Source organism: Bombus terrestris, chromosome 11 (genome assembly GCF_910591885.1).
Source record: "Bombus terrestris chromosome 11, iyBomTerr1.2, whole genome shotgun sequence".
Lineage (NCBI taxonomy): Eukaryota > Metazoa > Arthropoda > Insecta > Hymenoptera > Apidae > Bombus > Bombus terrestris.
The window spans coordinates 19,416,477-19,560,655 of NC_063279.1; positions in this window are offsets into that span (position 1 = coordinate 19,416,477).

Here is a 144,179-nt window from a genome sequence, read left to right on the forward strand (position 1 = left end):
TATAACGTATAACGATATATACTATTACGTATTAACGTATAACGTTATATACTATTACTATATAACGTATAACGTTGTATAGTATTACCATATAACGTATAACGTTATATACTATTACGTACTAACGTATAACGTTATATACTAGAACTATATAACGTATATCGCTATATACTATTACTATATAACGTATAACGATATATACTATTACGTATTAACGTATAACGTTATATACTATTACGTAATAGCGTATAACGTTATATAGTATTCCCACATCACGTATAACGTCATATACTATTACGTACTATCGTATAACGTTATATACTATTACTATATAACGTATAACGTTATATACTATTACTATATAACGTATAACGTTATATACTATTACTATATAACGTATAACGTTATATACTATTACTATATAACGTATAACGTTATATGCTATTACTATATACCGCATAACGTTATACAATATTACTATATACCGCATAACGTTATATAATATTACTATATAACGTATAACGTTATATACTATTACTATATAACGTATAACGTTATATACTATTACTATATAACGTATAACGATATATACTATTACGTATTAACGTATAACGTTATATACTATTACGTAATAGCGTATAACGTTATATAGTATTACCATATCACGTATAACGTTGTATATTATTACGTACTAACGTATAACGTTATATACTATTACTATATAACGTATAACGATATATACTATTACGTACTATCGTATAACGTTATATACTATTACTATATAACGTATAACGATATATATTATTACGTACTAACGTATAACGTTATATACTATTACTATATAACGTATAAAGTTATATACTATTACTATATAACGTATAACGTTATATACTATTACTATATAACGTATAACGTTATATACTATTACTATATAACGTATAACGTTATATACTATTACTATATAACGTATAACGGTATATACTATTCCGTACTGTCGTATAACGTTATATACTATTACTATATAACGCATAACGTTATATACTATTACTATATAACGCATAACGTTATATACTATTACTATATAACGTATAACGTTATATACTATTACTATATAACGCATAACGTTATATAATATTACTATATAACGTATAACGTTATATACTATTACGTAATAACGTATAACGTTATATACTATTACTATATAACGTATAACGTTATATACTATTACGTAATAACGTATAACGTTATATAATATTACTATATAACGTATAACGATATATACTATTCCGTACTATCGTATAACGTTATATACTATTACTATATAACGTATAACGTTATATACTATTACGTAATAACGTATAACGTTATATACTATTACTATATAACGTATAACGTTATATACTATTACTATATAACGTATAACGTTATATACTATTACTATATAACGTATAACGGTATATACTATTCCGTACTGTCGTATAACGTTATATACTATTACTATATAACGCATAACGTTATATACTATTACTATATAACGCATAACGTTATATACTATTACTATATAACGTATAACGTTATATACTATTACTATATAACGCATAACGTTATATAATATTACTATATAACGTATAACGTTATATACTATTACGTAATAACGTATAACGTTATATACTATTACTATATAACGTATAACGTTATATACTATTACTATATAACGTATAACGTTATATAATATTACTATATAACGTATAACGATATATACTATTCCGTACTATCGTATAACGTTATATACTATTACTATATAACGTATAACGTTATATACTATTACGTAATAACGTATAACGTTATATAGTATTGCCATATCACGTATAACGTTGTATATTATTACGTACTAACGTATAACGTTATATACTATTACTATATAACGCATAACGTTATATAATATTACTATATAACGTATAACGTTATATACTATTACTATATAACGTATAACGTTGTATAGTATTACCATATAACGTATAACGTTATATACTATTACGTACTAACGTATAACGTTATATACTCTAACTATATAACGTATATCGCTATATACTATTACTATATAACGTATAACGATATACACTATTACGTATTAACGTATAACGTTATATACTATTACGTAATAGCGTATAACGTTATATAGTATTACCATATCACGTATAACGTCATATACTCTTACGTACTATCGTACAACGTTATATACTATTACTATATAACGCAAAACGTTATATAATATTACTATATAACGTATAACGTTATATACTATTACTATATAACGTATAACGTTCTGTACTATTACTATATAACGCATAACGTTATATAATATTACTATATAACGTATAACGTTATATACTATTACTATATAACGTATAACGTTATATACTATTACTATATAACGTATAACGTTATATACTATTACTATATAACGCATAACGTTATATAATATTACTATATAACGTATAACGTTATATACTTATACTATATAACGTATAACGTTATATACTATTACTATATAACGTATAACGTTATATACTGTTACTATATAACGTATAACGATATATACTATTACGTATTAACGTATAACGTTATATACTATTACGTACTAACGTATAACGTTATATACTATTACTATATAACGTATATCGCTATATACTATTACTATATAACGTATAACGATATATACTATTACGTATTAACGTATAACGTTATATACTATTACTATATAACGTATAACGTTGTATAGTATTACCATATAACGTATAACGTTATATACTATTACGTACTAACGTATAACGTTATATACTAGAACTATATAACGTATATCGCTATATACTAATACTATATAACGTATAACGATATATACTATTACGTATTAACGTATAACGTTATATACTATTACGTAATAGCGTATAACGTTATATAGTATTCCCACATCACGTATAACGTCATATACTATTACGTACTATCGTATAACGTTATATACTATTACTATATAACGTATAACGTTATATACTATTACTATATAACGTATAACGTTATATACTATTACTATATAACGTATAACGTTATATGCTATTACTATATACCGCATAACGTTATACAATATTACTATATACCGCATAACGTTATATAATATTACTATATAACGTATAACGTTATATACTATTACTATATAACGTATAACGTTATATACTATTACTATATAACGTATAACGATATATACTATTATGTATTAACGTATAACGTTATATACTATTACGTAATAGCGTATAACGTTATATAGTATTACCATATCACGTATATCGTTGTATATTATTACGTACTAACGTATAACGTTATATACTATTACTATATAACGTATAACGATATATACTATTACGTACTATCGTATAACGTTATATACTATTACTATATAACGTATAACGATATATATTATTACGTACTAACGTATAACGTTATATACTATTACTATATAACGCATAACGTTATATAATATTACTATATAACGTATAACGATATATACTATTACGTATTAACGTATAACGTTATATACTATTACTATATAACGTATAACGTTGTATAGTATTACCATATAACGTATAACGTTATATACTATTACGTACTAACGTATAACGTTATATACTAGAACTATATAACGTATATCGCTATATACTATTACTATATAACGTATAACGATATATACTATTACGTATTAACGTATAACGTTATATACTATTACGTAATAGCGTATAACGTTATATAATATTACCATATCACGTATAACGTCATATACTATTACGTACTATCGTATAACGTTATATACTATTACTATATAACGTATAACGTTATATACTATTACTATATAACGCATAACGTTATATAATATTACTATATAACGTATAACGTTATATACTATTACGTAATAACGTATAAAGTTATATACTATTACTATATAACGTATAACGTTATATACTATTACTATATAACGTATAACGTTATATAATATTACTATATAACGTATAACGATATATTCTATTCCGTACTATCGTATAACGTTATATACTATTACTATATAACGTATAACGTTATATACTATTACTATATAACGTATAACGTTATATACTATTACTATATAACGTATAACGTTATATACTATTACGTAATAACGTATAACGTTATATAGTATTGCCATATCACGTATAACGTTGTATATTATTACGTACTAACGTATAACGTTATATACTATTACTATATAACGCATAACGTTATATAATATTACTATATAACGTATAACGATATATACTATTACGTATTAACGTATAACGTTATATACTATTACTATATAACGTATAACGATATATACTATTACGTATTAACGTATAACGTTATATACTATTACGTAATAGCGTATAACGTTATATAGTATTCCCACATCACGTATAACGTCATATACTATTACGTACTATCGTATAACGTTATATACTATTACTATATAACGTATAACGTTATATACTATTACTATATAACGTATAACGTTATATACTATTACTATATAACGTATAACGTTATATACTATTACTATATAACGTATAACGTTATATACTATTACTATATAACGTATAACGTTATATGCTATTACTATATACCGCATAACGTTATACAATATTACTATATACCGCATAACGTTATATAATATTACTATATAACGTATAACGTTATATACTATTACTATATAACGTATAACGTTATATACTATTACTATATAACGTATAACGATATATACTATTACATATTAACGTATAACGTTATATACTATTACGTAATAGCGTATAACGTTATATAGTATTACCATATCACGTATAACGTTGTATATTATTACGTACTAACGTATAACGTTATATACTATTACTATATAACGTATAACGATATATACTATTACGTACTATCGTATAACGTTATATACTATTACTATATAACGTATAACGATATATATTATTACGTACTAACGTATAACGTTATATACTATTACTATATAACGTATAAAGTTATATACTATTACTATATAACGTATAACGTTATATACTATTACTATATAACGTATAACGTTATATACTATTACTATATAACGTATAACGTTATATACTATTACTATATAACGTATAACGGTATATACTATTCCGTACTGTCGTATAACGTTATATACTATTACTATATAACGCATAACGTTATATACTATTACTATATAACGCATAACGTTATATACTATTACTATATAACGTATAACGTTATATACTATTACTATATAACGCATAACGTTATATAATATTACTATATAACGTATAACGTTATATACTATTACTATATAACGTATAACGTTATATACTATTACTATATAACGCATAACGTTATATAATATTACTATATAACGTATAACGTTATATACTATTACGTAATAACGTATAACGTTATATACTATTACTATATAACGTATAACGTTATATACTATTACTATATAACGTATAACGTTATATAATATTACTATATAACGTATAACGATATATTCTATTCCGTACTATCGTATAACGTTATATACTATTACTATATAACGTATAACGTTATATAGTATTGCCATATCACGTATAACGTTGTATATTATTACGTACTAACGTATAACGTTATATACTATTACTATATAACGCATAACGTTATATAATATTACTATATAACGTATAACGATATATACTATTACGTATTAACGTATAACGTTATATACTATTACTATATAACGTATAACGTTGTATAGTATTACCATATAACGTATAACGTTATATACTATTACGTACTAACGTATAACGTTATATACTAGAACTATATAACGTATAACGTTATATACTATTACTATATAACGTATAACGTTATATAATATTACTATATAACGTATAACGATATATACTATTCCGTACTATCGTATAACGTTATATACTGTTACTATATAACGTATAACGTTATATACTATTACGTAATAACGTATAACGTTATATAGTATTGCCATATCACGTATAACGTTGTATATTATTACGTACTAACGTATAACGTTATATACTATTACTATATAACGCATAACGTTATATAATATTACTATATAACGTATAACGTTATATACTATTACTATATAACGTATAACGTTGTATAGTATTACCATATAACGTATAACGTTATATACTATTACGTACTAACGTATAACGTTATATACTCTAACTATATAACGTATATCGCTATATACTATTACTATATAACGTATAACGATATATACTATTACGTATTAACGTATAACGTTATATACTATTACGTAATAGCGTATAACGTTATATAGTATTACCATATCACGTATAACGTCATATACTCTTACGTACTATCGTACAACGTTATATACTATTACTATATAACGCAAAACGTTATATAATATTACTATATAACGTATAACGTTATATACTATTACTATATAACGTATAACGTTCTGTACTATTACTATATAACGCATAACGTTATATAATATTACTATATAACGTATAACGTTATATACTATTACTATATAACGTATAACGTTATATACTATTACTATATAACGTATAACGTTATATACTATTACTATATAACGCATAACGTTATATAATATTACTATATAACGTATAACGTTATATACTTATACTATATAACGTATAACGTTATATACTATTACTATATAACGTATAACGTTATATACTGTTACTATATAACGTATAACGATATATACTATTACGTATTAACGTATAACGTTATATACTATTACGTACTAACGTATAACGTTATATACTATTACTATATAACGTATATCGCTATATACTATTACTATATAACGTATAACGATATATACTATTACGTATTAACGTATAACGTTATATACTATTACTATATAACGTATAACGTTGTATAGTATTACCATATAACGTATAACGTTATATAGTATTACGTACTAACGTATAACGTTATATACTATTACTATATAACGTATATCGCTATATACTATTACTATATAACGTATAACGATATATACTATTACGTATTAACGTATAACGTTATATACTATTACTATATAACGTATAACGTTGTATAGTATTACCATATAACGTATAACGTTATATACTATTACGTACTAACGTATAACGTTATATACTAGAACTATATAACGTATATCGCTATATACTAATACTATATAACGTATAACGATATATACTATTACGTATTAACGTATAACGTTATATACTATTACGTAATAGCGTATAACGTTATATAGTATTCCCACATCACGTATAACGTCATATACTATTACGTACTATCGTATAACGTTATATACTATTACTATATAACGTATAACGTTATATACTATTACTATATAACGTATAACGTTATATACTATTACTATATAACGTATAACGTTATATGCTATTACTATATACCGCATAACGTTATACAATATTACTATATACCGCATAACGTTATATAATATTACTATATAACGTATAACGTTATATACTATTACTATATAACGTATAACGTTATATACTATTACTATATAACGTATAACGATATATACTATTACGTATTAACGTATAACGTTATATACTATTACGTAATAGCGTATAACGTTATATAGTATTACCAAATCACGTATATCGTTGTATATTATTACGTACTAACGTATAACGTTATATACTATTACTATATAACGTATAACGATATATACTATTACGTACTATCGTATAACGTTATATACTATTACTATATAACGTATAACGATATATATTATTACGTACTAACGTATAACGTTATATACTATTACTATATAACGTATAAAGTTATATACTATTACTATATAACGTATAACGTTATATACTATTACTATATAACGTATAACGTTATATACTATTACTATATAACGTATAACGTTATATACTATTACTATATAACGTATAACGGTATATACTATTCCGTACTGTCGTATAACGTTATATACTATTACTATATAACGCATAACGTTATATACTATTACGTAATAACGTATAACGTTATATACTATTACTATATAACGTATAACGTTATATACTATTACTATATAACGTATAACGTTATATAATATTACTATATAACGTATAACGATATATTCTATTCCGTACTATCGTATAACGTTATATACTATTACTATATAACGTATAACGTTATATACTATTACTATATAACGTATAACGTTATATACTATTACTATATAACGTATAACGTTATATACTATTACGTAATAACGTATAACGTTATATAGTATTGCCATATCACGTATAACGTTGTATATTATTACGTACTAACGTATAACGTTATATACTATTACTATATAACGCATAACGTTATATAATATTACTATATAACGTATAACGATATATACTATTACGTATTAACGTATAACGTTATATACTATTACTATATAACGTATAACGTTGTATAGTATTACCATATAACGTATAACGTTATATACTATTACGTACTAACGTATAACGTTATATACTAGAACTATATAACGTATATCGCTATATACTATTACTATATAACGTATAACGATATATACTATTACGTATTAACGTATAACGTTATATACTATTACGTAATAGCGTATAACGTTATATAATATTACCATATCACGTATAACGTCATATACTATTACGTACTATCGTATAACGTTATATACTATTACTATATAACGTATAACGTTATATACTATTACTATATAACGCATAACGTTATATAATATTACTATATAACGTATAACGTTATATACTATTACGTAATAACGTATAAAGTTATATACTATTACTATATAACGTATAACGTTATATACTATTACTATATAACGTATAACGTTATATAATATTACTATATAACGTATAACGATATATTCTATTCCGTACTATCGTATAACGTTATATACTATTACTATATAACGTATAACGTTATATACTATTACTATATAACGTATAACGTTATATACTATTACGTAATAACGTATAACGTTATATAGTATTGCCATATCACGTATAACGTTGTATATTATTACGTACTAACGTATAACGTTATATACTATTACTATATAACGCATAACGTTATATAATATTACTATATAACGTATAACGATATATACTATTACGTATTAACGTATAACGTTATATACTATTACTATATAACGTATAACGATATATACTATTACGTATTAACGTATAACGTTATATACTATTACGTAATAGCGTATAACGTTATATAGTATTCCCACATCACGTATAACGTCATATACTATTACGTACTATCGTATAACGTTATATACTATTACTATATAACGTATAACGTTATATACTATTACTATATAACGTATAACGTTATATACTATTACTATATAACGTATAACGTTATATACTATTACTATATAACGTATAACGTTATATGCTATTACTATATACCGCATAACGTTATACAATATTACTATATACCGCATAACGTTATATAATATTACTATATAACGTATAACGTTATATACTATTACTATATAACGTATAACGTTATATACTATTACTATATAACGTATAACGATATATACTATTACATATTAACGTATAACGTTATATACTATTACGTAATAGCGTATAACGTTATATAGTATTACCATATCACGTATAACGTTGTATATTATTACGTACTAACGTATAACGTTATATACTATTACTATATAACGTATAACGATATATACTATTACGTACTATCGTATAACGTTATATACTATTACTATATAACGTATAACGATATATATTATTACGTACTAACGTATAACGTTATATACTATTACTATATAACGTATAAAGTTATATACTATTACTATATACCGTATAACGTTATATACTATTACTATATAACGTATAACGTTATATACTATTACTATATAACGTATAACGTTATATACTATTACTATATAACGTATAACGGTATATACTATTCCGTACTGTCGTATAACGTTATATACTATTACTATATAACGCATAACGTTATATACTATTACTATATAACGCATAACGTTATATACTATTACTATATAACGTATAACGTTATATACTATTACTATATAACGCATAACGTTATATAATATTACTATATAACGTATAACGTTATATACTATTACTATATAACGTATAACGTTATATACTATTACTATATAACGCATAACGTTATATAATATTACTATATAACGTATAACGTTATATACTATTACGTAATAACGTATAACGTTATATACTATTACTATATAACGTATAACGTTATATACTATTACTATATAACGTATAACGTTATATAATATTACTATATAACGTATAACGATATATTCTATTCCGTACTATCGTATAACGTTATATACTATTACTATATAACGTATAACGTTATATAGTATTGCCATATCACGTATAACGTTGTATATTATTACGTACTAACGTATAACGTTATATACTATTACTATATAACGCATAACGTTATATAATATTACTATATAACGTATAACGATATATACTATTACGTATTAACGTATAACGTTATATACTATTACTATATAACGTATAACGTTGTATAGTATTACCATATAACGTATAACGTTATATACTAGAACTATATAACGTATAACGTTATATACTATTACTATATAACGTATAACGTTATATAATATTACTATATAACGTATAACGATATATACTATTCCGTACTATCGTATAACGTTATATACTGTTACTATATAACGTATAACGTTATATACTATTACGTACTAACGTATAACGTTATATACTCTAACTATATAACGTATATCGCTATATACTATTACTATATAACGTATAACGATATATACTATTACGTATTAACGTATAACGTTATATACTATTACTATATAACGTATAACGGTATATACTATTCCGTACTGTCGTATAACGTTATATACTATTACTATATAACGCATAACGTTATATACTATTACTATATAACGCATAACGTTATATACTATTACTATATAACGCAAAACGTTATATAATATTACTATATAACGTATAACGTTATATACTATTACTATATAACGTATAACGTTCTGTACTATTACTATATAACGCATAACGTTATATAATATTACTATATAACGTATAACGTTATATACTATTACTATATAACGTATAACGTTATATACTATTACTATATAACGTATAACGTTATATACTATTACTATATAACGCATAACGTTATATAATATTACTATATAACGTATAACGTTATATACTTATACTATATAACGTATAACGTTATATACTATTACTATATAACGTATAACGTTATATACTGTTACTATATAACGTATAACGATATATACTATTACGTATTAACGTATAACGTTATATACTATTACGTACTAACGTATAACGTTATATACTATTACTATATAACGTATATCGCTATATACTATTACTATATAACGTATAACGATATATACTATTACGTATTAACGTATAACGTTATATACTATTACTATATAACGTATAACGTTGTATAGTATTACCATATAACGTATAACGTTATATAGTATTACGTACTAACGTATAACGTTATATACTAGAACTATATAACGTATATCGCTATATACTATTACTATATAACGTATAACGATATATACTATTACGTATTAACGTATAACGATATATACTATTACGTATTAACGTATAACGTTATATACTATTACGTAATAGCGTATAACGTTATATATTATTACCATATCACGTATAACGTTGTATATTATTACGTACTAACGTATAACGTTATATACTATTACTATATAACGTATAACGATATATACTATTACGTACTATCGTATAACGTTATATACTATTACTATATAACGTATAACGATATATATTATTACGTACTAACGTATAACGTTATATACTATTACTATATAACGTATAAAGTTATATACTATTACTATATAACGTATAACGTTATATACTATTACTATATAACGTATAACGTTATATACTATTACTATATAACGTATAACGTTATATACTATTACTATATAACGTATAACGGTATATACTATTCCGTACTGTCGTATAACGTTATATACTATTACTATATAACGCATAACGTTATATACTATTACTATATAACGCATAACGTTATATACTATTACTATATAACGTATAACGTTATATACTATTACTATATAACGCATAACGTTATATAATATTACTATATAACGTATAACGTTATATACTATTACGTAATAACGTATAACGTTATATACTATTACTATATAACGTATAACGTTATATACTATTACTATATAACGTATAACGTTATATACTATTACGTAATAACGTATAACGTTATATAGTATTGCCATATCACGTATAACGTTGTATATTATTACGTACTAACGTATAACGTTATATACTATTACTATATAACGCATAACGTTATATAATATTACTATATAACGTATAACGTTATATACTATTACTATATAACGTATAACGTTATATACTATTACTATATAACGTATAACGGTATATACTATTCCGTACTGTCGTATAACGTTATATACTATTACTATATAACGCATAACGTTATATACTATTACTATATAACGCATAACGTTATATACTATTACTATATAACGTATAACGTTATATACTATTACTATATAACGCATAACGTTATATAATATTACTATATAACGTATAACGTTATATACTATTACGTAATAACGTATAACGTTATATACTATTACTATATAACGTATAACGTTATATACTATTACTATATAACGTATAACGTTATATAATATTACTATATAACGTATAACGATATATTCTATTCCGTACTATCGTATAACGTTATATAGTATTACTATATAACGTATAACGTTATATACTATTACGTAATAACGTATAACGTTATATAGTATTGCCATATCACGTATAACGTTGTATATTATTACGTACTAACGTATAACGTTATATACTATTACTATATAACGCATAACGTTATATAATATTACTATATAACGTATAACGTTATATACTATTACTATATAACGTATAACGTTGTATAGTATTACCATATAACGTATAACGTTATATACTATTACGTACTAACGTATAACGTTATATACTCTAACTATATAACGTATATCGCTATATACTATTACTATATAACGTATAACGATATATACTATTACGTATTAACGTATAACGTTATATACTATTACGTAATAGCGTATAACGTTATATAGTATTACCATATCACGTGTAACGTCATATACTATTACGTACTATCGTACAACGTTATATACTATTACTATATAACGCAAAACGTTATATAATATTACTATATAACGTATAACGTTATATACTATTACTATATAACGTATAACGTTCTATACTATTACTATATAACGCATAACGTTATATAATATTACTATATAACGTATAACGTTATATACTATTACTATATAACGTATAACGTTATATACTATTACTATATAACGTATAACGTTATATACTATTACTATATAACGCATAACGTTATATAATATTACTATATAACGTATAACGTTATATACTTATACTATATAACGTATAACGTTATATACTATTACTATATAACGTATAACGTTATATACTGTTACTATATAACGTATAACGATATATACTATTACGTATTAACGTATAACGTTATATACTATTACGTACTAACGTATAACGTTATATACTATTACTATATAACGTATATCGCTATATACTATTACTATATAACGTATAACGATATATACTATTACGTATTAACGTATAACGTTATATACTATTACTATATAACGTATAACGTTGTATAGTATTACCATATAACGTATAACGTTATATACTATTACGTACTAACGTATAACGTTATATACTAGAACTATATAACGTATATCGCTATATACTATTACTATATAACGTATAACGATATATACTATTACGTATTAACGTATAACGTTATATACTATTACGTAATAGCGTATAACGTTATATAGTATTCCCACATCACGTATAACGTCATATACTATTACGTACTATCGTATAACGTTATATACTATTACTATATAACGTATAACGTTATATACTATTACTATATAACGTATAACGTTATATACTATTACTATATAACGTATAACGTTATATGCTATTACTATATACCGCATAACGTTATACAATATTACTATATACCGCATAACGTTATATAATATTACTATATAACGTATAACGTTATATACTATTACTATATAACGTATAACGTTATATACTATTACTATATAACGTATAACGATATATACTATTACGTATTAACGTATAACGTTATATACTATTACGTAATAGCGTATAACGTTATATAGTATTACCATATCACGTATATCGTTGTATATTATTACGTACTAACGTATAACGTTATATACTATTACTATATAACGTATAACGATATATACTATTACGTACTATCGTATAACGTTATATACTATTACTATATAACGTATAACGATATATATTATTACGTACTAACGTATAACGTTATATACTATTACTATATAACGTATAAAGTTATATACTATTACTATATAACGTATAACGTTATATACTATTACTATATAACGTATAACGTTATATACTATTACTATATAACGTATAACGTTATATACTATTACTATATAACGTATAACGGTATATACTATTCCGTACTGTCGTATAACGTTATATACTATTACTATATAACGCATAACGTTATATACTATTACTATATAACGCATAACGTTATATACTATTACTGTATAACGTATAACGTTATATACTATTACTATATAACGCATAACGTTATATAATATTACTATATAACGTATAACGTTATATACTATTACTATATAACGTATAACGTTATATACTATTACTATATAACGCATAACGTTATATAATATTACTATATAACGTATAACGTTATATACTATTACGTAATAACGTATAACGTTATATACTATTACTATATAACGTATAACGTTATATACTATTACTATATAACGTATAACGTTATATAATATTACTATATAACGTATAACGATATATTCTATTCCGTACTATCGTATAACGTTATATACTATTACTATATAACGTATAACGTTATATACTATTACTATATAACGTATAACGTTATATACTATTACGTAATAACGTATAACGTTATATAGTATTGCCATATCACGTATAACGTTGTATATTATTACGTACTAACGTATAACGTTATATACTATTACTATATAACGCATAACGTTATATAATATTACTATATAACGTATAACGATATATACTATTACGTATTAACGTATAACGTTATATACTATTACTATATAACGTATAACGTTGTATAGTATTACCATATAACGTATAACGTTATATACTATTACGTACTAACGTATAACGTTATATACTAGAACTATATAACGTATATCGCTATATACTATTACTATATAACGTATAACGATATATACTATTACGTATTAACGTATAACGTTATATACTATTACGTAATAGCGTATAACGTTATATAGTATTCCCACATCACGTATAACGTCATATACTATTACGTACTATCGTATAACGTTATATACTATTACTATATAACGTATAACGTTATATACTATTACTATATAACGTATAACGTTATATACTATTACTATATAACGTATAACGTTATATACTATTACTATATAACGTATAACGTTATATGCTATTACTATATACCGCATAACGTTATACAATATTACTATATACCGCATAACGTTATATAATATTACTATATAACGTATAACGTTATATACTATTACTATATAACGTATAACGTTATATACTATTACTATATAACGTATAACGATATATACTATTACATATTAACGTATAACGTTATATACTATTACGTAATAGCGTATAACGTTATATAGTATTACCATATCACGTATAACGTTGTATATTATTACGTACTAACGTATAACGTTATATACTATTACTATATAACGTATAACGATATATACTATTACGTACTATCGTATAACGTTATATACTATTACTATATAACGTATAACGATATATATTATTACGTACTAACGTATAACGTTATATACTATTACTATATAACGTATAAAGTTATATACTATTACTATATAACGTATAACGTTATATACTATTACTATATAACGTATAACGTTATATACTATTACTATATAACGTATAACGTTATATACTATTACTATATAACGTATAACGGTATATACTATTCCGTACTGTCGTATAACGTTATATACTATTACTATATAACGCATAACGTTATATACTATTACTATATAACGCATAACGTTATATACTATTACTATATAACGTATAACGTTATATACTATTACTATATAACGCATAACGTTATATAATATTACTATATAACGTATAACGTTATATACTATTACTATATAACGTATAACGTTATATACTATTACTATATAACGCATAACGTTATATAATATTACTATATAACGTATAACGCTATATACTATTACGTAATAACGTATAACGTTATATACTATTACTATATAACGTATAACGTTATATACTATTACTATATAACGTATAACGTTATTTAATATTACTATATAACGTATAACGATATATTCTATTCCGTACTATCGTATAACGTTATATACTATTACTATATAACGTATAACGTTATATAGTATTGCCATATCACGTATAACGTTGTATATTATTACGTACTAACGTATAACGTTATATACTATTACTATATAACGCATAACGTTATATAATATTACTATATAACGTATAACGATATATACTATTACGTATTAACGTATAACGTTATATACTATTACTATATAACGTATAACGTTGTATAGTATTACCATATAACGTATAACGTTATATACTATTACGTACTAACGTATAACGTTATATACTAGAACTATATAACGTATAACGTTATATACTATTACGTACTAACGTATAACGTTATATACTATTACTATATAACGTATAACGTTATATACTATTACTATATAACGTATAACGTTATATACTATTACTATATAACGTATAACGTTATATGCTATTACTATATACCGCATAACGTTATACAATATTACTATATACCGCATAACGTTATATAATATTACTATATAACGTATAACGTTATATACTATTACTATATAACGTATAACGTTATATACTATTACTATATAACGTATAACGATATATACTATTACATATTAACGTATAACGTTATATACTATTACGTAATAGCGTATAACGTTATATAGTATTACCATATCACGTATAACGTTGTATATTATTACGTACTAACGTATAACGTTATATACTATTACTATATAACGTATAACGATATATACTATTACGTACTATCGTATAACGTTATATACTATTACTATATAACGTATAACGATATATATTATTACGTACTAACGTATAACGTTATATACTATTACTATATAACGTATAAAGTTATATACTATTACTATATAACGTATAACGTTATATACTATTACTATATAACGTATAACGTTATATACTATTACTATATAACGTATAACGTTATATACTATTACTATATAACGTATAACGGTATATACTATTCCGTACTGTCGTATAACGTTATATACTATTACTATATAACGCATAACGTTATATACTATTACTATATAACGCATAACGTTATATACTATTACTATATAACGTATAACGTTATATACTATTACTATATAACGCATAACGTTATATAATATTACTATATAACGTATAACGTTATATACTATTACTATATAACGTATAACGTTATATACTATTACTATATAACGCATAACGTTATATAATATTACTATATAACGTATAACGTTATATACTATTACGTAATAACGTATAACGTTATATACTATTACTATATAACGTATAACGTTATATACTATTACTATATAACGTATAACGTTATATAATATTACTATATAACGTATAACGATATATTCTATTCCGTACTATCGTATAACGTTATATACTATTACTATATAACGTATAACGTTATATAGTATTGCCATATCACGTATAACGTTGTATATTATTACGTACTAACGTATAACGTTATATACTATTACTATATAACGCATAACGTTATATAATATTACTATATAACGTATAACGATATATACTATTACGTATTAACGTATAACGTTATATACTATTACTATATAACGTATAACGTTGTATAGTATTACCATATAACGTATAACGTTATATACTATTACGTACTAACGTATAACGTTATATACTAGAACTATATAACGTATAACGTTATATACTATTACTATATAACGTATAACGTTATATAATATTACTATATAACGTATAACGATATATACTATTCCGTACTATCGTATAACGTTATATACTGTTACTATATAACGTATAACGTTATATACTATTACGTAATAACGTATAACGTTATATAGTATTGCCATATCACGTATAACGTTGTATATTATTACGTACTAACGTATAACGTTATATACTATTACTATATAACGCATAACGTTATATAATATTACTATATAACGTATAACGTTATATACTATTACTATATAACGTATAACGTTGTATAGTATTACCATATAACGTATAACGTTATATACTATTACGTACTAACGTATAACGTTATATACTCTAACTATATAACGTATATCGCTATATACTATTACTATATAACGTATAACGATATATACTATTACGTATTAACGTATAACGTTATATACTATTACGTAATAGCGTATAACGTTATATAGTATTACCATATCACGTATAACGTCATATACTCTTACGTACTATCGTACAACGTTATATACTATTACTATATAACGCAAAACGTTATATAATATTACTATATAACGTATAACGTTATATACTATTACTATATAACGTATAACGTTCTGTACTATTACTATATAACGCATAACGTTATATAATATTACTATATAACGTATAACGTTATATACTATTACTATATAACGTATAACGTTATATACTATTACTATATAACGTATAACGTTATATACTATTACTATATAACGCATAACGTTATATAATATTACTATATAACGTATAACGTTATATACTTATACTATATAACGTATAACGTTATATACTATTACTATATAACGTATAACGTTATATACTGTTACTATATAACGTATAACGATATATACTATTACGTATTAACGTATAACGTTATATACTATTACGTACTAACGTATAACGTTATATACTATTACTATATAACGTATATCGCTATATACTATTACTATATAACGTATAACGATATATACTATTACGTATTAACGTATAACGTTATATACTATTACTATATAACGTATAACGTTGTATAGTATTACCATATAACGTATAACGTTATATAGTATTACGTACTAACGTATAACGTTATATACTAGAACTATATAACGTATATCGCTATATACTATTACTATATAACGTATAACGATATATACTATTACGTATTAACGTATAACGATATATACTATTACGTATTAACGTATAACGTTATATACTATTACGTAATAGCGTATAACGTTATATATTATTACCATATCACGTATAACGTTGTATATTATTACGTACTAACGTATAACGTTATATACTATTACTATATAACGTATAACGATATATACTATTACGTACTATCGTATAACGTTATATACTATTACTATATAACGTATAACGATATATATTATTACGTACTAACGTATAACGTTATATACTATTACTATATAACGTATAAAGTTATATACTATTACTATATAACGTATAACGTTATATACTATTACTATATAACGTATAACGTTATATACTATTACTATATAACGTATAACGTTATATACTATTACTATATAACGTATAACGGTATATACTATTCCGTACTGTCGTATAACGTTATATACTATTACTATATAACGCATAACGTTATATACTATTACTATATAACGCATAACGTTATATACTATTACTATATAACGTATAACGTTATATACTATTACTATATAACGCATAACGTTATATAATATTACTATATAACGTATAACGTTATATACTATTACGTAATAACGTATAACGTTATATACTATTACTATATAACGTATAACGTTATATACTATTACTATATAACGTATAACGTTATATAATATTACTATATAACGTATAACGATATATACTATTCCGTACTATCGTATAACGTTATATACTATTACTATATAACGTATAACGTTATATACTATTACGTAATAACGTATAACGTTATATACTATTACTATATAACGTATAACGTTATATACTATTACTATATAACGTATAACGTTATATACTATTACTATATAACGTATAACGGTATATACTATTCCGTACTGTCGTATAACGTTATATACTATTACTATATAACGCATAACGTTATATACTATTACTATATAACGCATAACGTTATATACTATTACTATATAACGTATAACGTTATATACTATTACTATATAACGCATAACGTTATATAATATTACTATATAACGTATAACGTTATATACTATTACGTAATAACGTATAACGTTATATACTATTACTATATAACGTATAACGTTATATACTATTACTATATAACGTATAACGTTATATAATATTACTATATAACGTATAACGATATATTCTATTCCGTACTATCGTATAACGTTATATAGTATTACTATATAACGTATAACGTTATATACTATTACTATATAACGTATAACGTTATATAATATTACTATATAACGTATAACGATATATTCTATTCCGTACTATCGTATAACGTTATATAGTATTACTATATAACGTATAACGTTATATACTATTACGTAATAGCGTATAACGTTATATAGTATTACCATATCACGTGTAACGTCATATACTATTACGTACTATCGTACAACGTTCTATACTATTACTATATAACGCATAACGTTATATAATATTACTATATAACGTATAACGTTATATACTATTACTATATAACGTATAACGTTATATACTATTACTATATAACGTATAACGTTATATACTATTACTATATAACGCATAACGTTATATAATATTACTATATAACATATAACGTTATATACTTATACTATATAACGTATAAAGTTATATACTATTACTATATAACGTATAACGTTATATACTATTACTATATAACGTATATCGCTATATACTATTACTATATAACGTATAACGATATATACTATTACGTATTAACGTATAACGTTATATACTATTACTATATAACGTATAACGATATATACTATTACGTATTAACGTATAACGTTATATACTATTACGTAATAGCGTATAACGTTATATAGTATTACCATATCACGTATAACGTTGTATATTATTACGTACTAACGTATAACGTTATATACTATTACTATATAACGTATAACGATATATACTATTACGTACTATCGTATAACGTTATATACTATTACTATATAACGTATAACGATATATATTATTACGTACTAACGTATAACGTTATATACTATTACTATATAACGTATAAAGTTATATACTATTACTATATAACGTATAACGTTATATACTATTACGTAATAACGTATAACGTTATATACTATTACTATATAACGTATAACGTTATATACTATTACTATATAACGTATAACGCTATATAATATTACTATATAACGTATAACGATATATTCTATTCCGTACTATCGTATAACGTTATATAGTATTACTATATAACGTATAACGTTATATACTATTACGTAATAACGTATAACGTTATATAGTATTGCCATATCACGTATAACGTTGTATATTATTACGTACTAACGTATAACGTTATATACTATTACTATATAACGCATAACGTTATATAATATTACTATATAACGTATAACGTTATATACTATTACTATATAACGTATAACGTTGTATAGTATTACCATATAACGTATAACGTTATATACTATTACGTACTAACGTATAACGTTATATACTCTAACTATATAACGTATATCGCTATATACTATTACTATATAACGTATAACGATATATACTATTACGTATTAACGTATAACGTTATATACTATTACGTAATAGCGTATAACGTTATATAGTATTACCATATCACGTGTAACGTCATATACTATTACGTACTATCGTACAACGTTATATACTATTACTATATAACGCAAAACGTTATATAATATTACTATATAACGTATAACGTTATATACTATTACTATATAACGTATAACGTTCTATACTATTACTATATAACGCATAACGTTATATAATATTACTATATAACGTATAACGTTATATACTATTACTATATAACGTATAACGTTATATACTATTACTATATAACGTATAACGTTATATACTATTACTATATAACGCATAACGTTATATAATATTACTATATAACGTATAACGTTATATACTTATACTATATAACGTATAACGTTATATACTATTACTATATAACGTATAACGTTATATACTGTTACTATATAACGTATAACGATATATACTATTACGTATTAACGTATAACGTTATATACTATTACGTACTAACGTATAACGTTATATACTATTACTATATAACGTATATCGCTATATACTATTACTATATAACGTATAACGATATATACTATTACGTATTAACGTATAACGTTATATACTATTACTATATAACGTATAACGTTGTATAGTATTACCATATAACGTATAACGTTATATACTATTACGTACTAACGTATAACGTTATATACTAGAACTATATAACGTATATCGCTATATACTATTACTATATAACGTATAACGATATATACTATTACTATATAACGTATAACGTTATATACTATTACTATATAACGTATAACGTTATATACTATTACTATATAACGTATAACGTTATATACTATTACTATATACCGCATAACGTTATATAATATTACTATATAACGTATAACGTTATATACTATTACTATATAACGTATAACGTTATATACTATTACTATATAACGTATAACGTTATATACTATTACTATATACCGCATAACGTTATATAATATTACTATATAACGTATAACGTTATATACTATTACTATATAACGTATAACGTTATATACTATTACTATATAACGTATAACGATATATACTATTACGTATTAACGTATAACGTTATATACTATTACGTAATAGCGTATAACGTTATATAGTATTACCATATCACGTATAACGTTGTATATTATTACGTACTAACGTATAACGTTATATACTATTACTATATAACGTATAACGATATATACTATTACGTACTATCGTATAACGTTATATACTATTACTATATAACGTATAACGATATATATTATTACGTACTAACGTATAACGTTATATACTATTACTATATAACGTATAAAGTTATATACTATTACTATATAACGTATAACGTTATATACTATTACTGTATAACGTATAACGTTATATACTATTACTATATAACGTATAACGTTATATACTATTACTATATAACGTATAACGGTATATACTATTCCGTACTGTCGTATAACGTTATATACTATTACTATATAACGCATAACGTTATATATATTACTATATAACGCATAACGTTATATACTATTACTATATAACGTATAACGTTATATACTATTACTATATAACGCATAACGTTAAATAATATTACTATATAACGTATAACGTTATATACTATTACGTAATAACGTATAACGTTATATACTATTACTATATAACGTATAACGTTATATACTATTACGTAATAACGTATAACGTTATATACTATTACTATATAACGTATAACGTTATATACTATTACTATATAACGTATAACGTTATATAATATTACTATATAACGTATAACGATATATACTATTCCGTACTATCGTATAACGTTATATACTATTACGATATAACGTATAACGTTATATACTATTACGTAATAACGTATAACGTTATATAGTATTGCCATATCACGTATAACGTTGTATATTATTACGTACTAACGTATAACGTTATATACTATTACTATATAACATATAACGTTATATACTATTACTATATAACGCATAACGTCATATACTATTACTATATAACGTATAACGAATATATGTCGAATATATGTCGAATTATTATATATGTCGAATTGTCGTTTGGATTTCGAGCGCGAGACGATTCTTCGTTAGCATTTGCCATCATGATGTTCAATAAAGGTTGTATTTACATAAAATTATATTTCTTTACAAAGTTTGATAAATAATTAGTTTATCGGTTAACTAAGATAACAAACAATAAGTAAACAAATGCTTTAAATAATATTCTTGGGTTCTGTAACGAATCCACGGTCAACGGGAAACTTTCTGTACGTTTTAATATATTTTTGATAGCACACTGACACGTTCACTCTGGCACAGGGTTTCTCTAAGACTGACTCCAAGACGATGACAGTAAACTCTCCAAGGAGATTGCAAAATAAAAGACAGATACAGTTACATATATCAAATACATATCGATCGGGAATATCAACAAATTCCCAAGCGCCGTAACTAGGCATTTCCACATAAACCAGCATTGCTCCTGATCAAGACTTGATTGTCTATACAGCGTATCCCTTAACACTGGAACCTCCTTTGTAAAACATTTCGTTCATCCCGTGACCGTGGCTACGTTCGGCGACCAGTTATGTCACCCCGAGCCCAAGTATTGAGAAATCTTCCAAAAGAAAGGCTCGATGTCTCTGCATCTCCGACATACTATTACTATATAACGCATAACGTTATATACTATTACTATATAACGTATAACGTTATATACTATTACTATATAACGTATAACGTTATATACTATTACTATATAACGTATAACGGTATATACTATTCCGTACTGTCGTATAACGTTATATACTATTACTATATAACGCATAACGTTATATACTATTACTATATAACGCATAACGTTATATACTATTACTATATAACGTATAACGTTATATACTATTACTATATAACGCATAACGTTATATAATATTACTATATAACGTATAACGTTATATACTATTACGTAATAACGTATAACGTTATATACTATTACTATATAACGTATAACGTTATATACTATTACTATATAACGTATAACGTTATATACTATTACTATATAACGCATAACGTTATATAATATTACTATATAACGTATAACGATATATACTATTACGTATTAACGTATAACGTTATATACTATTACGTAATAGCGTATAACGTTATATAGTATTACCATATCACGTATAACGTTGTATATTATTACGTACTAACGTATAACGTTATATACTATTACTATATAACGTATAACGATATATACTATTACGTACTATCGTATAACGTTATATACTATTACTATATAACGTATAACGATATATATTATTACGTACTAACGTATAACGTTATATACTATTACTATATAACGTATAAAGTTATATACTATTACTATATAACGTATAACGTTATATACTATTACTGTATAACGTATAACGTTATATACTATTACTATATAACGTATAACGTTATATACTATTACTATATAACGTATAACGGTATATACTATTCCGTACTGTCGTATAACGTTATATACTATTACTATATAACGCATAACGTTATATATATTACTATATAACGCATAACGTTATATACTATTACTATATAACGTATAACGTTATATACTATTACTATATAACGCATAACGTTAAATAATATTACTATATAACGTATAACGTTATATACTATTACGTAATAACGTATAACGTTATATACTATTACTATATAACGTATAACGTTATATACTATTACGTAATAACGTATAACGTTATATACTATTACTATATAACGTATAACGTTATATACTATTACTATATAACGTATAACGTTATATAATATTACTATATAACGTATAACGATATATACTATTCCGTACTATCGTATAACGTTATATACTATTACGATATAACGTATAACGTTATATACTATTACGTAATAACGTATAACGTTATATAGTATTGCCATATCACGTATAACGTTGTATATTATTACGTACTAACGTATAACGTTATATACTATTACTATATAACATATAACGTTATATACTATTACTATATAACGCATAACGTCATATACTATTACTATATAACGTATAACGAATATATGTCGAATATATGTCGAATTATTATATATGTCGAATTGTCGTTTGGATTTCGAGCGCGAGACGATTCTTCGTTAGCATTTGCCATCATGATGTTCAATAAAGGTTGTATTTACATAAAATTATATTTCTTTACAAAGTTTGATAAATAATTAGTTTATCGGTTAACTAAGATAACAAACAATAAGTAAACAAATGCTTTAAATAATATTCTTGGGTTCTGTAACGAATCCACGGTCAACGGGAAACTTTCTGTACGTTTTAATATATTTTTGATAGCACACTGACACGTTCACTCTGGCACAGGGTTTCTCTAAGACTGACTCCAAGACGATGACAGTAAACTCTCCAAGGAGATTGCAAAATAAAAGACAGATACAGTTACATATATCAAATACATATCGATCGGGAATATCAACAAATTCCCAAGCGCCGTAACTAGGCATTTCCACATAAACCAGCATTGCTCCTGATCAAGACTTGATTGTCTATACAGCGTATCCCTTAACACTGGAACCTCCTTTGTAAAACATTTCGTTCATCCCGTGACCGTGGCTACGTTCGGCGACCAGTTATGTCACCCCGAGCCCAAGTATTGAGAAATCTTCCAAAAGAAAGGCTCGATGTCTCTGCATCTCCGACATACTATTACTATATAACGCATAACGTTATATACTATTACTATATAACGTATAACGTTATATACTATTACTATATAACGGATAACGTTGTATAGTATTACCATATAACGTATAACGTTATATAGTATTACGTACTAACGTATAACGTTATATACTATTACTATATAACGCAAAACGTTATATAATATTACTATATAACGTATAACGTTATATACTATTACTATATAACGTATAACGTTATATACTTATACTATATAGCGTATAACGTTATATACTATTACTATATAACGTATAACGTTATATACTTATACTATATAGCGTATAACGTTATATACTATTACTATATAACGTATAACGTTATATACTATTACTATATAACGCATAACGATATATACTATTCCGTATTAACGTATAACGTTATATACTATTACGCAATAGCGTATAACGTTATATAGTGTTACCATATCACGTATAACGTTGTATATTATTACGTACTAACGTATAACGTTATATACTATTACTATATAACGTATAACGTTATATACTATTACTATATAACGTATAACGTTATATACTATTACTATATAACGTATAACGTTATACACTATTACTATATAACGTATAACGTTATATACTATTACTATATAACATATAACGTTATATACTATTACTATATAACGTATAACGTTATATACTATTACTATATAACGTATAACGTTATATACTATTACTATATAACGTATAACGGTATATACTATTCCGTACTATCGTATAACGTTATATACTATTACTATATAACGCATAACGTTATATACTATTACTATATAACGCATAACGTTATATACTATTACTATATAACGTATAACGTTATATACTATTACTATATAACGCATAACGTTATATAATATTACTATATAACGTATAACGTTATATACTATTACCTAATAACGTATAACGTTATATACTATTACTATATAACGTATAACGTTATATACTATTACTATATAACGTATAACGTTATATACTATTACTATATAACGTATAACGATATATACTATTACGTATTAACGTATAACGTTATATAGTATTACCATATCACGTATAACGTTGTATATTATTACGTACTAACGTATAACGTTATATACTATTACTATATAACGTATAACGTTATATACTATTACTATATAACGTATAACGTTATATAGTAATAGTATATAACGTATAACGTTATATACTATTACTATATAACGTATAAAGGTATATACTATTCCGTACTATCGTATAACGTTATATACTATTACTATATAACGCATAACGTTATATACTATTACTATATAACGCATAACGTTATATACTATTACTATATAACGTATAACGTTATATACTATTACGTAATAGCGTATAACGTTATATAGTATTACCATATCACGTATAACGTTATATACTATTACGTACTATCGTATAACGTTATATACTATTACTATATAACGCATAACGTTATATAATATTACTATATACCGCATAACGTTATATAATATTACTATATAACGTATAACGTTATATACTATTACTATATAACGTATAACGTTATATACTATTACTATATAACGTATAACGATATATACTCTTCCGTATTAACGTATAACGTTATATACTATTACGTAATAGCGTATAACGTTATATAGTATTACCATATCACGTATAACGTTGTATATTATTACGTACTAACGTATAACGTTATATACTATTACTATATAACGTATAACGTTATATACTATTACTATATAACGTATAACGTTATATACTATTACTATATAACGTATAACGTTATATACTATTACTATATAACGTATAAAGATATATACTATTCCGTACTATCGTATAACGTTATATACTATTACTATATAACGCATAACGTTATATACTATTACTATATAACGTATAACGTTATATACTATTACTGTATAACGTATAACGTTATATACTATTACTATATAACGTATAACGTTATATACTATTACTATATAACGTATAACGGTATATACTATTCCGTACTGTCGTATAACGTTATATACTATTACTATATAACGCATAACGTTATATATATTACTATATAACGCATAACGTTATATACTATTACTATATAACGTATAACGTTATATACTATTACTATATAACGCATAACGTTAAATAATATTACTATATAACGTATAACGTTATATACTATTACGTAATAACGTATAACGTTATATACTATTACTATATAACGTATAACGTTATATACTATTACGTAATAACGTATAACGTTATATACTCTAACTATATAACGTATATCGCTATATACTATTACTATATAACGTATAACGATATATACTATTACGTATTAACGTATAACGTTATATACTATTACGTAATAGCGTATAACGTTATATAGTATTACCATATCACGTATAACGTCATATACTATTACGTACTATCGTACAACGTTATATACTATTACTATATAACGCAAAACGTTATATAATATTACTGTATAACGTATAACGTTATATACTATTACTATATAACGTATAACGTTATATACTTATACTATATAGCGTATAACGTTATATACTATTACTATATAACGTATAACGTTATATACTTATACTATATAGCGTATAACGTTATATACTATTACTATATAACGTATAACGTTATATACTATTACTATATAACGCATAACGATATATACTATTCCGTATTAACGTATAACGTTATATACTATTACGCAATAGCGTATAACGTTATATAGTGTTACCATATCACGTATAACGTTGTATATTATTACGTACTAACGTATAACGTTATATACTATTACTATATAACGTATAACGTTATATACTATTACTATATAACGTATAACGTTATATACTATTACTATATAACGTATAACGTTATACACTATTACTATATAACGTATAACGTTATATACTATTACTATATAACATATAACGTTATATACTATTACTATATAACGTATAACGTTATATACTATTACTATATAACGTATAACGTTATATACTATTACTATATAACGTATAACGGTATATACTATTCCGTACTGTCGTATAACGTTATATACTATTACTATATAACGCATAACGTTATATACTATTACTATATAACGCATAACGTTATATACTATTACTATATAACGTATAACGTTATATACTATTACTATATAACGCATAACGTTATATAATATTACTATATAACGTATAACGTTATATACTATTACGTAATAACGTATAACGTTATATACTATTACTATATAACGTATAACGTTATATACTATTACTATATAACGTATAACGTTATATACTATTACTATATAACGTATAACGATATATACTATTACGTATTAACGTATAACGTTATATAGTATTACCATATCACGTATAACGTTGTATATTATTACGTACTAACGTATAACGTTATATACTATTACTATATAACGTATAACGTTATATACTATTACTATATAACGTATAACGTTATATACTATTACTATATAACGTATAACGTTATATACTATTACTATATAACGTATAAAGGTATATACTATTCCGTACTATCGTATAACGTTATATACTATTACTATATAACGCATAACGTTATATACTATTACTATATAACGTATAACGTTATATACTATTACTATATAACGTATAACGTTATATACTATTACTATATACCGCATAACGTTATATAATATTACTATATAACGTATAACGTTATATACTATTACTATATAACGTATAACGTTATATACTATTACTATATAACGTATAACGTTATATACTATTACTATATACCGCATAACGTTATATAATATTACTATATAACGTATAACGTTATATACTATTACTATATAACGTATAACGTTATATACTATTACTATATAACGTATAACGATATATACTATTACGTATTAACGTATAACGTTATATACTATTACGTAATAGCGTATAACGTTATATAGTATTACCATATCACGTATAACGTTGTATATTATTACGTACTAACGTATAACGTTATATACTATTACTATATAACGTATAACGATATATACTATTACGTACTATCGTATAACGTCATATACTATTACTATATAACGTATAACGATATATATTATTACGTACTAACGTATAACGTTATATACTATTACTATATAATGTATAAAGTTATATACTATTACTATATAACGTATAACGTTATATACTATTACTGTATAACGTATAACGTTATATACTATTACTATATAACGTATAACGTTATATACTATTACTATATAACGTATAACGGTATATACTATTCCGTACTGTCGTATAACGTTATATACTATTACTATATAACGCATAACGTTATATATATTACTATATAACGCATAACGTTATATACTATTACTATATAACGTATAACGTTATATACTATTACTATATAACGCATAACGTTAAATAATATTACTATATAACGTATAACGTTATATACTATTACGTAATAACGTATAACGTTATATACTATTACTATATAACGTATAACGTTATATACTATTACGTAATAACGTATAACGTTATATACTCTAACTATATAACGTATATCGCTATATACTATTACTATATAACGTATAACGATATATACTATTACGTATTAACGTATAACGTTATATACTATTACGTAATAGCGTATAACGTTATATAGTATTACCATATCACGTATAACGTCATATACTATTACGTACTATCGTACAACGTTATATACTATTACTATATAACGCAAAACGTTATATAATATTACTATATAACGTATAACGTTATATACTATTACTATATAACGTATAACGTTATATACTTATACTATATAGCGTATAACGTTATATACTATTACTATATAACGTATAACGTTATATACTTATACTATATAGCGTATAACGTTATATACTATTACTATATAACGTATAACGTTATATACTATTACTATATAACGCATAACGATATATACTATTCCGTATTAACGTATAACGTTATATACTATTACGCAATAGCGTATAACGTTATATAGTGTTACCATATCACGTATAACGTTGTATATTATTACGTACTAACGTATAACGTTATATACTATTACTATATAACGTATAACGTTATATACTATTACTATATAACGTATAACGTTATATACTATTACTATATAACGTATAACGTTATACACTATTACTATATAACGTATAACGTTATATACTATTACTATATAACATATAACGTTATATACTATTACTATATAACGTATAACGTTATATACTATTACTATATAACGTATAACGTTATATACTATTACTATATAACGTATAACGGTATATACTATTCCGTACTGTCGTATAACGTTATATACTATTACTATATAACGCATAACGTTATATACTATTACTATATAACGCATAACGTTATATACTATTACTATATAACGTATAACGTTATATACTATTACTATATAACGCATAACGTTATATAATATTACTATATAACGTATAACGTTATATACTATTACGTAATAACGTATAACGTTATATACTATTACTATATAACGTATAACGTTATATACTATTACTATATAACGTATAACGTTATATACTATTACTATATAACGTATAACGATATATACTATTACGTATTAACGTATAACGTTATATAGTATTACCATATCACGTATAACGTTGTATATTATTACGTACTAACGTATAACGTTATATAATATTACTATATAACGTATAACGTTATATACTATTACTATATAACGTATAACGTTATATACTATTACTATATAACGTATAACGTTATATACTATTACTATATAACGTATAAAGGTATATACTATTCCGTACTATCGTATAACGTTATATACTATTACTATATAACGCATAACGTTATATACTATTACTATATAACGCATAACGTTATATACTATTACTATATAACGTATAACGTTATATACTATTACGTAATAGCGTATAACGTTATATAGTATTACCATATCACGTATAACGTTATATACTATTACGTACTATCGTATAACGTTATATACTATTACTATATAACGCATAACGTTATATAATATTACTATATACCGCATAACGTTATATAATATTACTATATAACGTATAACGTTATATACTATTACTATATAACGTATAACGTTATATACTATTACTATATAACGTATAACGATATATACTCTTCCGTATTAACGTATAACGTTATATACTATTACGTAATAGCGTATAACGTTATATAGTATTACCATATCACGTATAACGTTGTATATTATTACGTACTAACGTATAACGTTATATACTATTACTATATAACGTATAACGTTATATACTATTACTATATAACGTATAACGTTATATACTATTACTATATAACGTATAACGTTATATACTATTACTATATAACGTATAAAGATATATACTATTCCGTACTATCGTATAACGTTATATACTATTACTATATAACGCATAACGTTATATACTATTACTATATAACGTATAACGTTATATACTATTACTGTATAACGTATAACGTTATATACTATTACTATATAACGTATAACGTTATATACTATTACTATATAACGTATAACGGTATATACTATTCCGTACTGTCGTATAACGTTATATACTATTACTATATAACGCATAACGTTATATATATTACTATATAACGCATAACGTTATATACTATTACTATATAACGTATAACGTTATATACTATTACTATATAACGCATAACGTTAAATAATATTACTATATAACGTATAACGTTATATACTATTACGTAATAACGTATAACGTTATATACTATTACTATATAACGTATAACGTTATATACTATTACGTAATAACGTATAACGTTATATACTCTAACTATATAACGTATATCGCTATATACTATTACTATATAACGTATAACGATATATACTATTACGTATTAACGTATAACGTTATATACTATTACGTAATAGCGTATAACGTTATATAGTATTACCATATCACGTATAACGTCATATACTATTACGTACTATCGTACAACGTTATATACTATTACTATATAACGCAAAACGTTATATAATATTACTGTATAACGTATAACGTTATATACTATTACTATATAACGTATAACGTTATATACTTATACTATATAGCGTATAACGTTATATACTATTACTATATAACGTATAACGTTATATACTTATACTATATAGCGTATAACGTTATATACTATTACTATATAACGTATAACGTTATATACTATTACTATATAACGCATAACGATATATACTATTCCGTATTAACGTATAACGTTATATACTATTACGCAATAGCGTATAACGTTATATAGTGTTACCATATCACGTATAACGTTGTATATTATTACGTACTAACGTATAACGTTATATACTATTACTATATAACGTATAACGTTATATACTATTACTATATAACGTATAACGTTATATACTATTACTATATAACGTATAACGTTATACACTATTACTATATAACGTATAACGTTATATACTATTACTATATAACATATAACGTTATATACTATTACTATATAACGTATAACGTTATATACTATTACTATATAACGTATAACGTTATATACTATTACTATATAACGTATAACGGTATATACTATTCCGTACTGTCGTATAACGTTATATACTATTACTATATAACGCATAACGTTATATACTATTACTATATAACGCATAACGTTATATACTATTACTATATAACGTATAACGTTATATACTATTACTATATAACGCATAACGTTATATAATATTACTATATAACGTATAACGTTATATACTATTACGTAATAACGTATAACGTTATATACTATTACTATATAACGTATAACGTTATATACTATTACTATATAACGTATAACGTTATATACTATTACTATATAACGTATAACGATATATACTATTACGTATTAACGTATAACGTTATATAGTATTACCATATCACGTATAACGTTGTATATTATTACGTACTAACGTATAACGTTATATACTATTACTATATAACGTATAACGTTATATACTATTACTATATAACGTATAACGTTATATACTATTACTATATAACGTATAACGTTATATACTATTACTATATAACGTATAAAGGTATATACTATTCCGTACTATCGTATAACGTTATATACTATTACTATATAACGCATAACGTTATATACTATTACTATATAACGTATAACGTTATATACTATTACTATATAACGTATAACGTTATATACTATTACTATATACCGCATAACGTTATATAATATTACTATATAACGTATAACGTTATATACTATTACTATATAACGTATAACGTTATATACTATTACTATATAACGTATAACGTTATATACTATTACTATATACCGCATAACGTTATATAATATTACTATATAACGTATAACGTTATATACTATTACTATATAACGTATAACGTTATATACTATTACTATATAACGTATAACGATATATACTATTACGTATTAACGTATAACGTTATATACTATTACGTAATAGCGTATAACGTTATATAGTATTACCATATCACGTATAACGTTGTATATTATTACGTACTAACGTATAACGTTATATACTATTACTATATAACGTATAACGATATATACTATTACGTACTATCGTATAACGTCATATACTATTACTATATAACGTATAACGATATATATTATTACGTACTAACGTATAACGTTATATACTATTACTATATAATGTATAAAGTTATATACTATTACTATATAACGTATAACGTTATATACTATTACTGTATAACGTATAACGTTATATACTATTACTATATAACGTATAACGTTATATACTATTACTATATAACGTATAACGGTATATACTATTCCGTACTGTCGTATAACGTTATATACTATTACTATATAACGCATAACGTTATATATATTACTATATAACGCATAACGTTATATACTATTACTATATAACGTATAACGTTATATACTATTACTATATAACGCATAACGTTATATAATATTACTATATAACGTATAACGTTATATACTATTACTATATAACGTATAACGTTATATACTATTACTATATAACGTATAACGTTATATACTATTACGTAATAACGTATAACGTTATATACTCTAACTATATAACGTATATCGCTATATACTATTACTATATAACGTATAACGATATATACTATTACGTATTAACGTATAACGTTATATACTATTACGTAATAGCGTATAACGTTATATAGTATTACCATATCACGTATAACGTCATATACTATTACGTACTATCGTACAACGTTATATACTATTACTATATAACGCAAAACGTTATATAATATTACTATATAACGTATAACGTTATATACTATTACTATATAACGTATAACGTTATATACTTATACTATATAGCGTATAACGTTATATACTATTACTATATAACGTATAACGTTATATACTTATACTATATAGCGTATAACGTTATATACTATTACTATATAACGTATAACGTTATATACTATTACTATATAACGCATAACGATATATACTATTCCGTATTAACGTATAACGTTATATACTATTACGCAATAGCGTATAACGTTATATAGTGTTACCATATCACGTATAACGTTGTATATTATTACGTACTAACGTATAACGTTATATACTATTACTATATAACGTATAACGTTATATACTATTACTATATAACGTATAACGTTATATACTATTACTATATAACGTATAACGTTATACACTATTACTATATAACGTATAACGTTATATACTATTACTATATAACATATAACGTTATATACTATTACTATATAACGTATAACGTTATATACTATTACTATATAACGTATAACGTTATATACTATTACTATATAACGTATAACGGTATATACTATTCCGTACTGTCGTATAACGTTATATACTATTACTATATAACGCATAACGTTATATACTATTACTATATAACGCATAACGTTATATACTATTACTATATAACGTATAACGTTATATACTATTACTATATAACGCATAACGTTATATAATATTACTATATAACGTATAACGTTATATACTATTACGTAATAACGTATAACGTTATATACTATTACTATATAACGTATAACGTTATATACTATTACTATATAACGTATAACGTTATATACTATTACTATATAACGTATAACGATATATACTATTACGTATTAACGTATAACGTTATATAGTATTACCATATCACGTATAACGTTGTATATTATTACGTACTAACGTATAACGTTATATACTATTACTATATAACGTATAACGTTATATACTATTACTATATAACGTATAACGTTATATACTATTACTATATAACGTATAACGTTATATACTATTACTATATAACGTATAAAGGTATATACTATTCCGTACTATCGTATAACGTTATATACTATTACTATATAACGCATAACGTTATATACTATTACTATATAACGCATAACGTTATATACTATTACTATATAACGTATAACGTTATATACTATTACGTAATAGCGTATAACGTTATATAGTATTACCATATCACGTATAACGTTATATACTATTACGTACTATCGCATAACGTTATATACTATTACTATATAACGCATAACGTTATATAATATTACTATATACCGCATAACGTTATATAATATTACTATATAACGTATAACGTTATATACTATTACTATATAACGTATAACGTTATATACTATTACTATATAACGTATAACGATATATACTCTTCCGTATTAACGTATAACGTTATATACTATTACGTAATAGCGTATAACGTTATATAGTATTACCATATCACGTATAACGTTGTATATTATTACGTACTAACGTATAACGTTATATACTATTACTATATAACGTATAACGTTATATACTATTACTATATAACGTATAACGTTATATACTATTACTATATAACGTATAACGTTATATACTATTACTATATAACGTATAAAGATATATACTATTCCGTACTATCGTATAACGTTATATACTATTACTATATAACGCATAACGTTATATACTATTACTATATAACGTATAACGTTATATACTATTACTATATAACGTATAACGTTATATACTATTACTATATAACGTATAACGTTATATACTATTACTATATAACGTATAACGTTATATACTATTACTATATAACGTATAACGTTATATACTATTACTATATAACGTATAACGTTATATACTATTACTATATAACGTATAACGTTATATACTATTACTATATAACGCATAACGATATATACTATTCCGTATTAACGTATAACGTTATATACTATTACGCAATAGCGTATAACGTTATATAGTGTTACCATATCACGTATAACGTTGTATATTATTACGCACTAACGTATAACGTTATATACTATTACTATATAACGTATAACGTTATATACTATTACTATATAACGTATAACGTTATATACTATTACTATATAACGTATAACGTTATATACTATTACTATATAACGTATAACGTTATATACTATTACTATATAACGTATAACGTTATATACTATTACTATATACCGCCTAACGATATATACTATTCCGTATTAACGTATAACGTTATATACTATTACGCAATAGCGTATAACGTTATATAGTGTTACCATATCACGTATAACGTTGTATATTATTACGTACTAACGTATAACGTTATATACTATTACTATATAACGTATAACGTTATATACTATTACTATATAACGTATAACGTTATATACTATTACTATATAACGTATAACGTTATATACTATTACTATATAACGTATAACGTTATATACTATTACTATATAACGTATAACGTTATATACTATTACTATATAACGTATAACGTTATATACTATTACTATATACCGCCTAACGTTATATAATATTACTATATAACGTATAACGTTATATACTATTACTATATAACGTATAACGTTATATACTATTACTATATAACGTATAACGTTATATACTATTACTATATACCGCATAACGTTATATAATATTACTATATAACGTATAACGTTATATACTATTACTATATAACGTATAACGTTATATACTATTACTATATAACGTATAACGATATATACTATTACGTATTAACGTATAACGTTATATACTATTACGTAATAGCGTATAACGTTATATAGTATTACCATATCACGTATAACGTTGTATATTATTACGTACTAACGTATAACGTTATATACTATTACTATATAACGTATAACGATATATACTATTACGTACTATCGTATAACGTTATATACTATTACTATATAACGTATAACGATATATATTATTACGTACTAACGTATAACGTTATATACTATTACTATATAACGTATAAAGTTATATACTATTACTATATAACGTATAACGTTATATACTATTACTGTATAACGTATAACGTTATATACTATTACTATATAACGTATAACGTTATATACTATTACTATATAACGTATAACGGTATATACTATTCCGTACTGTCGTATAACGTTATATACTATTACTATATAACGCATAACGTTATATATATTACTATATAACGCATAACGTTATATACTATTACTATATAACGTATAACGTTATATACTATTACTATATAACGCATAACGTTAAATAATATTACTATATAACGTATAACGTTATATACTATTACGTAATAACGTATAACGTTATATACTATTACTATATAACGTATAACGTTATATACTATTACGTAATAACGTATAACGTTATATACTATTACTATATAACGTATAACGTTATATACTATTACTATATAACGTATAACGTTATATAATATTACTATATAACGTATAACGATATATACTATTCCGTACTATCGTATAACGTTATATACTATTACGATATAACGTATAACGTTATATACTATTACGTAATAACGTATAACGTTATATAGTATTGCCATATCACGTATAACGTTGTATATTATTACGTACTAACGTATAACGTTATATACTATTACTATATAACATATAACGTTATATACTATTACTATATAACGCATAACGTCATATACTATTACTATATAACGTATAACGAATATATGTCGAATATATGTCGAATTATTATATATGTCGAATTGTCGTTTGGATTTCGAGCGCGAGACGATTCTTCGTTAGCATTTGCCATCATGATGTTCAATAAAGGTTGTATTTACATAAAATTATATTTCTTTACAAAGTTTGATAAATAATTAGTTTATCGGTTAACTAAGATAACAAACAATAAGTAAACAAATGCTTTAAATAATATTCTTGGGTTCTGTAACGAATCCACGGTCAACGGGAAACTTTCTGTACGTTTTAATATATTTTTGATAGCACACTGACACGTTCACTCTGGCACAGGGTTTCTCTAAGACTGACTCCAAGACGATGACAGTAAACTCTCCAAGGAGATTGCAAAATAAAAGACAGATACAGTTACATATATCAAATACATATCGATCGGGAATATCAACAAATTCCCAAGCGCCGTAACTAGGCATTTCCACATAAACCAGCATTGCTCCTGATCAAGACTTGATTGTCTATACAGCGTATCCCTTAACACTGGAACCTCCTTTGTAAAACATTTCGTTCATCCCGTGACCGTGGCTACGTTCGGCGACCAGTTATGTCACCCCGAGCCCAAGTATTGAGAAATCTTCCAAAAGAAAGGCTCGATGTCTCTGCATCTCCGACATACTATTACTATATAACGCATAACGTTATATACTATTACTATATAACGTATAACGTTATATACTATTACTATATAACGCATAACGTTATATACTATTACTATATAACGTATAACGTTATATACTATTACTATATAACGTATAACGTTGTATAGTATTACCATATAACGTATAACGTTATATACTATTACGTACTAACGTATAACGTTATATACTATAACTATACAACGTATATCGCTATATACTATTACTATATAACGTATAACGTTATATACTATTACTATATAACGTATAACGATATATACTATTCCGTATTAACGTATAACGTTATATAGTATTACCATATCACGTATAACGTTATATACTATTACTATATAACGTATAATGTTATATACTTATACTATATAGCGTATAACGTTATATACTATTACTATATAACGTATAACGTTATATACTATTACTATATAACGCATAACGATATATACTATTCCGTATTAACGTATAACGTTATATACTATTACGTAATAGCGTATAACGTTATATAGTATTACCATATCACGTATAACGTTGTATATTATTACGTACTAACGTATAACGTTATATACTATTACTATATAACGTATAACGATATATACTATTACGTACTATCGTATAACGTTATATACTATTACTATATAACGTATAACGATATATATTATTACGTACTAACGTATAACGTTATATACTATTACTATATAAGGTATAACGTTATATACTATTACTATATAACGTATAACGTTGTATAGTATTACCATATAACGTATAACGTTATATACTATTACGTACTAACGTATAACGTTATATACTCTAACTATATAACGTATATCGCTATATACTATTACTATATAACGTATAACGATATATACTATTACGTATTAACGTATAACGTTATATACTATTACGTAATAGCGTATAACGTTATATAGTATTACCATATCACGTATAACGTCATATACTATTACGTACTATCGTACAACGTTATATACTATTACTATATAACGCAAAACGTTATATAATATTACTATATAACGTACAACGTTATATACTATTACTATATAACGTATAACGTTATATACTTATACTATATAGCGTATAACGTTATATACTATTACTATATAACGTATAACGTTGTATAGTATTACCATATAACGTATAACGTTATATACTATTACGTAATAGCGTATAACGTTATATAGTATTACCATATCACGTATAACGTTGTATATTATTACGTACTAACGTATAACGTTATATACTATTACTATATAACGTATAACGATATATACTATTACGTACTATCGTATAACGTTATATACTATTACTATATAACGTATAACGATATATATTATTACGTACTAACGTATAACGTTATATACTATTACTATATAAGGTATAACGTTATATACTATTACTATATAACGTATAACGTTATATACTATTACTATATAACGTATAACGTTATATACTATTACGTAATAAAGTATAACGTTATATAGTATTGCCATATCACGTATAACGTTGTGTATTATTACGTACTAACGTATAACGTTATATACTATTACTATATAACGTATAACGTTATATACTATTACTATATAACGCATAACGTTATATAATATTACTATATAACGTATAACGTTATATACTTATACTATATAACGTATAACGTTATATACTATTACTATATAACGTATAACGTTATATACTGTTACTATATAACGTATAACGATATATACTATTACGTATTAACGTATAACGTTATATACTATTACGTACTAACGTATAACGTTATATACTATTACTATATAACGTATATCGCTATATACTATTACTGTATAACGTATAACGATATATACTATTACGTATTAACGTATAACGTTATATACTATTACTATATAACGCATAACGTTATATAATATTACTATATAACGTATAACGTTATATACTATTACGTAATAACGTATAACGTTATATACTACTACTATATAACGTATAACGTTATATACTATTACTATATAACGTATAACGTTATATAATATTACTATATAACGTATAACGATATATACTATTCCGTACTATCGTATAACGTTATATACTATTACTATATAACGTATAACGTTATATACTATTACGTAATAACGTATAACGTTATATACTATTACTATATAACGTATAACGTTATATACTATTACTATATAACGTATAACGTTATATACTATTACTATATAACGTATAACGGTATATACTATTCCGTACTGTCGTATAACGTTATATACTATTACTATATAACGCATAACGTTATATACTATTACTATATAACGCATAACGTTATATACTATTACTATATAACGTATAACGTTATATACTATTACTATATAACGCATAACGTTATATAATATTACTATATAACGTATAACGTTATATACTATTACGTAATAACGTATAACGTTATATACTATTACTATATAACGTATAACGTTATATACTATTACTATATAACGTATAACGTTATATAATATTACTATATAACGTATAACGATATATTCTATTCCGTACTATCGTATAACGTTATATACTATTACTATATAACGTATAACGTTATATACTATTACGTAATAACGTATAACGTTATATAGTATTGCCATATCACGTATAACGTTGTATATTATTACGTACTAACGTATAACGTTATATACTATTACTATATAACGCATAACGTTATATAATATTACTATATAACGTATAACGTTATATACTATTACTATATAACGTATAACGTTGTATAGTATTACCATATAACGTATAACGTTATATACTATTACGTACTAACGTATAACGTTATATACTCTAACTATATAACGTATATCGCTATATACTATTACTATATAACGTATAACGATATATACTATTACGTATTAACGTATAACGTTATATACTATTACGTAATAGCGTATAACGTTATATAGTATTACCATATCACGTGTAACGTCATATACTATTACGTACTATCGTACAACGTTATATACTATTACTATATAACGCAAAACGTTATATAATATTACTATATAACGTATAACGTTATATACTATTACTATATAACGTATAACGTTCTATACTATTACTATATAACGCATAACGTTATATAATATTACTATATAACGTATAACGTTATATACTATTACTATATAACGTATAACGTTATATACTATTACTATATAACGTATAACGTTATATACTATTACTATATAACGCATAACGTTATATAATATTACTATATAACGTATAACGTTATATACTTATACTATATAACGTATAACGTTATATACTATTACTATATAACGTATAACGTTATATACTATTACTATATACCGCATAACGTTATATAATATTACTATATAACGTATAACGTTATATACTATTACTATATAACGTATAACGTTATATACTATTACTATATAACGTATAACGATATATACTATTACGTATTAACGTATAACGTTATATACTATTACTATATAACGTATAACGTTGTATAGTATTACCATATAACGTATAACGTTATATACTGTTACGTACTAACGTATAACGTTATATACTAGAACTATATAACGTATATCGCTATATACTATTACTATATAACGTATAACGATATATACTATTACTATATAACGTATAACGTTGTATAGTATTACCATATAACGTATAACGTTATATACTATTACGTAATAGCGTATAACGTTATATAGTATTACCATATCACGTATAACGTTGTATATTATTACGTACTAACGTATAACGTTATATACTCTAACTATATAACGTATATCGCTATATACTATTACTATATAACGTATAACGATATATACTATTACGTATTAACGTATAACGTTATATACTATTACGTAATAGCGTATAACGTTATATAGTATTACCATATCACGTATAACGTCATATACTATTACTATATAACGCAAAACGTTATATAATATTACTATATAACGTACAACGTTATATACTATTACTATATAACGTATAACGTTATATACTTATACTATATAGCGTATAACGTTATATACTATTACTATATAACGTATAACGTTGTATAGTATTACCATATAACGTATAACGTTATATACTATTACGTAATAGCGTATAACGTTATATAGTATTACCATATCACGTATAACGTTGTATATTATTACGTACTAACGTATAACGTTATATACTATTACTATATACCGCATAACGTTATATAATATTACTATATAACGTATAACGTTATATACTATTACTATATAACGTATAACGTTATATACTATTACTATATAACGTATAACGTTATATACTATTACTATATAACGTATAACGATATATACTATTACGTATTAACATATAACGTTATATACTATTACTATATAACGTATAACGTTGTATAGTATTACCATATAACGTATAACGTTGTATATTATTACGTACTAACGTATAACGTTATATACTATTACTATATAACGTATAACGATATATACTATTACGTACTATCGTATAACGTCATATACTATTACTATATAACGTATAACGATATATATTATTACGTACTAACGTATAACGTTATATACTAGAACTATATAACGTATATCGCTATATACTATTACTATATAACGTATAACGATATATACTATTACTATATAACGTATAACGTTATATACTATTACTATATAACGTATAACGTTATATACTATTACTATATAACGTATAACGTTATATACTATTACTATATACCGCATAACGTTATATAATATTACTATATAACGTATAACGTTATATACTATTACTATATAACGTATAACGTTATATACTATTACTATATAACGTATAACGTTATATACTATTACTATATACCGCATAACGTTATATAATATTACTATATAACGTATAACGTTATATACTATTACTATATAACGTATAACGTTATATACTATTACTATATAACGTATAACGATATATACTATTACGTATTAACGTATAACGTTATATACTATTACGTAATAGCGTATAACGTTATATAGTATTACCATATCACGTATAACGTTGTATATTATTACGTACTAACGTATAACGTTATATACTATTACTATATAACGTATAACGATATATACTATTACGTACTATCGTATAACGTCATATACTATTACTATATAACGTATAACGATATATATTATTACGTACTAACGTATAACGTTATATACTATTACTATATAATGTATAAAGTTATATACTATTACTATATAACGTATAACGTTATATACTATTACTGTATAACGTATAACGTTATATACTATTACTATATAACGTATAACGTTATATACTATTACTATATAACGTATAACGGTATATACTATTCCGTACTGTCGTATAACGTTATATACTATTACTATATAACGCATAACGTTATATATATTACTATATAACGCATAACGTTATATACTATTACTATATAACGTATAACGTTATATACTATTACTATATAACGCATAACGTTAAATAATATTACTATATAACGTATAACGTTATATACTATTACGTAATAACGTATAACGTTATATACTATTACTATATAACGTATAACGTTATATACTATTACGTAATAACGTATAACGTTATATACTCTAACTATATAACGTATATCGCTATATACTATTACTATATAACGTATAACGATATATACTATTACGTATTAACGTATAACGTTATATACTATTACGTAATAGCGTATAACGTTATATAGTATTACCATATCACGTATAACGTCATATACTATTACGTACTATCGTACAACGTTATATACTATTACTATATAACGCAAAACGTTATATAATATTACTATATAACGTATAACGTTATATACTATTACTATATAACGTATAACGTTATATACTTATACTATATAGCGTATAACGTTATATACTATTACTATATAACGTATAACGTTATATACTTATACTATATAGCGTATAACGTTATATACTATTACTATATAACGTATAACGTTATATACTATTACTATATAACGCATAACGATATATACTATTCCGTATTAACGTATAACGTTATATACTATTACGCAATAGCGTATAACGTTATATAGTGTTACCATATCACGTATAACGTTGTATATTATTACGTACTAACGTATAACGTTATATACTATTACTATATAACGTATAACGTTATATACTATTACTATATAACGTATAACGTTATATACTATTACTATATAACGTATAACGTTATACACTATTACTATATAACGTATAACGTTATATACTATTACTATATAACATATAACGTTATATACTATTACTATATAACGTATAACGTTATATACTATTACTATATAACGTATAACGTTATATACTATTACTATATAACGTATAACGGTATATACTATTCCGTACTGTCGTATAACGTTATATACTATTACTATATAACGCATAACGTTATATACTATTACTATATAACGCATAACGTTATATACTATTACTATATAACGTATAACGTTATATACTATTACTATATAACGCATAACGTTATATAATATTACTATATAACGTATAACGTTATATACTATTACGTAATAACGTATAACGTTATATACTATTACTATATAACGTATAACGTTATATACTATTACTATATAACGTATAACGTTATATACTATTACTATATAACGTATAACGATATATACTATTACGTATTAACGTATAACGTTATATAGTATTACCATATCACGTATAACGTTGTATATTATTACGTACTAACGTATAACGTTATATACTATTACTATATAACGTATAACGTTATATACTATTACTATATAACGTATAACGTTATATACTATTACTATATAACGTATAACGTTATATACTATTACTATATAACGTATAAAGGTATATACTATTCCGTACTATCGTATAACGTTATATACTATTACTATATAACGCATAACGTTATATACTATTACTATATAACGCATAACGTTATATACTATTACTATATAACGTATAACGTTATATACTATTACGTAATAGCGTATAACGTTATATAGTATTACCATATCACGTATAACGTTATATACTATTACGTACTATCGTATAACGTTATATACTATTACTATATAACGCATAACGTTATATAATATTACTATATACCGCATAACGTTATATAATATTACTATATAACGTATAACGTTATATACTATTACTATATAACGTATAACGTTATATACTATTACGTAATAGCGTATAACGTTATATAGTATTACCATATCACGTATAACGTTGTATATTATTACGTACTAACGTATAACGTTATATACTATTACTATATAACGTATAACGTTATATACTATTACTATATAACGTATAACGTTATATACTATTACTATATAACGTATAACGTTATATACTATTACTATATAACGTATAAAGATATATACTATTCCGTACTATCGTATAACGTTATATACTATTACTATATAACGCATAACGTTATATACTATTACTATATAACGTATAACGTTATATACTATTACTATATAACGTATAACGTTATATACTATTACTATATAACGTATAACGTTATATACTATTACTATATAACGTATAACGTTATATACTATTACTATATAACGTATAACGTTATATACTATTACTATATAACGTATAACGTTATATACTATTACTATATAACGTATAATGATATATACTATTACGTAATAGCGTATAACGTTATATAGTATTACCATATCACGTATAACGTCATATACTATTACGTACTATCGTACAACGTTATATACTATTACTATATAACGCAAAACGTTATATAATATTACTATATAACGTATAACGTTATATACTATTACTATATAACGTATAACGTTATATACTTATACTATATAGCGTATAACGTTATATACTATTACTATATAACGTATAACGTTATATACTTATACTATATAGCGTATAACGTTATATACTATTACTATATAACGTATAACGTTATATACTATTACTATATAACGCATAACGATATATACTATTCCGTATTAACGTATAACGTTATATACTATTACGCAATAGCGTATAACGTTATATAGTGTTACCATATCACGTATAACGTTGTATATTATTACGTACTAACGTATAACGTTATATACTATTACTATATAACGTATAACGTTATATACTATTACTATATAACTTATAACGTTATATACTATTACTATATAACGTATAACGTTATACACTATTACTATATAACGTATAACGTTATATACTATTACTATATAACATATAACGTTATATACTATTACTATATAACGTATAACGTTATATACTATTACGTAATAACGTATAACGTTATATAGTATTGCCATATCACGTAAAACGTTGTATATTATTACGTACTAACGTATAACGTTATATACTATTACTATATAACGTATAACGTTATATACTATTACTATATAACGTATAACGTTATATACTATTACTATATAACGTATAACGTTATATACTATTACTATATAACGTATAACGTTATATACTATTACTATATAACGTATAACGGTATATACTATTCCGTACTGTCGTATAACGTTATATACTATTACTATATAACGCATAACGTTATATACTATTACTATATAACGCATAACGTTATATACTATTACTATATAACGTATAACGTTATATACTATTACTATATAACGCATAACGTTATATAATATTACTATATAACGTATAACGTTATATACTATTACGTAATAACGTATAACGTTATATACTATTACTATATAACGTATAACGTTATATACTATTACTATATAACGTATAACGTTATATACTATTACTATATAACGTATAACGTTATATACTATTACTATATAACGTATAACGATATATACTATTACGTATTAACGTATAACGTTATATAGTATTACCATATCACGTATAACGTTGTATATTATTACGTACTAACGTATAACGTTATATACTATTACTATATAACGTATAACGTTATATACTATTACTATATAACGTATAACGTTATATACTATTACTATATAACGTATAACGTTATATACTATTACTATATAACGTATAAAGGTATATACTATTCCGTACTATCGTATAACGTTATATACTATTACTATATAACGCATAACGTTATATACTATTACTATATAACGTATAACGTTATATACTATTACTATATAACGTATAACGTTATATACTATTACGTAATAGCGTATAACGTTATATAGTATTACCATATCACGTATAACGTTATATACTATTACGTACTATCGTATAACGTTATATACTATTACTATATAACGCATAACGTTATATAATATTACTATATACCGCATAACGTTATATAATATTACTATATAACGTATAACGTTATATACTATTACTATATAACGTATAACGTTATATACTATTACTATATAACGTATAACGATATATACTCTTCCGTATTAACGTATAACGTTATATACTATTACGTAATAGCGTATAACGTTATATAGTATTACCATATCACGTATAACGTTGTATATTATTACGTACTAACGTATAACGTTATATACTATTACTATATAACGTATAACGTTATATACTATTACTATATAACGTATAACGTTATATACTATTACTATATAACGTATAACGTTATATACTATTACTATATAACGTATAAAGATATATACTATTCCGTACTATCGTATAACGTTATATACTATTACTATATAACGCATAACGTTATATACTATTACTATATAACGTATAACGTTATATACTATTACTATATAACGTATAACGTTATATACTATTACTATATAACGTATAACGTTATATACTATTACTATATAACGTATAACGTTATATACTATTACTATATAACGTATAACGTTATATACTATTACTATATAACGTATAACGTTATATACTATTACTATATAACGTATAACGTTATATACTATTACTATATAACGCATAACGTTATATAATATTACTATATAACGTATAACGTTAGATACTATTACTATATAACGTATAACGTTATATACTATTACTATATACCGCATAACGTTATATAATATTACTATATAACGTATAACGTTATATACTATTACTATATAACGTATAACGTTATATACTATTACTATATAACGTATAACGTTATATACTATTACTATATAACCTATAACGATATATACTATTACGTATTAACGTATAACGTTATATACTATTACGTAATAGCGTATAACGTTATATAGTATTACCATATCACGTATAACGTTATATACTATTACGTACTATCGTATAACGTTATATACTATTACTATATAACGCATAACGTTATATAATATTACTATATACCGCATAACGTTATATAATATTACTATATAACGTATAACGTTATATACTATTACTATATAACGTATAACGATATATACTATTCCGTATTAACGTATAACGTTATATACTATTACGTAATAGCGTATAACGTTATATAGTATTACCATATCACGTATAACGTTGTATATTATTACGTACTAACGTATAACGTTATATACTATTACTATATAACGTATAACGTTATATACTATTACTATATAACGTATAACGTTATATACTATTACTATATAACGTATAAAGATATATACTATTCCGTACTATCGTATAACGTTATATACTATTACTATATAACGCATAACGTTATATACTATTACTATATAACGTATAACGTTATATACTATTACTATATAACGCATAACGTTATATAATATTACTATATAACGTATAACGTTATATACTATTACTATATAACGTATAACGTTATATACTATTATTATATAACGTATAACGTTATATACTATTACGTAATAACGTATAACGTTATATAGTATTGCCATATCACGTATAACGTTGTATATTATTACGTACTAACGTATAACGTTATATACTATTACTATATAACGTATAACGTTATATACTATTACTATATAACGTATAACGTTATATACTATTACTATATAACGTATAACGTTATATACTATTACGTAATAACTTATAACGTTATATAGTATTACTATATAACGTATAACGTTATATACTATTACTATATACCGCATAACGTTATATAATATTACTATATAACGTATAACGTTATATACTATTACTATATAACGTATAACGTTATATACTATTACTATATAACGTATAACGGTATATACTATTCCGTATTAACGTATAACGTTATATACTATTACTATATAACGTATAACGATATATACTATTACGTACTATCGTATAACGTTATATACTATTACTATATAACGTATAACGTTATATACTATTACTATATAACGTATAACGTTATATACTATTACTATATAACGTATAACGTTATATACTATTACTATATAACGTATAACGTTATATACTATTACGTAATAACTTATAACGTTATATACTATTACGTAATAACGTATAACGTTATATACTATTACTATATAACGTATAACGTTATATACTATTACTATATAACGTATAACGTTATATACTATTACTATATAACGTATAACGATATATACTATTACGTATTAACGTATAACGTTATATAGTATTACCATATCACGTATAACGTTGTATATTATTACGTACTAACGTATAACGTTATATACTATTACTATATAACGTATAACGTTATATACTATTACTATATAACGTATAACGTTATATACTATTACTATATAACGTATAACGTTATATACTATTACTATATAACGTACAACGTTATATACTATTACTATATAACGTATAAAGGTGTATACTATTCCGTACTATCGTATAACGTTATATACTATTACTATATAACGCATAACGTTATATACTATTACTATATAACGTATAACGTTATATACTATTACTATATAACGTATAACGTTATATACTATTACGTAATAGCGTATAACGTTATATAGTATTACCATATCACGTATAACGTTATATACTATTACGTACTATCGTATAACGTTATATACTATTACTATATAACGCATAACGTTATATAATATTACTATATACCGCATAACGTTATATAATATTACTATATAACGTATAACGTTATATACTATTACTATATAACGTATAACGTTATATACTATTACTATATAACGTATAACGTTATATACTATTACTATATAACGTATAACGTTATATACTATTACTATATAACGTATAACGTTATATACTATTACTATATAACGTATAACGTTATATACTATTATTATATAACGTATAACGTTATATACTATTACGTAATAACGTATAACGTTATATAGTATTGCCATATCACGTATAACGTTGTATATTATTACGTACTAACGTATAACGTTATATACTATTACTATATAACGTATAACGTTATATACTATTACTATATAACGTATAACGTTATATACTATTACTATATAACGTATAACGTTATATACTATTACGTAATAACTTATAACGTTATATAGTATTACTATATAACGTATAACGTTATATACTATTACTATATACCGCATAACGTTATATAATATTACTATATAACGTATAACGTTATATACTATTACTATATAACGTATAACGTTATATACTATTACTATATAACGTATAACGGTATATACTATTCCGTATTAACGTATAACGTTATATACTATTACTATATAACGTATAACGATATATACTATTACGTACTATCGTATAACGTTATATACTATTACTATATAACGTATAACGTTATATACTATTACTATATAACGTATAACGTTATATACTATTACTATATAACGTATAACGTTATATACTATTACGTAATAACTTATAACGTTATATACTATTACGTAATAACGTATAACGTTATATACTATTACTATATAACGTATAACGTTATATACTATTACTATATAACGTATAACGTTATATACTATTACTATATAACGTATAACGATATATACTATTACGTATTAACGTATAACGTTATATAGTATTACCATATCACGTATAACGTTGTATATTATTACGTACTAACGTATAACGTTATATACTATTACTATATAACGTATAACGTTATATACTATTACTATATAACGTATAACGTTATATACTATTACTATATAACGTATAACGTTATATACTATTACTATATAACGTACAACGTTATATACTATTACTATATAACGTATAAAGGTATATACTATTCCGTACTATCGTATAACGTTATATACTATTACTATATAACGCATAACGTTATATACTATTACTATATAACGTATAACGTTATATACTATTACTATATAACGTATAACGTTATATACTATTACGTAATAGCGTATAACGTTATATAGTATTACCATATCACGTATAACGTTATATACTATTACGTACTATCGTATAACGTTATATACTATTACTATATAACGCATAACGTTATATAATATTACTATATACCGCATAACGTTATATAATATTACTATATAACGTATAACGTTATATACTATTACTATATAACGTATAACGTTATATACTATTACTATATAACGTATAACGTTATATACTATTACTATATAACGTATAACGTTATATACTATTACTATATAACGTATAACGTTATATACTATTACTATATAACGTATAACGTTATATACTATTACTATATAACGTATAAAGATATATACTATTCCGTACTATCGTATAACGTTATATACTATTACTATATAACGCATAACGTTATATAATATTACTATATAACGTATAACGTTATATACTATTACTATATAACGTATAACGTTATATACTATTACTATATACCGCATAACGTTATATAATATTACTATATAACGTATAACGTTATATACTATTACTATATAACGTATAACGTTATATACTATTACTATATAACGTATAACGTTATATACTATTACTATATAACGTATAACGTTATATACTATTACTATATAACGTATAAAGATATATACTATTCCGTACTATCGTATAACGTTATATACTATTACTATATAACGCATAACGTTATATAATATTACTATATAACGTATAACGTTATATACTATTACTACATAACGTATAACGTTATATACTATTACTATATACCGCATAACGTTATATAATATTACTATATAACGTATAACGTTATATACTATTACTATATAACGTATAACGTTATATACTATTACTATATAACGTATAACGTTATATACTATTACTATATAACCTATAACGATATATACTATTACGTATTAACGTATAACGTTATATACTATTACGTAATAGCGTATAACGTTATATAGTATTACCATATCACGTATAACGTTATATACTATTACGTACTATCGTATAACGTTATATACTATTACTATATAACGCATAACGTTATATAATATTACTATATACCGCATAACGTTATATAATATTACTATATAACGTATAACGTTATATACTATTACTATATAACGTATAACGATATATACTATTCCGTATTAACGTATAACGTTATATACTATTACGTAATAGCGTATAACGTTATATAGTATTACCATATCACGTATAACGTTGTATATTATTACGTACTAACGTATAACGTTATATACTATTACTATATAACGTATAACGTTATATACTATTACTATATAACGTATAACGTTATATACTATTACTATATAACGTATAAAGATATATACTATTCCGTACTATCGTATAACGTTATATACTATTACTATATAACGCATAACGTTATATACTATTACTATATAACGTATAACGTTATATACTATTACTATATAACGCATAACGTTATATAATATTACTATATAACGTATAACGTTATATACTATTACTATATAACGTATAACGTTATATACTATTATTATATAACGTATAACGTTATATACTATTACGTAATAACGTATAACGTTATATAGTATTGCCATATCACGTATAACGTTGTATATTATTACGTACTAACGTATAACGTTATATACTATTACTATATAACGTATAACGTTATATACTATTACTATATAACGTATAACGTTATATACTATTACTATATAACGTATAACGTTATATACTATTACGTAATAACGTATAACGTTATATAGTATTACTATATAACGTATAACGTTATATACTATTACTATATACCGCATAACGTTATATAATATTACTATATAACGTATAACGTTATATACTATTACTATATAACGTATAACGTTATATACTATTACTATATAACGTATAACGGTATATACTATTCCGTATTAACGTATAACGTTATATACTATTACTATATAACGTATAACGATATATACTATTACGTACTATCGTATAACGTTATATACTATTACTATATAACGTATAACGATATATATTATTACTATATAACGCATAACGTTATATAATATTACTATATAACGTATAACGTTATATACTATTACTATATAACGTATAACGTTATATACTATTACTATATAACGTATAACGTTATATACTATTACTATATAACGTATAACGATATATACTATTCCGTACTATCGTATAACGTTATATAGTATTGCCATATCACGTATAACGTTGTATATTATTACGTACTAACGTATAACGTTATATACTATTACGTATTAACGTATAACGTTATATACTATTACTATATAACGTATAACATTATATACTATTACTATATAACGTATAACGTTATATACTATTACGTAATAACGTATAACGTTATATAGTATTGCCATATCACGTATAACGTTGTATATTATTACGTACTAACGTATAACGTTATATACTATTACTATATAACGTATAACGTTATATACTATTACTATATAACGTATAACGTTATATACTATTACTATATAACGTATAACGTTATATACTATTACTATATAACGTATAACGTTATATACTATTACGTAATAACGTATAACGTTATATACTATTACTATATAACGTATAACGTTATATACTATTACTATATACCGCATAACGTTATATAATATTACTATATAACGTATAACGTTATATACTATTACTATATAACGTATAACGTTATATACTATTACTATATAACGTATAACGTTATACACTATTACTATATAACCTATAACGATATATACTATTACGTATTAACGTATAACGTTATATACTATTACGTAATAGCGTATAACGTTAAATAGTATTACCATATCACGTATAACGTTATATACTATTACGTACTATCGTATAACGTTATATACTATTACTATATAACGCATAACGTTATATAATATTACTATATACCGCATAACGTTATATAATATTACTATATAACGTATAACGTTATATACTATTACTATATAACGTATAACGATATATACTATTCCGTATTAACGTATAACGTTATATACTATTACGTAATAGCGTATAACGTTATATAGTATTACCATATCACGTATAACGTCGTATATTATTACGTACTAACGTATAACGTTATATACTATTACTATATAACGTATAACGTTATATACTATTACTATATAACGTATAACGTTATATACTATTACTATATAACGTATAACGTTATATACTATTACTATATAACGTATAAAGATATATACCATTCCGTACCATCGTATAACGTTATATACTATTACTATATAACGCATAACGTTATATACTATTACTATATAACGTATAACGTTATATACTATTACTATATAACGCATAACGTTATATAATATTACTATATAACGTATAACGTTATATACTATTACTATATAACGTATAACGTTATATACTATTATTATATAACGTATAACGTTATATACTATTACGTAATAACGTATAACGTTATATAGTATTGCCATATCACGTATAACGTTGTATATTATTACGTACTAACGTATAACGTTATATACTATTACTATATAACGTATAACGTTATATACTATTACTATATAACGTATAACGTTATATACTATTACTATATAACGTATAACGTTATATACTATTACTATATAACGTATAACGTTATATACTATTACTATATAACGTATAACGTTATATACTGTTACGTAATAACGTATAACGTTATATACTATTACTATATAACGTATAACGATATATACTATTCCGTATTAACGTATAACGTTATATACTATTACGTAATAGCGTATAACGTTATATAGTATTACCATATCACGTATAACGTCGTATATTATTACGTACTAACGTATAACGTTATATACTATTACTATATAACGTATAACGTTATATACTATTACTATATAACGTATAACGTTATATACTATTACTATATAACGTATAACGTTATATACTATTACTATATAACGTATAAAGATATATACCATTTCGTACCATCGTATAACGTTATATACTATTACTATATAACGCATAACGTTATATACTATTACTATATAACGTATAACGTTATATACTATTACTATATAACGCATAACGTTATATAATATTACTATATAACGTATAGCGTTATATACTATTACTATATAACGTATAACGTTATATACTATTACTATATAACGTATAACGGTATATACTATTCCGTATTAACGTATAACGTTATATACTATTACTATATAACGTATAACGATATATACTATTACGTACTATCGTATAACGTTATATACTATTACTATATAACGTATAACGATATATATTATTACTATATAACGCATAACGTTATATAATATTACTATATAACGTATAACGTTATATACTATTACTATATAACGTATAACGTTATATACTATTACTATATAACGTATATCGCTATATACTATTACTATATAACGTATAACGATATATACTATTCCGTATTAACGTATAACGTTATATACTATTACGTAATAGCGTATAACGTTATATAGTATTACCATATCACGTATAACGTTGTATATTATTACGTACTAACGTATAACGTTATATACTATTACTATATAACGTATAACGATATATACTATTACGTACTATCGTATAACGTTATATACTATTACTATATAACGTATAACGATATATATTATTACGTACTAACGTATAACGTTATATACCATTACTATATAACGTATAAAGTTATATACTATTACTATATAACGTATAACGTTATATACTATTACTATATAACGTATAACGTTATATACTATTACTATATAACGTATAACGTTATATACTATTACTATATAACGTATAACGATATATACTATTCCGTACTATCGTATAACGTTATATAGTATTGCCATATCACGTATAACGTTGTATATTATTACGTACTAACGTATAACGTTATATACTATTACGTATTAACGTATAACGTTATATACTATTACTATATAACGTATAACATTATATACTATTACTATATAACGTATAACGTTATATACTATTACGTAATAACGTATAACGTTATATAGTATTGCCATATCACGTATAACGTTGTATATTATTACGTACTAACGTATAACGTTATATACTATTACTATATAACGTATAACGTTATATACTATTACGTATTAACGTATAACGTTATATACTATTACTATATAACGTATAACATTATATACCATTACTATATAACGTATAACGTTATATACTATTACTATATAACGTATAACGTTATATACTATTACTATATAACGCATAACGTTATATACTACTACTATATAACGTATAACGAATATATGTCGAATATATGTCGAATTATTATATATGTCGAATTGTCGTTTGGATTTCGAGCGCGAGACGATTCTTCGTTAGCATTTGCCATCATGATGTTCAATAAAGGTTGTATTTACATAAAATTATATTTCTTTACAAAGTTTGATAAATAATTAGTTTATCGGTTAACTAAGATAACAAACAATAAGTAAACAAATGCTTTAAATAATATTCTTGGGTTCTGTAACGAATCCACGGTCAACGGGAAACTTTCTGTACGTTTTAATATATTTTTGATAGCACACTGACACGTTCACTCTGGCACAGGGTTTCTCTAAGACTGACTCCAAGACGATGACAGTAAACTCTCCAAGGAGATTGCAAAATAAAAGACAGATACAGTTACATATATCAAATACATATCGATCGGGAATATCAACAAATTCCCAAGCGCCGTAACTAGGCATTTCCACATAAACCAGCATTGCTCCTGATCAAGACTTGATTGTCTATACAGCGTATCCCTTAACACTGGAACCTCCTTTGTAAAACATTTCGTTCATCCCGTGACCGTGGCTACGTTCGGCGACCAGTTATGTCACCCCGAGCCCAAGTATTGAGAAATCTTCCAAAAGAAAGGCTCGATGTCTCTGCATCTCCGACATACTATTACTATATAACGCATAACGTTATATACTATTACTATATAACGTATAACGTTATATACTATTACTATATAACGCATAACGATATATACTATTACTATATAACGTATAACGTTATATACTATTACTATATAACGTATAACGTTATATAGTATTACCATATCACGTATAACGTCATATACTATTACGTACTATCGTATAACGTTATATACTATTACTATATAACGTATAACGATATATATTATTACTATATAACGCATAACGTTATATAATATTACTATATAACGTATAACGTTATATACTATTACTATATAACGTATACCGTTATATACTATTACTATATAACGTATATCGCTATATACTATTACTATATAACGTATAACGATATATACTATTACGTATTAACGTATAACGTTATATACTATTACGTAATAGCGTATAACGTTATATAGTATTACCATATCACGTATAACGTTGTATATTATTACGTACTAACGTATAACGTTATATACTATTACTATATAACGTATAACGTTATCTACTATTACTATGTAACGTATAACGTTATATACTATTACTATATAACGTATAACGTTATATACTATTACTATATAACGCATAACGTTATATAATATTACTATATAACGTATAACGTTATATACTATTACTATATAACGTATAACGTTATATACTATTACTATATAACGTATATCGCTATATACTATTACTATATAACGTATAACGATATAAACTATTACGTATTAACGTATAACGTTATATACTATTACGTAATAGCGTATAACGTTATATAGTATTACCATATCACGTATAACGTTGTATATTATTACGTACTAATGTATAACGTTATATACTATTACTTTATAACGTATAACGTTATATACTATTACTATATAACGTATAACATTATATACTATTACTATATAACGTATAACGATATATACTATTACGTATTAACGTATAACGTTATATAGTTTTACCATATCACGTATAACGTTGTATACTATTACGTAATAACGTATAACGTTATATACTATTACGTAATAACGTATAACGTTATATAGTATTGCCATATCACGTATAACGTTGTATGCTATTACTATATAACGTATAACGTTTTATACTTATACTATATAACGTATAACGTTATATACTATTACTATATAACGTATAACGTTATATACTATTACTATATAACGTATAACGTTATATACTATTACTATATAACGTATAACGGTATATACTATTCCGTATTAACGTATAACGTTATATACTATTACTATATAACGTATAACGATATATACTATTACGTACTATCGTATAACGTTATATACTATTACTATATAACGTATAACGATATATATTATTACTATATAACGCATAACGTTATATAATATTACTATATAACGTATAACGTTATATACTATTACTATATAACGTATAACGTTATATACTATTACTATATAACGTATATCGCTATATACTATTACTATATAACGTATAACGATATATACTATTACGTATTAACGTATAACGTTATATACTATTACGTAATAGCGTATAACGTTATATAGTATTACCATATCACGTATAACGTTGTATATTATTACGTACTAACGTATAACGTTATATACTATTACTATATAACGTATAACGTTATATACTATTACTATATAACGTATATCGCTATATACTATTACTATATAACGTATAACGATATAAACTATTACGTATTAACGTATAACGTTATATACTATTACGTAATAGCGTATAACGTTATATAGTATTACCATATCACGTATAACGTTGTATATTATTACGTACTAACGTATAACGTTATATACTATTACTTTATAACGTATAACGTTATATACTATTACTATATAACGTATAACATTATATACTATTACTATATAACGTATAACGATATATACTATTACGTATTAACGTATAACGTTATATAGTTTTACCATATCACGTATAACGTTGTATACTATTACGTAATAACGTATAACGTTATATACTATTACGTAATAACGTATAACGTTATATAGTATTGCCATATCACGTATAACGTTGTATGCTATTACTATATAACGTATAACGTTTTATACTTATACTATATAACGTATAACGTTATATACTATTACTATATAACGTATAACGTTATATACTATTACTATATAACGTATAACGTTATATACTATTACTATATAACGTATAACGGTATATACTATTCCGTATTAACGTATAACGTTATATACTATTACTATATAACGTATAACGATATATACTATTACGTACTATCGTATAACGTTATATACTATTACTATATAACGTATAACGATATATATTATTACTATATAACGCATAACGTTATATAATATTACTATATAACGTATAACGTTATATACTATTACTATATAACGTATAACGTTATATACTATTACTATATAACGTATATCGCTATATACTATTACTATATAACGTATAACGATATATACTATTACGTATTAACGTATAACGTTATATACTATTACGTAATAGCGTATAACGTTATATAGTATTACCATATCACGTATAACGTTGTATATTATTACGTACTAACGTATAACGTTATATACTATTACTATATAACGTATAACGTTATATACTATTACTATATAACGTATAACGTTATATACTATTACTATATAACGTATAACGTTATATACTATTACGTAATAACGTATAACGTTATATACTATTACTATATAACGTATAACGTTATATACTATTACTATATACCGCATAACGTTATATAATATTACTATATAACGTATAACGTTATATACTATTACTATATAACGTATAACGTTATATACTATTACTATATAACGTATAACGTTATACACTATTACTATATAACCTATAACGATATATACTATTACGTATTAACGTATAACGTTATATACTATTACGTAATAGCGTATAACGTTATATAGTATTACCATATCACGTATAACGTTATATACTATTACGTACTATCGTATAACGTTATATACTATTACTATATAACGCATAACGTTATATAATATTACTATATACCGCATAACGTTATATAATATTACTATATAACGTATAACGTTATATACTATTACTATATAACGTATAACGATATATACTATTCCGTATTAACGTATAACGTTATATACTATTACGTAATAGCGTATAACGTTATATAGTATTACCATATCACGTATAACGTCGTATATTATTACGTACTAACGTATAACGTTATATACTATTACTATATAACGTATAACGTTATATACTATTACTATATAACGTATAACGTTATATACTATTACTATATAACGTATAAAGATATATACCATTCCGTACTATCGTATAACGTTATATACTATTACTATATAACGCATAACGTTATATACTATTACTATATAACGTATAACGTTATATACTATTACTATATAACGCATAACGTTATATAATATTACTATATAACGTATAACGTTATATACTATTACTATATAACGTATAACGTTATATACTATTATTATATAACGTATAACGTTATATACTATTACGTAATAACGTATAACGTTATATAGTATTGCCATATCACGTATAACGTTGTATATTATTACGTACTAACGTATAACGTTATATACTATTACTATATAACGTATAACGATATATACTATTACGTATTAACGTATAACGTTATATAGTTTTACCATATCACGTATAACGTTGTATACTATTACGTAATAACGTATAACGTTATATACTATTACGTAATAACGTATAACGTTATATAGTATTGCCATATCACGTATAACGTTGTATATTATTACGTACTAACGTATAACGTTATATACTATTACTTTATAACGTATAACGTTATATACTATTACTATATAACGTATAACGTTATATACTATTACTATATAACGTATAACGATATATACTATTACGTATTAACGTATAACGTTACATAGTTTTACCATATCACGTATAACGTTGTATACTATTACGTAATAACGTATAACGCTATATACTATTACGTAATAACGTATAACGTTATATAGTATTGCCATATCACGTATAACGTTGTATATTATTACGTACTAACGTATAACGTTATATACTATTACGTAATAACGTATAACGTTATATAGTATTGCCATATCACGTATAACGTTGTATATTATTACGTACTAACGTATAACGTTATATACTATTACTATATAACGTATAACGTTATATACTATTACTATATAACGTATAACGTTCTATACTATTACTATATAACGCATAACGTTATATAATATTACTATATAACGTATAACGTTATATAGTATTGCCATATCACGTATAAGGTTTTATATTATTACGTACTAACGTATAACGTTATATACTATTACTATATAACGTATAACGTTATATACTATTACTATATAACGTATAACGTTATATACTATTACTATATAACGTATAACGTTATATACTATTACTATATAACGTATAACGTTATATAGCTTTACCATATCACGTATAACGTTGTATACTATTACGTATTAACGTATAACGTTATATAGTTTTACCATATCACGTATAACGTTGTATACTATTACGTAATAACGTATAACGTTATATACTATTACGTAATAACGTATAACGTTATATAGTATTGCCATATCACGTATAACGTTGTATATTATTACGTACTAACGTATAACGTTATATACTATTACTTTATAACGTATAACGTTATATACTATTACTATATAACGTATAACGTTATATACTATTACTATATAACGTATAACGATATATACTATTACGTATTAACGTATAACGTTATATAGTTTTACCATATCACGTATAACGTTGTATACTATTACGTAATAACGTATAACGTTATATACTATTACGTAATCACGTATAACGTTATATAGTATTGCCATATCACGTACAACGTTGTATATTATTACGTACTAACGTATAACGTTATATACTATTACGTAATAACGTATAACGTTATATAGTATTGCCATATCACGTATAACGTTGTATATTATTACGTACTAACGTATAACGTTATATACTATTACTATATAACGTATAACGTTATATACTATTACTATATAACGTATAACGATATATACTATTACGTATTAACGTATAACGTTATATAGTTTTACCATATCACGTATAACGTTGTATACTATTACGTAATAACGTATAACGTTATATACTATTACGTAATCACGTATAACGTTATATAGTATTGCCATATCACGTATAACGTTGTATATTATTACGTACTAACGTATAACGTTATATACCATTACGTAATAGCGTATAACGTTATATAGTATTACCATATCACGTATAACGTTGTATATTATTACGTACTAACGTATAACGTTATATACTATTACTATATAACGTATAACGTTATATACTATTACTATATAACGTATAACGTTATATACTATTACTATATAACGTATAACGTTATATAGCTTTACCATATCACGTATAACGTTGTATACTATTACGTATTAACGTATAACGTTATATAGTTTTACCATATCACGTATAACGTTGTATACTATTACGTAATAACGTATAACGTTATATACTATTACGTAATAACGTATAACGTTATATAGTATTGCCATATCACGTATAACGTTGTATATTATTACGTACTAACGTATAACGTTATATACTATTACTTTATAACGTATAACGTTATATACTATTACTATATAACGTATAACGTTATATACTATTACTATATAACGTATAACGATATATACTATTACGTATTAACGTATAACGTTATATAGTTTTACCATATCACGTATAACGTTGTATACTATTACGTAATAACGTATAACGTTATATACTATTACGTAATCACGTATAACGTTATATAGTATTGCCATATCACGTATAACGTTGTATATTATTACGTACTAACGTATAACGTTATATACTATTACGTAATAACGTATAACGTTATATAGTATTGCCATATCACGTATAACGTTGTATATTATTACGTACTAACGTATAACGTTATATACTATTACTATATAACGTATAACGTTATATACTATTACTATATAACGTATAACGATATATACTATTACGTATTAACGTATAACGTTATATACCATTACGTAATAGCGTATAACGTTATATAGTATTACCATATCACGTATAACGTTGTATATTATTACGTACTAACGTATAACGTTATATACTATTACTATATAACGTATAACGTTATATACTATTACTATATAACGTATAACGTTATATACTATTACTATATAACGCATAACGTTATATAATATTACTATATAACGTATAACGTTATATACTATTACTATATAACGTATAACGTTATATAATATTACTATATAACGTATAACGTTATATACTATTACTATATAACGTATAACGTTATATACTATTACTATATAACGTATATCGCTATATACTATTACTATATAACGTATAACGATATATACTATTACGTATTAACGCATAACGTTATATACTATTACTATATAACGCATAACGTTATTTAATATTACTATATAACGTATAACGTTATATACTATTACTATATAACGCATAACGTTATTTAATATTACTATATAACGTATAACGTTATATACTATTACTATATAACGTATATCGCTATATACTATTACTATATAACGTATAACGATATATACTATTACGTATTAACGCATAACGTTATATACTATTACTATATAACGTATATCGCTATATACTATTACTATATAACGCATAACGTTATATACTATTACTATATAACGCATAACGTTATATACTATTACTATATAACGCATAACGTTATATAATATTACTATATAACGTATAACGTTATATACTATTACTATATAACGTATAACGTTATATACTATTACTATATAACGTATATCGCTATATACTATTACTATATAACGTATAACGATATATACTATTACGTATTAACGCATAACGTTATATACTATTACTATATAACGCATAACGTTATATAATATTACTATATAACGTATAACGTTATATACTATTACTATATAACGTATAACGATATATACTATTACGTATTAACGTATAACGTTATATAGTTTTACCATATCACGTATAACGTTGTATACTATTACGTAATAACGTATAACGTTATATACTATTACGTAATAACGTATAACGTTATATAGTATTGCCATATCACGTATAACGTTCTATACTATTACTATATAACGCATAACGTTATATAATATTACTATATAACGTATAACGTTATATAGTATTGCCATATCACGTATAACGTTGTATATTATTACGTACTAACGTATAACGTTATATACTATTACTATATAACGTATAACGTTATATACTATTACTATATAACGTATAACGTTATATACTATTACTATATAACGTATAACGTTATATACTATTACTATATAACGTATAACGTTATATAGCTTTACCATATCACGTATAACGTTGTATACTATAACGTATTAACGTATAACGCTATATAGTTTTACCATATCACGTATAACGTTGTATATTATTACGTAATAACGTATAACGTTATATACTATTACGTAATAACGTATAACGTTATATAGCATTGCCATATCACGTATAACGTTGTATATTATTACGTACTAACGTATAACGTTATATACTATTACTTTATAACGTATAACGTTATATACTATTACTATATAACGTATAACGTTATATATTATTACTATATAACGTATAACGATATATACTATTACGTATTAACGTATAACGTTATATAGTTTTACCATATCACGTATAACGTTGTATACTATTACGTAATAACGTATAACGTTATATACTATTACGTAATAACGTATAACGTTATATAGTATTGCCATATCACGTATAACGTTCTATACTATTACTATATAACGCATAACGTTATATAATATTACTATATAACGTATAACGTTATATACTATTACTATATAACGTATAACGATATATACTATTACGTATTAACGTATAACGTTATATAGTTTTACCATATCACGTATAACGTTGTATACTATTACGTAATAACGTATAACGTTATATACTATTACGTAATAACGTATAACGTTATATAGTATTGCCATATCACGTATAACGTTCTATACTATTACTATATAACGCATAACGTTATATAATATTACTATATAACGTATAACGTTATATAGTATTGCCATATCACGTATAACGTTGTATATTATTACGTACTAACGTATAACGTTATATACTATTACTATATAACGTATAACGTTATATACTATTACTATATAACGTATAACGTTATATACTATTACTATATAACGTATAACGTTATATACTATTACTATATAACGTATAACGTTATATAGCTTTACCATATCACGTATAACGTTGTATACTATAACGTATTAACGTATAACGCTATATAGTTTTACCATATCACGTATAACGTTGTATATTATTACGTAATAACGTATAACGTTATATACTATTACGTAATAACGTATAACGTTATATAGCATTGCCATATCACGTATAACGTTGTATATTATTACGTACTAACGTATAACGTTATATACTATTACTTTATAACGTATAACGTTATATACTATTACTATATAACGTATAACGTTATATATTATTACTATATAACGTATAACGATATATACTATTACGTATTAACGTATAACGTTATATAGTTTTACCATATCACGTATAACGTTGTATACTATTACGTAATAACGTATAACGTTATATACTATTACGTAATAACGTATAACGTTATATAGTATTGCCATATCACGTATAACGTTCTATACTATTACTATATAACGCATAACGTTATATAATATTACTATATAACGTATAACGTTATATAGTATTGCCATATCACGTATAACGTTGTATATTATTACGTACTAACGTATAACGTTATATACTATTACTATATAACGTATAACGTTATATACTATTACTATATAACGTATAACGTTATATACTATTACTATATAACGTATAACGTTATATACTATTACTATATAACGTATAACGTTATATAGCTTTACCATATCACGTATAACGTTGTAGACTATAACGTATTAACGTATAACGCTATATAGTTTTACCATATCACGTATAACGTTGTATATTATTACGTAATAACGTATAACGTTATATACTATTACGTAATAACGTATAACGTTATATAGCATTGCCATATCACGTATAACGTTGTATATTATTACGTACTAACGTATAACGTTATATACTATTACTTTATAACGTATAACGTTATATACTATTACTATATAACGTATAACGTTATATATTATTACTATATAACGTATAACGATATATACTATTACGTATTAACGTATAACGTTATATAGTTTTACCATATCACGTATAACGTTGTATACTATTACGTAATAACGTATAACGTTATATACTATTACGTAATAACGTATAACGTTATATAGTATTGCCATATCACGTATAACGTTGTATATTATTACGTACTAACGTATAACGTTATATACTATTACGTAATAACGTATAACGTTATATAGTATTGCCATATCACGTATAACGTTGTATATTATTACGTACTAACGTATAACGTTATATACCATTACGTAATAGCGTATAACGTTATATAGTATTACCATATCACGTATAACGTTGTATATTATTACGTACTAACGTATAACGTTATATACTATTACTATATAACGTATAACGTTATATACTATTACTATATAACGCATAACGTTATATACTATTACTATATAACGCATAACGTTATATACTATTACTATATAACGCATAACGTTATATAATATTACTATATAACGTATAACGTTATATACTATTACTATATAACGTATAACGTTATATACTATTACTATATAGCGTATATCGCTATATACTATTACTATATAACGCATAACGTTATATACTATTACTATATAACGCATAACGTTATATACTATTACTATATAACGCATAACGTTATATAATATTACTATATAACGTATAACGTTATATACTATTACTATATAACGTATAACGTTATATACTATTACTATATAACGTATAACGTTATATACTATTACTATATAACGTATAACGTTATATACTATTACTATATAACGCATAACGTTATATAATATTACTATAAAACGTATAACGTTATATACTATTACTATATAACGTATAACGTTATATACTATTACTATATAACGTATAACGTTATATACTATTACTATATAACGTATAACGTTATATACTATTACTATATAACGTATAACGTTATATACTATTACTATATAACGTATAACGATATATACTATGACGTATTAACGTATAACGTTATATACTACTACGTAATAGCGTATAACGTTATATAGCATTACCATATCACGTATAACGTTATATACTATTACGTACTATCGTATAACGTTATATACTATTACTATATAACGTATAACGTTATATACTATTACTATGTAACGTATAACGATATATACTATTACGTATTAACGTATAACGTTATATAGTATTACCATATCACGTATAACGTTGTATATTATTACGTACTAACGTATAACGTTATATACTATTACTATATAACGTATAACGTTATATACTATTACTATATAACGTATAACGATATATACTATTACGTATTAACGTATAACGTTATATACCATTACGTAATAGCGTATAACGTTATATAGTATTACCATATCACGTATAACGTTGTATATTATTACGTACTAACGTATAACGTTATATACTATTACTATATAACGTATAACGTTATATACTATTACTATATAACGTATATCGCTATATACTATTACTATATAACGTATAACGATATATACTATTACGTATTAACGCATAACGTTATATACTATTACTATATAACGCATAACGTTATATAATATTACTATATAACGTATAACGTTATATACTATTACTATATAACGTATAACGTTATATACTATTACTATATAACGTATATCGCTATATACTATTACTATATAACGTATAACGATATATACTATTACGTATTAACGTATAACGTTATATACCATTACGTAATAGCGTATAACGTTATATAGTATTACCATATCACGTATAACGTTGTATATTATTACGTACTAACGTATAACGTTATATACTATTACTATATAACGTATAACGTTATATACTATTACTATATAACGTATAACGTTATATACTATTACTATATAACGCATAACGTTATATAATATTACTATATAACGTATAACGTTATATACTATTACTATATAACGTATAACGTTATATAATATTACTATATAACGTATAACGTTATATACTATTACTATATAACGTATAACGTTATATACTATTACTATATAACGTATAACGTTATATACTATTACTATATAACGTATAACGTTATATAGTATTACCATATCACGTATAACGTTGTATATTATTACGTACTAACGTATAACGTTATATACTATTACTATATAACGTATAACGTTATATACTATTACTATATAACGTATAACGTTATATACTATTACTATATAACGTATAACGTTATATACTATTACTGTATAACGTATAACGATATATACTATTACGTATTAACGTATAACGTTATATAGTTTTACCATATCACGTATAACGTTGTATACTATTACGTAATAACGTATAACGTTATATACTATTACGTAAATACGTATAACGTTATATAGTATTGCCATATCACGTATAACGTTGTATATTATTACGTACTAACGTATAACGTTATATACTATTACTATATAACGTATAACGATATATACTATTACGTATTAACGTATAACGTTATATAGTTTTACCATATCACGTATAACGTTGTATACTATTACGTAATAACGTATAACGTTATATACTATTACGTAATAACGTATAACGTTATATACTATTACGTAATAACGTATAACGTTATATAGTATTGCCATATCACGTATAACGTTGTATATTATTACGTACTAACGTATAACGTTATATATTATTACTTTATAACGTATAACGTTATATACTATTACTATATAACGTATAACGATATATACTATTACGTATTAACGTATAACGTTACATAGTATCACCATATCACGTATAACGTTGTATACTATTACGTAATAACGTATAACGCTATATACTATTACGTAATAACGTATAACGTTATATAGTATTGCCATATCACGTATAACGTTGTATATTATTACGTACTAACGTATAACGTTATATACTATTACGTAATAACGTATAACGTTATATAGTATTGCCATATCACGTATAACGTTGTATATTATTACGTACTAACGTATAACGTTATATACTATTACTATATAACGTATAACGTTATATACTATTACTATATAACGTATAACGTTCTATACTATTACTATATAACGCATAACGTTATATAATATTACTATATAACGTATAACGTTATATAGTATTGCCATATCACGTATAAGGTTGTATATTATTACGTACTAACGTATAACGTTATATACTATTACTATATAACGTATAACGTTATATACTATTACTATATAACGTATAACGTTATATACTATTACTATATAACGTATAACGTTATATACTATTACTATATAACGTTATACGTTATATAGCTTTACCATATCACGTATAACGTTGTATACTATTACGTATTAACGTATAACGTTATATAGTTTTACCATATCACGTATAACGTTGTATACTATTACGTAATAACGTATAACGTTATATACTATTACGTAATAACGTATAACGTTATATAGTATTGCCATATCACGTATAACGTTGTATATTATTACGTACTAACGTATAACGTTATATACTATTACTTTATAACGTATAACGTTATATACTATTACTATATAACGTATAACGTTATATACTATTACTATATAACGTATAACGATATATACTATTACGTATTAACGTATAACGTTATATAGTTTTACCATATCACGTATAACGTTGTATACTATTACGTAATAACGTATAACGTTATATACTATTACGTAATCACGTATAACGTTATATAGTATTGCCATATCACGTATAACGTTGTATATTATTACGTACTAACGTATAACGTTATATACTATTACGTAATAACGTATAACGTTATATAGTATTGCCATATCACGTATAACGTTGTATATTATTACGTACTAACGTATAACGTTATATACTATTACTATATAACGTATAACGTTATATACTATTACTATATAACGTATAACGATATATACTATTACGTATTAACGTATAACGTTATATACCATTACGTAATAGCGTATAACGTTATATAGTATTACCATATCACGTATAACGTTGTATATTATTACGTACTAACGTATAACGTTATATACTATTACTATATAACGTATAACGTTATATACTATTACTATATAACGTATAACGTTATATACTATTACTATATAACGCATAACGTTATATAATATTACTATATAACGTATAACGTTATATACTATTACTATATAACGCATAACGTTATATAATATTACTATATAACGTATAACGTTATATACTATTACTATATAACGCATAACGTTATATAATATTACTATATAACGTATAACGTTATATACTATTACTATATAACGTATATCGCTATATACTATTACTATATAACGTATAACGATATATACTATTACGTATTAACGTATAACGTTATATACCATTACGTAATAGCGTATAACGTTATATAGTATTACCATATCACGTATAACGTTGTATATTATTACGTACTAACGTATAACGTTATATACTATTACTATATAACGTATAACGTTATATACTATTACTATATAACGCATAACGTTATATAATATTACTATATAACGTATAACGTTATATACTATTACTATATAACGCATAACGTTATATAATATTACTATATAACGTATAACGTTATATACTATTACTATATAACGCATAACGTTATATAATATTACTATATAACGTATAACGTTATATACTATTACTATATAACGTATAACGTTATATACTATTACTATATAACGTATATCGCTATATACTATTACTATATAACGTATAACGATATATACTATTACGTATTAACGCATAACGTTATATACTATTACTATATAACGCATAACGTTATTTGATATTACTATATAACGTATAACGTTATATACTATTACTATATAACGCATAACGTTATTTAATATTACTATATAACGTATAACGTTATATACTATTACTATATAACGTATATCGCTATATACTATTACTATATAACGTATAACGATATATACTATTACGTATTAACGCATAACGTTATATACTATTACTATATAACGTATATCGCTATATACTATTACTATATAACGCATAACGTTATATACTATTACTATATAACGCATAACGTTATATACTATTACTATATAACGCATAACGTTATATAATATTACTATATAACGTATAACGTTATATACTATTACTATATAACGTATAACGTTATATACTATTACTATATAACGTATATCGCTATATACTATTACTATATAACGTATAACGATATATACTATTACGTATTAACGCATAACGTTATATACTATTACTATATAACGCATAACGTTATATAATATTACTATATAACGTATAACGTTATATACTATTACTATATAACGTATAACGTTATATACTATTACTATATAACGTATATCGCTATATACTATTACTATATAACGTATAACGATATATACTATTACGTATTAACGTATAACGTTATATACCATTACGTAATAGCGTATAACGTTATATAGTATTACCATATCACGTATAACGTTGTATGTTATTACGTACTAACGTATAACGTTATATACTATTACTATATAACGTATAACGTTATATACTATCACTATATAACGTATAACGTTATATACTATTACTATATAACGTATAACGTTATATACTATTACTATATAACGTATAACGTTATATACTATTACTATATAACGCATAACGTTATTTAATATTACTATATAACGTATAACGTTATATACTATTACTATATAACGTATATCGCTATATACTATTACTATATAACGTATAACGATATATACTATTACGTATTAACGTATAACGTTATATAGTATTACCATATCACGTATAACGTTGTATATTATTACGTACTAACGTATAACGTTATATACTATTACTATATAACGTATAACGTTATATACTATTACTATATAACGTATAACGTTATATACTATTACTATATAACGTATAACGTTATATACTATTACTATATAACGTATAACGATATATACTATTACGTATTAACGTATAACGTTATATAGTTTTACCATATCACGTATAACGTTGTATACTATTACGTAATAACGTATAACGTTATATACTATTACGTAATAACGTATAACGTTATATAGTATTGCCATATCACGTATAACGTTCTATACTATTACTATATACCGCATAACGTTATATAATATTACTATATATCGTATAACGTTATATAGTATTGCCATATCACGTATAACGTTGTATATTATTACGTACTAACGTATAACGTTATATACTATTACTATATAACGTATAACGTTCTATACTATTACTATATAACGTATAACGTTATATACTATTACTATATAACGTATAACGTTATATACTATTACTATATAACGTATAACGTTATATAGCTTTACCATATCACGTATAACGTTGTATACTATTACGTATTAACGTATAACGCTATATAGTTTTACCATATCACGTATAACGTTGTATACTATTACGTAATAACGTATAACGTTATATACTATTACGTAATAACGTATAACGTTATATAGTATTGCCATATCACGTATAACGTTGTATATTATTACGTACTAACGTATAACGTTATATACTATTACTTTATAACGTATAACGTTATATACTATTACTATATAACGTATAACGTTATATACTATTACTATATAACGTATAACGATATATACTATTACGTATTAACGTATAACGTTATATAGTTTTACCATATCACGTATAACGTTGTATACTATTACGTAATAACGTATAACGTTATATACTATTACGTAATAACGTATAACGTTATATAGTATTGCCATATCACGTATAACGTTGTATATTATTACGTACTAACGTATAACGTTATATACTATTACGTAATAACGTATAACGTTATATAGTATTGCCATATCACGTATAACGTTGTATATTATTACGTACTAACGTATAACGTTATATACCATTACGTAATAGCGTATAACGTTATATAGTATTACCATATCACGTATAACGTTGTATATTATTACGTACTAACGTATAACGTTATATACTATTACTATATAACGTATAACGTTATATACTATTTCTATATAACGTATAACGTTATATACTATTACTATATAACGCATAACGTTATATAATATTACTATAAAACGTATAACGTTATATACTATTACTATATAACGTATAACGATATATACTATTACTATATAACGTATAACGTTATATACTATTACTATATAACGTATAACGTTATATACTATTACTATATAACGTATAACGTTATATACTATTACTATATAACGTATAACGATATATACTATGACGTATTAACGTATAACGTTATATACTACTACGTAATAGCGTATAACGTTATATAGCATTACCATATCACGTATAACGTTATATACTATTACGTACTATCGTATAACGTTATATACTATTACTATATAACGTATAACGTTATATACTATTACTATGTAACGTATAACGATATATACTATTACGTATTAACGTATAACGTTATATAGTATTACCATATCACGTATAACGTTGTATATTATTACGTACTAACGTATAACGTTATATACTATTACTATATAACGTATAACGTTATATACTATTACTATATAACGTATAACGATATATACTATTACGTATTAACGTATAACGTTATATACCATTAAGTAATAGCGTATAACGTTATATAGTATTACCATATCACGTATAACGTTGTATATTATTACGTACTAACGTAGAACGTTATATACTATTACTATATAACGTATAACGTTATATACTATTACTATATAACGTATAACGTTATATACTATTACTATATAACGCATAACGTTATATAATATTACTATATAACGTATAACGTTATATACTATTACTATATAACGCATAACGTTATATAATATTACTATATAACGTATAACGTTATATACTATTACTATATAACGTATAACGTTATATACTATTACTATATAACGTATATCGCTATATACTATTACTATATAACGTATAACGATATATACTATTACGTATTAACGCATAACGTTATATACTATTACTATATAACGCATGACGTTATATAATATTACTATATAACGTATAACGTTATATACTATTACTATATAACGTATAACGTTATATACTATTACTATATAACGTATAACGATATATACTATTCCGTACTATTGTATAACGTTATATACTATTACTATATAACGCATAACGTTATATACTATTACTATATAACGCATAACGTTATATACTATTACTATATAACGCATAACGTTATATACTATTACTATATAACGCATAACGTTATATAATATTACTATATAACGTATAACGTTATATACTATTACTATATAACGTATAACGTTATATACTATTACTATATAACGTATATCGCTATATACTATTACTATATAACGTATAACGATATATACTATTACGTATTAACGCATAACGTTATATACTATTACTATATAACGCATAACGTTATATAATATTACTATATAACGTATAACGTTATATACTATTACTATATAACGTATAACGTTATATACTATTACTATATAACGTATATCGCTATATACTATTACTATATAACGTATAACGATATATACTATTACGTATTAACGTATAACGTTATATACCATTACGTAATAGCGTATAACGTTATATAGTATTACCATATAACGTATAACGTTATATACTATTACTATATAACGTATAACGTTATATAGTATTACCATATCACGTATAACGTTGTATATTATTACGTACTAACGTATAACGTTATATACTATTACTATATAACGTATAACGTTATATACTATTACTATATAACGTATAACGTTATATACTATTACTATATAACGTATAACGTTATATACTATTACTATATAACGTATAACGATATATACTATTACGTATTAACGTATAACGTTATATAGTTTTACCATATCACGTATAACGTTGTATACTATTACGTATTAACGTATAACGTTATATAGTTTTACCATATCACGTATAACGTTGTATACTATTACGTAATAACGTATAACGTTATATACTATTACGTAATAACGTATAACGTTATATAGTATTGCCATATCACGTATAACGTTGTATATTATTACGTACTAACGTATAACGTTATATACTATTACGTAATAACGTATAACGTTATATAGTATTGCCATATCACGTATAACGTTGTATATTATTACGTACTAACGTATAACGTTATATACCATTACGTAATAGCGTATAACGTTATATAGTATTACCATATCACGTATAACGTTGTATATTATTACGTACTAACGTATAACGTTATATACTATTACTATATAACGTATAACGTTATATACTATTTCTATATAACGTATAACGTTATATACTATTACTATATAACGCATAACGTTATATAATATTACTATAAAACGTATAACGTTATATACTATTACTATATAACGTATAACGATATATACTATTACTATATAACGTATAACGTTATATACTATTACTATATAACGTATAACGTTATATACTATTACTATATAACGTATAACGTTATATACTATTACTATATAACGTATAACGATATATACTATGACGTATTAACGTATAACGTTATATACTACTACGTAATAGCGTATAACGTTATATAGCATTACCATATCACGTATAACGTTATATACTATTACGTACTATCGTATAACGTTATATACTATTACTATATAACGTATAACGTTATATACTATTACTATGTAACGTATAACGATATATACTATTACGTATTAACGTATAACGTTATATAGTATTACCATATCACGTATAACGTTGTATATTATTACGTACTAACGTATAACGTTATATACTATTACTATATAACGTATAACGTTATATACTATTACTATATAACGTATAACGATATATACTATTACGTATTAACGTATAACGTTATATACCATTAAGTAATAGCGTATAACGTTATATAGTATTACCATATCACGTATAACGTTGTATATTATTACGTACTAACGTAGAACGTTATATACTATTACTATATAACGTATAACGTTATATACTATTACTATATAACGTATAACGTTATATACTATTACTATATAACGCATAACGTTATATAATATTACTATATAACGTATAACGTTATATAGTATTACTATATAACGCATAACGTTATATAATATTACTATATAACGTATAACGTTATATACTATTACTATATAACGTATAACGTTATATACTATTACTATATAACGTATATCGCTATATACTATTACTATATAACGTATAACGATATATACTATTACGTATTAACGCATAACGTTATATACTATTACTATATAACGCATGACGTTATATAATATTACTATATAACGTATAACGTTATATACTATTACTATATAACGTATAACGTTATATACTATTACTATATAACGTATAACGATATATACTATTCCGTACTATTGTATAACGTTATATACTATTACTATATAACGCATAACGTTATATACTATTACTATATAACGCATAACGTTATATACTATTACTATATAACGCATAACGTTATATACTATTACTATATAACGCATAACGTTATATAATATTACTATATAACGTATAACGTTATATACTATTACTATATAACGTATAACGTTATATACTATTACTATATAACGTATATCGCTATATACTATTACTATATAACGTATAACGATATATACTATTACGTATTAACGCATAACGTTATATACTATTACTATATAACGCATAACGTTATATAATATTACTATATAACGTATAACGTTATATACTATTACTATATAACGTATAACGTTATATACTATTACTATATAACGTATATCGCTATATACTATTACTATATAACGTATAACGATATATACTATTACGTATTAACGTATAACGTTATATACCATTACGTAATAGCGTATAACGTTATATAGTATTACCATATAACGTATAACGTTATATACTATTACTATATAACGTATAACGTTATATAGTATTACCATATCACGTATAACGTTGTATATTATTACGTACTAACGTATAACGTTATATACTATTACTATATAACGTATAACGTTATATACTATTACTATATAACGTATAACGTTATATACTATTACTATATAACGTATAACGTTATATACTATTACTATATAACGTATAACGATATATACTATTACGTATTAACGTATAACGTTATATAGTTTTACCATATCACGTATAACGTTGTATACTATTACGTAATAACGTATAACGTTATATACTATTACGTAAATACGTATAACGTTATATAGTATTGCCATATCACGTATAACGTTGTATATTATTACGTACTAACGTATAACGTTATATACTATTACTATATAACGTATAACGATATATACTATTACGTATTAACGTATAACGTTATATAGTTTTACCATATCACGTATAACGTTGTATACTATTACGTAATAACGTATAACGTTATATACTATTACGTAATAACGTATAACGTTATATAGTATTGCCATATCACGTATAACGTTGTATATTATTACGTACTAACGTATAACGTTATATACTATTACGTAATAACGTATAACGTTATATAGTATTGCCATATCACGTATAACGTTGTATATTATTACGTACTAACGTATAACGTTATATACTATTACTATATAACGTATAACGTTATATACTATGACTATATAACGTATAACGTTCTATACTATTACTATATTACGCATAACGTTATATAATATTACTATATAACGTATAACGTTATATAGTATTGCCATATCACGTATAAGGTTGTATATTATTACGTACTAACGTATAACGTTATATACTATTACTATATAACGTATAACGTTATATACTATTACTATATAACGTATAACGTTATATACTATTACTATATAACGTATAACGTTATATACTATTACTATATAACGTATAACGTGATATAGCTTTACCATATCACGTATAACGTTGTATACTATTACGTATTAACGTATAACGTTATATAGTTTTACCATATCACGTATAACGTTGTATACTATTACGTAATAACGTATAACGTTATATACTATTACGTAATAACGTATAACGTTATATAGTATTGCCATATCACGTATAACGTTGTATATTATTACGTACTAACGTATAACGTTATATACTATTACTTTATAACGTATAACGTTATATACTATTACTATATAACGTATAACGTTATATACTATTACTATATAACGTATAACGATATATACTATTACGTATTAACGTATAACGTTATATAGTTTTACCATATCACGTATAACGTTCTATACTATTACGTAATAACGTATAACGTTATATACTATTACGTAATCACGTATAACGTTATATAGTTTTACCATATCACGTATAACGTTGTATACTATTACGTAATAACGTATAACGTTATATACTATTACGTAATAACGTATAACGTTATATAGTATTGCCATATCACGTATAACGTTGTATATTATTACGTACTAGCGTATAACGTTATATACTATTACTATATAACGTATAACGTTATATACTATTACTATATAACGTATAACGTTGTATACTATTACTATATAACGCATAACGTTATATAATATTACTATATAACGTATAACGTTATATAGTATTGCCATATCACGTATAAGGTTGTATATTATTACGTACTAACGTATAACGTTATATACTATTACTATATAACGTATAACGTTATATACTATTACTATATAACGTATAACGTTATATACTATTACTATATAACGTATAACGTTATATACTATTACTATATAACGTATAACGTTATATAGCTTTACCATATCACGTATAACGTTGTATACTATTACGTATTAACGTATAACGTTATATAGTTTTACCATATCACGTATAACGTTGTATACTATTACGTAATAACGTATAACGTTATATACTATTACGTAATAACGTATAACGTTATATAGTATTGCCATATCACGTATAACGTTCTATATTATTACGTACTAACGTATAACGTTATATACTATTACTTTATAACGTATAACGTTATATACTATTACTATATAACGTATAACGTTATATACTATTACTATATAACGTATAACGATATATACTATTACGTATTAACGTATAACGTTATATAGTTTTACCATATCACGTATAACGTTGTATACTATTACGTAATAACGTATAACGTTATATACTATTACGTAATCACGTATAACGTTATATAGTATTGCCATATCACGTATAACGTTGTATATTATTACGTACTAACGTATAACGTTATATACTATTACGTAATAACGTATAACGTTATATAGTATTGCCATATCACGTATAACGTTGTATATTATTACGTACTAACGTATAACGTTATATACTATTACGTAATAACGTATAACGTTATATAGTATTGCCATATCACGTATAACGTTGTATATTATTACGTACTAACGCATAACGTTATATAATATTACTATATAACGTATAACGTTATATACTATTACTATATAACGTATAACGTTATATACTATTACTATATAACGTATATCGCTATATACTATTACTATATAACGTATAACGATATATACTATTACGTATTAACGCATAACGTTATATACTATTACTATATAACGCATAACGTTATTTAATATTACTATATAACGTATAACGTTATATACTATTACTATATAACGCATAACGTTATTTAATATTACTATATAACGTATAACGTTATATACTATTACTATATAACGTATATCGCTATATACTATTACTATATAACGTATAACGATATATACTATTACGTATTAACGCATAACGTTATATACTATTACTATATAACGCATAACGTTATATAATATTACTATATAACGTATAACGTTATATACTATTACTATATAACGTATAACATTATATACTATTACTATATAACGTATATCGCTATATACTATTACTATATAACGTATAACGATATATACTATTACGTATTAACGTATAACGTTATATACCATTACGTAATAGCGTATAATGTTATATAGTATTACCATATCACGTATAACGTTGTATATTATTACGTACTAACGTATAACGTTATATACTATTACTATATAACGTATAACGTTATATACTATTACTATATAACGCATAACGTTATATAATATTACTATATAACGTATAACGTTATATACTATTACTATATAACGCATAACGTTATATAATATTACTATATAACGTATAACGTTATATACTATTACTATATAACGTATAACGTTATATACTATTACTATATAACGTATATCGCTATATACTATTACTATATAACGTATAACGATATACACTATTACGTATTAACGCATAACGTTATATACTATTACTATATAACGCATAACGTTATTTAATATTACTATATAACGTATAACGTTATATACTATTACTATATAACGCATAACGTTATTTAATATTACTATATAACGTATAACGTTATATACTATTACTATATAACGTATAACGATATATACTATTACGTATTAACGTATAACGTTATATAGTTTTACCATATCACGTATAACGTTGTATACTATTACGTAATAACGTATAACGTTATATACTATTACGTAATCACGTATAACGTTATATAGTTTTACCATATCACGTATAACGTTGTATACTATTACGTAATAACGTATAACGTTATATACTATTACGTAATAACGTATAACGTTATATAGTATTGCCATATCACGTATAACGTTGTATATTATTACGTACTAACGTATAACGTTATATACTATTACTATATAACGTATAACGTTATATACTATTACTATATAACGTATAACGATATATACTATTACGTATTAACGTATAACGTTATATACCATTACGTAATAGCGTATAACGTTATATAGTATTACCATATCACGTATAACGTTGTATATTATTACGTACTAACGTATAACGTTATATACTATTACTATATAACGTATAACGTTATATACTATTACTATATAACGTATAACGTTATATACTATTACTATATAACGCATAACGTTATATAATATTACTATATAACGTATAACGTTATATACTATTACTATATAACGCATAACGTTATATAATATTACTATATAACGTATAACGTTATATACTATTACTATATAACGTATAACGTTATATACTATTACTATATAACGTATATCGCTATATACTATTACTATATAACGTATAACGATATATACTATTACGTATTAACGCATAACGTTATATACTATTACTATATAACGCATAACGTTATTTAATATTACTATATAACGTATAACGTTATATACTATTACTATATAACGCATAACGTTATTTAATATTACTATATAACGTATAACGTTATATACTATTACTATATAACGTATATCGCTATATACTATTACTATATAACGTATAACGATATATACTATTACGTATTAACGCATAACGTTATATACTATTACTATATAACGCATAACGTTATATAATATTACTATATAACGTATAACGTTATATACTATTACTATATAACGTATAACGTTATATACTATTACTATATAACGTATATCGCTATATACTATTACTATATAACGTATAACGATATATACTATTACGTATTAACGTATAACGTTATATACCATTACGTAATAGCGTATAATGTTATATAGTATTACCATATCACGTATAACGTTGTATATTATTACGTACTAACGTATAACGTTATATACTATCACTATATAACGTATAACGTTATATACTATTACTATATAACGCATAACGTTATATAATATTACTATATAACGTATAACGTTATATACTATTACTATATAACGCATAACGTTATATAATATTACTATATAACGTATAACGTTATATACTATTACTATATAACGTATAACGTTATATACTATTACTATATAACGTATATCGCTATATACTATTACTATATAACGTATAACGATATATACTATTACGTATTAACGCATAACGTTATATACTATTACTATATAACGCATAACGTTATTTAATATTACTATATAACGTATAACGTTATATACTATTACTATATAACGCATAACGTTATTTAATATTACTATATAACGTATAACGTTATATACTATTACTATATAACGTATAACGATATATACTATTACGTATTAACGTATAACGTTATATAGTTTTACCATATCACGTATAACGTTGTATACTATTACGTAATAACGTATAACGTTATATACTATTACGTAATCACGTATAACGTTATATAGTTTTACCATATCACGTATAACGTTGTATACTATTACGTAATAACGTATAACGTTATATACTATTACGTAATAACGTATAACGTTATATAGTATTGCCATATCACGTATAACGTTGTATATTATTACGTACTAACGTATAACGTTATATACTATTACTTTATAACGTATAACGTTATATACTATTACTATATAACGTATAACGTTATATACTATTACTATATAACGTATAACGATATATACTATTACGTATTAACGTATAACGTTACATAGTTTTACCATATCACGTATAACGTTGTATACTATTACGTAATAACGTATAACGCTATATACTATTACGTAATAACGTATAACGTTATATAGTATTGCCATATCACGTATAACGTTGTATATTATTACGTACTAACGTATAACGTTATATACTATTACGTAATAACGTATAACGTTATATAGTATTGCCATATCACGTATAACGTTGTATATTATTACGTACTAACGTATAACGTTATATACTATTACTATATAACGTATAACGTTATATACTATTACTATATAACGTATAACGTTCTATACTATTACTATATAACGCATAACGTTATATAATATTACTATATAACGTATAACGTTATATAGTATTGCCATATCACGTATAAGGTTGTATATTATTACGTACTAACGTATAACGTTATATACTATTACTATATAACGTATAACGTTATATACTATTACTATATAACGTATAACGTTATATACTATTACTATATAACGTATAACGTTATATACTATTACTATATAACGTATAACGTTATATAGCTTTACCATATCACGTATAACGTTGTATACTATTACGTATTAACGTATAACGTTATATAGTTTTACCATATCACGTATAACGTTGTATACTATTACGTAATAACGTATAACGTTATATATTATTACGTAATAACGTATAACGTTATATAGTATTGCCATATCACGTATAACGTTGTATATTATTACGTACTAACGTATAACGTTATATAAAATTACTTTATAACGTATAACGTTATATACTATTACTATATAACGTATAACGTTATATACTATTACTATATAACGTATAACGATATATACTATTACGTATTAACGTATAACGTTATATAGTTTTACCATATCACGTATAACGTTGTATACTATTACGTAATAACGTATAACGTTATATACTATTACGTAATCACGTATAACGTTATATAGTATTGCCATATCACGTATAACGTTGTATATTATTACGTACTAACGTATAACGTTATATACTATTACGTAATAACGTATAACGTTATATAGTATTGCCATATCACGTATAACGTTGTATATTATTACGTACTAACGTATAACGTTATATACTATTACTATATAACGTATAACGTTATATACTATTACTATATAACGTATAACGATATATACTATTACGTATTAACGTATAACGTTATATACCATTACGTAATAGCGTATAACGTTATATAGTATTACCATATCACGTATAACGTTGTATATTATTACGTACTAACGTATAACGTTATATACTATTACTATATAACGTATAACGTTATATACTATTACTATATAACGTATAACGTTATATACTATTACTATATAACGCATAACGTTATATAATATTACTATATAACGTATAACGTTAAATACTATTACTATATAACGCATAACGTTATATAATATTACTATATAACGTATAACGTTATATACTATTACTATATAACGTATAACGTTATATACTATTACTATATAACGTATATCGCTATATACTATTACTATATAACGTATAACGATATATACTATTACGTATTAACGCATAACGTTATATACTATTACTATATAACGCATAACGTTTTTTAATATTACTATATAACGTATAACGTTATATACTATTACTATATAACGCATAACGTTATTTAATATTACTATATAACGTATAACGTTATATACTATTACTATATAACGTATATCGCTATATACTATTACTATATAACGTATAACGATATATACTATTACGTATTAACGCATAACGTTATATACTATTACTATATAACGCATAACGTTATATAATATTACTATATAACGTATAACGTTATATACTATTACTATATAACGTATAACGTTATATACTATTACTATATAACGTATATCGCTATATACTATTACTATATAACGTATAACGATATATACTATTACGTATTAACGTATAACGCTATATACCATTACGTAATAGCGTATAATGTTATATAGTATTACCATATCACGTATAACGTTGTATATTATTACGTACTAACGTATAACGTTATATACTATTACTATATAACGTATAACGTTATATACTATTACTATATAACGCATAACGTTATATAATATTACTATATAACGTATAACGTTATATACTATTACTATATAACGCATAACGTTATATAATATTACTATATAACGTATAACGTTATATACTATTACTATATAACGTATAACGTTATATACTATTACTATATAACGTATATCGCTATATACTATTACTATATAACGTATAACGATATATACTATTACGTATTAACGCATAACGTTATATACTATTACTATATAACGCATAACGTTATTTAATATTACTATATAACGTATAACGTTATATACTATTACTATATAACGCATAACGTTATTTAATATTACTATATAACGTATAACGTTATATACTATTACTATATAACGTATAACGATATATACTATTACGTATTAACGTATAACGTTATATAGTTTTACCATATCACGTATAACGTTGTATACTATTACGTAATAACGTATAACGTTATATACTATTACGTAATCACGTATAACGTTATATAGTTTTACCATATCACGTATAACGTTGTATACTATTACGTAATAACGTATAACGTTATATACTATTACGTAATAACGTATAACGTTATATAGTATTGCCATATCACGTATAACGTTGTATATTATTACGTACTAACTTATAACGTTATATACTATTACTTTATAACGTATAACGTTATATACTATTACTATATGACGTATAACGTTATATACTATTACTATATAACGTATAACGATATATACTATTACGTATTAACGTATAACGTTACATAGTTTTACCATATCACGTATAACGTTGTATACTATTACGTAATAACGTATAACGCTATATACTATTACGTAATAACGTATAACGTTATATAGTATTGCCATATCACGTATAACGTTGTATATTATTACGTACTAACGTATAACGTTATATACTAGTACGTAATAACGTATAACGTTATATAGTATTGCCATATCACGTATAACGTTGTATATTATTACGTACTAACGTATAACGTTATATACTATTACTATATAACGTATAACGTTATATACTATTACTATATAACGTATAACGTTCTATACTATTACTATATAACGCATAACGTTATATAATATTACTATATAACGTATAACGTTATATAGTATTGCCATATCACGTATAAGGTTGTATATTATTACGTACTAACGTATAACGTTATATACTATTACCATATAACGTATAACGTTATATACTATTACTATATAACGTATAACGTTATATACTATTACTATATAACGTATAACGTTATATACTATTACTATATAACGTATAACGTTATATAGCTTTACCATATCACGTATAACGTTGTATACTATTACGTATTAACGTATAACGTTATATAGTTTTACCATATCACGTATAACGTTGTATACTATTACGTAATAACGTATAACGTTATATACTATTACGTAATAACGTATAACGTTATATAGTATTGCCATATCACGTATAACGTTGTATATTATTACGTACTAACGTATAACGTTATATACTATTACTTTATAACGTATAACGTTATATACTATTACTATATAACGTATAACGTTATATACTATTACTATATAACGTATAACGATATATACTATTACGTATTAACGTATAACGTTATATAGTTTTACCATATCACGTATAACGTTGTATACTATTACGTAATAACGTATAACGTTATATACTATTACGTAATCACGTATAACGTTATATAGTATTGCCATATCACGTATAACGTTGTATATTATTACGTACTAACGTATAACGTTATATACTATTACGTAATAACGTATAACGTTATATAGTATTGCCATATCACGTATAACGTTGTATATTATTACGTACTAACGTATAACGTTATATACTATTACTATATAACGTATAACGTTATATACTATTACTATATAACGTATAACGATATATACTATTACGTATTAACGTATAACGTTATATACCATTACGTAATAGCGTATAACGTTATATAGTATTACCATATCACGTATAACGTTGTATATTATTACGTACTAACGTATAACGTTATATACTATTACTATATAACGTATAACGTTATATACTATTACTATATAACGTATAACGTTATATACTATTACTATATAACGCATAACGTTATATAATATTACTATATAACGTATAACGTTATATACTATTACTATATAACGCGTAACGTTATATAATATTACTATATAACGTATAACGTTATATACTATTACTGTATAACGTATAACGTTATATACTATTACTATATAACGTATATCGCTATATACTATTACTATATAACGTATAACGATATATACTATTACGTATTAACGCATAACGTTATATACTATTACTATATAACGCATAACGTTTTTTAATATTACTATATAACGTATAACGTTATATACTATTACTATATAACGCATAACGTTATTTAATATTACTATATAACGTATAACGTTATATACTATTACTATATAACGTATATCGCTATATACTATTACTATATAACGTATAACGATATATACTATTACGTATTAACGCATAACGTTATATACTATTACTATATAACGCATAACGTTATATAATATTACTATATAACGTATAACGTTATATACTATTACTATATAACGTATAACGTTATATACTATTACTATATAACGTATATCGCTATATACTATTACTATATAACGTATAACGATATATACTATTACGTATTAACGTATAACGCTATATACCATTACGTAATAGCGTATAATGTTATATAGTATTACCATATCACGTATAACGTTGTATATTATTACGTACTAACGTATAACGTTATATACTATTACTATATAACGTATAACGTTATATACTATTACTATATAACGCATAACGTTATATAATATTACTATATAACGTATAACGTTATATACTATTACTATATAACGCATAACGTTATATAATATTACTATATAACGTATAACGTTATATACTATTACTATATAACGTATAACGTTATATACTATTACTATATAACGTATATCGCTATATACTATTACTATATAACGTATAACGATATATACTATTACGTATTAACGCATAACGTTATATACTATTACTATATAACGCATAACGTTATTTAATATTACTATATAACGTATAACGTTATATACTATTACTATATAACGCATAACGTTATTTAATATTACTATATAACGTATAACGTTATATACTATTACTATATAACGTATAACGATATATACTATTACGTATTAACGTATAACGTTATATAGTTTTACCATATCACGTATAACGTTGTATACTATTACGTAATAACGTATAACGTTATATACTATTACGTAATCACGTATAACGTTATATAGTTTTACCATATCACGTATAACGTTGTATACTATTACGTAATAACGTATAACGTTATATACTATTACGTAATAACGTATAACGTTATATAGTATTGCCATATCACGTATAACGTTGTATATTATTACGTACTAACTTATAACGTTATATACTATTACTTTATAACGTATAACGTTATATACTATTACTATATGACGTATAACGTTATATACTATTACTATATAACGTATAACGATATATACTATTACGTATTAACGTATAACGTTACATAGTTTTACCATATCACGTATAACGTTGTATACTATTACGTAATAACGTATAACGCTATATACTATTACGTAATAACGTATAACGTTATATAGTATTGCCATATCACGTATAACGTTGTATATTATTACGTACTAACGTATAACGTTATATACTATTACGTAATAACGTATAACGTTATATAGTATTGCCATATCACGTATAACGTTGTATATTATTACGTACTAACGTATAACGTTATATACTATTACTATATAACGTATAACGTTATATACTATTACTATATAACGTATAACGTTCTATACTATTACTATATAACGCATAACGTTATATAATATTACTATATAACGTTATACGTTATATAGTATTGCCATATCACGTATAAGGTTGTATATTATTACGTACTAACGTATAACGTTATATACTATTACCATATAACGTATAACGTTATATACTATTACTATATAACGTATAACGTTATATACTATTACTATATAACGTATAACGTTATATACTATTACTATATAACGTATAACGTTATATAGCTTTACCATATCACGTATAACGTTGTATACTATTACGTATTAACGTATAACGTTATATAGTTTTACCATATCACGTATAACGTTGTATACTATTACGTAATAACGTATAACGTTATATACTATTACGTAATAACGTATAACGTTATATAGTATTGCCATATCACGTATAACGTTGTATATTATTACGTACTAACGTATAACGTTATATACTATTACTTTATAACGTATAACGTTATATACTATTACTATATAACGTATAACGTTATATACTATTACTATATAACGTATAACGATATATACTATTACGTATTAACGTATAACGTTATATAGTTTTACCATATCACGTATAACGTTGTATACTATTACGTAATAACGTATAACGTTATATACTATTACGTAATCACGTATAACGTTATATAGTATTGCCATATCACGTATAACGTTGTATATTATTACGTACTAACGTATAACGTTATATACTATTACTATATAACGTATAACGTTATATACTATTACTATATAACGTATAACGATATATACTATTACGTATTAACGTATAACGTTATATACCATTACGTAATAGCGTATAACGTTATATAGTATTACCATATCACGTATAACGTTGTATATTATTACGTACTAACGTATAACGTTATATACTACTACTATATAACGTATAACGTTATATACTATTACTATATAACGTATAACGTTATATACTATTACTATATAACGTATAACGTTATATACTATTACTATATAACGTATATCGCTATATACTATTACTATATAACGTATAACGATATATACTATTACGTATTAACGCATAACGTTATATACTATTACTATATAACGCATAACGTTATTTAATATTACTATATAACGTATAACGTTATATACTATTACTATATAACGCATAACGTTATTTAATATTACTATATAACGTATAACGTTATATACTATTACTATATAACGTATATCGCTATATACTATTACTATATAACGTATAACGATATATACTATTACGTATTAACGCATAACGTTATATACTATTACTATATAACGCATAACGTTATATAATATTACTATATAACGTATAACGTTATATACTATTACTATATAACGTATAACGTTATATACTATTACTATATAACGTATATCGCTATATACTATTACTATATAACGTATAACGATATATACTATTACGTATTAACGTATAACGTTATATACCATTACGTAATAGCGTATAATGTTATATAGTATTACCATATCACGTATAACGTTGTATATTATTACGTACTAACGTATAACGTTATATACTATTACTATATAACGTATAACGTTATATACTATTACTATATAACGCATAACGTTATATAATATTACTATATAACGTATAACGTTATATACTATTACTATATAACGCATAACGTTATATAATATTACTATATAACGTATAACGTTATATACTATTACTATATAACGTATAACGTTATATACTATTACTATATAACGTATATCGCTATATACTATTACTATATAACGTATAACGATATATACTATTACGTATTAACGCATAACGTTATATACTATTACTATATAACGCATAACGTTATTTAATATTACTATATAACGTATAACGTTATATACTATTACTATATAACGCATAACGTTATTTAATATTACTATATAACGTATAACGTTAAATACTATTACTATATAACGTATAACGATATATACTATTACGTATTAACGTATAACGTTATATAGTTTTACCATATCACGTATAACGTTGTATACTATTACGTAATAACGTATAACGTTATATACTATTACGTAATCACGTATAACGTTATATAGTTTTACCATATCACGTATAACGTTGTATACTATTACGTAATAACGTATAACGTTATATACTATTACGTAATAACGTATAACGTTATATAGTATTGCCATATCACGTATAACGTTGTATATTATTACGTACTAACGTATAACGTTATATACTATTACTATATAACGTATAACGTTATATACTATTACTATATAACGTATAACGATATATACTATTACGTATTAACGTATAACGTTATATACCATTACGTAATAGCGTATAACGTTATATAGTATTACCATATCACGTATAACGTTGTATATTATTACGTACTAACGTATAACGTTATATACTATTACTATATAACGTATAACGTTATATACTATTACTATATAACGTATAACGTTATATACTATTACTATATAACGCATAACGTTATATAATATTACTATATAACGTATAACGTTATATACTATTACTATATAACGCATAACGTTATATAATATTACTATATAACGTATAACGTTATATACTATTACTATATAACGTATAACGTTATATACTATTACTATATAACGTATATCGCTATATACTATTACTATATAACGTATAACGATATATACTATTACGTATTAACGCATAACGTTATATACTATTACTATATAACGCATAACGTTATTTAATATTACTATATAACGTATAACGTTATATACTATTACTATATAACGCATAACGTTATTTAATATTACTATATAACGTATAACGTTATATACTATTACTATATAACGTATAACGATATATACTATTACGTATTAACGTATAACGTTATATAGTTTTACCATATCACGTATAACGTTGTATACTATTACGTAATAACGTATAACGTTATATACTATTACGTAATCACGTATAACGTTATATAGTTTTACCATATCACGTATAACGTTGTATACTATTACGTAATAACGTATAACGTTATATACTATTACGTAATAACGTATAACGTTATATAGTATTGCCATATCACGTATAACGTTGTATATTATTACGTACTAACGTATAACGTTATATACTATTACTTTATAACGTATAACGTTATATACTATTACTATATAACGTATAACGTTATATACTATTACTATATAACGTATAACGATATATACTATTACGTATTAACGTATAACGTTACATAGTTTTACCATATCACGTATAACGTTGTATACTATTACGTAATAACGTATAACGCTATATACTATTACGTAATAACGTATAACGTTATATAGTATTGCCATATCACGTATAACGTTGTATATTATTACGTACTAACGTATAACGTTATATACTATTACGTAATAACGTATAACGTTATATAGTATTGCCATATCACGTATAACGTTGTATATTATTACGTACTAACGTATAACGTTATATACTATTACTATATAACGTATAACGTTATATACTATTACTATATAACGTATGACGTTCTATACTATTACTATATAACGCATAACGTTATATAATATTACTATATAACGTATAACGTTATATAGTATTGCCATATCACGTATAAGGTTGTATATTATTACGTACTAACGTATAACGTTATATACTATTACTATATAACGTATAACGTTATATACTATTACTATATAACGTATAACGTTATATACTATTACTATATAACGTATAACGTTATATACTATTACTATATAACGTATAACGTTATATAGCTTTACCATATCACGTATAACGTTGTATACTATTACGTATTAACGTATAACGTTATATAGTTTTACCATATCACGTATAACGTTGTATACTATTACGTAATAACGTATAACGTTATATACTATTACGTAATAACGTATAACGTTATATAGTATTGCCATATCACGTATAACGTTGTATATTATTACGTACTAACGTATAACGTTATATACTATTACTTTATAACGTATAACGTTATATACTATTACTATATAACGTATAACGTTATATACTATTACTATATAACGTATAACGATATATACTATTACGTATTAACGTATAACGTTATATAGTTTTACCATATCACGTATAACGTTGTATACTATTACGTAATAACGTATAACGTTATATACTATTACTATATAACGTATAACGTTATATACTATTACTATATAACGCATAACGTTATATAATATTACTATATAACGTATAACGTTATATACTATTACTATATAACGCATAACGTTATATAATATTACTATATAACGTATAACGTTATATACTATTACTATATAACGTATAACGTTATATACTATTACTATATAACGTATATCGCTATATACTATTACTATATAACGTATAACGATATATACTATTACGTATTAACGCATAACGTTATATACTATTACTATATAACGCATAACGTTTTTTAATATTACTATATAACGTATAACGTTATATACTATTACTATATAACGCATAACGTTATTTAATATTACTATATAACGTATAACGTTATATACTATTACTATATAACGTATATCGCTATATACTATTACTATATAACGTATAACGATATATACTATTACGTATTAACGCATAACGTTATATACTATTACTATATAACGCATAACGTTATATAATATTACTATATAACGTATAACGTTATATACTATTACTATATAACGTATAACGTTATATACTATTACTATATAACGTATATCGCTATATACTATTACTATATAACGTATAACGATATATACTATTACGTATTAACGTATAACGCTATATACCATTACGTAATAGCGTATAATGTTATATAGTATTACCATATCACGTATAACGTTGTATATTATTACGTACTAACGTATAACGTTATATACTATTACTATATAACGTATAACGTTATATACTATTACTATATAACGCATAACGTTATATAATATTACTATATAACGTATAACGTTATATACTATTACTATATAACGCATAACGTTATATAATATTACTATATAACGTATAACGTTATATACTATTACTATATAACGTATAACGTTATATACTATTACTATATAACGTATATCGCTATATACTATTACTATATAACGTATAACGATATATACTATTACGTATTAACGCATAACGTTATATACTATTACTATATAACGCATAACGTTATTTAATATTACTATATAACGTATAACGTTATATACTATTACTATATAACGCATAACGTTATTTAATATTACTATATAACGTATAACGTTATATACTATTACTATATAACGTATAACGATATATACTATTACGTATTAACGTATAACGTTATATAGTTTTACCATATCACGTATAACGTTGTATACTATTACGTAATAACGTATAACGTTATATACTATTACGTAATCACGTATAACGTTATATAGTTTTACCATATCACGTATAACGTTGTATACTATTACGTAATAACGTATAACGTTATATACTATTACGTAATAACGTATAACGTTATATAGTATTGCCATATCACGTATAACGTTGTATATTATTACGTACTAACTTATAACGTTATATACTATTACTTTATAACGTATAACGTTATATACTATTACTATATGACGTATAACGTTATATACTATTACTATATAACGTATAACGATATATACTATTACGTATTAACGTATAACGTTACATAGTTTTACCATATCACGTATAACGTTGTATACTATTACGTAATAACGTATAACGCTATATACTATTACGTAATAACGTATAACGTTATATAGTATTGCCATATCACGTATAACGTTGTATATTATTACGTACTAACGTATAACGTTATATACTATTACGTAATAACGTATAACGTTATATAGTATTGCCATATCACGTATAACGTTGTATATTATTACGTACTAACGTATAACGTTATATACTATTACTATATAACGTATAACGTTATATACTATTACTATATAACGTATAACGTTCTATACTATTACTATATAACGCATAACGTTATATAATATTACTATATAACGTATAACGTTATATAGTATTGCCATATCACGTATAAGGTTGTATATTATTACGTACTAACGTATAACGTTATATACTATTACCATATAACGTATAACGTTATATACTATTACTATATAACGTATAACGTTATATACTATTACTATATAACGTATAACGTTATATACTATTACTATATAACGTTATACGTTATATAGCTTTACCATATCACGTATAACGTTGTATACTATTACGTATTAACGTATAACGTTATATAGTTTTACCATATCACGTATAACGTTGTATACTATTACGTAATAACGTATAACGTTATATACTATTACGTAATAACGTATAACGTTATATAGTATTGCCATATCACGTATAACGTTGTATATTATTACGTACTAACGTATAACGTTATATACTATTACTTTATAACGTATAACGTTATATACTATTACTATATAACGTATAACGTTATATACTATTACTATATAACGTATAACGATATATACTATTACGTATTAACGTATAACGTTATATAGTTTTACCATATCACGTATAACGTTGTATACTATTACGTAATAACGTATAACGTTATATACTATTACGTAATCACGTATAACGTTATATAGTATTGCCATATCACGTATAACGTTGTATATTATTACGTACTAACGTATAACGTTATATACTATTACGTAATAACGTATAACGTTATATAGTATTGCCATATCACGTATAACGTTGTATATTATTACGTACTAACGTATAACGTTATATACTATTACTATATAACGTATAACGTTATATACTATTACTATATAACGTATAACGATATATACTATTACGTATTAACGTATAACGTTATATACCATTACGTAATAGCGTATAACGTTATATAGTATTACCATATCACGTATAACGTTGTATATTATTACGTACTAACGTATAACGTTATATACTATTACTATATAACGTATAACGTTATATACTATTACTATATAACGTATAACGTTATATACTATTACTATATAACGCATAACGTTATATAATATTACTATATAACGTATAACGTTATATACTATTACTATATAACGCGTAACGTTATATAATATTACTATATAACGTATAACGTTATATACTATTACTGTATAACGTATAACGTTATATACTATTACTATATAACGTATATCGCTATATACTATTACTATATAACGTATAACGATATATACTATTACGTATTAACGCATAACGTTATATACTATTACTATATAACGCATAACGTTTTTTAATATTACTATATAACGTATAACGTTATATACTATTACTATATAACGCATAACGTTATTTAATATTACTATATAACGTATAACGTTATATACTATTACTATATAACGTATATCGCTATATACTATTACTATATAACGTATAACGATATATACTATTACGTATTAACGCATAACGTTATATACTATTACTATATAACGCATAACGTTATATAATATTACTATATAACGTATAACGTTATATACTATTACTATATAACGTATAACGTTATATACTATTACTATATAACGTATATCGCTATATACTATTACTATATAACGTATAACGATATATACTATTACGTATTAACGTATAACGCTATATACCATTACGTAATAGCGTATAATGTTATATAGTATTACCATATCACGTATAACGTTGTATATTATTACGTACTAACGTATAACGTTATATACTATTACTATATAACGTATAACGTTATATACTATTACTATATAACGCATAACGTTATATAATATTACTATATAACGTATAACGTTATATACTATTACTATATAACGCATAACGTTATATAATATTACTATATAACGTATAACGTTATATACTATTACTATATAACGTATAACGTTATATACTATTACTATATAACGTATATCGCTATATACTATTACTATATAACGTATAACGATATATACTATTACGTATTAACGCATAACGTTATATACTATTACTATATAACGCATAACGTTATTTAATATTACTATATAACGTATAACGTTATATACTATTACTATATAACGCATAACGTTATATAATATTACTATATAACGTATAACGTTATATACTATTACTATATAACGTATAACGATATATACTATTACGTATTAACGTATAACGTTATATAGTTTTACCATATCACGTATAACGTTGTATACTATTACGTAATAACGTATAACGTTATATACTATTACGTAATCACGTATAACGTTATATAGTTTTACCATATCACGTATAACGTTGTATACTATTACGTAATAACGTATAACGTTATATACTATTACGTAATAACGTATAACGTTATATAGTATTGCCATATCACGTATAACGTTGTATATTATTACGTACTAACTTATAACGTTATATACTATTACTTTATAACGTATAACGTTATATACTATTACTATATGACGTATAACGTTATATACTATTACTATATAACGTATAACGATATATACTATTACGTATTAACGTATAACGTTACATAGTTTTACCATATCACGTATAACGTTGTATACTATTACGTAATAACGTATAACGCTATATACTATTACGTAATAACGTATAACGTTATATAGTATTGCCATATCACGTATAACGTTGTATATTATTACGTACTAACGTATAACGTTATATACTATTACGTAATAACGTATAACGTTATATAGTATTGCCATATCACGTATAACGTTGTATATTATTACGTACTAACGTATAACGTTATATACTATTACTATATAACGTATAACGTTATATACTATTACTATATAACGTATAACGTTCTATACTATTACTATATAACGCATAACGTTATATAATATTACTATATAACGTTATACGTTATATAGTATTGCCATATCACGTATAAGGTTGTATATTATTACGTACTAACGTATAACGTTATATACTATTACCATATAACGTATAACGTTATATACTATTACTATATAACGTATAACGTTATATACTATTACTATATAGCGTATATCGCTATATACTATTACTATATTAGCGTATAACGTTATATAGTATTATCATATCACGTATAACGTTGTATACTATTACGTATTAACGTATAACGTTATATAGTTTTACCATATCACGTATAACGTTGTATACTATTACGTAATAACGTATAACGTTATATACTATTACGTAATAACGTATAACGTTATATAGTATTGCCATATCACGTATAACGTTGTATATTATTACGTACTAACTTATAACGTTATATACTATTACTTTATAACGTATAACGTTATATACTATTACTATATAACGTATAACGTTATATACTATTACTATATAACGTATAACGATATATACTATTACGTATTAACGTATAACGTTATATAGTTTTACCATATCACGTATAACGTTGTATACTATTACGTAATAACGTATAACGTTATATACTATTACGTAATCACGTATAACGTTATATAGTATTGCCATATCACGTATAACGTTGTATATTATTACGTACTAACGTATAACGTTATATACTATTACTATATAACGTATAACGTTATATACTATTACTATATAACGTATAACGATATATACTATTACGTATTAACGTATAACGTTATATACCATTACGTAATAGCGTATAACGTTATATAGTATTACCATATCACGTATAACGTTGTATATTATTACGTACTAACGTATAACGTTATATACTACTACTATATAACGTATAACGTTATATACTATTACTATATAACGTATAACGTTATATACTATTACTATATAACGTATAACGTTATATACTATTACTATATAACGTATATCGCTATATACTATTACTATATAACGTATAACGATATATACTATTACGTATTAACGCATAACGTTATATACTATTACTATATAACGCATAACGTTATTTAATATTACTATATAACGTATAACGTTATATACTATTACTATATAACGCATAACGTTATTTAATATTACTATATAACGTATAACGTTATATACTATTACTATATAACGTATATCGCTATATACTATTACTATATAACGTATAACGATATATACTATTACGTATTAACGCATAACGTTATATACTATTACTATATAACGCATAACGTTATATAATATTACTATATAACGTATAACGTTATATACTATTACTATATAACGTATAACGTTATATACTATTACTATATAACGTATATCGCTATATACTATTACTATATAACGTATAACGATATATACTATTACGTATTAACGTATAACGTTATATACCATTACGTAATAGCGTATAATGTTATATAGTATTACCATATCACGTATAACGTTGTATATTATTACGTACTAACGTATAACGTTATATACTATTACTATATAACGTATAACGTTATATACTATTACTATATAACGCATAACGTTATATAATATTACTATATAACGTATAACGTTATATACTATTACTATATAACGCATAACGTTATATAATATTACTATATAACGTATAACGTTATATACTATTACTATATAACGTATAACGTTATATACTATTACTATATAACGTATATCGCTATATACTATTACTATATAACGTATAACGATATATACTATTACGTATTAACGCATAACGTTATATACTATTACTATATAACGCATAACGTTATTTAATATTACTATATAACGTATAACGTTATATACTATTACTATATAACGCATAACGTTATTTAATATTACTATATAACGTATAACGTTAAATACTATTACTATATAACGTATAACGATATATACTATTACGTATTAACGTATAACGTTATATAGTTTTACCATATCACGTATAACGTTGTATACTATTACGTAATAACGTATAACGTTATATACTATTACGTAATCACGTATAACGTTATATAGTTTTACCATATCACGTATAACGTTGTATACTATTACGTAATAACGTATAACGTTATATACTATTACGTAATAACGTATAACGTTATATAGTATTGCCATATCACGTATAACGTTGTATATTATTACGTACTAACGTATAACGTTATATACTATTACTATATAACGTATAACGTTATATACTATTACTATATAACGTATAACGATATATACTATTACGTATTAACGTATAACGTTATATACCATTACGTAATAGCGTATAACGTTATATAGTATTACCATATCACGTATAACGTTGTATATTATTACGTACTAACGTATAACGTTATATACTATTACTATATAACGTATAACGTTATATACTATTACTATATAACGTATAACGTTATATACTATTACTATATAACGCATAACGTTATATAATATTACTATATAACGTATAACGTTATATACTATTACTATATAACGCATAACGTTATATAATATTACTATATAACGTATAACGTTATATACTATTACTATATAACGTATAACGTTATATACTATTACTATATAACGTATATCGCTATATACTATTACTATATAACGTATAACGATATATACTATTACGTATTAACGCATAACGTTATATACTATTACTATATAACGCATAACGTTATTTAATATTACTATATAACGTATAACGTTATATACTATTACTATATAACGCATAACGTTATTTAATATTACTATATAACGTATAACGTTATATACTATTACTATATAACGTATAACGATATATACTATTACGTATTAACGTATAACGTTATATAGTTTTACCATATCACGTATAACGTTGTATACTATTACGTAATAACGTATAACGTTATATACTATTACGTAATCACGTATAACGTTATATAGTTTTACCATATCACGTATAACGTTGTATACTATTACGTAATAACGTATAACGTTATATACTATTACGTAATAACGTATAACGTTATATAGTATTGCCATATCACGTATAACGTTGTATATTATTACGTACTAACGTATAACGTTATATACTATTACTTTATAACGTATAACGTTATATACTATTACTATATAACGTATAACGTTATATACTATTACTATATAACGTATAACGATATATACTATTACGTATTAACGTATAACGTTACATAGTTTTACCATATCACGTATAACGTTGTATACTATTACGTAATAACGTATAACGCTATATACTATTACGTAATAACGTATAACGTTATATAGTATTGCCATATCACGTATAACGTTGTATATTATTACGTACTAACGTATAACGTTATATACTATTACGTAATAACGTATAACGTTATATAGTATTGCCATATCACGTATAACGTTGTATATTATTACGTACTAACGTATAACGTTATATACTATTACTATATAACGTATAACGTTATATACTATTACTATATAACGTATGACGTTCTATACTATTACTATATAACGCATAACGTTATATAATATTACTATATAACGTATAACGTTATATAGTATTGCCATATCACGTATAAGGTTGTATATTATTACGTACTAACGTATAACGTTATATACTATTACTATATAACGTATAACGTTATATACTATTACTATATAACGTATAACGTTATATACTATTACTATATAACGTATAACGTTATATACTATTACTATATAACGTATAACGTTATATAGCTTTACCATATCACGTATAACGTTGTATACTATTACGTATTAACGTATAACGTTATATAGTTTTACCATATCACGTATAACGTTGTATACTATTACGTAATAACGTATAACGTTATATACTATTACGTAATAACGTATAACGTTATATAGTATTGCCATATCACGTATAACGTTGTATATTATTACGTACTAACGTATAACGTTATATACTATTACTTTATAACGTATAACGTTATATACTATTACTATATAACGTATAACGTTATATACTATTACTATATAACGTATAACGATATATACTATTACGTATTAACGTATAACGTTATATAGTTTTACCATATCACGTATAACGTTGTATACTATTACGTAATAACGTATAACGTTATATACTATTACGTAATCACGTATAACGTTATATAGTATTGCCATATCACGTATAACGTTGTATATTATTACGTACTAACGTATAACGTTATATACTATTACGTAATAACGTATAACGTTATATAGTATTGCCATATCACGTATAACGTTGTATATTATTACGTACTAACGTATAACGTTATATACTATTACTATATAACGTATAACGTTATATACTATTACTATATAACGTATAACGATATATACTATTACGTATTAACGTATAACGTTATATACCATTACGTAATAGCGTATAACGTTATATAGTATTACCATATCACGTATAACGTTGTATATTATTACGTACTAACGTATAACGTTATATACTATTACTATATAACGTATAACGTTATATACTATTACTATATAACGTATAACGTTATATACTATTACTATATAACGCATAACGTTAAATAATATTACTATATAACGTATAACGTTATATACTATTACTATATAACGTATAACGTTATATACTATTACTATATAACGTATATCGCTATATACTATTACTATATAACGTATAACGATATATACTATTACGTATTAACGCATAACGTTATATACTATTACTATATAACGCATAACGTTATTTAATATTACTATATAACGTATAACGTTATATACTATTACTATATAACGCATAACGTTATTTAATATTACTATATAACGTATAACGTTATATACTATTACTATATAACGTATAACGATATATACTATTACGTATTAACGTATAACGTTATATAGTTTTACCATATCACGTATAACGTTGTATACTATTACGTAATAACGTATAACGTTATATACTATTACGTAATCACGTATAACGTTATATAGTTTTACCATATCACGTATAACGTTGTATACTATTACGTAATAACGTATAACGTTATATACTATTACGTAATAACGTATAACGTTATATAGTATTGCCATATCACGTATAACGTTGTATATTATTACGTACTAACTTATAACGTTATATACTTTTACTTTATAACGTATAACGTTATATACTATTACTATATGACGTATAACGTTATATACTATTACTATATAACGTATAACGATATATACTATTACGTATTAACGTATAACGTTACATAGTTTTACCATATCACGTATAACGTTGTATACTATTACGTAATAACGTATAACGCTATATACTATTACGTAATAACGTATAACGTTATATAGTATTGCCATATCACGTATAACGTTGTATATTATTACGTACTAACGTATAACGTTATATACTATTACGTAATAACGTATAACGTTATATAGTATTGCCATATCACGTATAACGTTGTATATTATTACGTACTAACGTATAACGTTATATACTATTACTATATAACGTATAACGTTATATACTATTACTATATAACGTATAACGTTCTATACTATTACTATATAACGCATAACGTTATATAATATTACTATATAACGTATAACGTTATATAGTATTGCCATATCACGTATAAGGTTGTATATTATTACGTACTAACGTATAACGTTATATACTATTACCATATAACGTATAACGTTATATACTATTACTATATAACGTATAACGTTATATACTATTACTATATAACGTATAACGTTATATACTATTACTATATAACGTATAACGTTATATAGCTTTACCATATCACGTATAACGTTGTATACTATTACGTATTAACGTATAACGTTATATAGTTTTACCATATCACGTATAACGTTGTATACTATTACGTAATAACGTATAACGTTATATACTATTACGTAATAACGTATAACGTTATATAGTATTGCCATATCACGTATAACGTTGTATATTATTACGTACTAACGTATAACGTTATATACTATTACTTTATAACGTATAACGTTATATACTATTACTATATAACGTATAACGTTATATACTATTACTATATAACGTATAACGATATATACTATTACGTATTAACGTATAACGTTATATAGTTTTACCATATCACGTATAACGTTGTATACTATTACGTAATAACGTATAACGTTATATACTATTACGTAATCACGTATAACGTTATATAGTATTGCCATATCACGTATAACGTTGTATATTATTACGTACTAACGTATAACGTTATATACTATTACTATATAACGTATAACGTTATATACTATTACTATATAACGTATAACGATATATACTATTACGTATTAACGTATAACGTTATATACCATTACGTAATAGCGTATAACGTTATATAGTATTACCATATCACGTATAACGTTGTATATTATTACGTACTAACGTATAACGTTATATACTACTACTATATAACGTATAACGTTATATACTATTACTATATAACGTATAACGTTATATACTATTACTATATAACGTATAACGTTATATACTATTACTATATAGCGTATATCGCTATATACTATTACTATATAACGTATAACGATATATACTATTACGTATTAACGCATAACGTTATATACTATTACTATATAACGCATAACGTTATTTAATATTACTATATAACGTATAACGTTATATACTATTACTATATAACGCATAACGTTATTTAATATTACTATATAACGTATAACGTTATATACTATTACTATATAACGTATATCGCTATATACTATTACTATATAACGTATAACGATATATACTATTACGTATTAACGCATAACGTTATATACTATTACTATATAACGCATAACGTTATATAATATTACTATATAACGTATAACGTTATATACTATTACTATATAACGTATAACGTTATATACTATTACTATATAACGTATATCGCTATATACTATTACTATATAACGTATAACGATATATACTATTACGTATTAACGTATAACGCTATATACCATTACGTAATAGCGTATAATGTTATATAGTATTACCATATCACGTATAACGTTGTATATTATTACGTACTAACGTATAACGTTATATACTATTACTATATAACGTATAACGTTATATACTATTACTATATAACGCATAACGTTATATAATATTACTATATAACGTATAACGTTATATACTATTACTATATAACGCATAACGTTATATAATATTACTATATAACGTATAACGTTATATACTATTACTATATAACGTATAACGTTATATACTATTACTATATAACGTATATCGCTATATACTATTACTATATAACGTATAACGATATATACTATTACGTATTAACGCATAACGTTATATACTATTACTATATAACGCATAACGTTATTTAATATTACTATATAACGTATAACGTTATATACTATTACTATATAACGCATAACGTTATTTAATATTACTATATAACGTATAACGTTATATACTATTACTATATAACGTATAACGATATATACTATTACGTATTAACGTATAACGTTATATAGTTTTACCATATCACGTATAACGTTGTATACTATTACGTAATAACGTATAACGTTATATACTATTACGTAATCACGTATAACGTTATATAGTTTTACCATATCACGTATAACGTTGTATACTATTACGTAATAACGTATAACGTTATATACTATTACGTAATAACGTATAACGTTATATAGTATTGCCATATCACGTATAACGTTGTATATTATTACGTACTAACTTATAACGTTATATACTATTACTTTATAACGTATAACGTTATATACTATTACTATATAACGTATAACGTTATATACTATTACTATATAACGTATAACGATATATACTATTACGTATTAACGTATAACGTTACATAGTTTTACCATATCACGTATAACGTTGTATACTATTACGTAATAACGTATAACGCTATATACTATTACGTAATAACGTATAACGTTATATAGTATTGCCATATCACGTATAACGTTGTATATTATTACGTACTAACGTATAACGTTATATACTATTACGTAATAACGTATAACGTTATATAGTATTGCCATATCACGTATAACGTTGTATATTATTACGTACTAACGTATAACGTTATATACTATTACTATATAACGTATAACGTTATATACTATTACTATATAACGTATAACGTTCTATACTATTACTATATAACGCATAACGTTATATAATATTACTATATAACGTATAACGTTATATAGTATTGCCATATCACGTATAAGGTTGTATATTATTACGTACTAACGTATAACGTTATATACTATTACTATATAACGTATAACGTTATATACTATTACTATATAACGTATAACGTTATATACTATTACTATATAACGTATAACGTTATATACTATTACTATATAACGTATAACGTTATATAGCTTTACCATATCACGTATAACGTTGTATACTATTACGTATTAACGTATAACGTTATATAGTTATACCATATCACGTACAACGTTGTATACTATTACGTAATAACGTATAACGTTATATACTATTACGTAATAACGTATAACGTTATATAGTATTGCCATATCACGTATAACGTTGTATATTATTACGTACTAACGTATAACGTTATATACTATTACTTTATAACGTATAACGTTATATACTATTACTATATAACGTATAACGTTATATACTATTACTATATAACGTATAACGATATATGCTATTACGTATTAACGTATAACGTTATATAGTTTTACCATATCACGTATAACGTTGTATACTATTACGTAATAACGTATAACGTTATATACTATTACGTAATCACGTATAACGTTATATAGTATTGCCATATCACGTATAACGTTGTAAATTATTACGTACTAACGTATAACGTTATATACTATTACGTAATAACGTATAACGTTATATAGTATTGCCATATCACGTATAACGTTGTATATTATTACGTACTAACGTATAACGTTATATACTATTACTATATAACGTATAACGTTATATACTATTACTATATAACGTATAACGATATATACTATTACGTATTAACGTATAACGTTATATACCATTACGTAATAGCGTATAACGTTATATAGTATTACCATATCACGTATAACGTTGTATATTATTACGTACTAACGTATAACGTTATATACTACTACTATATAACGTATAACGTTATATACTATTACTATATAACGTATAACGTTATATACTATTACTATATAACGTATAACGTTATATACTATTACTATATAACGTATATCGCTATATACTATTACTATATAACGTATAACGATATATACTATTACGTATTAACGCATAACGTTATATACTATTACTATATAACGCATAACGTTATTTAATATTACTATATAACGTATAACGTTATATACTATTACTATATAACGCATAACGTTATTTAATATTACTATATAACGTATAACGTTATATACTATTACTATATAACGTATATCGCTATATACTATTACTATATAACGTATAACGATATATACTATTACGTATTAACGCATAACGTTATATACTATTACTATATAACGCATAACGTTATATAATATTACTATATAACGTATAACGTTATATACTATTACTATATAACGTATAACGTTATATACTATTACTATATAACGTATATCGCTATATACTATTACTATATAACGTATAACGATATATACTATTACGTATTAACGAATAACGTTATATACCATTACGTAATAGCGTATAACGTTATATAGTATTACCATATCACGTATAACGTTGTATATTATTACGTACTAACGTATAACGTTATATACTATTACTATATAACGTATAACGTTATATACTATTACTATATAACGCATAACGTTATATAATATTACTATATAACGTATAACGTTATATACTATTACTATATAACGCATAACGTTATATAATATTACTATATAACGTATAACGTTATATACTATTACTATATAACGTATAACGTTATATACTATTACTATATAACGTATATCGCTATATACTATTACTATATAACGTATAACGATATATACTATTACGTATTAACGCATAACGTTATATACTATTACTATATAACGCATAACGTTATTTAATATTACTATATAACGTATAACGTTATATACTATTATTATATAACGCATAACGTTATTTAATATTACTATATAACGTATAACGTTATATACTATTACTATATAACGTATATCGCTATATACTATTACTATATAACGTATAACGATATATACTATTACGTATTAACGCATAACGTTATATACTATTACTATATAACGTATATCGCTATATACTATTACTATATAACGCATAACGTTATATACTATTACTATATAACGCATAACGTTATATACTATTACTATATAACGCATAACGTTATATAATATTACTATATAACGTATAACGTTATATACTATTACTATATAACGTATAACGTTATATACTATTACTATATAACGTATATCGCTATATACTATTACTATATAACGTATAACGATATATACTATTACGTATTAACGCATAACGTTATATACTATTACTATATAACGCATAACGTTATATAATATTACTATATAACGTATAACGTTATATACTATTACTATATAACGTATAACGTTATATACTATTACTATATAACGTATATCGCTATATACTATTACTATATAACGTATAACGATATATACTATTACGTATTAACGTATAACGTTATATACCATTACGTAATAGCGTATAACGTTATATAGTATTACCATATCACGTATAACGTTGTATATTATTACGTACTAACGTATAACGTTATATACTATTACTATATAACGTATAACGTTATATACTATTACTATATAACGTATAACGATATATACTATGACGTATTAACGTATAACGTTATATACTACTACGTAATAGCGTATAACGTTATATAGCATTACCATATCACGTATAACGTTATATACTATTACGTACTATCGTATAACGTTATATACTATTACTATATAACGTATAACGTTATATACTATTACTATATAACGTATAACGATATATACTATTACGTATTAACGTATAACGTTATATAGTATTACCATATCACGTATAACGTTGTATATTATTACGTACTAACGTATAACGTTATATACTATTACTATATAACGTACAACGTTATATACTATTACTATATAACGTATAACGTTATATACTATTACTATATAACGTATAACATTATATACTATTACTATATAACGTATAACGTTATATACTATTACTATATAACGTATAACGATATATACTATTACGTATTAACGTATAACGTTATATAGTTTTACCATATCACGTATAACGTTGTATACTATTACGTAATAACGTATAACGTTATATACTATTACGTAATCACGTATAACGTTATATAGTATTGCCATATCACGTATAACGTTGTATATTATTACGTACTAACGTATAACGTTATATACTATTACGTAATAACGTATAACGTTATATAGTATTGCCATATCACGTATAACGTTGTATATTATTACGTACTAACGTATAACGTTATATACTATTACTATATAACGTATAACGTTATATACTATTACTATATAACGTATAACGATATATACTATTACGTATTAACGTATAACGTTATATACCATTACGTAATAGCGTATAACGTTATATAGTATTACCATATCACGTATAACGTTGTATATTATTACGTACTAACGTATAACGTTATATACTATTACTATATAACGTATAACGTTATATACTATTACTATATAACGTATAACGTTATATACTATTACTATATAACGCATAACGTTAAATAATATTACTATATAACGTATAACGTTATATACTATTACTATATAACGTATAACGTTATATACTATTACTATATAACGTATATCGCTATATACTATTACTATATAACGTATAACGATATATACTATTACGTATTAACGCATAACGTTATATACTATTACTATATAACGCATAACGTTATTTAATATTACTATATAACGTATAACGTTATATACTATTACTATATAACGCATAACGTTATTTAATATTACTATATAACGTATAACGTTATATACTATTACTATATAACGTATAACGATATATACTATTACGTATTAACGTATAACGTTATATAGTTTTACCATATCACGTATAACGTTGTATACTATTACGTAATAACGTATAACGTTATATACTATTACGTAATCACGTATAACGTTATATAGTTTTACCATATCACGTATAACGTTGTATACTATTACGTAATAACGTATAACGTTATATACTATTACGTAATAACGTATAACGTTATATAGTACTGCCATATCACGTATAACGTTGTATATTATTACGTACTAACTTATAACGTTATATACTATTACTTTATAACGTATAACGTTATATACTATTACTATATGACGTATAACGTTATATACTATTACTATATAACGTATAACGATATATACTATTACGTATTAACGTATAACGTTACATAGTTTTACCATATCACGTATAACGTTGTATACTATTACGTAATAACGTATAACGCTATATACTATTACGTAATAACGTATAACGTTATATAGTATTGCCATATCACGTATAACGTTGTATATTATTACGTACTAACGTATAACGTTATATACTATTACGTAATAACGTATAACGTTATATAGTATTGCCATATCACGTATAACGTTGTATATTATTACGTACTAACGTATAACGTTATATACTATTACTATATAACGTATAACGTTATATACTATTACTATATAACGTATAACGTTCTATACTATTACTATATAACGCATAACGTTATATAATATTACTATATAACGTATAACGTTATATAGTATTGCCATATCACGTATAAGGTTGTATATTATTACGTACTAACGTATAACGTTATATACTATTACCATATAACGTATAACGTTATATACTATTACTATATAACGTATAACGTTATATACTATTACTATATAACGTATAACGTTATATACTATTACTATATAACGTATAACGTTATATAGCTTTACCATATCACGTATAACGTTGTATACTATTACGTATTAACGTATAACGTTATATAGTTTTACCATATCACGTATAACGTTGTATACTATTACGTAATAACGTATAACGTTATATACTATTACGTAATAACGTATAACGTTATATAGTATTGCCATATCACGTATAACGTTGTATATTATTACGTACTAACGTATAACGTTATATACTATTACATTATAACGTATAACGTTATATACTATTACTATATAACGTATAACGTTATATACTATTACTATATAACGTATAACGATATATACTATTACGTATTAACGTATAACGTTATATAGTTTTACCATATCACGTATAACGTTGTATACTATTACGTAATAACGTATAACGTTATATACTATTACGTAATCACGTATAACGTTATATAGTATTGCCATATCACGTATAACGTTGTATATTATTACGTACTAACGTATAACGTTATATACTATTACTATATAACGTATAACGTTATATACTATTACTATATAACGTATAACGATATATACTATTACGTATTAACGTATAACGTTATATACCATTACGTAATAGCGTATAACGTTATATAGTATTACCATATCACGTATAACGTTGTATATTATTACGTACTAACGTATAACGTTATATACTACTACTATATAACGTATAACGTTATATACTATTACTATATAACGTATAACGTTATATACTATTACTATATAACGTATAACGTTATATACTATTACTATATAGCGTATATCGCTATATACTATTACTATATAACGTATAACGATATATACTATTACGTATTAACGCATAACGTTATATACTATTACTATATAACGCATAACGTTATTTAATATTACTATATAACGTATAACGTTATATACTATTACTATATAACGCATAACGTTATTTAATATTACTATATAACGTATAACGTTATATACTATTACTATATAACGTATATCGCTATATACTATTACTATATAACGTATAACGATATATACTATTACGTATTAACGCATAACGTTATATACTATTACTATATAACGCATAACGTTATATAATATTACTATATAACGTATAACGTTATATACTATTACTATATAACGTATAACGTTATATACTATTACTATATAACGTATATCGCTATATACTATTACTATATAACGTATAACGATATATACTATTACGTATTAACGTATAACGCTATATACCATTACGTAATAGCGTATAATGTTATATAGTATTACCATATCACGTATAACGTTGTATATTATTACGTACTAACGTATAACGTTATATACTATTACTATATAACGTATAACGTTATATACTATTACTATATAACGCATAACGTTATATAATATTACTATATAACGTATAACGTTATATACTATTACTATATAACGCATAACGTTATATAATATTACTATATAACGTATAACGTTATATACTATTACTATATAACGTATAACGTTATATACTATTACTATATAACGTATATCGCTATATACTATTACTATATAACGTATAACGATATATACTATTACGTATTAACGCATAACGTTATATACTATTACTATATAACGCATAACGTTATTTAATATTACTATATAACGTATAACGTTATATACTATTACTATATAACGCATAACGTTATTTAATATTACTATATAACGTATAACGTTATATACTATTACTATATAACGTATAACGATATATACTATTACGTATTAACGTATAACGTTATATAGTTTTACCATATCACGTATAACGTTGTATACTATTACGTAATAACGTATAACGTTATATACTATTACGTAATCACGTATAACGTTATATAGTTTTACCATATCACGTATAACGTTGTATACTATTACGTAATAACGTATAACGTTATATACTATTACGTAATAACGTATAACGTTATATAGTATTGCCATATCACGTATAACGTTGTATATTATTACGTACTAACTTATAACGTTATATACTATTACTTTATAACGTATAACGTTATATACTATTACTATATAACGTATAACGTTATATACTATTACTATATAACGTATAACGATATATACTATTACGTATTAACGTATAACGTTACATAGTTTTACCATATCACGTATAACGTTGTATACTATTACGTAATAACGTATAACGCTATATACTATTACGTAATAACGTATAACGTTATATAGTATTGCCATATCACGTATAACGTTGTATATTATTACGTACTAACGTATAACGTTATATACTATTACGTAATAACGTATAACGTTATATAGTATTGCCATATCACGTATAACGTTGTATATTATTACGTACTAACGTATAACGTTATATACTATTACTATATAACGTATAACGTTATATACTATTACTATATAACGTATAACGTTCTATACTATTACTATATAACGCATAACGTTATATAATATTACTATATAACGTATAACGTTATATAGTATTGCCATATCACGTATAAGGTTGTATATTATTACGTACTAACGTATAACGTTATATACTATTACTATATAACGTATAACGTTATATACTATTACTATATAACGTATAACGTTATATACTATTACTATATAACGTATAACGTTATATACTATTACTATATAACGTATAACGTTATATAGCTTTACCATATCACGTATAACGTTGTATACTATTACGTATTAACGTATAACGTTATATAGTTATACCATATCACGTATAACGTTGTATACTATTACGTAATAACGTATAACGTTATATACTATTACGTAATAACGTATAACGTTATATAGTATTGCCATATCACGTATAACGTTGTATATTATTACGTACTAACGTATAACGTTATATACTATTACTTTATAACGTATAACGTTATATACTATTACTATATAACGTATAACGTTATATACTATTACTATATAACGTATAACGATATATGCTATTACGTATTAACGTATAACGTTATATAGTTTTACCATATCACGTATAACGTTGTATACTATTACGTAATAACGTATAACGTTATATACTATTACGTAATCACGTATAACGTTATATAGTATTGCCATATCACGTATAACGTTGTAAATTATTACGTACTAACGTATAACGTTATATACTATTACGTAATAACGTATAACGTTATATAGTATTGCCATATCACGTATAACGTTGTATATTATTACGTACTAACGTATAACGTTATATACTATTACTATATAACGTATAACGTTATATACTATTACTATATAACGTATAACGATATATACTATTACGTATTAACGTATAACGTTATATACCATTACGTAATAGCGTATAACGTTATATAGTATTACCATATCACGTATAACGTTGTATATTATTACGTACTAACGTATAACGTTATATACTACTACTATATAACGTATAACGTTATATACTATTACTATATAACGTATAACGTTATATACTATTACTATATAACGTATAACGTTATATACTATTACTATATAACGTATATCGCTATATACTATTACTATATAACGTATAACGATATATACTATTACGTATTAACGCATAACGTTATATACTATTACTATATAACGCATAACGTTATTTAATATTACTATATAACGTATAACGTTATATACTATTACTATATAACGCATAACGTTATTTAATATTACTATATAACGTATAACGTTATATACTATTACTATATAACGTATATCGCTATATACTATTACTATATAACGTATAACGATATATACTATTACGTATTAACGCATAACGTTATATACTATTACTATATAACGCATAACGTTATATAATATTACTATATAACGTATAACGTTATATACTATTACTATATAACGTATAACGTTATATACTATTACTATATAACGTATATCGCTATATACTATTACTATATAACGTATAACGATATATACTATTACGTATTAACGAATAACGTTATATACCATTACGTAATAGCGTATAACGTTATATAGTATTACCATATCACGTATAACGTTGTATATTATTACGTACTAACGTATAACGTTATATACTATTACTATATAACGTATAACGTTATATACTATTACTATATAACGCATAACGTTATATAATATTACTATATAACGTATAACGTTATATACTATTACTATATAACGCATAACGTTATATAATATTACTATATAACGTATAACGTTATATACTATTACTATATAACGTATAACGTTATATACTATTACTATATAACGTATATCGCTATATACTATTACTATATAACGTATAACGATATATACTATTACGTATTAACGCATAACGTTATATACTATTACTATATAACGCATAACGTTATTTAATATTACTATATAACGTATAACGTTATATACTATTATTATATAACGCATAACGTTATTTAATATTACTATATAACGTATAACGTTATATACTATTACTATATAACGTATATCGCTATATACTATTACTATATAACGTATAACGATATATACTATTACGTATTAACGCATAACGTTATATACTATTACTATATAACGTATATCGCTATATACTATTACTATATAACGCATAACGTTATATACTATTACTATATAACCCATAACGTTATATACTATTACTATATAACGCATAACGTTATATAATATTACTATATAACGTATAACGTTATAGACTATTACTATATAACGTATAACGTTATATACTATTACTATATAACGTATATCGCTATATACTATTACTATATAACGTATAACGATATATACTATTACGTATTAACGCATAACGTTATATACTATTACTATATAACGCATAACGTTATATAATATTACTATATAACGTATAACGTTATATACTATTACTATATAACGTATAACGTTATATACTATTACTATATAACGTATATCGCTATATACTATTACTATATAACGTATAACGATATATACTATTACGTATTAACGTATAACGTTATATACCATTACGTAATAGCGTATAACGTTATATAGTATTACCATATCACGTATAACGTTGTATATTATTACGTACTAACGTATAACGTTATATACTATTACTATATAACGTATAACGTTATATACTATTACTATATAACGTATAACGATATATACTATGACGTATTAACGTATAACGTTATATACTACTACGTAATAGCGTATAACGTTATATAGCATTACCATATCACGTATAACGTTATATACTATTACGTACTATCGTATAACGTTATATACTATTACTATATAACGTATAACGTTATATACTATTACTATATAACGTATAACGATATATACTATTACGTATTAACGTATAACGTTATATAGTATTACCATATCACGTATAACGTTGTATATTATTACGTACTAACGTATAACGTTATATACTATTACTATATAACGTACAACGTTATATACTATTACTATATAACGTATAACGTTATATACTATTACTATATAACGTATAACATTATATACTATTACTATATAACGTATAACGATATATACTATTACGTATTAACGTATAACGTTATATAGTTTTACCATATCACGTATAACGTTGTATACTATTACGTAATAACGTATAACGTTATATACTATTACGTAATAACGTATAACGTTATATAGTATTGCCATATCACGTATAACGTTCTATACTATTACTATATAACGCATAACGTTATATAATATTACTATATAACGTATAACGTTATATAGTATTGCCATATCACGTATAACGTTGTATATTATTACGTACTAACGTATAACGTTATATACTATTACTATATAACGTATAACGTTATATACTATTACTATATAACGTATAACGTTATATACTATTACTATATAACGCATAACGTTATATAATATTACTATATAACGTATAACGTTATATACTATTACTATATAACGCATAACGTTATATAATATTACTATATAACGTATAACGTTATATACTATTACTATATAACGTATAACGTTATATACTATTACTATATAACGTATATCGCTATATACTATTACTATATAACGTATAACGATATATACTATTACGTATTAACGCATAACGTTATATACTATTACTATATAACGCATAACGTTATATAATATTACTATATAACGTATAACGTTATATACTATTACTATATAACGTATAACGTTATATACTATTACTATATAACGTATAACGATATATACTATTCCGTACAATTGTATAACGTTATATACTATTACTATATAACGCATAACGTTATATACTATTACTATATAACGCATAACGTTATATACTATTACTATATAACGCATAACGTTATATACTATTACTATATAACGCATAACGTTATATAATATTACTATATAACGTATAACGTTATATACTATTACTATATAACGTATAACGTTATATACTATTACTATATAACGTATATCGCTATATACTATTACTATATAACGTATAACGATATATACTATTACGTATTAACGCATAACGTTATATACTATTACTATATAACGCATAACGTTATATAATATTACTATATAACGTATAACGTTATATACTATTACTATATAACGTATAACGTTATATACTATTACTATATAACGTATAACGTTATATACTATTACTATATAACGTATATCGCTATATACTATTACTATATAACGTATAACGATATATACTATTACGTATTAACGTATAACGTTATATACCATTACGTAATAGCGTATAACGTTATATAGTATTACCATATCACGTATAACGTTGTATATTATTACGTACTAACGTATAACGTTATATACTATTACTATATAACGTATAACGTTATATACTATTACTATATAACGTATAACGTTATATACTATTACTATATAACGCATAACGTTATATAATATTACTATATAACGTATAACGTTATATACTATTACTATATAACGTATAACGTTATATACTATTACTATATAACGTATAACGTTATATACTATTACTATATAACGTATAACGTTATATACTATTACTATATAACGTATAACGTTATATACTATTACTATATAACGTATAACGTTATATACTATTACTATATAACGTATAACGTTATATAGTATTACCATATCACGTATAACGTTGTATATTATTACGTACTAACGTATAACGTTATATACTATTACTATATAACGTATAACGTTATATACTATTACTATATAACGTATAACGTTATATACTATTACTATATAACGTATAACGTTATATACTATTACTATATAACGTATAACGATATATACTATTACGTATTAACGTATAACGTTATATAGTTTTACCATATCACGTATAACGTTGTATACTATTACGTAATAACGTATAACGTTATATACTATTACGTAAATACGTATAACGTTATATAGTATTGCCATATCACGTATAACGTTGTATATTATTACGTACTAACGTATAACGTTATATACTATTACTATATAACGTATAACGTTATATACTATTACTATATAACGTATAACGTTATATACTATTACTATATAACGTATAACGTTATATACTATTACTATATAACGTATAACGTTATATACTATTACTATATAACGTATAACGTTATATACTATTACTATATAACGTATAACGTTATATACTATTACTATATAACGTATAACGTTATATAGTATTGCCATATCACGTATAAGGTTGTATATTATTACGTACTAACGTATAACGTTATATACTATTACTATATAACGTATAACGTTATATACTATTACTATATAACGTATAACGTTATATACTATTACTATATAACGTATAACGTTATATACTATTACTATATAACGTATAACGTTATATAGCTTTACCATATCACGTATAACGTTGTATACTATTACGTATTAACGTATAACGTTATATAGTTTTACCATATCACGTATAACGTTGTATACTATTACGTAATAACGTATAACGTTATATACTATTACGTAATAACGTATAACGTTATATAGTATTGCCATATCACGTATAACGTTGTATATTATTACGTACTAACGTATAACGTTATATACTATTACTTTATAACGTATAACGTTATATACTATTACTATATAACGTATAACGTTATATACTATTACTATATAACGTATAACGATATATACTATTACGTATTAACGTATAACGTTATATAGTTTTACCATATCACGTATAACGTTGTATACTATTACGTAATAACGTATAACGTTATATACTATTACGTAATCACGTATAACGTTATATAGTATTGCCATATCACGTATAACGTTGTATATTATTACGTACTAACGTATAACGTTATATACTATTACGTAATAACGTATAACGTTATATAGTATTGCCATATCACGTATAACGTTGTATATTATTACGTACTAACGTATAACGTTATATACTATTACTATATAACGTATAACGTTATATACTATTACTATATAACGTATAACGATATATACTATTACGTATTAACGTATAACGTTATATAGTATTACCATATCACGTATAACGTTGTATATTATTACGTACTAACGTATAACGTTATATACTATTACTATATAACGTATAACGTTATATACTATTACTATATAACGTATATCGTTATATACTATTACTATATAACGCATAACGTTATATAATATTACTGCATAACGTATAACGTTATATACTATTACTATATAACGCATAACGTTATATAATATTACTATATAACGTATAACGTTATATACTATTACTATATAACGTATAACGTTATATACTATTACTATATAACGTATATCGCTATATACTATTACTATATAACGTATAACGATATATACTATTACGTATTAACGCATAACGTTATATACTATTACTATATAACGCATAACGTTATTTAATATTACTATATAACGTATAACGTTATATACTATTACTATATAACGCATAACGTTATTTAATATTACTATATAACGTATAACGTTATATACTATTACTATATAACGTATATCGCTATATACTATTACTATATAACGTATAACGATATATACTATTACGTATTAACGCATAACGTTATATACTATTACTATATAACGCATAACGTTATATAATATTACTATATAACGTATAACGTTATATACTATTACTATATAACGTATAACGTTATATACTATTACTATATAACGTATATCGCTATACACTATTACTATATAACGTATAACGATATATACTATTACGTATTAACGTATAACGTTATATACCATTACGTAATAGCGTATAACGTTATATAGTATTACCATATCACGTATAACGTTGTATATTATTACGTACTAACGTATAACGTTATATACTATTACTATATAACGTATAACGTTATATAGTATTGCCATATCACGTATAACGTTGTATATTATTACGTACTAACGTATAACGTTATATACTATTACGTAATAACGTATAACGTTATATAGTATTGCCATATCACGTATAACGTTGTATATTATTACGTACTAACGTATAACGTTATATACTATTACTTTATAACGTATAACGTTATATACTATTACTATATAACGTATAACGTTATATACTATTACTATATAACGTATAACGATATATACTATTACGTATTAACGTATAACGTTATATAGTTTTACCATATCACGTATAACGTTGTATACTATTACGTAATAACGTATAACGTTATATACTATTACGTAATCACGTATAACGTTATATAGTATTGCCATATCACGTATAACGTTGTATATTATTACGTACTAACGTATAACGTTATATACTATTACTATATAACGTATAACGATATATACTATTACGTATTAACGTATAACGTTATATACCATTACGTAATAGCGTATAACGTTATATAGTATTACCATATCACGTATAACGTTGTATATTATTACGTACTAACGTATAACGTTATATACTATTACTATATAACGTATAACGTTATATACTATTACTATATAACGTATAACGTTATATGCTATTACTATATAACGCATAACGTTATATAATATTACTATATAACGTATAACGTTATATACTATTACTATATAACGCATAACGTTATATAATATTACTATATAACGTATAACGTTATATACTATTACTATATAACGTATAACGTTATATACTATTACTATATAACGTATATCGCTATATACTATTACTATATAACGTATAACGATATATACTATTACGTATTAACGCATAACGTTATATACTATTACTATATAACGTATAACGTTATATACTATTACTATATAACGTATAACGATATATACTATTACGTATTAACGTATAACGTTATATACCATTACGTAATAGCGTATAACGTTATATAGTATTACCATATCACGTATAACGTTGTATATTATTACGTACTAACGTATAACGTTATATACTATTACTATATAACGTATAACGTTATATACTATTACTATATAACGTATAACGTTATATACTATTACTATATAACGCATAACGTTATATAATATTACTATATAACGTATAACGTTATATACTATTACTATATAACGCATAACGTTATATAATATTACTATATAACGTATAACGTTATATACTATTACTATATAACGTATAACGTTATATACTATTACTATATAACGTATATCGCTATATACTATTACTATATAACGTATAACGATATATACTATTACGTATTAACGCATAACGTTATATACTATTACTATATAACGCATAACGTTATTTAATATTACTATATAACGTATAACGTTATATACTATTACTATATAACGCATAACGTTATTTAATATTACTATATAACGTATAACGTTATATACTATTACTATATAACGTATATCGCTATATACTATTACTATATAACGTATAACGATATATACTATTACGTATTAACGCATAACGTTATATACTATTACTATATAACGCATAACGTTATATAATATTACTATATAACGTATAACGTTATATACTATTACTATATAACGTATAACGTTATATACTATTACTATATAACGTATATCGCTATATACTATTACTATATAACGTATAACGATATATACTATTACGTATTAACGTATAACGTTATATACCATTACGTAATAGCGTATAACGTTATATAGTATTACCATATCACGTATAACGTTGTATATTATTACGTACTAACGTATAACGTTATATACTATTACTATATAACGTATAACGTTATATACTATTACTATATAACGCATAACGTTATATAATATTACTATATAACGTATAACGTTATATACTATTACTATATAACGCATAACGTTATATAATATTACTATATAACGTATAACGTTATATACTATTACTATATAACGTATAACGTTATATACTATTACTATATAACGTATATCGCTATATACTATTACTATATAATGTATAACGATATATACTATTACGTATTACGCATAACGTTATATACTATTACTATATAACGCATAACGTTATTTAATATTACTATATAACGTATAACGTTATATACTATTACTATATAACGCATAACGTTATTTAATATTACTATATAACGTATAACGTTATATACTATTACTATATAACGTATATCGCTATATACTATTACTATATAACGTATAACGATATATACTATTACGTATTAACGCATAACGTTATATACTATTACTATATAACGTATATCGCTATATACTATTACTATATAACGCATAACGTTATATACTATTACTATATAACGCATAACGTTATATACTATTACTATATAACGCATAACGTTATATACTATTACTATATAACGCATAACGTTATATAATATTACTATATAACGTATAACGTTATATACTATTACTATATAACGTATAACGTTATATACTATTACTATATAACGTATATCGCTATATACTATTACTATATAACGTATAACGATATATGCTATTACGTATTAACGCATAACGTTATATACTATTACTATATAACGCATAACGTTATATAATATTACTATATAACGTATAACGTTATATACTATTACTATATAACGTATAACGTTATATACTATTACTATATAACGTATATCGCTATATACTATTACTATATAACGTATAACGATATATACTATTACGTATTAACGTATAACGTTATATACCATTACGTAATAGCGTATAACGTTATATAGTATTACCATATCACGTATAACGTTGTATATTATTACGTACTAACGTATAACGTTATATACTATTACTATATAACGTATAACGTTATATACTATTACTATATAACGTATAACGTTATATACTATTACTATATAACGTATAACGTTATATACTATTACTATATAACGTATAACGTTATATACTATTACTATATAACGTATAACGTTATATACTATTACTATATAACGTATAACGTTATATACTATTACTATATAACGTATAACGATATATACTATGACGTATTAACGTATAACGTTATATACTACTACGTAATAGCGTATAACGTTATATAGCATTACCATATCACGTATAACGTTATATACTATTACGTACTATCGTATAACGCTATATACTATTACTATATAACGTATAACGTTATATACTATTACTATATAACGTATAACGATATATACTATTACGTATTAATGTATAACGTTATATAGTATTACCATATCACGTATAACGTTGTATATTATTACGTACTAACGTATAACGTTATATACTATTACTATATAACGTATAACGTTATATACTATTACTATATAACGTATAACGTTATATACTATTACTATATAACGTATAACGTTATATACTATTACTATATAACGTATAACGATATATACTATTACGTATTAACGTATAACGTTATATAGTTTTACCATATCACGTATAACGTTGTATACCATTACGTAATAACGTATAACGTTATATACTATTACGTAATAACGTATAACGTTATATAGTATTGCCATATCACGTATAACGTTCTATACTATTACTATATAACGCATAACGTTATATAATATTACTATATAACGTATAACGTTATATAGTATTGCCATATCACGTATAACGTTGTATATTATTACGTACTAACGTATAACGTTATATACTATTACTATATAACGTATAACGTTATATACTATTACTATATAACGTATAACGTTATATACTATTACTATATAACGTATAACGTTATATACTATTACTATATAACGTATAACGTTATATACTATTACTATATAACGTATAACGTTATATAGCTTTACCATATCACGTATAACGTTGTATACTATTACGTATTAACGTATAACGCTATATAGTTTTACCATATCACGTATAACGTTGTATACTATTACGTAATAACGTATAACGTTATATACTATTACGTAATAACGTATAACGTTATATAGTATTGCCATATCACGTATAACGTTGTATATTATTACGTACTAACGTATAACGTTATATACTATTACTTTATAACGTATAACGTTATATACTATTACTATATAACGTATAACGTTATATACTATTACTATATAACGTATAACGATATATACTATTACGTATTAACGTATAACGTTATATAGTTTTACCATATCACGTATAACGTTGTATACTATTACGTAATAACGTATAACGTTATATACTATTACGTAATAACGTATAACGTTATATAGTATTGCCATATCACGTATAACGTTGTATATTATTACGTACTAACGTATAACGTTATATACTATTACGTAATAACGTATAACGTTATATAGTATTGCCATATCACGTATAACGTTGTATATTATTACGTACTAACGTATAACGTTATATACTATTACTATATAACGTATAACGTTATATACTATTACTATATAACGTATAACGATATATACTATTACGTATTAACGTATAACGTTATATACCATTACGTAATAGCGTATAACGTTATATAGTATTACCATATCACGTATAACGTTGTATATTATTACGTACTAACGTATAACGTTATATACTATTACGTAATAACGTATAACGTTATATAGTATTGCCATATCACGTATAACGTTGTATATTATTACGTACTAACGTATAACGTTATATACTATTACGTAATAACGTATAACGTTATATAGTATTGCCATATCACGTATAACGTTGTATATTATTACGTACTAACGTATAACGTTATATACTATTACTATATAACGTATAACGTTATATACTATTACTATATAACGTATAACGATATATACTATTACGTATTAACGTATAACGTTATATAGTATTACCATATCACGTATAACGTTGTATATTATTACGTACTAACGTATAACGTTATATACTATTACTATATAACGTATAACGTTATATACTATTACTATATAACGTATAACGATATATACTATTACGTATTAACGTATAACGTTGTATACTATTACGTAATAACGTATAACGTTATATACTATTACGTAAATACGTATAACGTTATATAGTATTGCCATATCACGTATAACGTTGTATATTATTACGTACTAACGTATAACGTTATATACTATTACTATATAACGTATAACGTTATATACTATTACTATATAACGTATAACGTTATATACTATTACTATATAACGTATAACGTTATATACTATTACTATATAACGTATAACGTTAAATACTATTACTATATAACGTATAACGATATATACTATGACGTATTAACGTATAACGTTATATACTATTACGTAATAGCGTATAACGATATATAGTATTACCATATCACGTATAACGTTATATACTATTACGTACTATCGTATAACGTTATATACTATTACTATATAACGTATAACGTTATATACTATTACTATATAACGTATAACGATATATACTATTACGTATTAACGTATAACGTTATATAGTATTACCATATCACGTATAACGTTGTATATTATTACGTACTAACGTATAACGTTATATACTATTACTATATAACGTATAACGTTATATACTATTACTATATAACGTATAACGATATATACTATTACGTATTAACGTATAACGTTGTATACTATTACGTAATAACGTATAACGTTATATACTATTACGTAAATACGTATAACGTTATATAGTATTGCCATATCACGTATAACGTTGTATATTATTACGTACTAACGTATAACGTTATATACTATTACTATATAACGTATAACGTTAAATACTATTACTATATAACGTATAACGATATATACTATGACGTATTAACGTATAACGTTATATACTATTACGTGATAGCATATAACGTTATATAGTATTACCATATCACGTATAACGTTATATACTATTACGTACTATCGTATAACGTTATATACTATTACTATATAACGTATAACGTTATATACTATTACTATATAACGTATAACGATATATACTATTACGTATTAACGTATAACGTTATATAGTATTACCATATCACGTATAACGTTGTATATTATTACGTACTAACGTATAACGTTATATACTATTACTATATAACGTATAACGTTATATACTATTACTATATAACGTATAACGTTATATACTATTACTATATAACGTATAACGATATATACTATTAAGTATTAACGTATAACGTTGTATACTATTACGTAATAACGTATAACGTTATATACTATTACGTAAATACGTATAACGTTATATAGTATTGCCATATCACGTATAACGTTGTATATTATTACGTACTAACGTATAACGTTATATACTATTACTATATAACGTATAACGTTATATACTATTACTATATAACGTATAACGATATATACTATTCCGTACTATCGTATAACGTTATATACTATTACTATATAACGCATAACGTTATATACTATTACTATATAACGTATAACGTTATATACTATTACTATATAACGCATAACGTTATATAATATTACTATATAACGTATAACGTTATATACTATTACTATATAACGTATAACGATATATACTATTACGTATTAACGTATAACGTTATATAGTATTACCATATCACGTATAACGTTGTATATTATTACGTACTAACGTATAACGTTATATACTATTACTATATAACGTATAACGTTATATACTATTACTATATAACGTATAACGTTATATACTATTACTATATAACGTATAACGTTATATACTATTACTATATAACGTATAACGTTATATACTATTACTATATAACGTATAACGTTATATACTATTACTATATAACGTATAACGTTATATACTATTACTATATAACGTATAGCGTTATATACTATTACTATATAACGTATAACGGTATATACTATTACGTATTAAAGTATAACGTTATATAGTTTTACCATATCACGTATAACGTTGTATACTATTACGTAATAACGTATAACGTTATATACTATTACGTAAATACGTATAACGTTATATAGTATTGCCATATCACGTATAACGTTGTATATTATTACGTACTAACGTATAACGTTATATACTATTACTATATAACGTATAACGATATATACTATTACGTATTAACGTATAACGTTATATAGTTTTACCATATCACGTATAACGTTGTATACTATTACGTAATAACGTATAACGTTATATACTATTACGTAATAACGTATAACGTTATATAGTATTGCCATATCACGTATAACGTTGTATATTATTACGTACTAACGTATAACGTTATATACTATTACTTTATAACGTACAACGTTATATACTATTACTATATAACTTATAACGTTATATACTATTACTATATAACGTATAACGATATATACTATTACGTATTAACGTATAACGTTATATAGTTTTACCATATCACGTATAACGTTGTATACTATTACGTAATAACGTATAACGTTATATACTATTACGTAATAACGTATAACGTTATATAGTATTGCCATATCACGTATAACATTGTATATTATTACGTACTAACGTATAACGTTATATACTATTACTATATAACGTATAACGTTATATACTATTACTATATAACGTATAACGTTCTATACTATTACTATATAACGCATAACGTTATATAATATTACTATATAACGTATAACGTTATATAGTATTGCCATATCACGTATAACGTTGTATATTATTACGTACTAACGTATAACGTTATATACTATTACTATATAACGTATAACGTTATATACTATTACTATATAACGTATAACGTTATATAATATTACTATATAACGTATAACGTTATATACTATTACTATATAACGCATAACGTTATATAATATTACTATATAACGTATAACGTTATATACTATTACTATATACCGTATAACGTTATATACTATTACTATATAACGTATAACGTTATATACTATTACTATATAACGTATAACGTTATATACTATTACTATATAACGTATAACGTTATATACTATTACTATATAACGTATAACGATATATACTATGACGTATTAACGTATAACGTTATATACTATTACGTAATAGCGTATAACGTTATGTAGTATTACCATATCACGTATAACGTTATATACTATTACGTACTATCGTATAACGTTATATACTATTACTATATAACGTATAACGTTATATACTATTACTATATAACGTATAACGATATATACTATTACGTATTAACGTATAACGTTATATAGTATTACCATATCACGTATAACGTTGTATATTATTACGTACTAACGTATAACGTTATATACTATTACTATATAACGTATAACGTTATATACTATTACTATATAACGCATAACGTTATATACTATTACTATATAACGTATAACGTTATATACTATTACTATATAACGTATAACGATATATACTATTCCGTACTATCGTATAACGTTATATACTATTACTATATAACGCATAACGTTATATACTATTACTATATAACGTATAACGTTATATACTATTACTATATAACGCATAACGTTATATAATATTACTATATAACGTATAACGTTATATACTATTACTATATAACGTATAACGATATATACTATTACGTATTAACGTATAACGTTATATAGTATTACCATATCACGTATAACGTTGTATATTATTACGTACTAACGTATAACGTTATATACTATTACTATATAACGTATAACGTTATATACTATTACTATATAACGTATAACGTTATATACTATTACTATATAACGTATAACGTTATATACTTATACTATATAACGTATAACGTTATATACTATTGCTATATAACGTATAACGTTATATACTATTACTATATAACGTATAACGATATATACTATTCCGTATTAACGTGTAACGTTATATACTATTACATAATAGCGTATAACGTTATATAGTATTACCATATCACGTATAACGTTGTATATTATTACGTACTAACGTATAACGTTATATGCTATTACTATATAACGTATAACGATATATACTATTACGTACTATCGTATAACGTTATATACTATTACTATATAACGTATAACGATATATATTATTACGTACTAACGTATAACGTTATATACTATTACTATATAACGTATAAAGTTATATACTATTACTATATAACGTATAACGTTATATACTATTACTATATAACGTATAACGTTATATACTATTACTATATAACGTATAACGTTATATACTATTACTATATAACGTATAACGATATATACTATTCCGTACTATTATATAACGTTATATACTATTACTATATAACGCATTACGTTATATACTATTACTATATAACGCATAACGTTATATACTATTACTATATAACGCATAACGTTATATAATATTACTATATAACGTATAACGTTATATACTATTACTATATAACGTATAACGTTATATACTATTACTATATAACGTATATCGCTATATACTATTACTATATAACGTATAACGATATATACTATTACTATATAACGTATAACGATATATACTATTCCGTACTATCGTATAACGTTATATACTATTACTATATAACGCATAACGTTATATACTATTACTATATAACGCATAACGTTATATACTATTACTATATAACGCATAACGTTATATAATATTACTATATAACGTATAACGTTATATACTATTACTATATAACGTATAACGTTATATACTATTACTATATAACGTATAACGTTATATACTATTACTATATAACGCATAACGTTATATAATATTACTATATAACGTATAACGTTATATACTATTACTATATAACATATAACGTTATATACTATTACTATATAACGTATAACGTTATATACTATTACATAATAGCGTATAACGTTATATAGTATTACCATATCACGTATAACGTTGTATATTATTACGTACTAACGTATAACGCTATATGCTATTACTATATAACGTATAACGATATATACTATTACGTACTATCGTATAACGTTATATACTATTACTATATAACGTATAACGATATATATTATTACGTACTAACGTATAACGTTATATACTATTACTATATAACGTATAAAGTTATATACTATTACTATATAACGTATAACGTTATATACTATTACTATATAACGTATAACGTTATATACTATTACTATATAACGTATAACGTTATATACTATTACTATATAACGTATAACGATATATACTATTCCGTACTATTGTATAACGTTATATACTATTACTATATAACGCATTACGTTATATACTATTACTATATAACGCATAACGTTATATACTATTACTATATAACGCATAACGTTATATAATATTACTATATAACGTATAACGTTATATACTATTACTATATAACGTATAACGTTATATACTATTACTATATAACGTATATCGCTATATACTATTACTATATAACGTATAACGATATATACTATTACTATATAACGTATAACGATATATACTATTCCGTACTATCGTATAACGTTATATACTATTACTATATAACGCATAACGTTATATACTATTACTATATAACGTATAACGTTATATACTATTACTATATAACGCATAACGTTATATAATATTACTATATAACGCATAACGTTATATACTATTACTATATAACGCATAACGTTATATAATATTACTATATAACGTATAACGTTATATACTATTACTATATAACGTATAACGTTATATACTATTACTATATAACGCATAACGTTATATAATATTACTATATAACGTATAACGTTATATACTATTACTATATAACGTATAACGTTATATACTATTACTATATAACGTATAACGATATATACTATTACGTATTAACGTATAACGTTATATAGTTTTACCATATCACGTATAACGTTGTATACTATTACTATATAACGTATAACGTTATATACTATTACTATATAACGTATAACGTTATATAATATTACTATATAACGTATAAAGTTATATACTATTACTATATAACGTATAACGTTATATACTATTACTATATAACGTATAACGTTATATACTATTACTATATAACGTATAACGTTATATACTATTACTATATAACGTATAACGATATATACTATTCCGTACTATCGTATAACGTTATATACTATTACTATATAACGCATAACGTTATATACTATTACTATATAACGCATAACGTTATATACTATTACTATATAACGCATAACGTTATATAATATTACTATATAACGTATAACGTTATATACTATTACTATATAACGTATAACGTTATATACTATTACTATATAACGTATAACGTTATATACTATTACTATATAACGTATAACGTTATATACTATTACTATATAACGTATAACGTTATATACTATTACTATATAACGTATAACGATATATACTATTACGTATTAACGTATAACGTTATATAGTTTTACCATATCACGTATAACGTTGTATACTATTACGTAATAACGTATAACGTTATATTCTATTACGTAATAACGTATAACGTTATATAGTATTGCCATATCACGTATAACGTTGTATATTATTACGTACTAACGTATAACGTTATATACTATTACTATATAACGTATAACGTTATATACTATTACTATATGACGTATAACGTTCTATACTATTACTATATAACGCATAACGTTATATAATATTACTATATAACGTATAACGTTATATACTATTACTATATAACGTATAACGTTATATACTATTACTATATAACGTATAACGTTATATAATATTACTATATAACGCATAACGTTATATAATATTACTATATAACGTATAACGTTATATACTATTACTATATAACGTATAACGTTATATACTATTACTATATAACGCATAACGTTATATAATATTACTATATAACGTATAACGTTATATACTATTACTATATAACGTATAACGTTATATACTATTACTATATAACGTATAACGTTATATACTATTACTATATAACGTATAACGTTATATACTATTACTATATAACGTATAACGTTATATACTATTCCGTACTATCGTAGAACGTTATATACTATTACTATATAACGCATAACGTTATATACTACTACTATATAACGTATAACGTTATATACTATTACTATATAACGTATAACGTTATATACTATTACTATATAACGTATAAGGTTATATACTATTACGTAATAACGTATAACGTTATATAGTATTGCCATATCACGTATAACGTTGTATATTATTACGTACTAACGTATAACGTTATATACTATTACTATATAACGTATAACGTTATATACTTATACTATATAACGTATAACGTTATATACTATTACTATATAACGTATAACGTTATATACTATTACTATATAACGTATAACGATATATACTATTCCGTATTAACGTATAACGTTATATAATATTACGTAATAGCGTATAACGTTATATAGTATTACCATATCACGTATAACGTTGTATATTATTACGTACTAACGTATAACGTTATATACTATTACTATATAACGTATAACGATATATACTATTACGTACTATCGTATAACGTTATATACTATTACTATATAACGTATAACGTTATATACTATTACTATATAACGTATAACGTTATATACTATTACGTAATAACGTATAACGTTATATAGTATTGCCATATCACGTATAACGTTGTATATTATTACGTACTAACGTATAACGTTATATACTATTTCTATATAACGTATAACGTTATATACTATTACTATATAACGTATAACGTTATATACTATTACTATATAACGTATAACGTTATATACTATTACTATATAACGTATAACGTTATATACTATTACTATATAACGTATAACGTTATATACTATTACTATATAACGTATAACGTTATATACTATTACTATATAACGTATAACGTTATATACTATTACTATATAACGTATAACGTTATATACTATTACTATATAACGTATAACGTTATATACTATTACTATATAACGTATAACGATATATACTATTCCGTATTAACGTATAACGTTATATACTATTACGTAATAGCGTATAACGTTATATAGCATTACCATATCACGTATAACGTTGTATATTATTACGTACTAACGTATAACGTTATATACTATTACTATATAACGTATAACGTTATATACTATTACTATATAACGCATAACGTTATATAATATTACTATATAACGTATAACGTTATATACTATTACGTAATAACGTATAACGTTATATAGTATTGCCATATCACGTATAACGTTGTATATTATTACGTACTAACGTATAACGTTATATACTATTACTATATAACGTATAACGTTATATACTATTTCTATATAACGTATAACGTTATATACTATTACTATATAACGTATAACGATATATACTATTCCGTATTAACGTATAACGTTATATAATATTACGTAATAGCGTATAACGTTATATAGTATTACCATATCACGTATAACGTTGTATATTATTACGTACTAACGTATAACGTTATATACTATTACTATATAACGTATAACGATATATACTATTACGTACTATCGTATAACGTTATATACTATTACTATATAACGTATAACGATATATATTATTACGTACTAACGTATAACGTTATATACTATTACTATATAACGTATAACGTTATATACTATTACTATATAACGTATAACGATATATACTATTACTATATAACGTATAACGTTATATACTATTACTATATAACGTATAACGTTATATACTATTACTATATAACGTATAACGTTATATACTATTACTATATAACGTATAACGTTATATACTATTACTATATAACGTATAACGTTATATACTATTACTATATAACGTATAACGTTATATACTATTACTATATAACGTATAACGTTATATACTTATACTATATAACGTATAACGTTATATACTATTGCTATATAACGTATAACGTTATATACTATTACTATATAACGTATAACGATATATACTATTCCGTATTAACGTGTAACGTTATATACTATTACATAATAGCGTATAACGTTATATAGTATTACCATATCACGTATAACGTTGTATATTATTACGTACTAACGTATAACGTTATATGCTATTACTATATAACGTATAACGATATATACTATTACGTACTATCGTATAACGTTATATACTATTACTATATAACGTATAACGATATATATTATTACGTACTAACGTATAACGTTATATACTATTACTATATAACGTATAAAGTTATATACTATTACTATATAACGTATAACGTTATATACTATTACTATATAACGTATAACGTTATATACTATTACTATATAACGTATAACGTTATATACTATTACTATATAACGTATAACGATATATACTATTCCGTACTATTGTATAACGTTATATACTATTACTATATAACGCATTACGTTATATACTATTACTATATAACGCATAACGTTATATACTATTACTATATAACGCATAACGTTATATAATATTACTATATAACGTATAACGTTATATACTATTACTATATAACGTATAACGTTATATACTATTACTATATAACGTATATCGCTATATACTATTACTATATAACGTATAACGATATATACTATTACTATATAACGTATAACGATATATACTATTCCGTACTATCGTATAACGTTATATACTATTACTATATAACGCATAACGTTATATACTATTACTATATAACGCATAACGTTATATACTATTACTATATAACGCATAACGTTATATAATATTACTATATAACGTATAACGTTATATACTATTACTATATAACGTATAACGTTATATACTATTACTATATAACGTATAACGTTATATACTATTACTATATAACGCATAACGTTATATAATATTACTATATAACGTATAACGTTATATACTATTACTATATAACATATAACGTTATATACTATTACTATATAACGTATAACGTTATATACTATTACATAATAGCGTATAACGTTATATAGTATTACCATATCACGTATAACGTTGTATATTATTACGTACTAACGTATAACGTTACATGCTATTACTATATAACGTATAACGATATATACTATTACGTACTATCGTATAACGTTATATACTATTACTATATAACGTATAACGATATATATTATTACGTACTAACGTATAACGTTATATACTATTACTATATAACGTATAAAGTTATATACTATTACTATATAACGTATAACGTTATATACTATTACTATATAACGTATAACGTTATATACTATTACTATATAACGTATAACGTTATATACTATTACTATATAACGTATAACGATATATACTATTCCGTACTATTGTATAACGTTATATACTATTACTATATAACGCATTACGTTATATACTATTACTATATAACGCATAACGTTATATACTATTACTATATAACGCATAACGTTATATAATATTACTATATAACGTATAACGTTATATACTATTACTATATAACGTATAACGTTATATACTATTACTATATAACGTATATCGCTATATACTATTACTATATAACGTATAACGATATATACTATTACTATATAACGTATAACGATATATACTATTCCGTACTATCGTATAACGTTATATACTATTACTATATAACGCATAACGTTATATACTATTACTATATAACGCATAACGTTATATACTATTACTATATAACGCATAACGTTATATAATATTACTATATAACGTATAACGTTATATACTATTACTATATAACGTATAACGTTATATACTATTACTATATAACGTATAACGTTATATACTATTACTATATAACGTATAACGTTATATACTATTACTATATAACGCATAACGTTATATAATATTACTATATAACGTATAACGTTATATACTATTACTATATAACATATAACGTTATATACTATTACTATATAACGTATAACGATATATACTATTACGTATTAACGTATAACGTTAGATAGTATTACCATATCACGTATAACGTTGTATATTATTACGTACTAACGTATGACGTTATATACTATTACTATATAACGCATAACGTTATATAATATTACTATATAACGTATAACGTTATATACTATTACTATATAACGTATAACGTTATATACTATTACTATATAACGTATAACGATATATACTATTACGTATTAACGTATAACGTTATATAGTTTTACCATATCACGTATAACGTTGTATACTATTACGTAATAACGTATAACGTTATATTCTATTACGTAATAACGTATAATGTTATATAGTATTGCCATATCACGTATAACGTTGTATATTATTACGTACTAACGTATAACGTTATATACTATTACTATATAACGTATAACGTTATATACTATTACTATATAACGCATAACGTTATATAATATTACTATATAACGTATAACGTTATATACTATTACTATATAACGTATAACGTTATATACTATTACTATATAACGTATAACGTTATATACTATTACTATATAACGTATAACGATATATACTATTCCGTACTATCGTATAACGTTATATACTATTACTATATAACGCATAACGTTATATACTATTACTATATAACGCATAACGTTATATAATATTACTATATAACGCATAACGTTATATAATATTACTATATAACGTATAACGTTATATACTATTACTATATAACGTATAACGTTATATACTATTACTATATAACGTATATCGCTATATACTATTACTATATAACGTATAACGATATATACTATTACGTATTAACGTATAACGTTATATACCATTACGTAATAGCGTATAACGTTATATAGTATTACCATATCACGTATAACGTTGTATATTATTACGTACTAACGTATAACGTTATATACTATTACTATATAACGTATAACGTTATATACTATTACTATATAACGTATAACGTTATATACTATTACTATATAACGCATGACGTTATATAATATTACTATATAACGTATAACGTTATATACTATTACTATATAACGTATAACGTTACATACTATTACTATATAACGTATAACGTTATATACTATTACTATATAACGTATAACGTTATATACTATTACTATATAACGCATAACGTTATATAATATTACTATATAACGTATAACGTTATATACTATTACTATATAACGTATAACGTTATATACTATTACTATATAACGCATAACGTTATATAATATTACTATATAACGTATAACGTTATATACTATTACTATATAACGTATAACGTTATATACTATTACTATATAACGTATAACGATATATACTATTACGTATTAACGTATAACGTTAGATAGTATTACCATATCACGTATAACGTTGTATATTATTACGTACTAACGTATGACGTTATATACTATTACTATATAACGCATAACGTTATATACTATTACTATATAACGCATAACGTTATATAATATTACTATATAACGTATAACGTTATATACTATTACTATATAACGTATAACGTTATATACTATTACTATATAACGTATAACGTTATATACTATTACTATATAACGTATAACGTTATATACTATTACTATATAACGCATAACGTTATATAATATTACTATATAACGTATAACGTTATATACTATTACTATATAACATATAACGTTATATACTATTACTATATAACGTATAACGATATATACTATTACGTATTAACGTATAACGTTAGATAGTATTACCATATCACGTATAACGTTGTATATTATTACGTACTAACGTATGACGTTATATACTATTACTATATAACGCATAACGTTATATAATATTACTATATAACGTATAACGTTATATACTATTACTATATAACGTATAACGTTATATACTATTACTATATAACGTATAACGATATATACTATTACGTATTAACGTATAACGTTATATAGTTTTACCATATCACGTATAACGTTGTATACTATTACGTAATAACGTATAACGTTATATTCTATTACGTAATAACGTATAATGTTATATAGTATTGCCATATCACGTATAACGTTGTATATTATTACGTACTAACGTATAACGTTATATACTATTACTATATAACGTATAACGTTATATACTATTACTATATAACGCATAACGTTATATAATATTACTATATAACGTATAACGTTATATACTATTACTATATAACGTATAACGTTATATACTATTACTATATAACGTATAACGTTATATACTATTACTATATAACGTATAACGATATATACTATTCCGTACTATCGTATAACGTTATATACTATTACTATATAACGCATAACGTTATATACTATTACTATATAACGCATAACGTTATATAATATTACTATATAACGCATAACGTTATATAATATTACTATATAACGTATAACGTTATATACTATTACTATATAACGTATAACGTTATATACTATTACTATATAACGTATATCGCTATATACTATTACTATATAACGTATAACGATATATACTATTACGTATTAACGTATAACGTTATATACCATTACGTAATAGCGTATAACGTTATATAGTATTACCATATCACGTATAACGTTGTATATTATTACGTACTAACGTATAACGTTATATACTATTACTATATAACGTATAACGTTATATACTATTACTATATAACGTATAACGTTATATACTATTACTATATAACGCATGACGTTATATAATATTACTATATAACGTATAACGTTATATACTATTACTATATAACGTATAACGTTACATACTATTACTATATAACGTATAACGTTATATACTATTACTATATAACGTATAACGTTATATACTATTACTATATAACGCATAACGTTATATAATATTACTATATAACGTATAACGTTATATACTATTACTATATAACGTATAACGTTATATACTATTACTATATAACGCATAACGTTATATAATATTACTATATAACGTATAACGTTATATACTATTACTATATAACGTATAACGTTATATACTATTACTATATAACGTATAACGATATATACTATTACGTATTAACGTATAACGTTAGATAGTATTACCATATCACGTATAACGTTGTATATTATTACGTACTAACGTATGACGTTATATACTATTACTATATAACGTATAACGTTATATACTATTACTATAAAACGTATAACGCTATATACTATTACTATATAACGTATAACGTTATATACTATTACTATATAACGTATAACGATATATACTATTACGTATTAACGTATAACGTTATATAGTTTTACCATATCACGTATAACGTTGTATACTATGACGTAATAACGTATAACGTTATATTCTATTACGTAATAACGTATAACGTTATATAGTATTGCCATATCACGTATAACGTTGTATATTATAACGTACTAACGTATAACGTTATATACTATTACTATATAACGTATAACGTTATATACTATTACTATATAACGTATAACGGTATATACTATTACGTATTAACGTATAACGTTATATAGTTTTAGCATATCACGTATAACGTTGTATACTATTACGTAATAACGTATAACGTTATATTCT